The 121896-nt window shown below is 40.8% G+C and overlaps 1 protein-coding gene across 4 annotated transcripts; it reads left to right on the top strand.

Moving 5' to 3' along the window:
* The first annotated feature begins 11777 nt into the window (after positions 1-11777).
* On the top strand, positions 11778-108251 carry LOC149278800 (protein mono-ADP-ribosyltransferase PARP8). Of its 4 annotated transcripts, none has more exons than XM_089501731.1 (27): positions 11778-11868; positions 12650-12704; positions 48989-49026; positions 49981-50067; positions 52984-53054; positions 59978-60055; positions 62884-62978; positions 64456-64516; positions 67278-67368; positions 67890-67956; positions 68278-68400; positions 69664-70219; positions 70363-70368; positions 73198-73251; positions 73334-73429; positions 81308-81400; positions 82937-83062; positions 83815-83880; positions 86049-86116; positions 86996-87044; positions 89014-89126; positions 90128-90200; positions 90782-90851; positions 91846-91922; positions 98162-98231; positions 99652-99736; positions 108149-108251. In XM_089501731.1, exons 1-27 carry the CDS (start codon positions 11778-11780, stop codon positions 108249-108251), a joined length of 2562 nt encoding a protein of 853 aa, XP_089357857.1. The 4 variants fall into 4 exon arrangements, with proteins under 4 accessions (XP_089357857.1, XP_089357856.1, XP_089357858.1 ...); XM_089501730.1 differs by having other exon boundaries at positions 70358-70366; XM_089501732.1 differs by lacking the exon at positions 70363-70368.
* The last annotated feature ends 13645 nt before the right edge of the window (positions 108252-121896 follow it).

The following is a 121896-nucleotide window of genomic DNA, read 5'->3' as shown; positions in this document are numbered from 1 at the left end:
AGTCCTGTAAAGGAGGTGCGTATTATAAACTGCTCTTAATATTGAAAAGTAAAGGGGGGGGGGGGAATTCTCCTTTAACCCCTTCAGGACCGGCGTCCTCCTAATGCGTCTTCCCTTGAAGACTGCTATTTTATTTAAATATTTTAATTCCGTGCGCGTGATTCGCTTCAAATCGATCACGTGCACAGAAGTGAGGGGGAGTGGCTGCTACGGATACTTATGTTACTACTTACTAGTAAGCCACATGAGTTTTAATTTGCGTCTTCTGCATTTATTTCCCAAATGTATACATTGATTCCAATCTATATCTCGGTAATTAAAATCTCCCATGATTAAAACTTCACACAGATTTGCAGCCTTTTCAGTTTGCAATAAAAGCCAATCTTGATCATAAATTCTAATGTTTGGCATCTTGTAGCTGTATTTACCTACAAGTAATCTGTAACCCTTTTCAATGTCTATGCTAATCCCCATCCATAATGTCTCCACTCACATCCTGTGTTTGACCTGGCTTGACCTCGACTAATCTGTTTTCTGGTTCTCTAACTTTGGCTCTAATATACGACAATCCTGAAGTCTGGCTCCCTGACCTTGGCCCTGGTATTGACTACCCTGAACTCTGACTCAATGACTATGGTTTGTCCTGACTATCCTGCGTGTGCATCCTTTTTGTCCCGGTCTTTAGAAAGTCCCATGGGCACTCGAAACCAAATGGCTCAACCGGAGGGGAAATCAGTTGAAGACCAATGGGCTTTCTCCTGTGGGTGCACAGTGTCCTACCCTGCACCAGCGTCTTCATTCAAGAACTGCTTAAACTCAGCCATATTCCTAGGTTGTCTGTTATGCCTGGCTCTCTTGAGGTCATTCCACAGCATCTAGGCCACTCCACTTTTTTTCTTTTTAAGCCATGCTATAGTAGATTTACTTTAATGTCTCGGGTCATTATCCTGTCGCATTACACAACCTCTACTGAGCTTCAGCTGATGGACAGCCACCCTGGCATTATCCTATATCATACCTTGATAAATTTGGGAATTTATTGTCTCCTCGATGATGGCAAGCGGTTGGGCCCTGAGGCAGCCAGCAGCCCTATATCATGATGCTCCCAAACAACAAAACCTTAGTTTCATCAGTCCACAAAATATTTTCCCAGTACAGTTGTGAAGGGTCAGGGTGATTTTTGGCAAAGTTCAGGGTAACAGCGATGTCAAATTGGAAAGTATTGGCTTCCACTGTGTTGTCTTGCCATGGACTCCATGCCTGTTCAATGTTTTGCATATGGAAGACAGAGATGTTGACCAGTATTTCAAATGATTCCTCCAAGGTTCTGTTACTGGTACTCTTTTTCACCTCATTGAGCATTCTGCTTTGTGCCCTTGGAGTCATCTTGGATGGGCACCCACTTCTAGCAGCCACAGTACAATATAATCTCCTTTTGTAAACAATTTGTCTAACTGCGGACTGATTAATATGTAAACTCTTTGAGTTTCCTTTTTTGTGAGGCATGGTTCACATCAGCAGATGTTTCTTGAGCAAACTCCATATGTTTGATTTTTTATGTTAAAATAGCTCTACAACACATATCCAATCCTGTTTCATGGATAGGACTCCAGGTTTGCTAACTTCTGACTTCAATTAGCCTTTGTTGAAATTATTGGCCTAGAGATTTAAATACTTTTTCCAATCCAAACTGTGAATGTTTGAATGATGTTTTCAATATGGGCAAGAACAATACAATAACGTGTGTGTTATTAGTTACGTCAGGTTGTGTTTGTTAATTGTTGTAACTTAGATGAAGATCATACCATATTTTAAGACAAGTTTATAGATAAATACTGGTAATTCCAAAGGGTTCACATACTTTTTCTTGCCACTGCATTGACACATTATTTTCTATACCATTACCAATGTACATAAACACCACGGAATGCAGGAAGCTGCTAACTGGTGCAAGGACTTTTATTTGGGCTAAAGTCTACACAATACAGCCCATTGCTAGGAATGTACCGGCAGAATAAATTGCACTTGTAAGTAAATAATATTACAATAGCTATTGAAAAATAATAGACACTTAACCATTATAAAATGTCCCCCCCCCCAGGTTCTGCCAACAGTCAGGAGTTGTTAGGGAAGTCCTTGAAGCAGGATCTGTGTCTCTACTGCAACCTGGCTGACCAATGTCCCAATCGATGGGGCTGTTGGTAACTATGCATGCACCCGAGAGAGGTATTTAGGTGGAGCATGACATGAGGCGGGTGTCCCAAAGGTGCGACACAAAGGCAAACTATGCTTTTGCATATTAACAATCATCTTTTTAACTTCTGCTCAGATTCAGGTCTGTTGTATCTCTAATGCTAGTATCTTTGGGCAAGTAGGTGATAACATATAAGTATATTGTGGAGCAAATGCTAGATTTGGAGCAACCACTACAAAAACTAATAGGTGCTTGATGATTACTAAAATAACACTCCCAAACTGCCCTTGCTTGATTTAACTGCCCTATACATTTATACTCTATACTCTAGCCAGTACCAAAAAATGTAAACTAGATTAAAAGTCACTATAAATTCATTTTGCCAGATATCTTGACTGCTTAGATAATTATAGCTTAAAAGTGATTTCTTTTATAACTTGTATAACATTTTTTCTTGTCATGCTTAACGAACATCAATTTTGATATATTAAGAACCATCTCTTCCAAGTGATACCTAGATACTGTTATATGAGAAACTACTGGAAATCTGAGGTCATATAATGAATTATTCTTCTTATTGTCTCTTTTTAGTGAGCAGTTCATCTTTTTCACTTTCAAAGTACAATAAGGTCACACCATTCATCTTCATTGCCTTCGTAAATTTATCGCTCAAGATGTTCTAATCTCTCGTCCCTGTAATAAGTTTGGGGAGCTATACATGGCTTCCAGAGGATGTAATTAAGATAAATCTTTCAAAAGGTGATGAAGATTCCATTAGGAAATGTGAGGTCTTTTAAATATACTGTGTTTCAATGAGTGTTCCCATGATACTTTATACAGTTCACAAGGGAGATATTTTAAGATTTTTTGTTATTAAGAAAGTTCGGGTCATTCATGGTATTTAGTGACACAGGAATGTGATTACCGTGTGTAACACATGTTGCCCTATGTGTTAAATTAATTACAGTGTATATGTAAGAAAGCAGTATGTTGAGAAAACGATATGTTATGTGCTAACCCTATTCTACAGACTAGAAGCAGAAATTAAGTTTACTGCATAAAAAGTGTGGTTCAGATGGAATGTTGGGGGTATGTGAATACGATAGAGTTCCCGTGACCCAAAGGTTCTTTGTGGTGATTGGCGGATCGGAAGAGGATGTAGTTGGAAGCTCAACCATCTGATGACCAGGGCAAGTCAACGGAAGCTCCGACATTTTTTTCAGAGGTTTGCTGGGAGCATATGTGTGCGGAGATGTGGATGAGTAATGGAGAAGAAAGAAGAGAAAAAATGGAATTTAGGGAGCCAGAGCACAGAGTGAGAGAGAGAGTAAACAAAATCTCTAACATCCACCAGCTCTGGGATGTCATCATGGAGGAGTGGAAGCTGGGTGGGTTGCTGCTGGGTTGCCCTATTACCCAAATTGTTGAAATCAAGTCCAGGATCCAAAAGCAGAGCTGTGGAAAAGAAGACAGGAACACAGGGCCAGTAGACAAAGAAGTTAGGGAGACAATGAGAGAGTGTGAGAGAGAAAGTCTGAGAGAGAGTGAGTAAGAGTATGAAAAAGCTTGAGGGTGTTAAAGTGTGAGATACAGTGAGTTAATGAATTGCAAACTAAAATTCTGAACACTCTGTTTCTCTTTTGTTTGTTTTGTTGGGGGGTCCCTCCTCAGTTTTTGACATTTCTACTAATTAACAAAATTGGTAAATTTTATTAAAATTAGAATTCCTATGAATCCGAATGCACAAGTCTAAAAATAATAAGTAAATCTACTGCAAATCTAGTATAGTATATAAGCCAATGAAAATGGTCGTGACAGTACATGGGCTACTTCAAATGCAGATACCAAATGTTGCCTTTCACAAGTACACATATGGCTATATTTAATTAAGGTGTCACCAATGTAAGAAATTAAATCTGGTTGTTATAAACTGAAGAACATGGACCTTCTAAGTAATGGAAAAAAAATTAATTTGTCTCAAAATATTTTCATGCCTGTAGACAAAAATTCTGAATAGTACAGAAGGTTATACCAATCTCAGGTGAGTGCACTACTACAGCATAAACCAGAAAAACATATACTTGTGGCTGTTAATATAATTATAGCTGCAGAAACCTAGCATTAAAGGGAATCATCGATGATGTTATGCCCAAATATGTTATAGAAAACAAAATTATTGGTACAAATCATCCCTGTTTATGGAACATAAATCTCAACCAATGAATCTCTTGAGAACCAAGGAAGAGCTAAATAGAAACTTATATCAATACAATAGAGCGGAGGAACTCTATTTAGATTATGTAGTGGCATTAGATTCCCTACTACCTCGAAGGTTGGCAAATAAAATGGGAAAACTAGACCTTGGGGAAATCATTTACATTTGGAAAGAAAATTGGATAAAACTATAAAGCAGAGAGTTGGAGCTTTCGCTGATATTTTTTACTAGACAAAGTGGAATGTCTTAGGGATTAGTTTGTGATCTTTGAGCAACAGAGCAACAGCATATCTGATACTGATTTCGATGTGTAAGTAGTTTACTAAATTAGTGGAATAGAAGCAAGATGAATACAATTGTACTGAGTACAACTAATCTGAAGGGTACAATATGAGCAGAGTTGAGAACAGACTAGAATAAAAACAAGAAATTCAGTAGCAGGTGATAAACTACAGCTCAAGACAGAATATCAGTGCAAGTCTAAAATGCCAGAGCCAAAGAGGTAATCCAGGAGCAAGTCCACAAGAGAGAATTGGCTAAAATGGAGTTAAGGGAAAATAATTGGTTAGAACAATCCAGGAGCAACAGAGGAAGGGCAACAGGACAGCTGATCACTTTCTAAGGATGCTGGGATAGGTTTTATACCTAAACCAGCTAATTCACACCCCTGAGGAACACCTCTAGCCTCCCCTAGTGCATTAGAGTGCTGTTGAAGATAGCTGCAGAGTATATATTTTATATAGTTTATATATATATATATATATATATATATATATATATATATAAACAACGCTGCAAATGTAATGTTAATTTCTTACAATTATTTCATTTCAGTTTTTGTAATTGCAAATTGTATTTGACTGCTTTCTGTGCTGTTAAATTCCTTGCCTTTTAGTATAGGCTTCATGACTTTTTAGCAAAGAAGAATATACAGGGATATAATTGGTTATAAGGACAGGATTGTTTATAGATTATTGATCCAGTGAGAAATCACATTGTTATTTTGGAATCAAGAAGGATTGTTTCCCCTTCTTGAAGCACAATTGAAAATTGCTTCAAAGAGGGGTTTCCCTTCTTCGTGATCAACAGCAACTCGCATACACTAAGAAACAGGGCATGTGAGTGAAAAGGAGAAAATCACATCTATTTTTTAAATCAGTTGCATATGAGTCATTTGTGTGTGTGTCATAGCTCTGTTATTATTACCCAATCTACTAGAAAAACATTGTGGCTTCTTATTACACTGCCTGTGGTAAACATGAGAATGGCTCAGTCTTAATCACTTAGACAGTGACACTCTGACCAATGAAGATATATGGAGGAATGGACTTCATTGGCATTGCCATAGAGAATCAATTCAATGTGGTGTTTGAGCACAGATAAACTCCCCAAAAATATAACATGACTGGCAACAATGGCAGCCTCTAGGCCTGTGGGTAAAGAAAGTTATTGGGGCAAAATTAGAAAAGACCATTTTTTTGGTGGATGATACCCTACATAACTGTATTTTATAGTCGAGGAGCAAAATATTTTTCCAGGAGTCTTCCAGTTTAAGTAGAATCATATAATCCTTTTTTAATTATCTGATGAAGTAGTATATTTTTCATTAATCTACCTGGGCACAAGTCAATATGATGTTGGTACTAAATGCTTAGCATACACAATTTTACATTATTAAACTGTAATAAAGAGAACTGTCTGTAGCAGCCTGGTGATTGTCCTACTTGTGTTCTATTCCCTGCATATTATGTACCGACAAAGCCCATGATTGTTCTGTTTAGTACAATGTTAATGTATTTGGAATGTGTACTATCTGTGAATCCCAAATAAAAGGTGTAAAGTGTGTCATTTATTATGTTTTCTAGTCCAAAAAAAGTCTAAAAGTTTTGCATGGCATCATATCTGCATTGGCTTTTTGGCAATTACAATATGGTAGGGTCTAGCAAGGATTGCTGTACAGCAGAATATGCAGTAACAAGAACTGGAGCACAGAAACGCTGATAATCCCTATTATGTCCTAAGTATCTTGAAGCCTGGAGTCTCCCCTGTCAGCAGGAGCTCACGTGACTGGCTCCCTGCTTACAGATGAAGTACTGTATAAAGACACACTGCATTATCTTCCGGCAGTGTCAATTCTGACTGCACCGGAAACAAAATAAAAATAACTTACAGAGGGTCCATTTAGACCCTACTGGAATCTCTGATGACCCTTCTACAACAGCAATCAAGAATGCAGTACCTGATCACGGTGAGGTCAACATGACCAGGGAGTAGAGGTTTTTTTCCTCTTTAAAATAAAATAAAAAATATATTGGTAAAAAATGTACTAAAATGTAAAATAAAAAATATAATTCAATGAAAAAAATAAATATTTATACGGACTCCAGTAATTTCCCCATGACATCATAAGGGTACCTTTCTCTGTTTCCAACCAAAATGTTTTAGGAATAATAAAAGATAGTGTAGTATGTGAAGTAGGATTCTGCCCCCAAGAGCATTAAAAGAATGTTGAGTATAACCAGAGCCACAAAACTCCCCTTTCCACTATCTATCCCCATTTCTCACTATCTACCACTTCTACCCCTTCTCACTGCCTCCCCCCCTGCCCCTTCTCACAGCCCCCCCCTCTGCCCCTCTCCCTACTTCTCATTATCCTTACTTACCTTGTTGAGTCCTGCGGTGGGAGCGGGAGGCGTCCGTCTTCCCGCTCTGCCGCGGTGCACACTTCACAGCTGAGCGCCGGAATATGACATCATATTTCGGTGCTCAGCATGAAACGACGGCACCGCAACGGAGTCACGGAGAGCCAGGGGCGCCGATCGGTTGCTGAAAACTTCACGGCGCCCCTGCCCGGGACTTAAATTAAAACATTGGGGTTTTTTTGTTGTTTTAACTTTATTTAACATCCTACATGTTAAATAAAGTTAAAAAAAACTTTATCTAACATGGAGGATGTTAAATAAAGTTAAAAACAAACAAAAAGAAACAAACGATGTTTTAATTTAAGTCCCGGGCAGGCGCCCCTGTTGCCATGGCGCACACTCCTAAGGCCGGCCCTGAGTAGGTCTATTCACTAAAACAGTCAAGCAGTTAGTTTGACTGACTGCTTAACTCTTTCAGCTATACAACCCAGCACCCTGCTTGATTTCTTTTGCTGCTTTGATATGTTGCCCGGCTACTTTTAAGTTCTCAGAAATAACTATTCCAAGGTTCCTTTGAATATTTATGCCCAAGTGCATTGTTTTACATCTATTAGCACTGAACTGCCACACTCTCAACTATTCTCCTAATTTACGCATTAGTTGTTTGGCTTATTCCACCAGGAATGTCGACTTTGTTGTATTGTCTGCAAAAATATATACCTTGCGTATGGCTCCCAGGACAGATCACTGAGGTTCCACACATGTAACAAGACCTGCCTTTAATTATACATAATTAAATTTAACTGTCTCCTGTGACTCAACTATTACCTTATCCATTAAACTATTTTAACCTTCAATTTAACACTACAATTTACTTATGCATACTCTATGAGGGATGGTGTTAAATGCCTTACTGAAATTTTTTCTCTTCTTTTCTTCTTTTCTAACAGGGGTTAATGCGGGGTTAAAACTGTAACAGATAGCAGCAGCTTTGGCTCCAGGATTTAAAGGTCCGTAATAGGGACTCTATTGGTGGCCTGCAGGTGGCTCCTCTGACAGCAACCAATAAGGGCAGCTGCTCTTCGTTGCTTGATGCTAGACAAGCCCCCTACAGGCCACCAATATAGACGCCCTTATGGATCTTTAACTCCTGGCACTGAAGCCATTGGTCTCCCCAGGCCAAGTTGCTCCTAGGTGTACCTTGCTCTGCCCTTTGCCAGGGGGACTAAAATCTCTGTTCAAACTTGGCCAGGGAGGAATGAGGATTTTAGAGGACCGTGAAATTCGTTAAGCTGTGCCTTCCCTGTTTTGTTCCTGTTATGTGGGATTTAACCCCTTGACAACATGTCACAGAAATACATCCCCTTAATGGATTTAATGACTTGATGACAACATGTCACAGAAATACATCCCCTTAACGGATTTAATGACTTGATGACAACATGTCACAGAAATACATCCCCTTAAGACAACTGATGTGCCTGGCATGTCATGGGGCTAAAAAATAAATAAATTAAAAAAATAATACAAAATAAAAATAAATATATATTATTTTACAGTCCTAAAATTGGCTCTGGATCATCCCAAAACTGCTGGCATGGAAAGAGTTAAAATACCAGCATTTGAAATACCCTGGGGTGTCTTGTTTTCAAAAATATATGATTTTATGGGGTAAATTAAATTAACCGGCTTCAACGATGTCTCAAATAACCCATGGAGGCAAGATGACCAGATGTCAAAATTCCAAATTGAAACCTATGCATTAGACATGTGCAAATGGGACAAAAACCATTCTGACAAATGTTTTGATTTGTTTTTGGCCCGAATATTGTTCCCTGTACATTTGTTTGTATTTTTAATTTGTGAACAAAATGTGTTGCCCGTTGCCCACGTCGGGACCTTGAGCGACAGCATTAGAAACGTACCCGGGAATAGTCCGTGCGGTAGCCAGGCCCGAGTTCCATAGCCGCAGCTGGGTAAACCCCGGTCCTAAAGATGGATAATAAAATCAGGGTTCCCAAATGAACTCCCTCTCCATAACCCCCTTTGAGTGTGGCCCACCATGAGCATAGTGTAACCCCAAGAGCGACATGGTGGGACAACAGGTGTCCATAGCGACGCAGTTCCAATTGTCGGCGGGGATCGCCACGCTTCCTAGATGCTGAACAATTCCTTGGATTTGCAGCTAGGTCTCGGTCAGGTGCATGAAGGGTTTCCGGCCATCTAGAGCCCCCATAGCCGGCTAGTCCATGGGAGTCTGCTTAGGGCAGATCAGATGGGGTTTTCCAGTCACCCAATGCGACTTAGATATAAGAGGGGACTGGGCAGGCAGACTCGAGTTTCCCCAGGAATCCATCAGTGCCTTCCTCCCAAACTTAAACCTACCCCCATGTGTCCTCAGAGGGGGTTACCTTGGCACCTCCCAATCCTCCAATCGAGGAAGAGTACGTCACCACAATCGCCGTTATTTTGCCCACACATGATCTGAGGGCAATAGGACGGCTCTTGCGGTGACATCATCTCCTCACCATATAGGAGGTGCTTATTCATACCTGAAGTACAATGTGTGTGAAAAAAACACAAAAAATACTATCACAAAGTTTGACAAAAGCTGGTAGTAGAATTAGTGCATAGAACTAATTAAAATACTATCATCTGAAATACCCTGATATACTGACCGGCTTCAAATATGTCCCAAATAGCACATGGTCACAGAATGGCCAGTTTTAATAAAAAAAGGTTTTGAGAAAGCAATATGCTACTTGTACTATTGCCCTATCACAAAAAAAAGCAAAATAATGTGAAGCATTGGGTATTTCTAAACACAGGACAAATAGTAGAATTTATTAAGCATGTGTTTCATTAGCTTTTGTAGATGAGTAAGAGATTTTCCAAATAAAAGTGAGAACAAGTGATAGATGATATGATCAAAATAATGGTTTGTAAAGAAACGTGTGGGTTATAAAATATATGTGTGGGTTCAGTAAATAAGAGAGAAGAAAATTACAGCAAAACACAAGCACTGCAGAAATGTTAAAAAATAATGATTTCACTTGAAGGGCCGGAACACAGAATGCAGTTGAGTGGCAGATTATGCACATTGCAACTTCAAAGGCATTCATGTGGTTCAGGGGGTCACCTAAGGGTTCAAGGCCACAAGCTAGCACTAATGGTTAAAATACCTGCAAGGTTCTCAGGACAGGCTACTGGGTTCTCTCCCTCTTCTGAGGAAGTAGTTTCAGGAGGGAGCAGGGAAGCAGCCCTTCACCAGAAGACTCTGATTCAAACCAAGAGTATTCCTCACCATGATGATATATTACTTTACTTATTAGCAGGCATATGGAAGTTGTTTATCATATTAACAGCCCAGTTTGTGGAAAACTGGCACATTTCAAGATGCAGAAAAACATGATGCATAAACAAAGAGGCTTGCAAGGAAATTGTTGCACCAATGCAAATGCAATGTTCCACATTACAAGTTACAGAAACACACGTTACAGCCTGACAATCCAGTATTCCAAGAGTTCTTGTTATCAGCATCCTTATAGGGCCAAGCTCTGTAGAATGTTCCCAGAATAACAGTATTATTTCAGTGTGTGCAAATACATTTACAAAACTGGCTTCTTCTGTGTCAGTGAGTCTGTGTGCCTACACTCCATATTCCCACTAATACCACTGCTCTCTGCCTGTCTCTCTCTCTGTCGATGTGACTCACAGGGACGCTGTGGGTAAGTATGTGTGTGTTGGTGTGTGCGTGTATGGGTGTGTATGTCAGTGTGTGTGTATGTTGTATGTGTGTGTTGTATAGGTGTGTGTGTATGTGTGTGTTGTATGTGTTTATGTGTGTGTATGTATGTGTGTTGTATATGCGTGTCTATGTGTGTGTTGTATGTGTGCGTGTATGTATGTGTTGTACGTGTGTGTGCGTATGTATGTGTGTGTTTGTATGTATGTGTGTGTCTGTGTTGTATGTGTATCTGTTTTGTACGTGTGCGGTTATGTTTGTTTATGTTTTATGTGTGTATGTATGTGTGTGAATGTGTGTATGTATGTGTGTGAATGTGGGTTGTATGTGTGTGTGTGAATGTGTTGCATGTATGTGTGTGAATGTGTGTTGTATGTGTGTGAATGTGTGTTGTATGTATATGTGTGAATGTGTGTTGTATGTATGTGTGTGTGTGAATGTGTGTGAATGTGTGTATGTATGTGTGTGAATGTGTGTATGTATGTGTGTGAATGTGTGTTGTATGTATGTGTGTGTGAATGTGTGTTGTGGGGAGAGCTCCAGTGTCTGCGGCTGTACGTCCAGGAGCTGCAGTTCCAGCGTCAGCTCTCCTCCTCCTCCTCTCTCTGCTGCCTGGTGCTGCCTCTCTACCTCTCCTTCCGTGTGTCTAGAGCTCTCTCTCTCGCCCTCTTACTGTGAGCCGCTGATTATTGTTATTATTCTCTCTCTTTTTTCTCTGCTCCTGACAAGCGTTTGCCTGCGGGGGAGGTTTTCATCAACTCAGTCTATTGTCAGGGTAGGAAATTGCAATCTAAAGACAGCAGCAGCAGCAGCAGCAGCAGCAGCAGCAGCAGCATCAGAAGCTTCGTCCTCCTTCGGCAGCAGCGACGTCTCGGATCAGCCTCTGCTGCCCGAACGGAACCTGGGGAGCTATTTTTATTCCATCGAATCCTGAAGTGAGGTGTTGGGGGGGATAAGGCTGCTTTCCCAGGGATTTATTTCATGGGGATGTGTTCACGGCAAGAGAGGATTCAGAAGGATATAGACATCGTCATCCAAAAGTGCAAGGCGGAGAGGGACTGCCTGTTTTCAGGTGAGTTAGCCCAGGATGATGGGGTCATTCGGGTCTCTGGCAGCTGCGTGGAGGCTGGGGGTGAAGTGATGGCCATCTCTGATCCTGTGGCTGATCACAGAAGCATCTGCTGACAGTATACTTGGCTGTGATGAGGGGCACGTTGTGTGTCACATCAGCTGTAAATGGGGATTTGCATTGTGTATTTTACAGATCAGCTGACAATATGCCGGCTTCAATAAGAGCATGTACTTGGATTTTATGGTGACAGCTGGACATACACTTGGCTTTAAGGCCCACACACTCTCCACCTCAGCTTCCAATGTACCTGGCTGTAGTGAGGCCATGCATTGACAGCTGCTGACAGTGTACTTGGTGTATACAGGGCTGCTGCAAAAATGCACTTACATGTCCCCGACAGCTGTGCATAATCCATACATCTCTCCCCTGCCCACCCTATATATGTTTTTCTCTCCAGATGCCATCATGGAGATGGCAACTGCTTATGCGTTGCTGCCTCAGAGGGTTAGATCGGCCCTTACGGTGCTAGATGCATATGTACTAAGCTTGCTGGGGTGCTGTGCAGTTGCATTCACTGACAGATGAATTCCTCCAGTTGCCATAGTATCCTCGCACTTGTTGAAACAGGGGGTTTCCTGCATCTCTAGTGTCCATAACCTGCTGCTTACGTCATCACCGGGTGGGGGCGAGTGGGGGGTACCGGGAGCACCGTCACCGGGGAGGGAGGGGGAGCTGCGCCTGCCAATACATCACCGCTCTGTACTTGTCTTCTCTCTTCCAGATTTCAGATACTCGGATTCCACCTTCACATTCACCTACCTAGGCGGCTCCAAAAGGTACTTCCTGTGACACCAGTTGCTCTGTGTAATGCTCTAGGTCTGGGTTGCCATGACAGCAGCACTTCTCTGGTTACATTGCGAAAGCAAACAATGTATGTAAAGGGTCAGGGAGGAGGAAGCAATACCTGTTTGTGAATACAAACTCCACCTATTTTACCTGAACATATACATATATCAATAAAATATATAATAATAAAGTATATAATAATAATGTAATAATAATAATAGAAACATCTGCCATAGGGTAATAGAGCTATGATTGTAGTACAGTACATGACTCCTAAAACACACATATACCGTACATACATTTTTCCAGTATATTGTGTGTGTATATATATATATATATATATATATATATATATATATATATATATATATATATATATATATATATATATATATATATATATATATATATATATATAGTCCAAAATTAACAATTGCACTCCAAATGCCAAGTTTCTACCCGGTGCCAAATAGCTGCAGCAGTAAATAATATAAAGTCCTAAGATAGTTACCGGCACTCCAGGGACTTTCCAAATAACCACACAAACAACTTCGGTTTTCAAGTCAACGTTTCAGTCTTGTTTATTACAGACTTTCATCAGGACATCATATATATATATACAGATATATATACAGTATATTATATATATTTTTTATTTTTTTCTCTGTATTTGTACTTTTTGTTTGCTCCCACCATTCATCCCATGGTTTGAATGGCATTTTGTTATGCATATGGTAACCGTATGTATTGGCTGATTGTTGTGTAATGCATTTCACTCAGTTCCAATACTGTCTATGATTAATAGTCCTATATACGTTACATTCACAGTTATACAGGTATCATGTAACATTCACAATATTTTTGGAAATTAATAGCAGGCTGTAGGGTTCTGCCGTATAAGGTGATGCTGTGGTGGTGTCTGCAAGGGTTAAAATGGACAGAATAACTTTGGATATCATGTTGGATATAATAATACCTATATATAATCTATATATATATATATATACAGTATAAGGATGAGAAGTATATATATATATATATATATATATATATATATATTACAAATACATCTATTAGTTAAAAAAACTTTGGTAAATGCAGCATAAGCTGATATAGTTTAGATGATGTATACAGATTTTTAAAAAACCTTTAAAAACAATGCACGGGTTACTAATTGGGTTTTCATGCTGTCTTTCAAAAAAAATCACCTTTGGAAAATGCATTACTTATGTTTCACTTAATGTAACATTGAAACAAAACAAGATTGTTTCTTGTTTTGTTTCACATACAAGTAATGAAACATTTGAATTGAATGAATAATTGCAGTACTAGCCTACAGCTACAATGTGAAATATACATTTGTTAAAGGGACACACTAGCCATCATTTGTACTTTACTGCGCATGTTAGCTATGTGGTCTCTTTAAATTCTGATGTTGTCCTTTTTACAAATGGAGGGATTCACCAGAATTGCTCTTTACCTGCCACTCAGCTCTTGGCCTACAGATGATATCTTAAAATGAAAACCCATCTCTGTTATAATCCACTGCTGGCTCACACGCAAGCACGCATACATAGAAAGTCCTCCCGTTGATTTTAATGGGCGCGCTTTCTGCCAGTCGCCAAAACTGGTGCAAAAACCAGAACGAAGGTCATGTGACTCTTTTCTATGTTGGTCCAATAAAAGGTATCAAAAAGCCCATATTTTCTAGGACCGATTTGTCTACATCCATTTTCCTTATGAGAGAGAAAGAAAGACATTTAGCAATAAATTAGATTTATAGGATTTCTGACAAAATTCGGTACATTAATAATTCTATAATTGACTTACATAAACACTTTAACATTGAACACTGATGAAAGAAGAAATGCTTTGAAGGTCCATAATGCCCATTTTATTTTCTGTGTAAATTCCTCTTAATTTGTTTGGTTAGCGCAAATATGTTCTGTAGCTGTTGCTAAATAATATACAGTACTATATACTGCTAAGGAAGATTACTTTACCAAACAGAATGTGACGTCAAACTACTGATCTGCTGGCTAGATCAGGGCTTTTTAAAATGAATCCTTCCTGAACTCCAAACATACCTTCAGTTATTCTATGCAATGCTACGCTTATTATATGTAGATAATGTGCATACTTCACATGAAACCTATACAGCATCCCCACATGATAGAATAGTGAAACGAGGGCATGGCTATTAAAGACTCAAATAGTGTTTTGCCCCTGGCATTCTTTATAGCATAGGGTTTGCTAATTCTTGTGCACATAAATGTTCCTGTAAAGAGGCCTACAAGTAGTTTCAGCATAGGCAAAGGAGAACTAGCTCACGGCTTTACCCACACGCCGTTATTAGGTGGACCAGGGAGCCGGTTTCACCTATGCACCCAGTGCCATATTACTCTTGAGTATGTGTGAATAAATGAGTATGTGTGAATCAGTATGTGTGAATGAATATCTGTGAATGAGTTGCTGAATGAGTATATGTTAATGAATATGTGTGAATAAGTATATATATATAAATGTGAGATAACATAGATGTGGATGTGTAGGTGGGGCAAAAGATGGCACATGCAGGTTGTTTAGGGGAAAAAATGTCACAGAGCAGCTGTTGGGGGAAAATATTGTACATACATGCTGAAAAAGGATGGCATCCTTTGCATCCAATCTGGTTCCTGGGCAGGTCTATATATACAATCTGGGTGCTGGGGCAAGTCCTGTGGATGAAATCTGTGTGCTGAGGTGGGTCCTACGTGTGTAATCTAGATTTCAGGGCTGTCCTTTAGGGGGTGTGAGACCTATGGTCTATGCCTGCCATTTAGGGTTTCCATGCATTATTCAATTGATCTATACATTCAGTGCTGAGTTTACTTGTGATTTTCAGTTGATCTATACCTGCAAGGCTGGGTTTGTTTGTTATTTAGTTGCTCTATTCATGCAATGCTATGATTCATGTGTTATTTATTTACTCTATACCTGCAGATACAAGGTTTATATGTCTTACTCAGTTGATTTATACTTGCAATGCTGTGTTCATGTGATGTTTATTTGATCTTTACCTGAACTACATGAGGGAGGAAAAGAGATGTGTAGCACAGTGAATGAGAGGACAAAGTGACTCTGGAGGTGATGACGGGGGACAGGGCACCAGCAGGGTGTCCCACAAAGGGCTCCTGAACATCTTAGGCCGACCCCGATCACGACTTGCACGTCAGGTCACTCAGAAGACCCGCACCATTCATTTGCTATGCTATCCCCTGAGCAGAGATCTGTAAAAGTGGCAGAACCACCTTCCTCTTCCTGCTACTAATGCCTCTTGCTATACAACCCAACAACCTGCTTGCTTTTTCTGACACTTTATTGCATTGTCTGCTTACCTTTAAGTCATCAGAAATAATGAACCCTAACTCACTCTCTTCCGTTGTCATGAACAGCATCCCCAATGTTTTATTCTGCCTTGCAATTTTTACATCCCACTCTCAGCCATTATGCGTATTTAATTAAATCTTTTGACGCACTCTCAGCCATTATGCGTATTTAATTAAATCTTTTGCCATTTTTATTCGTGTCTAGAGGGGTCTATATATCACACCAATGCGAGCGACCACTATGTTTTAAAAAGTTCTAAAATTACCCAAATTGTCTCTAGGTTCTCCTCCTTACTTTGTATAACGTTATCCTTCAAGCAATGTTTTAACATAAAAGGCAACCCCTTCTACTTTGTTGCCGTCTCTGTCCTTTCTATATAACATCTATCCTGGTATGGTAATATCTCCAAAAAGGTAATTAAATATAATGAAAAATAGGCAGTAGAAGCATGGCAGACAATGATGTAAAATATACTTAAAATATACATTTCTGGCAACTAAAAGTCCCAATCATTTCAGTGAAAAAAACCTTAGGTGTTATTTAAACGTATATTATATATAAATCACTACATTATTGTGTCTATAAATAACATACACATACAAGCCAAAAAGTAGATTTTTAACCAATATTTAGAGTTATGGATGCAAGTATTGTTTTAAGTGCTTCCTGTCTCAACTGGTTGCACAGTGTAACCTGAGCCTACACTGAAGACATGTCACAAGATAATTTAATACCAAGGTACACAGCGTTTCTAGCACTCCTGTTGAAACTTCTACATCAGATTTAATATTCAGAGCATTTTAAAGTGAAACTGCTCAAAATATCACAGATGGTAATTTGTACACCTACATACTACATATTAACGGTTATTTTCTTTTCACTTAAAGGGGCAGTTTAAAGTTTTAGGAAGCCATAGCATATTTTGTAATTACTTGAATATGCATTCTACCCCAAAAATGCACATTATGGCAAGTCTGCAGCTGCAGGAGAAAGCCTCCTCTATGGTCTGACCACACTATTTGCACCATTGATATCAATGGGAGCATTTTCCATACATGGGGAACACCTTGTTAGACTCCATCGAATGCGTACTGACCCTAAGCTGACTTTGCTCAGCCAAATATATCTCCTGCCTGGCAATTAGTTGGAGGCGGGGAAAGGGGCAAATTCTTATGGGGGATTCTACAGAATTTGCATTTGCAAAGGGTCCACTCAGTTATCACATTAATTAAAGTGGATATAATGGCTGGAGTGTCCCTTTAAATATTGTTATAAAAATTGCCTGTGATACTTGCACTTCACATACGAGCTGCTATCTTGCTTCTGCACTGTATTTTAAACTTCTACTTTGCCCTAAAGGTATTTGTTACAGTAGCTTTACTAAGGGACACCATAGATATGAATAATGTAGCACCATGGGCTCATATGCTAAATCTCTTGATTGATATGATTTCAGGATTCCAATGCATATACAGAAATGGATCATGGGAAACAACAGAAAATGTGCATGTTTTGGTTTCATAACTGGATTGAATTAATACATTTACCCCTTAAATAATGCAATTAATGTAATCTAAACCTTTAGTGTGAGATATTTATGCAATGCTTTACCCACGTCTTAGTACAGTTAGCTATACTTCCTTTTAGTCTTAGTTTTATGTTATTAGCTCTGCAGTCAATGCATAATGTTTGAATGTACTCGAAGCTGGTCATATCATTCAAAATGATATGGTCTTATACATGGTGGATGCTACACTGCTAGAAAATGTAATGATAAAAAATATATCCTGTTGTAAAGGTTTATACTGCTATAACACAAAACTATAGCTATGAGATGTAAAAGAAAACAATAAAAGTATAATATAGTAGAGTTGTGCATGTGTGTAAATGTTTCTGGTTCTTTCACTCACGTTGTCTCACTCTCTTTCATACTCCCATTCACGTTCTCTCATTCACTCTCTGTCATGCTCTCTCTGACTGTCTCCCTACCTTCTCCGTTGATCGCTTCTATGTCCCTGTCTCCTTGCTGTGTAGCTCCTTTTTTTCTCTTCCATCTTGTTCTTCTGCCTTCTTTCATCATCCACTGCTCCTTGTGTCTTCTTTCTTGGTCCGCTTCTCCGTGGACATGGCCTCCCGGTGGACATTCGCAAAAGGGCGGAATGGGGAGAGGCTGTCCCCATGGCCCTGTTTTTTTGTAGAAGTGCACAGAGTCCAGCATTGATAGATTCACTGAGAAAGAGAGGTACAGAAACACTTTCTCATCACATCTATGTTCATTATTGTGACAAAGCTTCTGGGCCTTCCCTCTCCCTGCTTGAAGGAATACATTGTTTTTGGTCCAAGTCTACTATACACACACACTATATACTATATACTCCAGATGAATTATACATTTATTATTTAGCAGTTATGTTGTCAAGACTTTGAAGTTGAGTTGGTTGCCTGGCTGTTAAGTCACGTTCAGTCAATCTACTTTTAAAATTGTGCGTTGCTGTACCTCCATTATAACTTGAATCATCTTGGTGCTCACATGAGTTCCTGCAAGCCAGTGTAGTAATGTCCATTATTTTGTAGGTGGCCATTGAGTTGAAATGGAGAAATTTACGAGTTGGTCAATTTTGTCCAACGCATGCAAGTTTACCTTGAAAACTCAACTTTACTGCTAACTCATAAACACTCAACACCTTTCTCAAATATACCTGATTACACCAAAAATTACATTGGCAATCAAAAAGCACAGTGAACAAATTGAATTTACATGTTAAAAGTTCCAATTAAACCAATCATATGTTGTATAGTATCAAATGCTAGGGCTATGCTGTGCGTCTTGGAGCCTGTTTCGGTAGTTAATGACATGAACAATTTGTGGATGTGTTGGTGATATATTATTTAAGTGAATTTTAGAATAGTACATTTGAATTTTTATTCTACAAGAGACATCCATTATTACATTTTTACTTTCAGTTTCTTCTTTATACTTCCCTTAAACAAAGCCTGCTTGGTTTACAAAACAATCAAAGTGTTTCAAGCTGGTACGTGTTGTTCTACATGATTAACCAAAAGTGCTCCCAGCCTCTTGCATAAAGAGAAGGGAAAGAAAAAGAAAAGAGGGAGGGAGGGAGGGAGGGAGGAAGGGAAAAATATAAAAAAAAACCCCAGACATTAAATATAAAAGAATTGTAATAAAAAAAGAAAGGAATCATATGGAAAAATGTGTTTTCTCTATTTTCCATACTAAATGATGGTCCATACATATAAAAATGCTATCACATGGAAGCCCTTTCTGTCCTTAAAATAAGGAATTACGGCAAAGCAAGCATACAGCTAAATAGCAAAAAAGTTCTTGCTATTATCGTATGGAATACCCTTGTTATAGAAAGAAGATTCCAAATAAACTAGACCAAAAATGATCTATACATTGTGCTAGACAAATTCAGAGATCTGTAGATAAATATATTTTAGTTATTCACTTTCTGCCACTTCCATCCCCTTCAGCTTTTTGCAAATATCTTGTTTAGGCTAACTCTTTGGCTTCTGCTGGACATTTTGCTACATAAACACTGCTCTAATGAACTGAAATCTGTATTTTTCAGTATAACTGTGCTCATTACCAAAAAACACTGGATTTAGTAGATGAAAGCTGCTTGATCTGTTTTTGAAGTCTAATGATGTGATATGTATTGGAAGCCCAAATAGCACAGTATAAAAAAAAATAAAATAACTAGGACAACTAGGCATGGGGGTACAGGTCTAAGGGGCGTAGCCCCTCTGTCGCATAATAGGGAGCCAATGCCTTGGTTTGGTAAAAACTGGGCTGGTTAAAAGGTAGATGACTTCCCCAACTAGCCCACTAAAGCTATAGAGAACTTGTTTTGTGATTTCCAGGCCGGGCATCCTTAAAAAGGTGAAGTGCTGGGTTATGATGTCATATCCCAGTGCTCAACAGTAAGGATGTTGTAGCAGAGGGGAGGCTGGAGGGCCTGCCCTAGGTTATTCCTTGGGCAGTGCAAAGGTAAATATGCCATTGACGTATGCTAGGATATGGAATGTTTACTAGGCTTCTCTTAAAAGGGAATGAAGACTGGCTTTTTTAACTGGATAATGGCAATGAATAATAGATGTCACTGCAGTTTGTCAGCTCGGACATAAGTTGTAGCAGGAGGGAGGTTAACAATGGGTGGCCATAGGGACAGTTAGATTATTCTGTTGTGTGGAGGGCACCTTTCACAACCCTTATGTCAAATGCTCGAATGCTTGTCTTGTGTCTTAGTTTCTAGTTGATGTAATAAATGGACCATTTTGGCTAAATTATTCTTTGCTAACTTTGGAACCCATTAGAACGGCTCTGCAGATCGAAATATCATTGGCATGTCATGTCTCGGAGCAGGCCCGGACTGGCCATCGGGCACACCGGGCATTTTCCCGGTGGGCCGGGCCGCGGCTGGGCCGGATTGATTTAGGGGCTGATGGAGCTGCAGCTCCAGGTCCCTACCTTAAAATAGGCCCAGTCAGGACCTTAAGCCCGCCGCAACTGCGACCGGGTCCGCCTTAGGGGTCTGCAGCCGCTCCGGGTTTAAATAAAACATCGGAGTTTTTTTGTTTACTTTAACATCCTCCTTGTTAAATAAAGTTTTTTGAACTTTATTTAACATTGAAGATGTTAAATAAAGTAAAAAAACAAAACCTGATGTCTTAATGTAAGCGCTATGCGGCCGCAGACCCCTAAGGCCGGCCTTGGTGAGGGCTTCTCGGCCCCTTAGAGTGGCGGACCCGGTAGCAGTTGCGGCGGGCCTAAGGGGCAGGTGCCCCTTATGCCCTGCGTTAGGCCAGTCAGTCCGGTCCTGACTGGGCCTATGTTAAGGTGGGGGCCTGGAGCTGCAGCTCCATCAGCCCCTAAGTCAATCCGGCCCTGCCGCGGGCCCGGTCGCAGTTGCTGCTTGCTCCGGCAACAAGGTAAGTAGGGTGAGGGAGGGGGGTGCAGTGAGAAGGGCAGAGGGGGGTTACATAGTGAGAAAGGAACAAATCCTGATTTCTCCTAAATTGCACTATATGACTGCATTCGTTGGAATAATATTCTTTAGGTATTCATATCATAAAGCCTCTCTATATTGCTGGAACCTTAGCAGATCCGACATTAATTTATTTGAAGGTTTAATTGCATCAAAACAACAGAAGCTTTTAAGAAGCCTATGACAAAAGCCTATCAGCTCCTACTTTTTTGTCACACGATTATAAGTGTTCCCAATAAAAATGAGGTTAACTTTTACACGGTTAAATAACGATTTGCGGGAACGGTTGGAGCAAACGTGTTCATTCTGCAGCGGAGTTGGAAACAGCAAGTTTAAAAGGCAGACATATTAAGAAAAATTCTACAGTACAAATACAGACGGAGGGATTTGTTTAATTATTGACTGATGTACATTCTTGATAATGTGATAATTTTTTAGAAAAAGAAAAAAAAAAGATAGTGAGAAAGGGGGAGAGGGGATAGATAGTTAAAATAGTACATATTAAGAAGTGGGGAAGGGGGTACATAGTGAGAAGGGGCAGATAAGAAGGGAAGGGGTAGATGGGGAGAGGGGGTAGTGTGAATGCGTATGAGAATGAATAAATGTGTGGATGAATTGTGTGAATGTGTATGACAATGAATTCATGTGTGGATGAATTACTTGAATGATTTGTGAGACTGCATTAATTAATGTGTTAATGATTTATGTGAATGAGTGAGTAAATGCAAAGATGGTACATGAAGGGTGGGCTTTAACAATAAACAAATAAATAAAAATGGGCTGCTCAGGCTTAAATGCCCGGGCCTATTTTTTGTCCCAGTCCGGGCCTGCTCGGAGTGTCGTGATTATGCATCGTTTCTAAGACCACATTGTGTCTTCATTTATAACATTGCTGTTTTTACATATCCAGAATTTCTGATAGTCTCTGGTTCTCCCTTTTCATAGTCAGCTCCAGAAATGCATTATCCTACCCAACAGATATGACTGCAAAGTATTTAAATGGCAATTTACTTAGCTGTCCTGCAGTATAACTTGTAAAGCACTTCTGAGCTTTTTATTATGTATTACATTTGCTTTGTGAAATCAGTTGGACAACACTTCTTTTCTTATTTGACATTAACACATACATACATACAGTTAATATATAACCAGGAGTGGAGTGAGAAATTTTAGTGAAAACAGCCTTAAAGCGAAGCAAGACCCTTTTTTGTTTAGCACAGTATAACACATTCATGTTATATACAGTACAGAAACACACACATAAATAATAATATGTAGAAAAATAATACTAAAATTATACTAAAATATATATATATTTTTTTTGGCAATATCTCTTGATAACAGGAATACCCTACATACATATTTTTCATGTTTTATCCCTTACATATTACCATTGAGTGTATCATTTTAATACTGCTGGCTTAAGGGGTTTAGGGGTAATGATTCACCAGGGTCAGTTTGAGCCCAGTTCCAGCCTATGTGTCAAGTTTATTCTCCAACCCGCATGCAAAGTCTACAGATGGCTTGTCGAGCCTGGCACAGGACCTCAAAGCTGCATGCAGGTTCCCGTTTCTTCATTCCCCTTGTCAGTCTGTGCTTCTGACCCATTGTATTGCAGTTAACTACCTGCTCTGCTATTTTTTATTTGCACTTAGGGTATTTTCACCTGTGGACACTGAGTGCTGATCACCTGTTACCTGTTTCGTAGGCTATTAAAACCTGGTTCTAGCCTGTATTCCTTGCTCAGTGATACTTTGCCTGTTGAGCCTTTGCTGTGGCCTGTTATATAGTATCTGACTTCTTACCTGTTTACTTAACTATTAATCTTTGCTGCCTGCCACTGCCATCTGGACAGTCTGTGTAGGCTTCAGGTTGTCCTTCTATATTGTGCTACTGGACCCATCTCTTTGCAATTTCACTTTCATGCAGCTGGACTCCAGTATTGTGATTGTGTCCCTGTGTGGGAACCAGACACTATGACTTAGATCCTAAGATCTAAATCTAAACTTGACAGAGCATGTAAACGTGACATTCAGCTTATTGTGCTTATGGTGTTTTAGGCTTCAGAAATATACAAAATAGTTTTTTCTAAAGGATAGCCCTTTGTGATACAGAGATATGCCACATCTTATATTGTGACATTCCTTTCAATAAGTGTTATCTCTTAAAATAGGATTATCTCTTGCAGTAGGACTGGACTACACTCTGGACATTTTGATCTATTAAGTACATTAATCTATAGTTAGATCAATCTACCATGATATTCTCCAATTTTGTTTCTCAAAGGCCCCCAACGGTGCAGAATTTCAGGATATATCCAGGTTGTGTTGTTAAAGCAAGACGGCGATGATTAATTGAGATGCCCGTGTGCTGGTGTGAGGAGAATTTTCATCAGCAGATATCAAGGGAGGAATGGTTTCTTTTCTTTTTGTCATAATGTGGAAATCCATGCTATATATTGAGTTTTGCTGATCACTTATTTTCTCTAAATCTCTTTTTTATCATCTTTTATTAGTATTCAGATTTTGTTAATGGGTGTGTGCAGAATAAAAATCATGAAAGCCTACATGTCGTATCGGATTGGCCAAGTCTCAGCGGTGAAAAGCCGAGTTGTGATATGAAAAAAAAATGTCTCACTGGATTAACAATGCAGTACAAATGACAGAAAATGTTTAACACTTGAATTTGATGTATAGACTGTGATAAGAGGTGGAAAAATCGGGCTTATCTTAAGTAGAGAGCTTACTGTGACATGTACTAGTAGTTTCTACCATGGTGGCTTGATTCTGTAGACCCTTGCTGCTGACATCAGTAGGCACTCTTTCCTACTCAATGTGAAAGGCCAGTTGTTTTTTTCCTGTAGCTGGGTTATTCGCATTGACTGAATTATTAGAAGTAAAAAATGGCCTTTTCGTAAACTTATGTTACGGTTTTCTGTGTTGTATTTGTGCTTTGGAACTTTAGAGGAATGCCTCCCCAGAGCTTCTTCTCTCCACCTACGGGAGCTTGGAGAAGAAGCCAATCTTATTAGGGTTTGTGCCAGCCATAGGTGGGTTTAATGTAAGTGACATTGCTATACAGTGATACGGTGTGACCTAGCTAGCCAAAGTGCCTTGCCTAGAAGTCAAAAAGCCAGATACCCTGCTGAATTTATAGCGATAAACAAATTAAATAATATTTTTATAGGACACTGCTACCCTGGAATCATGTCAAGCAGAGTCTTCTGTATTAGCTTCTGCAATTTCACTATTTTAAATGATTTCATATTATGCATATATCTTTTGGTTTATATTTTTTTTGACCTGATCATTCTGAACTGTATAACCATTGCCCTTCACAGGCTGTTGATTAATAAGTTGAGAAACTTCCCGCTGCTAAAATTAATAGCAGCCGTGTTAAACGTTAAGGAAGCTAAATGATCCGTCTGATTAACAATGCGCAAGAGCGGGCATGTTGGACTGATCCTGTTCTCTTTTATTTACATGATTCTAAGAGTGGCTTGGGGCTAGTTGGCATCGCGTGTGAAAACTGATGTTACCACCATCCACTCCTTCTCCAAAAAAATTATATCCTACAAAATCATACAAATATGTTCTTTATTGTTGAATTACTATAACTGCCAGCACTGTAAGGTTATCTATATATCTTTAACCTTTGAGTACCAAGGGATCTGCCTAATTTAAAGTCTTTCTGTCATGAGAAATCATCCCTCTGACACTCAAATGGAGTTATATCCAACCACATGAAATACATGGGAACCCCCATACAAATTCTAAGCATCACACTGAAAATGAGTTTTCAAAAATATAGTGTTATTTTTAAGAGAAAAATGTTCCACTTCTTTGCATAATATGTTTCCCAACAGCTGCATATTGTATGTGTTCTAACTCTTTTAAAACTCCTTTGTATCATACCTCGGAGCACATCTTCTGTCAGGTGTCTTTGTGTGAGGGGACATGAGGAGGCAGAGCTAGCATAAGATATAAAGGTATAAATTAGAGGGAGCAGTAATATATGTCCGGAAAAAAGTGGGCTGGGATTGAGCGTGAAGAAACACTGTTTCCCTCTACAGAGAAAGAGGAAGGTGACCCAGAGACTTCAGGTAAAACCCAGGCATGCTTATCATACATCGGCACCCTGAGTAATGAAAGTAAATGGCGGAAAGGATTTCATTAGACAAGCAGAAATTCTTTAGCATTGCCATAAAGAATCAACTCAGAGTGGTGTTTGAACAGGGAAAGTCCCCAAAATATCACATGACTGCCTATAATGACAGCCTCCAGGTCTGCAAATAAGGAAGTTTATTGGAACAACAGAATTCTGTTTAATGCTTAACGGTCCCCCCACTTAACTTTCCCCTTGATTCAATACTACTTTTTTCATACCTCTCAACGTCCTGATTTAGGTGGGGCAGTCCCGATTTTCAGGCACTGTCCACCAAGCTGCCCCACTGTCCCGTAAGCATCTTGTGTCTACTTGTGCCTTAAAGAGAGAGGGACATTGAAAAAGTGGAGGCTTACCTGTACAAGAGCAGACATTTTGGGCATGCTCACTTACACTCTGCCCAGTTCCAACTTTTAAGTGCTTTTTGTTTAGGATTAGGACATGTAGTTAGAAGTTCTCAGTTCTGTTAAATCAGAAATCAGTTCTGCTAAATAGATGCTTCAGTTGGTGGGACCAGTCCATTTATTTACCCCACAAATATCACAAGGATTAAATCTTACGAGGTTAATGTTACATATTGCTTCTTTATGATATGGTAACATTTTTGTTTTTAACAATTGCTTCCAGCAATGAATACGGAGTGCTCCTGTGCAAGCAGTTAATTCAAATGCATTCTCAGTTTAGTGAATTAACCTAAAGTCTCGGCATCTTAATAGACTCTGAGTTGTGGGTGGGACTAAACATACCAATCAGGGCAGGAAAAAATGATGTCCTAGTAAATGCCACCCTTTCAGAAGAATGAACATTCTTGAAATAATACAAAAAACGAAAACTGTCTGTGCTTCTCACCCTAACAAAGTTGGCAACAAATATATAAACATAATATAAATGAGAGGTTTTGGTTAAATGAATTGGCCAAAGCATAATTAAGCTCACCCGCCACGTCAAGGCACACTCTCAATAGGGTGAGAACCTACTCACCTCGTACATAGTGGGCACACAAAGCAGTTTATATTAGACTTGGGCACCAGGAAGCTCTTCGTGCTCGTCTTCGGGGTGAAAAAAATCTTCGTATTCCGCGAATATTCGCACGTTCCTGTCTTCTCTTCGGGCAAATATTCGTGGACATTCTTCGTGCTCGTTTGATCTTAGTTTCCCTCCCGGTTGCCTACCAGGGATTAATACGGGGTTAACAACAGATAGGAGCAGCAGCAGCTGCCGTGAAGGTACGTGTGTGTAACTCTATTGGTCGTTTCGGCAGGGGGCTGGTCTGGCATCAACGAGTGAATTGCAGAACGCACTTCATTCGTTGATGGCAGGCGAGCCCCCTGCCGAAACGACCAATAGAGTTGCACACACGTACCGAGGTGTACTGTACACAAAATGACCTAGACAAATGCTCCAAGCAACTTGGCCTCCTTTTTACGCTGCCAGTCACGCACCTTGTTGACCAGTTGCTCCCGGTAGCTACTGAGAACATTAAATTTCAAAGCTAGCTTTCCCTTAATTCTTGGATCACAAAAGCACGCTAGCATCATTTCGGGACTCTCTTCCATGCATTTGCGAAGGTGTACTTTTAGCAGATCCTTCAGCTTCCTGACTATGGCTGCTACGTCAGGATGTAGAGTGCCACCTTGAACAGCCTCACGGTTTTCAAGGAACAAATCCATCTTGCTGCCTAGATGGGAGAACACTGGGATTATCTGGGCCAGACTGGCAGTGTTTGAGCTTAAATTTTCTGTGGCATCCCTGAATGGTTTAAGGACTGCCACTAGCTGGGCGATCACTGTCCAATCCTCCCTATTCAATGGAGATGTAATCCCAATATTGTGTTCTGAGGCAAGATTATGGATTGCCCTCTGCTGCTCCAAAATCCTCTCCAGCATGTCTAACGTGGAGTTCCACGGTGTACTGACATCCTGACGTAGGCAGGAAGACCTGACCTCTCTTGCTCTTCCCTCAAAAGTTGGCTAGCCTTAACACATTGGTGAAAGTGCCCAGCGATCTTTCTGCAGCGGGACAGAACTACTGCTACCACATTAGTTCCTTCTGACATTGCTGCCTTCACTACAAGATGGATGATGTGGGCTGCACAGCGCACACCAACAATATGACCATCTCGCAGCGCTTTCAGCATATTGGCACCTCCACAAAACCAACTTCAACATTGGTGCCCGCCTCTGTTCCCACCCAAAGGCAATTTTCCTCATTGTATGCAGAATATTTTGGGAAGTGTGCTTTTCATCCATCACTTCTGCATGGAGAAGGAAAGATCGGTAGCCTGCTGCAGCAGCTTCCTTAGACACACCGGGCTGCAACCAGTGTGCTGTCAAAGAAAGAAAGGCATGCTGGCCTCTAGGTGCACTCCACAAATCTGTAGTGAAATGAACAGACTGACCAGCAGCCTTGGAAAGCTCCTCTTTCACTGCTGCAACACAGGACCGATACAATGAGGGGACAATGTTCCTGCTGAAAGTGGAACGTGACGGAACTGTATATTGTGGAGCCACAGCCGCCATCAATTGTTTGAAAGGCTCCCCTTCGATCATAGAGAAGGATGCCCCTCCAACAGCAATGAACTGACCTATCAGTGGTGTTACTTTATTGGTCTGCTGTTTGGGCATTGACCTTTTGGATTGGAATGCCACAAATTGTTCCAGGGTGGGCTGGACATGCAGTGCTCCAACCTGCCTTGGTCTCTGGCTGCCAGCACTAGCTGCTGCTGCTGCTGCTGCTGCTATTGGCTCAGAAGAAGCAGCTGTTGGGGTTTTTCCACGGCCACCAGCTATGCTGCCTGCCCTAAGTTTTACTTCTGCATCTTTCCCCAATAGCACAGCGTTGTGTTGAGTGCTGAGGTGATGCTTCATGCTAGCACTGGTAAAATGGGCAGACACTTTCCCTCTGCTTATTAGCTTCCCACAATGTTTGCACTTTCCATAGCGCCCTTCTTCAACATTTTCAAAGTGCTCCCAAATTGGGGCGCGCATAGCCTTGGAGTGTGCCTTGGGTGTTGCTCCTACTGCTCTGGGTGGATGAACAGAGGCAGAACTAGTGGTGGTGGGAATGGTGGTAACAGTACTGGCCATAGTGGGACTGCTAATTGCTTTAGCTTTAGATTTGCTAGGTTTTGCTGCTGCTGGTGGTGGTGATGGTGATGATCGTAGCGGACAAGGTGGAGGCTCAGGGGAAAATTGTGCACTAGTCATTTGGACACTGCTCCCTGAGGAATCTGATTCTTTTAGTGCTGGTAGTGGTGGTGGTAGATGGAGCTTGTCCCTCCTTAGTCCCAAAAGGAGGATCCATTTCAAATTTTGTGTTGTGTGTGTAGTGTAGTATTTAAAAAAAAGGGGGGATAAAAAAATTAAAGACTTTGAATTTACACGGGCCTAAGAGCCTATCCTACTACTATGCTAAACCTAAAGCTATATTAGTATTCTAGTCTAACTCTAGGCAGACGCTCTCAAGCCCACTAAGCTAAAGTGAGGTTAAGTTAAATATAATATTATATTATTAATAGATTAGAATTATTTATATTAGGGATTATAGATAGAATATAGTTTATGAATTAGAAAGAATTACTTATATATATCATAGATTATGAATTAGAATTTATATTATATTATATAATATATTATAGATTAAGAAGATTAAAGATTAGAATTATTTTAGTACTACAGCTATTATCTTGAAGCTTTGCTTAGTACAGTTGTTGTCGTCACACAGTCAATTTTTCTTGAAAAGAAATTAGAAATAAAATAAAATGTCACAGCAAAACAGTTAGCTTCACTGCTTGCTGAAACACACAGCACTTATGCGGCTGCACTCACTAGCCTAACAAGTTCACTTCACTGATGGACTGGGGTGAGAAAAACACTAAGGGTACTTTTAATAAAATTGAAATAAAATGTAAAATAAATGAGAAAATCTTTGCAAAACAGTTAACGTCACTGCTTGCTGATCAAAAAAGAACACAGCACTTATGCGGCTGCACTCACTAGCCCAACAAGTTCACTTCACTGATGGACTGAGGTGAGCAAAACAAATGAAATAAAATGAAAGATTATTAATTAAGAAAAATTGACTTGGTCTGTTGCTGTTGCTAAAACAAAGCACAAACTATAGAGCTGCAGTGGCGGAACTACCGGGGTCGCAGGGGTCGCGACTGCGACCGGGCCCTGGAGTCAGGGGGGCCCAAGGGGTGCCGGGCGGTTGCTGAAAACGACCGCTCGGCACCCCTTGGGCCTCCTGACTGACAGAACTCCAGGGCCCTTCTGTCTCCTCTGCTCGCTGCCGCTTGCCGCCGCCGCCGCCTGCCTCAGCGCTGCCCCGACGGCACGCTGGCCGCTTTAAAATCATTAAGCGGCCAGCGTGCCTGCACAGTGTCCTGTTCCGTGTGACTCCGCCCCCTTGAGCGGCACGTCACATCATCAATGTGATGGGCCGCTCAAGGGGGCGGAGTCACACGGAACAGCTCCTCGTGACAGCTAGAAGAGCACGTTGGAGGACAGCAGCAGTGAGGAATGACAGCAAAAACACAAGTATTAAAAAATTTTTAAAAATTGTTGGGGTAATAGGCAGAAGGGGAGCCATATTCAAAGGGGGGCTGCATTGGGACAACAATTAAATGCAAAATGGGGGTGGCTAGGGGGTATAAGTACATAACAGGGTGGTTGGGGCACCACATAAATCAATACACAAAGGTGGGGGGTGGGTGGCTGGGTTCAATATACATTATTGACATTAACAATGCAAAGGGGGGCATCAATACATAAGGGAGGGGGGCTGGCTGGGGACATCACATAAATCAATACACAGGGGTGTTGGGGCATAATGTACAAAGGGGGCTGGCTGGGGGCATAAATCCACATGACCTCATATGCCGGCGCTCAGCAGTGAAGCTGTGCGCACCGCGGCAGAGCTGCGAGACAGAGGCCGGAAAGTGACCTACAAAGGGGTGTAGGGAGAGGGTAGATAATGAGAAGTGGGGGTAGGGAGAGGGTAGATAGTGAGAAGGGGGGGTAGGAAGAGGGTAGATAGCCTGAGAAGGGGGGGTAGGGAGAGGGTAGATAGTGGGAAGGGGGGTAGGGAGAGGGTAGATAGTGAGAAGGGGGGGTAGGGAGAGGGTAGATAATGAGAAGGCGGGAGAGGGAGAGGTTAGATAGTCTCAGAAGGGGGTAGATGGGTTGGGGTGGGGGGGCCCTTAACAGATTCGCGCACTGGGGCCCTGAGGCTTCTAGTTACGCCCCTGTAGAGCTGCAGCACCAGTACTAATAAGATTAGCTGAACTATACGCTAGTAGTAATTAATTAATATTATTACTTTTATTTATAGCTAATTTAATTAACTATTAAGATAAGAATTATCGAATTATTGATATTAATTAATGATTTTAGATTAGACACTAGTAGATGTCTTGAATGTCTACAGTACACTCTACACTAGTATACTATTACTAACTATAGTATATATAACTGACAAATATATATATAATTTTATAATGTATTCAATTATTAATTATTAATATTACTGATTTTAGATTAGACACTAGTCTACAGTACACTCTACACTAGTATACTATAGTATATAATATATATATGACTGACAAATATATATATATAATATTATAATGTACTATTAAATTATTATATATTCTATTAAATTATTATTTATAAATTCTATTATTTAATTTATTTAAGCAGGACAGGCAGTAGGCACTAGTGTCAGCCCAGGGCAAGGGCACCCCAGTGCCACTGAGGCAATGGGTCCACTGTCAACTCAACAGCACTATACACTACAGTTGATGACAAATTAAATAAAAAAAATATTAAATGAATCAAATTATTATTATTAAATATATTAATTAAGTAGAACTGAAGTGAGGAAGAGTACACTGTGAGAAATGGCAGGCTAAGGCTTACCAGTCTCAGAACAGAACAGAACAGAACAATCTCTCTCTGTAACGCTCGGTTGCCAAAGCAGTCACAGCGAAAAATGAATGGATCTCTCAGGCAAGCTCTGGTCTTATAAAGGCGCCTTCAGAATTCAAAAAACAGCAGCACAGGCATTGGACGGGACCCTTAGCGTGACGTCACAAGAGTGAGCTGATTGGACAGACGAGAATCAGCTCACTCCTGTTTGAAATCTTCGATTCTTCGTGGTTGTGAGTCTTCGTCTTCTCCTACGTTTTGCCGGCACTGTATTCTCTTTGGTGTGTCTTCGGAACGAACAAAAAAACGGCCTTTTCGTGCTCGTTTTCATGTTCGCCCGAAGAAGAATGCGCAAGTCTAGTTTATACTACTACCAAAACCGTATTAATGTGTTGGGGGAGGTGCAATTAAACCTCCTCCAATTAACCCCTGGACAGCAAGCTGCAGCCAAACTGATGAGGAGCCAACAACCTCACATATGTGCAAACAGAGAAAAGAAAAAATGTTGGTGCGCTAAGCTGTCCAGGAGTTAATTAGGAGGAGGTTTAATTGCACAAACCGAGTAAGCTTGAGAAGATTTAGGTAAGGAGACTGCTATGAAAATCATTGTACAAAGAGGAGAAGTGTAAGTATGGTGATGAGTAAGAAAGATGAACTGGACAGCAGCATTGATGAAAGATTGTACTGGGGCCAAATGGGCATGAGGGAGACCTAAGACAGAGTTGCAGTAGTCAAGATGTTAGCTAAGTAGTAAGCGAAAAAGCGCTTTAGTTGCATCTTGTTAGAAAGGAGCAAATCTGAGCAATGTGGCAGGGTATGGAAAGGTGAATGAAAGGTTGGCACTCATGATGACAACGAGGCAAAAAAATGTCTGGGGTAGGGAAAATGGTTGCGCCATTGAGATTTGATGGAATGTTTGTGATGGAGGAAGGGAAGGTAATACGCTCAGTTTTAGAGAGAGATAGTTTTGGAACTGTACAGGCATCCATTGAGATGCACAGGTAAAACAATCAGTGACACGATCAAGGAGAGAATGAGAATGAGAGCGATCAGGTGAAATGAGGTAGATCTGCATGCCATCAGCATACAGGTGGTATTGTAAGCCAAGGAACAAAATTATTTTTCTAAGGGAAGCAGTGTAACGAGAGAACAGACGGGGTTACTTGGCATTAACAAATATAATTATGCACAATACTTTTATATGAAGTATACATTTAACATGGAAAGGCAAACCTATTTTGAAAACGATTGCTACATGGGCATTGAAAGCAAAAATATACAGTTGAATTCAACCTCATCAAACATTCCAAACATTCTCAACTGAATTTATAATCTGTAAGTGAGTTATTGCTTTAAATGTAGCACTGAACCTACTTGCTTATATACACTGGAATCCCAGTGCCTTTCCATCTGGAAACACATTATTATGATGTAATATACCGAAAAAATACAAAGTGTGATTAACTGACCGGAGCTCTAGAAAGCATATAATAAAAGAAAAATAATAATTGCCAATGGCAAAGCTAGCTTTGTGTGTCCTCAAGTACACCTAAGGGAGACCATTAAGGACAGGCAAATGCAAACAGCATTTTCATCTACTCTGTTTCAATATATACACTAGAAATCATTGGGAATCTTTTAATCTATAGAGAATTTTTCCTTTTTCTTCTTATTTTCCTAATTAGTCACACTAAAAGGACAACATTAAACATATTAAATATTTGTTAATATGTGTATTGACATAAATAAGAACAATTCGCAATGAACAAAGTGCTTCTGTTTTAATTGGCTTTGTTGCATATTAAATACATATATCTAGGGCATTTTTAACACTCTGTTATAAATGTGTCCCTGAAGAGTTTGTGTGCTAGAGATACCTACATTTGAGTGATTTTTTTCTGCCTATGTACCCCAAGGGTTTTATATTTTTAAAATATTTTAACCCGTCACAAGATGTGGGTGAGGAGCAGGCACGGGATGGAGTCTTGGGGTCTATCTCTCAAGGCTTGTTTTATGCCCATGGGCTCCTCGATTACGTTTTTTAAAGTATTTATCTACATTTATTTTATTCTGTGTTAATTTATTCCTTGCTTAATTTAAACCTGCACTGATTTAATTCACCAAAATAACAGATTTTAAGGTTGTCTCCATTATATAACATTTTGATTTTTTCTTTTCCAACTTCCATTTTTTAGGTTAATACAAAGCCACACTGCCCCATTTTATCACTGTCACTAGTCAAGCTTCCAGCAACTTTGTAAAAACAATATGTCCTTAGTGTTCCCCTAAATGAATTATACTACTTCCAAAGATCTCTGCCTGTAGTTTTTTATTTTAAGGCTTAAGCATATTGAACGGGTTCTGTTGTACTTTTTAAATAATAGCCATTCCCTGATATAAATCACACGTAGTTTAGAAATATGAGCTTTAAACATTTTGGAGATTAAAACAATTTATATACTTTGAGATGGCCCTCCATGTCTTGTATTACAGCACATGTTATATATAAAATGCCAGCAGATTCTGTAGTACTATCACAATGGGAAGAGGATACAACATTCACAATAATAAAAGTAACAATTACATGAACACACATTAGGAAATACCGGTACAGAAGGAGAAGAGGGTCCTGCTCTTGTGAGGTTACAAATTATTAGGAGGTTGACACGGAAAGTAAGTGACAGCTTGGGCGAAAATAGTCTAATTGTAGGCAGGTTCCATTTACAGTCGGTGGTGTGGAGAACTTAGAGAGGGGATCAGATGGTTCTTAATGGTAGTGGCATCGGTGTCAGGAGTAAGAGAAGCAGGGAAATAAAAGAAAAGAATGGAGAAGAAGACCGATGGCAGTTGAATGGGAGGAGAACAGAAACAATAAATTAGAATACCAAGTGATGCCAAAAGAAGATCCTGTGTATAGAACATGATGCGGGTGTCACAATACCACCATCTAATATGTGCACGAAAGTTGCAATATGGAAAAAAACATAATGTTGGGAAGTATGAAACTCAACACAGGCAAAAAATTATATGTTTGGCCACACCATTGAAAACATCACCATAACTGTGTGACCACAACACAGATGGAACTGAGTGCATATTTTCCAAGTGTAAATGTACACAAGGAATGCAATCCAGAAAGACAATGGACAGGGGGCTTGTCCTAATATTTATAACTGTATGAAGTTAAGGGACGTGAGAGAGAAAAGCATAGGAGGTAATACCTTGGGTATTCTGTAAACTGGGAGACATATACCAGGAGCTATTGGGTTAAAGATGGAAATTCTGAAGAGTCAATGAATTCTCAGCTAATCGAAGGTTATATGTCTGGAACATAATGAAGTGGGGCACCAACCAAGCATAATTCATGTGAATAAACCAACTCCATGCCTTTCATGGTAGTAATCCCCCCAAAGTGCATACTTAAGCCAGTGAAATTGTCCAGACCACCTGCAACTCATGGTTTAGCAGACAAATCATACTACATATATACAGAAATATGTTTATAGCTGGACAAGCCAGAGTGGGCTTGAATCAGTGCCTGATTAAGCTAGGCTGATCAGGAGACAGGGAGGAGTATGTTCCATCCTTGTGAATGGCAGCAAGGACCTTCTGTATTTAGTGAGTAAGCCTAGTTTAGTCCATGCACAGTTTAAGGCAAGCCAGACCTGGGGTCTAGCTCGGCTAGAGTTTCAGAGCATACATACACTTTGCACATGTTTCTGACAGATGGATTAATTATGGAGCAAACGCAGCATGGAAGCAATAGACCCCATTTACTGCTCACTTCCAGCTGTGTTCCAGAGTGTTTGTTGTGTTGGGTGATATGGGGATTAGGTTATCGTACTCGCCCTGTTTTCCAGCACATATTAAATTCTTACACATTGTTGAAAACCACCTAAAGTTTCGTAAAAAATCCCTGCATTCTTTCAGTTTCCCTTGTTAGTTTATGCATCCCACATACTGCAGGGCAGCCCTTTATTGGTATTGGTCAGCCTAGAATACAACAATTTTTTGTTGCATCCTCATATTTAAGGGGACAGGAAGGGGTCACAGACAAAGTTAGTGGGCCGGGGATCAGAGGTACCGAACAGCCTACCAAACAGGACGTTTGGTAGGCTGTTCGGTACCTCTGATCCCCGGCCCACTAACTTTGTCTGTGACCCCTTCCTGTCTCCTTAAATATGAGGATGCAACAAAAAATTGTGCTGTGACTATGGCTTTTATGAAAAGGCTTGCTAATTCATTGACACTTGTCACAGTGTTGCCCCACCATAATCTGCACATAGTTGCTGATGAGCTGATGTAAAGTCCTGCTGTTCACTGTGTGGGGTGTAATATGGAGTAATTAATTCTCTTCTCTGACCATGGTGCAGGGGCTAATCAGCAACATGTAAAATATACATATAGTATATGTGGAAAAACTGGACGATTTGTCAAGTCTAAGCTTGGCTCTGTCTCATCTTGCATTGCGTCACAGCATTTCAGTGATCAGGCACAGTAGCCCCCTTTGTATTCTCCTCTTATTTATAGTGAAACAATACCGGTTACAGGAATCCACAGCCATATTCAAAGACATTTTACTGACATCAAAGAAATTCTACAAATGGAACATTAATCAAAATTATAGTAGCCCAGAGATGGGGGGGGGGGCAATTAAAGAGAGAAGGCTTTTATTTAATCAATGCCAAAGAATATCAGCAGACAGGGATGGATAGGAAAATACAACTAAAATGCAACAATCTACCATGTTGCATCCTTCTTAGGTTTACATTCCCAAAAGCATAAATTCAATTGCAGCTGCTGGTATAGAGAACTAAATTACCAAATCAGAATACAGGAAGCTACAGAAACCGTCGGTTTCAGACCCATGTGGAGATGTGGGGACCTGATATCTGCAGACCGACAGTTTAAACACATGATCGACCAAGTTCTCCTTTAAGGTTTCTTTTCTTTCAACCAAACATTGTTTCCTCCCGTCGTAACATAGAAAAACAATTTCTGTATTTCTGGAAAATAGAACAATACTTCGTGCAAAAAATTACCATTTAAAAAAAAAATTAAAAAAATCATGTGATACAAGTTACAGTGATCAAATAGAGGGGCCAGTACACTAGTGGGCAAAAGAATGAGTAATGTATCACAGAATATGTTAAGCCTCATGTATTCTACTGTTCTTGGATATCTAAACCAAGTTTTGTCCCTACAGGGTTATTTTTAGTTTTAAAATTTTCTTCCAGCTCACATATAGTATATCCAAACAGCCACAATATAGATTAGAAATTCAAAGTCTAGGAACAGGATGGTTTTGTTTGTTCACAATCTCCTACCAGGGAAGATTTAGCTGTGGGGGGGGGAATACTTAACCTCTCTAACAAGAACAAGAGGTCAGAATCTAAAACTAGAGAGTCAGCTACATACCTAAGAACTTGTGGGTTCCGGCTACACGGAGCCTACCCTTGTGGGTCACGGCCAGGACTGCACACTGATATCAGTGGTAGTTCCCGCCGACATCGCAGGCATTCCTGCTGATGACAAGGGTATTCCGGATGCTGTCAGTGGGCGTTCTGACTGATATCACTGGAAAAAAAACACCATCTTTTAAAGGAGAAATGGGCAGGGAGTGGGGCGTGTCAGGACCCCACGACCATGAGGATTCAGTTGTTGATCCGGAGAACGTGAAAAGTGATGCTTCTTCTGGAGAGTTCCCGGGTGGTACAGGCTAATACATTAAGGGAATTTAAAAAATCATAAACATAAACATTTCAGCAATCTAAGGCAAGACCAAGAGCTGATTATGGTTTAAGAACTTAAAGCAGGAGAAATGACAGACTAAATGGGCCAAATGGTTCTTATGTGCTGTTAAACTCTATGTTTCTAGTACTGATGGGGTTAGATGAATAATGGCATTGGTGCAAAAAGTCTAGATTGTAAGCTTGTTTGAGCTGGGACCTCCTCACCTGTTGTTTCTGTAAGTCTAATTGTCATGCTATGCACTACTTGTCATGTCCTGTTTATCCATTGTACAGCGCTAAGGAATATGGTGATTTTATATAAAACAATGAATAATAATAAAAGTCCCAATCATTCAACTGCCAAACAAGACCATATTGTCTTGTGTTTTTTGAGGTATTTGAGGTTTTATTTTGCCTTTTCTTGGATCAACATACCGTATTTTTCGCTCCATAAGACGCAGTTTTTTTCCTCCCAAAGTAGGATGAAAAATCAGCCGCGTCTTATGGAGCGAAGATGCAGGCAGGGGGGGGGGGCATACTCACCAAAAGTGTCCCGGACAGTCTCTGTCTCGCTTCGCCGTCCAGGGGAGGTCTTCATCTGGAGACCGCCGCCTCTGTCGCCGCCTCTCCTCTTCTCTGGTCCGTTGCGACGGCTAAGGGCGGACTGGATGGAGAGGACGGGGGGGATTTGACGCAAGCGCCGTGTCACGTATGGCGCCGGCGCATGCGCAGTACGGCGCTTGTAGTCCAACTACACTTCCCATCATGTCTGACCAGCTTTTTTCTGTGCAGGCATGACGGGAAGTGTATTTTTGCACCTTGTATACCGGTACATGTGGATGAAGAGAGAAGAGAGTGAACAGTAAAGTGTAAAAAAAAGGTAAAAGACAACATGAATTGTCTGAACTGTCACTACACAGAATCACTCTGTGATAGTTTAACACATTCATGTACATGTATGTGGGGCTGTGCAACTTTAGGGCAACCCCACATACATGTACATGTAGTGTCCCATACAGCAACCAGCCCCCCACAATAGTGCCTGGGCAGATGGAAGCTCTTGATGACAGTTCTTTCATTACATTTTTGTTGTAGAACACTACCGTAGTCTCCTGCTGCATCCAATTTTACAAAGATGTCAAAGCAGAAAAGGCTAAGCTATAAAATCCCATTTAAACTGGAGGTAGTAAAATACGCCAAAGAACATGGAAACAGAGCAGCTGAAAGACAGTTTGGGCCACCTCCAACTGAAAAAATGATACGGGAATGGAGGAAACAGGAGGAAGCACTGCAAAAAGCAGATAAAAGCAAACACACTTTTCGTAGGCATACTGCAAAATGGCCACAGATAGATGTAGAAATGAAAGAGTGGATCATACATCACAGGAACAATGGATTATCAGTCTCCACGAAAATGATAAGATATGAAGCCAAGCGTCTTGCTGCAGAGAAAGGCATTGACGACTTTACTGGATCAGCATCATGGTGCTACAGGTTCATGAGAAGATCTGGCCTTGCTATGCGCACCAAAACTAGAATTGCGCAAAAAATGCCTAAAGAATATGAATCCAAGATTCTGTCTTTCCATAAATTTGTTATTGATGCAAGAAAGAAAAATAACTTTGAAATAAGGCAGATTGGAAATATGGATGAAGTCCCATTAACCTTTGATGTTCCATCAAAAAGGACTGTTGATGTGAAAGGTGCAAAAACCGTAACTGTGAAGACCTCAGGATATGAGAAAACCCATTATACTGTTGTGTTGTCCTGCTGTGCGGATGGCACCAAGTTGCCTCCAATGATAATTTTCAAAAGAAAAACCATGCCGAAAGAGGTGATCCCACGTGAAGTTATTGTCCATTGTCATGAGAAAGGATGGATGGATGAAGGTGGAATGAAAATATGGATAGAAAAAGTGTGGTCCAAACGCCCTGGAGGGCTTCTGAAGAAACCTGCCCTACTAGTACTTGACCAGTTTAGGGCACATATCAGTGACAACACAAAAAAAATCTTTAAATTAGCAAAGACCCATCTAGCTGTCATTCCTGGGGGGCTTACTAGCCAGTTGCAACCTCTGGATGTTTCACTTAACAAGCCATTTAAAGTGTTCATGCGAGAGGAGTGGAACAAGTGGATGGCTGCTGGGAATCATGACCTGACACCCACTGGAAGAATGAAAAGGCCTACCATCACTCAAGTTTGTGAGTGGGTGAAAACGTCATGGCAAGCCGTGAAGGATGAAACGGTTGTAAGTTCCTTTAAGAAATGTGGCATCAGTAATGCCTTGGATGGTTCAGAGGATGATGTCCTTTATGAAGACCCTGACACCAGTGATAGTGAGCCACTGAGCGTGACAAGTTCGGACAGTTGTGAGGAATTTTTGGGATTTCCCAATGACTAGAGACCTTATCTTTTACAGTAATGATGGTTCTTAATGCTGCTGTTGGCTATTGTTCATGTTAAGTTATTCAGTTATTGTAATAAATATTTTAGCCCATTTTTTAGCTCAAAATATTTTTTCCTTTTTTTTCTCCTCTAAAATCTAGGTGCGTCTTATCAGCAGGTGCGTCTTATAGAGCGAAAAATACGGTATATGGCTACTTGGAAGGAATGACCCTCATGGATCTGAAGTATTTGTTCACCCTATGTAACTTTGCATTATTAAGATATTACATGTTGATGCTGTTTTCCCATACTTTACACAATCTTTTTTCATCTTCATAGTTTGAGTATTAAATCACAAACCTTTTCCTTTTTTGTATTGGCCAAAATAGGCAACTTTTCCCTTAACCCTTTACTTGCCCTTAATAATCAGGTAAACGTAAAACACAGTGGAGAAAAATGTAAAAAGCCATCATAAAATCCACATTGTAGGGTTTAGTTGTCCCAAAGATTTAGTATACATTTAGCACAAAGCTTGAGGTTCAACAGTAGACCAATAGATGTACACATTAGCAAGGACCTTTTCACTATTGTTCTTTTCTTCTTTAGCTATTATAACTGACTTGACCTAAAGCTACGGGCATTTATGTTCTGTAAAATGTTTATGTTCTCTTAACTCCTTCCCAACAGTCTAGCTTTTGCAGGACAGTCTCGATTTTCAGGCACAGTCCCCCTGTCTTGGACAGCTGCCCTACTGTCTTATTTTTGTGAGCAGTGTGGATCAAGAGCTGGTTAAGGAGATTCTCTGATCTCCCTCCCCATCACATGGAGCTGTAAAATCAATGGTGGTCTGTGATGTTGCAGTACAAACCTCCTTCTCAGTTCCCATGTGGCCTCCTTGAGATGCTCTGAAGCTAAGTGCTACTGGAGTGGTTGTCAGGTAAGGTGGTTGGCTGAACAAACCAATGGCCATATTTGCTCCTACATATGACCAGGCCCATTTCCTTCCTCTACCCCCACCCTTTATCATACCTGTCCTGATTTGGACACCTCAAACATTGAGAGGCATGTAAATCCCTTACTTATTGAGTGAAGTTTGGTAGAAACGTATGCAAAGATAAGAATTATAAGCATCGGATATATGTCTAAAGCCTAATTTCCTGTGGTGTGTAACCATGTGTACAACTACCCTGTAGCTCATCTCCTCTATCCATTACAGTCTCCTCCACATGATGCGGGTTTCTCATGACTGTAGTAGCCTCGACTCCCGGGCTAGGCCCCCTGCAAGAACACACAAACCTTTCCCCCAATAAAGACACGACAACCATAGATTTTGGGTGTAAAAGGCCACAGCCGAAATTTATTTAAATGCAGGCCATTGCCACGCAGACCTAAAACCAAAAATAAGTGCGTTAACAGGACAATGACCAACACACAGAAAACAATAAATAACATAAATTAACATAATTAAACATTAACCATTTAATGTAAACCATCCCAAGCTTACCAGGTTATCCAGGAACCACACAGGGAAGGACATACTGAGATGCCCAAACCCAAACCTGAGGTTCCCAGTTCCACCTACCAGGAAACCTCCCAAAACCAATGCTCTCCCATCAGCATTAACCCCCTAGATACCTGGTAAGCTTACGCACGACCGTGACAACAAACACACACCAGAAGAACACAACACACACAAGGAACAGGGAGGGAGGGTGGGACAAACAGTGAGTGGTAGGTGAGACAAAATGGAGACTGCTCCAATGGCGCCAAACCCCTAAATAGCCCACCATTAACCCCTCCCCTACATTCAAAAAATGCCATCAGGACCTATCCCTGCTCGGCACACAGTCAACGGCCCACTAAGGCCCATTCTGAGCACCGTGGGCTTCAATCTCTTAAGTCTGTAGGAATTCATACATCCCATGATGTTCCTCTTTTCTAGGAAATCAGAAAGTGCAGGTTATGAGTGTATCACAGTGTACTATGGTCCTAAAAGTCAAGATAATGTGTGTATAAACAGTAAAAAAAAAGTGTTAAATAATCATTCTTCTTCTAAATTCTTTAATTAGGAATGCACTACTTATGAAGATTGTAACCAAGGCTCCTGCGGTGTTGTTTTACAATTAATTGTGTTTTTGGCAAACATGGGGTACATACCATCATTTAAAAGTCAAGTACTGTATGTAGAACTTGATGGAACCTATCTCTTTATTTAAACCTTGCTATGTAAAAATGTATAAACCACTAGTTCTGTTTTCCAAGTCACAAACAAGAAATCATGTGGCCTCAAGCTGTCTTTCTGCACCCTTGCTAGTTTCTAACGCCCCCAAAAGTATTATTTTAAATTTATTTTAATGGTACCTGAAATCAGAGGCCTGATATTCATACTTTTAGATGTAAAAACATTTCATAATAACGCAGCAAATGCCAAACAGCTGTATAAAGAATTATATGCACCAATACAGGAATCATGTTACTGTACTAGTGGTTTAATTAAACATGTTACAGTTATGTTGCCTGTGCTCATTTTCTATGCATTTATCCATGATTTCGGTAAAAATAATTTACTGCAGTCAATAAATCTGCTGTTTGTCGGACGACGGCACATTTCTGTATACGTGCAGTTATAAGGCATGTTGGTTTATGATTTGGGAGTACATTCTAGTTTTTTGGCCCTGAACAGAATATCTTCTGTAGGTTTGTATGGGGATGGCATTCATCTTTTTTCTCCTGCAAGAAGAACCTTTTTCTAGCTTTACTTCTCCATAACCCTACACACGTGTTATACACACACACACTTATGTATACCCCCAACTCGGAACAGCTGTGTGACAGTCCTGTGAAAACCGGGACACTTGGGTGGTATGTATATTGAAATTCTTTAGTCTTTTCTAATAGGTGGACCCGTCATCTAAGTGTATAAATGAATATGTTAGGTCATTTTATAGTGAAGTTTTGCCTTCATGAGCATGTTAAAGATCGTATTGAAACCACTATCCACAGTATTATAGCTGCCACGTTCAATTAGAAGCTTGCACAATGTTATTATTCTGTAAAATCCCCTCGACAAACTCTGTGATTTGGTAGCCAAGGGATTATGGCCCTAAGCAGAGTTTCTGAAACGTGTTTGCTTTGCTCTTCGTACATGTTGCTTATAAATCATCAGCTGGCAGTACTGATGTTTGGGAAGGATGGTAAACCCTAAGCGGTAAACAGTTATTTCTGTATACAGAGCAAATATGTTTAACTTCCTCTTTATGCAGATTAGCATTCGGCTAAGAAGAAAAGTGATAATTAGAAAATAAAATATTCTTTTTTGATAATCCTAATTGGCTTTTTACAGCGCTGCAGTGAGATCTACACAGTGATACATATCAGGCTAAAAATAAGCTGTGAAGCCATTCTAGGATCTCATCGTGCATTATCCAGAAGTTGTCTATCCCGGCTCCGCACATTTCATATGAAAAGAGGACACCGTCGTGAAACATATCCACAGCTGTTATGTGTAGCCGTGGCCCTCTGAATCACATTGATAGCCAGTGGGGTGATTGTAGGGCTGGCTGTCTGTTTCCCCAGTAGTTGCATCATAACTATACTTTCAATATCTATGGAACATAACTATAGGAACCAAACCTATAAAATAACAAATAAAGTCATGCCGTTACCTATCTTAATATCTGAACAAATGTTCAACGTTGTCCCTTTCAGACCGTGCATCCTCACTGCTGTTCTCCTGCTTCCAGACTTCATGTGCGTCCTATATTAAAATTTAGGCACAGAGGGTTTGTGCAATCCCTAGATGTTTGTACAAGGATGCCATCGCAAGCTTATTGTATATTTTGATTAGTACAGAGATTATTGAAACACTTTATGTAGCAGATTTCTGCTCCAGATAACTCAGTTAAGTACATTTAGGAAGAGAAGACAAGGAACTCAAATTTCATCAATTAAGTTATTTCTATTTGTTATTCAACATGTTCTTCACATCTTTATTTAATTAAAATGGTATTAGCCAAATACTTGCTATTTTATGTGTTTATTCTACAGATGGGTAGATGTAGGTATTTGGTCTACTCCTCATCAAGGTCTACATGCCTCCTTCATTTGTGCAATGTGGCCAACCCCACTGACCCAGTCAAGGATCCCATATAGAGCAGGTTGAGGAGAACGTTAGGTTGCTATCTTGAGATGTCCACTGGCTGATAATCTTTTACCGGTTTATTTTGGTGGGAGACCTGCGTATGGATTATGCTTTGTAAATTTAATCTAAACAGTGATTTCTACAGACATAACAACATAGCGAAGAACTTCTTAGTGGGTTAGACAGAAGCTGGGCTATGTGTTTTGGGTGGAATGCAGCTGGTGCCAAGCTACAACTAAATAAACTCTCTTCACCCTCTGGCATCCATCTGCCATGTGTGGGGAATTCTTTTTAGTGAGAGGGATTTAGCTCAGTTTGCACGCATGACTGTTTCTTTAAAGCGGAGGTCTAGGCTGTAAGATATAGCTAAAGTAAGGTTAACATCTTCAAAATACCAAATGCTCGCGCATTAAAGTGCCTGATAACTCTGCATGGTCCACATTAAGATAAACAAATTCTCCATTGTTTTAAGGCAGTGTCCCTGTCACTAACAACAATAAAAATGAAGAACGGGCTAACTTGGTTGATAATTGCAAATAATGGGGTCATAGCAATATTTTAGGATATTTTCATACAATAGCTCAGTGGCATAATCTTCTTACCACAGAGAAGGCATTCTGCTGCAGCTCTGGAGTTGCAGGTTTAATGGATGCATATTAAAGTGCTTACAAAGTACCTAAATAATATACATTCATTGTTCAGGAGGCTGCCTGGGACACTGGAGTGTCCCTTTAACATATTTTGAGAGCCTTATTTGAAGTAGCCTTATATGTCATTCTAACAATACTGAACACAGTAGAATTGTGAGCGCTATAGATCATGTGACTCCATAGACTGTACACATTTATGCGACTGTAGCGTTATTCCCTGAAATATATAAACTGCCTTTGTCACATTGTCAACACTATATGGCAGTAGTGACAAGTGCACATATGTCCCAGTTTTAAGGCTGTAGGAAGCTGCACGTGTACTACAGAAATTTAGTTTCACATGATTCAGAAAGAGTATGCCAAGGGTAGCCTGCCAGTATGTAGGGTGCATATGCACTCAAACACAATCCAATGCTTTACTCAGGGAGGAGATCTCATGGGCATACCTGGGAACGTCTGGGCTCTGGCTACCCGGAGTCTTCCCTGACTGACGTCAGTGGGAGGTCCCGCTGCTGTCAGGGGCGTTCCAGCTGACGATGGGGGCGTTCCTGTCGATGGCAGCGGGAAACACCCCATTTAAAGGAAAAATGGGCGGGGAGCGGGGCGTGTCAAGACCCCACGACTCGGAGGATTTGGGTCTTGACGCGGAGAACCGGAGAAGCGTTGCTTCATTCGGCAATCTCCGGGCAAACCCAAACTGAGTACCAGAGTACCTGACATATTTGAATAGAAATAGACTTATCATTTGATACACTATTATTTATGTATTGCTGATTTCCTTCTGTTGTTTCATCTGATATGAATAGAAATGTTTGATGGGAATAAACATTTTTTGAGAAACCCATGTATAAAATCCTGAAAAAATCTCAGGTTTTTGGGCACGAAACAAAATAAGGGTTAATAACTATTGGACAGACTTGTAATACAATGTTACTGGTGCAATATATGACTTATCTCACTCTAATTATGATTACAATATTAAACTATGGATTATCTGTTACTGGATGTATTATTATTGACATCATCTCCATCATCTTTAAAAACTGAAAGGTTTCACTTTCAGATAATATTGAATGCTGACTTGTATATTACAAAAAGACTTTCACATAGAGGAATCGATTGTCTAATTATTTGCAAGCTTAACAAAATAGCACCTAAGCTGATTGTTTAATAAAAAAAAGCAGACTTTTTAAAAAGTTTTAGAACGGCCTCCAGACATTACCTCTGCACGACGTTACGTATGGGACACAGCCAATGCAAATAGTTTGGGTTGACTCAGCAAACGTGTTTTTCCGAAAAATAGAATAGACATTTCAGGGCATGTTGAACATCTGGCACTCCTTTCAGCGGTGGTTAAGTATCATGTAGACCTGAGGTCTCTCGAAATAGCAACATATATATATATATATATATTATTAAATACAAAATCCATGTATGTAGGTAGTGTGTATCGTGCATTGTAAACCCAAAACCAGTTTAACCCACCAAATAACGACACGGAGACCGAAATTGGATAAAGCAGGCCACAGCACAATTTTATTATAAAACCATAAAACACTGTGTTGGCCCAAAACACCATAAACCAATAAGAATAATATACAATAACCGATAAATAATAAATACAAATATACAAATATACATAACACATTACCGTAACATATTCAAAACATAACCAACACAGGAACCGAATTAACCCCGTCCTTGCCGGCCTCTCACACTGCACAATCCAGACCACAGGTACTCACCTCCCCCCTCGTCCAAACAAAATTGACAGCTACCTTTCGCTGCCCCACCACCAATGCTAACCACCAGCCGTCCAACAAGCTCGGTGGGCACGTCCAATAAAACACCAGAGGTTAGGGGAGGATTGAGCCTTCCATTACACCAGCATCCAAACTCCATCACTTACCAAAACCAGACCGGCAAGGACACACAAACCGCCAGCTGTGACAAAAGAAAGAAAGGTAGTACACAAGAAATAGGGAGGGAGGGTGGGAAGCAGGTAAGACTGTTGGCCGTGCCTGTAAAAAAGGACAGTGACCGGGGTCACCCAGAGGGCACCTTATATCACCTAGGGTCTCCCACCCCTCAATTAACATACCCCAATCAAAACACGGACATGCCCTGAGCATGCACTAACCCACACACATACATGCTCCCTGTCCATTTAGCTACGCTGATTCCCAGGGGCCTAGATATACAATTGCACACCAACCTTAATTGCTCTGCCCAGTGCCTGGTAACTGCAGCAGTGGTGCATATAAATTCCAAAAGTAGTTGCCGGCACTCATGGGACTTGTTTTTAAGTAATTTCACAAAACTCTGTGTTACAAGTCAACGTTTCAGTCTTTTTATTTGTAGACTTTCATCAGGACATAACAGAGGAATAATGTGTATAGCATTTATGCTGTGTGTAATTAAGGAAATGAGAAACAGGACTTACCACACCTGTGGTGCTCAGGATCCCCGGACTCGGTGTGCACCGCAACAACGTGCGCGTGACGTCATCGATGCGCCCGATACTTGGACGTATAGTCGGAGTGCCGGGTAGTCATGGCAACGTTTACTATTCAAAATCTAGAGTTAACTAGATAATCAGTGTTGTGTAAATATGTGCCGAGATGCCCCCATATAATTAGGGCTTAGTGATATGATGCCTTATCAAAAATCAAGGCTCATATATATATTGATTACTGTGAATCTTAATCTCAGGGCAAAACATAATAATAATTGACAGTGTTCAGTGGCCGTATATTATTTTGTGACAAAATTTAACAGAGTATTTTATACTCCACTTAAAGGTAAGCATAAACTAAAAATATCATAGTGATAACATAAAAAAGTGTCACTGTAAACTAATAACTTATAATATATGATGGAGTGAAAATTTTAATTATATATTAAATATATATATATAAATTATTTATTAAATATATATATAAATTATATATTAAATATATATATATATAAATTATATATATATATATATATATATATATATATATATATATATATACATACTGTACATATTGCACTGTATCTGCTCTTGCAGCCTCGTTCCATAAAAAGAATTTCTGATGTTCTGCACTAGAACTTTGCAAGGCAACAGCCGGGAAGGCAGAAGAATTGTCTCGTGGAGCAAAATATTCTTCCGCAGGTTTCAGCAATGACTATGTCTCAGCATTATCTAAGTCAGTGTTAGCTATGACAATGAATAGTAATTAGGGTGCCAGTTTTTTTTATGCCGTTTTTTGCTGTTTCTTAAATATTGCAGTAAAATGCAACAAAATTTTGTGAAGAACATAAAAAATGCGTACTTTTTAGTAGAGATGATGGATCACATTTAAAGTACTGAAAGGGCTCCACAGGGGGTATAAACTCTTTAACTTGAGGGTAAACAACCAACCCTGCGTGAGAGTATAAAGATTTTTCACCTTGACTGCCTTTTCAGCTTTAGCTCTAGAAAAATTGACATATAATTGTCCCGGACTAAATACGAGTCAGGACAAATATATTCCAACCTTAAAGTCTGACTCTGACTTTTGTTTCTGCTCATAGCAAAACTTAACATACTAGAAATCGCCTTTGTTTCAAAATGAATGAAAAATCACTATCTGTTCCTTATCATTTCAATTACCTGACATATGCACGGTACTTACAACCAGTCATTTTTTTTAGCCTAAAGGGGTATTCGTGGTCAATTGCTAGTAAAATTAGCTCAAGGACATAAGAGTAAAATTAGCTCTAGGGCCTGACACTGGTTATCAATCAATTACATCCAACAGTGTATTTTACTTTGTAGGTACGTGGGTGTTTTACCGTTAATTTAGCTTTAAAAAAATGTTAAAACCGTTATTTAGCTAAAGTTAAAGTTTAAAAAATATATTATATATATATATACAGTAAAAGTAAAACTGTTGTTTTACTTTTGACCAACCATGCAAAATGAGACTTTTTTAAGCTACAAATGCTTATATGAGAAGGTGGTAAATAAACCACAATCTTATTCAAATTGTGCAGATGTCTGAAGCCGTATGTATCCTTCCCACCTACACGATCCTGTGTGCTTAACACTCTACTCTATATAACACAAGTATTATATAAATCATATTATTAACAATATTTATTTATTCATTTACAAATTTACTGTCCTTTAAACAGAATATACTAACCGATCTGATTATGGAGAAACACAAAGACCATTGTACTATTTGTCAGTTGTTGTGTGCTTTTATTATGTTTTCAGAGTGCAGAAGTTATTACTATCTCTTTTATATAGTGCCAAAAACGAAAGATAGTTGGTTTAAGTGTATGTTAATTGAAAAATTAACGGTATGTTTCGTAATTTAGAAGGTGGGAGAGGTCTGGAGGTTATGTAGGAATATGGAGTAGACTATATTGTGAATATTATTAGTCATTTGTGTATTTATATGTGATCATATGAAACCTGTTTGTAGCCTTAGTCACGGTTTTGGCAGCACATCTGAAATCGAGAACCGATTGTACAGAACATTCGGAGAGAGACAGACTATATTGTGACAGTACATCTGATGAAGTGTTATGACATCGCACAAGGTTTTGGACATCCATATCAATCAATGTACTCGTATAAATGATTTTGCTGTCGTAGCGTCACATTACCCTACTGATGGTATAGTAGACGATGACATACAACACAAACTGGTTTTGGAGATGGAAATTCCTCACAAATCTAAAATAACTCATAAATGGTAGTTTTTTCAAGGATATTTTCCGTGGAAATTTGATTCTGCATAAATACATGAAACCTTACTGCTGGACTATATTTCAGAAATAAGGAAATAGTAGTATTGTGTAACGCTGGACTGAAATAAATCAATTTCTAAATAATATATTGTTTTTCTTTTCTACTTTGCAGTGTTGCATATTCAGTTCATGTCTCTGAGGATTATCCAGGTACAGTGAAACTTTATATATTTTTTTTGTTAAAAAATACATAAAAAGATGTGTCCTTATGAGATGCTGTGAAATTTACTAGAATGCAACTTATTTTTGGGCTGCTGGTTCCTGCATGAGGCCAGTGGTTGGAGAGTAAATGGCGACTCCGGGGCTAAATACTCCGGTCTTGAGTCCGTAGAACTTAAGAAGGCATCCAGAAGGCAAGGGTTTAGCTTAGCCACGTAATATGAGTTTTTCATTTCTTTTTTTTTTCTTTTTTCTTTTAAGTGCATTGGAATTTTTTAGATTTCCCAAAAGATCATGTAAAATAATACTTTGAAAAAGCAGGTTTTGTGCCTTTCTAGCAAATATAGGCATGAGTTGTGTAGCTTGAACTCAAATTGCAAAAAGTTCCAAGCACATGCGTCAAAGACATATGTTAATTAATATATGAGTTTCTTAGTGAGTTGTAACAAGTGATGTCAAGTTATATCAGTTTAGTTAACCCTTAACTGACAAAGTTAAGATTCTAAAATAGAATCTTTTTGAATGACTATTAGTTAACAGTTTAGTTTATTACATAAGGGTTAACATTTATAAATGTTCCCAGGTATGCTCATTGGCTTCCTTAGGGTCCATGCTTTCTAGTGGTATACAAGTGTCCATCTTCAAGGGTTGTTAAAAGCTACATGAGCTGAATCAGTCGTAAGTGTCTGGGGTATGGTAGAAGACATGTTTGAATCAGTAATCTTATTTACGGTAATACAGTCATTTAGTAAGGCTTTTCCATCCTTGTGCCCATATCTGTGGAATTTCAGATTTATTAAAGGGCAATAAGGCTGGTGCGTCATATGGTTAAGGAATGTTTAAGGAATTACCATCAATGGGGACACCAAGTATTTACATTTATAAGATTTTATTTTCAGAAATCCTTATAATCATCTAATGGAAATTTTAAATTCATGTCTACAGATAACACTTATGTATCAAGTTCTGAAAATGAAGAAGATGTGTTAGTAACAACAGAACCAATCCCTGTCATTTTTCACAGAATTAATGGTAAGTTGGGAATACAAGATACATAATATCGCTGTCAATTTGATTTCCTTTCAAGGAAATAGTATATGTTAGTGTTCTTTTAGTTAAATGTTAATAGGGGTACTGGGGATATCAGACTGGTGTATAAAAAATAATATTTTCTTCTTATGTGGACATCATGCAAGGACATCCACATTGTCATTCAACTTGTAGGTTTGAAACTCAACATTTACAGTTACATGCACTTGCACTCAACTCATTTATTAGTAAATATGCGTTGAGTTAAACCTTATCTGACCCAACAACTTCTTGGTGAAGGGACCCATGAGAGATGTCTATAAGTTAATTGGTTTTGCCCTCAAGATTGCAACGTAGGCTACATATTGATCAGTATGAAACAACCTCACCTACAGTAAATGACGCAATGTTACTCAGAATTCTAGCACATCTTAAATAGATGTAAGAATTTCTAGACAAAGGTTAAACAAACACATAGCACATATAGAGAGGAGTCTAAAAACAGTTTAACACCGACAATTCAACCCTTTCTAAGTCATTACACTATAAACCAGCATTTTAAACTGCATTTTCCCAGTGTGTTCCCACTGTGTTTGAATCAGTTACCCCATGGTAATTTCTGACAATTGTACCAAGGTTCAATTGAACTTACCACATCAAAGTTATTTAATTGAACAGCTGGCTACAAATGTAACAATTTTAAGGAAATTGAGTTTTTCCCAGTTAGCAGCATTTACTTGCCTGGCTTCATGCTAGAAATCTTTAATTAGTGAAAAAATATTGTACATATCTCCAAAATATTCAATTTGCAAATGTAAGTTTCGTTAGGTTTGTTGCTGCTTTCTTTAAAGAGAGAGTTTACTGTCTCTAACAGCCTTACCAAAGAAGAATGCATATTAAAGTACTTTATTAGTACTTTAATATATTTTCTCAGGAAACAAAGAAAAAAAACATACCTGGGGTAGAAGCTGCAGCTCTGTAGCTGCAGATGCCCATTTCCTCAGTCCTCCAACAATTCCTGCAGAATCCTCCAACGCACTTTGCAAAGGGGACACCGTGAAAATTTAAAGGGGCCCACACACTTATACTTAACATGCACATGGCGGCTCCAGCGTGCTTTTAATGTTTCTTTTACAATTTTCTTTTAGTGGGAATTGCAAGTTAAAGTAATTACGATCCTCTTGTTTTTTGTTTCAAGACAGGATGTAGTTATTTTTTGGAGTATCTAAATGTCACCAAAATTAAGAAGATATCAGGGCTTCTATGTCTTTTCAAAAGATTTATTTATTTTGAAGTCAAACTAAATAATAACCGATGTATTAACAGTGTGATGGAACATATATGTTGTAGGTTAGATTTCTTGACTGGAAGAGATGATAGAGGAAGGCCTCGTCCTACTATGTGTGAGCTTGTATACCGCTTTATTATATCATGGTGAAACTATCGCCCACTATGGGTGATACTCTTTACTGGATTATTTGTTTACCGATATTAACATTCCAGAAAGTCTCTGTACGGCAGGCGTGTCAAACTTCAGGGCCAGGACCAGGCAATATTATCAGGATAGGCCAGCACGAGGTCTGACACCTCGATGTAAATGGTTTGAACTAATTACATCACTTATGTTCAAAGCAAGGACATCCTGGTATGTTTGTGGCCCTTGAGGTTTACAGTTCTGTTGCATGATTAAAAACCCTTTACATTTAATTCACCTCTAATGTGAATTAGAAAAATAAAATATATTAACAGCATAATTCTGAATATTACCTGAAGTCATGTGATCTAATGTAACCATATTGACATGTCTGAGACACCATAGAAAGAAATGTATCTTGGTTAGACGCTGTCCTAAGCCTGATCCATGGCAGTGTCCTGCTGGCCCCTACCACTTACCTACAGGTTAGGCAAAGGGCTCTATAGTGTATTTGGACCAGTTTCAAGTGATGTCCCCATCCTGTCCAAGGATAAGTGGCACGCTGAGGAGCCTGATCGCCCACTAGGGCAACCAGGCACCCGGTTATGCAGCCTTGGGGTGGCATCCCTCCACAGAAGTGCTGCCCTAGGACTAGGCCTACTCTTCCTAGATGAGAATACAGCGCTGACCATATAGTTATAGTAAATCAAAACCTCTATGTAAAGTTTACTTGCCATTGGCACATACATGCTATATATGCCGGTAGTTCAGTAAGAGTATCATAGAATTTTCTTCCTGAAAGGATGTTGCATTTACTCTTGTCATTTTGTTTAGCTACTTGCAGCTCCTACCCTGCTGGATCTTGATGGTTGATTTTAAATCTGTGACATCTTTTTTATTAATTAATCAAGCAAATGGATATAGTAGCATTAGAGAAGCTGGGGCCTTCAGTCAAAGGTGATACCTTTTATTGGGCCAACATATGTTATTAAAAGCTCTGAGGTCCTAAAAGCATACGTGACGCTACATTTCTTTGTTGGCTCAGTAAAATGTATCACAAGCAAATAAAACTTTGCTTTTTGTAACTTGCAACACGAACCTGCAGAATTAAATCAGAATATTAAAAAAAGTAGGCAAGCAATATGCCGAACAAAAAAAACAAACGACATTGACATTTATTCCTTCTCAACATGTTGTTTTGTCTAAGGGTGAAATAAAGTGTTCTAGATGTGGGGAGGGTGCTGCATGTCCTTGTGGTTAAGAAAACCCAGGACATCCTCCTGGGCACTGTTTAAACAATATAAGTAGGAACATTAGTTCTGTTATTCTGTATAAATATAATCTAATTGTGTAAGTTTGTTCTACAGTAATATTATTTCTGTAGCTGAAGATGCTGTTGTTTTTTTGGGGTTTTTTTTCATTCTTTTTTTTTTTTGATGCACTGCGGAAACTCTTGAATTGTTGAGATACCAAAAGTCTAAACCTTTGGCAAACTTTGTTTCCAGAGTTGAGAAAGTCCAACGATGTCACCAACTGCTTATCCATAAAGTCAAAACTGCAGAAAGAGAATGGAGAGGTAATGTATGGTAACATATCTCAAACAGAAACTGTCACCCTAACAGTTTAAACTAATTATTATTATTACTACCTTTTTTTTGTTTCTCAGTGTAATTGACCTGAATATATTTTAAAGGTTCACCTCATGACACCTGAGACTGGTGGCAGCCTGTGGCAGAGCCAGCATTATCTAATCAGGGGACAGGGGTATGATGGGGAAAAATATTCATGTAGGCCCTAAGACACGGAGGTTAAGATACACCTCTACACATACAAAGTGGCCTTTTAAGAGGTATGTGTTCCTTATTCTAATATGTATGGATCCATTGCATGGATTTATTTAACGTATAGAAGGACAGATCCGCTTTACTTTCAGGTTATAGCTTAAATGTTATAAAGCTGTTCACGTAGGTATATGTGTGGGTACCAAAGTATATCCTCCGCATCAATCTTACTGATGTCCTTAATTCTTCATTAAAGGGGTAGTCTAGTCTTGTTAATCAGTGAATGCATTATTTTTTATTATAGTTATTTTATTGTACAGCACTGCAGGATAAAACAATAAATAATGATAATAATAATAATAGTTATAAAATGACACTTCTGTCTCGATTTTCTCGCCCGTGTATTTAAGTACACTTCCTGGACATGTGCTTTCCTCATCCCATTGATGACAAGGAAACCGAGCTGCTATTAAAAAATGAATATAAGCATGTAAGCATGATGAACGGTGCGTGAATGGAATGTAACGTTAGAGAGCAGCCGCCATGCCATTTATGAAATGAAAATCATATTTAAATCCAGCACTGAATACCCACTATCAATTGTGTTATTTTTATTAACGCTCCGTTTTCAGTTATTCACTCTATATGTATATATATGGTCCATTCCTAAAACATACATCTACTTTCGAGAACATACACTTACTTTCCTTTATTTCCAATGATCACTCACTGCAGATTGTTCATAATTGCTTATTTTCGATGAGCGATCCCACAATATTTTTTTCACACCGGACATGCGCCTTTATGAATTGAGGCCTACTTTGTAAGCATGTGAAGGACGGCCTGTTCAGGGTCTCCAACAAATCAGTGGATACAAATTCATTGTAAATTCATTAATAAAAACAAAAGAGAAAAACAGGCTTAAAGAGACTTCTGCTTCAAGCCAATTTGGAATGTGACAATATCTAAAACTATCTATGAAATGCTCAGGTGCAGCACAGCAGGCCCGGGAACATGCTTTGTACATGCTTGTGTGTAGGCGAGCCAGTGGCGTCACTCATGCAGAGAATGATTTCCCGTCACATCGTGTTAACCACACATATATCTGTTTTTAGAAACTACGCTGGAAACCTTCAGAGACAGGAAGGTTTGCACATACATGTCTATGCATTAAGTGCGTGGATGTTACAGGCACCCTGAATTCAGTAACCAGTGATTTCTTTTTATTAAATTTCAAACTCTAGTACTTGCTGTTCGATATTAGCCTGTATAGTACGATTGTAGCAAAGCATGCTGGGACACAAAAAATCATTGGGTCAAAAATCAACGTACAAGATATTCAGATTGATTCATTTTAAGGTAGCGTGCCATCTATGAAAGAAAAAATTGTTTGAGTGTTAAAAGACAGAAGTGAGGCAGTCATGGTCAGTTATGTCTGTCTTCAAGCTTCACAATTACATGAAATCCAATTAAGAAAAATTGATACACTGTTGCTCTTTTAACCATTTTTCCTGTTTTTATGGTCTTGTTCTTAGCTACTGAAGTGTGACACAAGTATCTTTCTTGTGCTCACAATATAATTTTTAAAGATTTATCGTGAATGTCCAGATGACCATCTATGTCAGGGGTGTCCAAGTTTTTTCTGCAGTGGGCCACTTCATCAGAATTGTATACGTGCGCGGGCCGCACTCATTTTTCACTGTGAGAAAATATGGCCTTTAATAAGATATGCAGATTAAAATAAAGTAAATGACACAAAACCTTTACTTTTCCTCTCACTGATTTCTGGGCCTAGAAAGTTTTGTACAAAAAATATATATATTATGATTGTTAACAGCAATCTCAGGCATACCCAGATTCCAGCATGTACTGGTTGGCTGGGCATTGTACCAGTAATTTTTGTCCAATTTTAGTGTATAACCACACTTTTATTAAAAGTAACACACCACAATTGGACAGCAAACACACTCTTTTCATACCCAGACAACCAGTAAATGCTGGAACCTAGGCATGATGGGACTGTGATTGCTGTTAGCAATCACACTCCTATCATGCCAAGTCAGCCAGTACATGCTGGTACAGGGTGGCTGTAAGTGCAGACCCCATACTGCTGGCAGCATCAATACACAAGGGGGGCAGCTAGCCAGGTTTCAGCATGTACTGGCTGACTTAGCATGATAGGAGTGTGATTGCTAACAGCAATCACAGTCCCATCATGCCTAGGTTCCAGCACTTACACATCCATGCTATCACACACACACTCATTCATTCATATACTCATTCATTCACACATTCATTCCCTCACAGGCATACTCATTCAAACAACCTCCCCCACCCCCTTACCTACTACAGCTCTCGAAGCCGCTCACAGACTTCAGCAGGGGGCGCGGCCTTCCTCGTTCTCCCCACAGAGGAGGCAGGACTGGAGCAGAGAATAGACCCTCCCACAAGTAAGCAGCAGGGCTCTTATGATACTGGCTGCCGATCTCACGCGGGCCACACCTCGAGGTCACGCGGGCCGCATTTGGCCCACGGGCCGCATGTTGGACGCCCCTGATCTATGTCATCCCCATCGAATCGCTGACCTGTGTGCTTCCTAATGGGGCAAATTAATTTTCGGTCGCTAATAAAAACACAGACGAGGGTCAGCTGGATTTTGAATAATCCACAGTATTTATTCAAAACTGCAACATGAGAACTTTTATTAACGTAAACCTCAACATAAATAAAAAATGCCTAATTTAACATCCTGTCTATAAAAGTGCATCATATAATAATAAAAAAATTAATTGGATCCCGTCGCAGAAGCTCTGGGAATATTTAATCAAGTTTAAATTGCCCTGGCTACAATAAAAACCCTTATGCGCTTGAAATGTTTTTTTTTTCAGTTGGTAATGACCAAAGAGATAACATCTAGCCATCTTGAAATTGTAGTTAAGGGTTGTAAGTACCTGAACAAATTAAGCCCCTAATCTTAAATCCTTCCAAAAAAATTGACCCTTGGACAAGAACATAAACAATTAACTTTGAAAACCAGCCTAATCAAAGTTGGGGGACCATAATCTGTTGACAATGCAGCTAAAAGAGAGCCTAATACTAAGCCATTCGCTAACACATAAAGTTATGCCCTGGACACCTATGGGTAGGGGTCTTGGCACATATACACATATACTCAAACACATAGATGCTTCGAGTAATCCATCTAGCCCTACTCCTTAAATAACCATGTACTGTTTTCCCCTAAAACTTAATTTCAAGCCATCCATAAGGCTATAATAATAATAATTTCTCTTAAAAAGGAATTAATGTGAGGCTTTTTCGGGCCATGTGTATTAAATGCCTTTTGGTACGGACGCTGTAGGATTTTTTTACATTCATGTTTTGTTTTACGTTGGAAACACAAGAGACAGAAGATAATTTGTATTGCCGAAGCACTGCACCTGAGCAAATGTGACATTTCCAGGGCAGAGAACAAAAGAAGCCAATTGAACACATAAATAAACAATGAACATGGACTATGTTGACTATTTGTAAAAGCCTATCAATTATGTATTGTCATCGTTTTTAAATGTATCAAACATCGATTACAGTAAAACTCATCTAGTTGGCATTACTCTTAGTCATCAACAACCCATTCCCACCCTCCTTCCTTTTACCATTTGTATTGCTTTTTCATGCTTACTCAAACATGACTGCAAATTTGTTTAGTTCCTTCAAAACCCCTTAGCCGTTTGAAAGCCACAGAGGTATATAACACAAATAACAAGCCTTGTGAAATATAAACCTCCCCAGTGTTATGCAGGGTTTGGAAACTAACCATGGCCAACACCGGATCTTTACAGACCAAAAGCAAAATGATTTACCTATAACCATTTCTAACACCCAGTGTCCCACATATGGACAACAGGGCATGAGTAATGTAATGATTTCATTATACTCGAGCATCCCAATTGGTGGTTTTCTTATTGATATATCATAATTGAAATCCCTTCTTAAAAGGGAAGCCCCATGGAGAAAAAACCTCTACAAGTTGAGTATTAAATCCAGTGCTCTAATGTAGGCTGGTATTGACAAAAAAAACCTGGTTTAATCTCATTTTGTTCCAATAAACTTCCTTTTTCTGCCAACCTGGAGACTGCCATTGTTGTCAATTGTGATATTTTTGCATGCGTTTCCCTGCTTACCACACTGAGCTAATTCTTTATGGCAATGCTACTGAAGTCTGTTCCTCCATAGACGTTCTGTACTCAGAGTGTCTATCTGGGTTATTAACAATGAGCCATTCTATTGTTTACCACTGGGAGTAAAATAAGGAGCCAGGGTGTCTAGTAGATTGGGTTTACAGATCTAGAACATATGACAGACATGGATCTGTCTAAAAAAAATCATACTAGAGAACTACTAAAAAATAGCACAATTGTTTGGAAAATTTATTTTTAATCCCATACTAAAAAAAGGGAGTTCCCCTTTAAATTCAGGTATCATAATTCAGAATATGTTTGTATCGTTAAGGGCCATTATTAGAACCATTTGCTTGCTATCTAAAGTAAGTCGCTACAACAGAGGGGTCTATTCACTAAAATGCAAGTGCAAGAAAGTTCAACGTGCAAATGTATTTTTTCGGGAGCAAACTCACGTGAGTTGACTACTGCAAACTACACTTGCACTCAACTGCATAAGAGTCGAGGTATTGTGGGTTGAAATAAACATGCTTGCTTGTAACTTGGAAGTTAGTTCAGCGGGAGTTCTTGTTGATCCGAGAGTTACTTTTTATAGCATGAATTTTCTTATTCTTTTTTTTATACAGTATTTCCTATTAAAACCACCGGCGCCGCCTGACATGCATATTTAAGTGGCAAATCACTGTCTAATATGGTGTTAAAGCATTTGGTCCTTGCATGGGGAGATTCCAGCTCAATTCTTTTAAATATTTCATGCGAATGAAATTGAAATCTTCCGGAGGAAGGTGAAGGCTGCATACTGAATAGGATCCTATGAGTGAGCGCTTTAATTACTCCAGCTAGCACGCTTTATCAGTAGGAAATAGCCCCATTATGTCTCAACTTAAGTATAGAGCTGCAAGAAAGATAGCCGAGTTGGCATTTGACTGATTAAAATTGTGCTTGTAGCGTTGCATGCTTTTCGTAGCCTTCTCATCTAATGGCTTCATTATGCAGGTTCTGCTAATGAAAGCTGGAGGTTGTTAGAATTCGCTGATTAACAGTCCAGTGAATGCACATTCATCTATCTGTCTCATATATTTATGAAATGTTCTACTGGATGTAAAAAAGCCCCAATCAAATACGGCAATACAACTATAGAATGATAAGTATTGCTATTTTTTCATGGTCAGACAGAAAAGTCCAACACATATATGGAACCGCACCATTATCAACTTATGAGGCCCCTAACTATAATAAAAAAACAAACTTCATATAGTGTTGATTTTAGTGTTCTAGGTATATCTAGGAACTATGAACTGGCCTTGAAGGATACGGGGTTAAAATTTAAGATAAAAATCACTACCTATCCACTTTACTTTACATTTATTTATAAAGCGCCAGCAGATTCTTCAGCGCTGGAATCATTTCAAGTCACACACAATAACAGACTGGTACAAAGGAGAAGAGGGCCTTGCTCTTGTGGGCTTACAATCTAGTCGGTGGTTTTTTGTCTTGTGTAAAGGAGTCGTTTGCTATCGTTTTTGACCATGAATCTTGGAAGTTGGAAAACTGTTCTAACTCAGGTTTAGGACACGTAGTCAGCATGGAGGTTAATAAATCCCAGACTCAATTCAACTGTGATGCGGTCAAGTTGATGCAAGTCAAGTTTCTGTTGAGTGTGTAGTCAGTTGGCAGTGCTAAATGCTCAGGTTGGACTTTTAGTTGAACTTGCAGTATCATTAACCCCTGAGTTTCAGTGGGAGACTTTTAGTCCAACCAGGGATTGCCCTACCGTGGGTAGAAGCGTCACTAAGTGAGGGGTGGCATTGGAGGCAGACTTCTATCTAGCTCAATCAATCAGTCCCACGTCCAACAGTATGCATGGAGAGACTGACCGATAGAGGTAAGCATGGCCCCAGGAAAGCCATTTTATTGGCACTGAGTCTGCGCAAGATATAACCTAATTTCCCAGCACTCAGGTGTAGAAAGTGTGTGAAGACTGCAAAGGGTGCAGTAGAGCTGTCAACGGCCAGTGGACTGATCCCGCTTTAGCCAACGAAGGAAGGGGTGTGTGTTTGTGTGAGTATGTTAGTGTGTGTAAGTATTTTAGTATGTAAATTGCTGAACACCAGTCTGAGAAAAGTATATGTGCTGTAACATAATAGGAAGAGGGCTTTGGGAATGGGAGCTTTGGGAATGTCCTTGGACCCAGGCAGCAGTTTCTTGTGTGAGCCCTGAGTCCCAGTCATATACATTTTCTGCTGTAATCTTGCCCTGATTGGCAACGCGATCTATGGTGCTTTGACCCAAATGGCAATGATGGTTAAAGGGTTATACAAATTTTCACTTTTTTTCTTGCATTGTCTTTGCATCTTGACAAGCATACCTAAAACACTATAGTTATCATCTATTTATTGACCAACGTCAATTAGAAGTGTTTGAAAACACTGGCAAGATTTTAGCCTTCTAGGGCTGAGTTGGAAAACACTGACCAAAAATGATTGAAGTGTGACATTTTAGACAAAATGAAGTGATTGTTTCTTACTGTTTGTCAGGAATCCAGACAAAGCAGCGCAGTGGAAGAAGATTCTGAAGGGGACAATGACTCTGAAGAATTTTATTACGGAGGGCAGGTGAGGATTGCATTTCTGTGTGCAACACAGAGGTTTGCACTGCCGTTACCACGACATGGCGTGAAAGTCTGCATATGTACAAGAGTTTGTAATTCACACCTTTATGATATTTGCTTATTCATTTTCTGAAATATAATTTTGCACATATGGCTCAATTACTTTCCCAAAGACATCCAGGTTTAAAAGTCATATGAATGGATTCCAGTAGGATTCTTTATGGCAAAGTTCTTAATGCTTCTCACTGATCTATGCAGACAGCAGATGTCTGTTAGCATCTGCTGCGCTTTACATGTCTCTGGGTCTTCATTTTATTTGTTTTTCATGTTTTAGTCCAGACTCATAAAATTATGCTGTATCTGTATCCTTGACAAACACATTTGGTGAACTGATATGCAGCAAAATACACTTTTTTCTTCTTTTGTGCTTTGTCCCTTTTTCTTTCAGTTGGCATTTGACTATATGACTGGTATGCCTTTCCTTTTGGTATATAATTAATGAATGATATTTACATTTAGACAAATGTTAGTGGACTGGGCTGTACAGAAATAACGATTGTCCGGATTAGGATCACTTTTCCATTACCTAATGCAGTTATTCTTGATGTGCACAATTGTAAATGTAACCTTCCCCATTCACAGACTATTTAACCCTTTTGCTGTCTAGTATGTTTTGCATTCTCAAATCAAAGCTGGAATTATAAGACTTTACATGCGCATAGGGTGCCATTTTGTCAGGGGTGCAGGGGAAGACCAAAGGGAGTGGAATAAAGATAGACCTGGCCTCTCATGCCTATTCTCTGGCCACTAATGCTTCTGTTTCACCAGACTCTGGATACTATTTTTTTTGGAGAAGACAATGTAAAATCATTGCAATCTAATGATTTTTTTTCTGGTACCCATTTCACATTTATATGTCCTTGCGTTGCCTTATTCTACATTATTTTTTGTAATAAAAATTGTATAGGCTGCATAGGGTTAAATACCTTATGCACTTTTCATCACATGCATTATTTAGTTTACATTTTTAAAATTAGAATAAAAGCTTTATGTTCCATATGCTTTCCCATACCTTTATTCACTTTAAAATGAATTCCCGTGCTGATCCACTTGAAATGTCTAAATTATTAATATAGGGACATAAACCACTGAATGGTACACTGTAAAGTTTTAACTATTAATTATTGAGGCAGAAATATTATTTTATAAGAGCGGAGACGGTATCCTAGCTACAGAGAGATTGTAAAATGATGTAGAGGTTCTACATAAAAAAGTTTAAATAATAATACAATAACTGCTTTTTTTTATTATTAGTCAAAATCCACATTAAGGGATGGTGAGAAAAAAAGAGAAAAACAATTTTTTTCTAAGGCAACAATATATTTCTGAGACCCCCAAAGGATATCAAAAATCAAACGTAACTTTTACTAAATCATTAAACTGAAAACACCTATGGGAAAATAGTTGTCATGGCTTATGCAACAGTATCTATATTGCGGTCCCTATCAAAGGGACAAATTCTAAATGTTATTCAATTCAAACCTCCCTAATCTGCATTCACACAACATATTTCAAATGAAAACCTGTCCCAATAGACAGACAGAAATAGTGAAAGACTCTCGATGCGCGGTCATCAGGGTAGATCTGGCACGTAAGAGCCCCAAAACGTAAAAACCAATTGGTGGGACCTGATTGGACAGTATAGGAGGGGATCCACACGGTACTGAGTTGCCATAGTTACCACTTTGGTGTCTTTGTATTTGCGCTTCCGAGAGCTTTCAGATGTATCTCCAGGACTCTGAGGAATTTCATGCTGAACATCTTAACAATAGGCGAGAGATAACTCATTATTAGTATCAATAAATTATTCATAGATTAGGTTTGTGCTTTCAAATCCTACTCGTTTATATTCATCTCATAACATATGCTTGCCGTGTTCAAATACGAACCGATTGGACAGCACAATAATTCGGGGCATCGTGATCTGCTCTACGCAATATTCATTGTTATGGGTAATTACACATTGAGAAATAATGAATTTCCCAATTTGTAATTACCCATTACGAGGACCATTAAAATAAATTCTACTTGCAGAGTATAAAATTTATGGTTAGCTAATGTTTTCTGTATTGATTTAGTTAACCAGAAATGAACTTCATCAAGAACACAATCAATACAATATTGTATATGTTTTGTTGCACATGGAACAATGCTTCCTATAATTCACATGAAAGCTAAAATCACCCTAAACCGTGGAGGTGTCCTTCATGCCAGCTTCTTTGTTGATGTTGCCTATGCCCTGGCAGCTATTCTGGCTAATTCTCGTTGGTTGGGATTGCCGACAGCTTTGCATCCAGAGTATGTACACCATCATACCTGTACCCAGATAACCGTAAGAGATGGTTCATTTTGCCAAGTTAGTTAATTGAAGTCTAGTTCAAAGCAACAGCTTTGACAACCTGTAGTTAGAAAATTAGACTATCAATGAACAAAATTAAAACATACCCACAAAATTAATTAATTCACGAAAATATCAATGGTTTAACCATGCGGAACTGGTAGGTGCAACAATATATATATATAACGCGTAATGTTAAATAGCGCTGTTAGCTGTCCCAGGAGAGATTCACTGTGACAGTTCAATATTAATTATTACGTATAATTTTAAAGCACTTAGGAAAAGTCCACAAAAAAAAAAACTGTCTGCCGATCCAAACCCAGAGCCCTTTCTGTCCCCTTTTCTTAAATGCATAGAGATGTTCCTGCTTTTGCCTTTTGGCCGTTGAAGCTGCATGACCCAGCTAAAAGTAAACTGTATATTTTTTCTCATAGGTGAGTTATGATGGAGAACTTCATAAGCATCCACAGCTGGAGGCTGACCTTGCAGCGGTGAGAGAAATCTATGGGTCCAATGCTGTATCTCTCAGGTAAAGGATTCTATATACGGGCTATGTAAATACTTCTATTTCAAACATTTCATAGTTTTAAGAGGAACTGACAAATACAAGATACAACTTTCAGCATTGAAACCCATCTCTCTCCTGCGTAGTTTTGACATCCAGGTTCCATTTTAAGCTTGAGAGTTGAAGTTATATTTTAAAGCTCTGCCATCTGCTTCCACCAAAGACATAACCAGGACATTCCATATAAATTGCCCATATCCCTAATCCCTCAGAGAAAATGTTGTTTTATATTTAATAGTATGTAGAATAAGTTGTTTGTTGAAGTGCATAGACTCTCAAATGCACAAAAATGTACATTTGTATAATTTGATTTAATCTGGTATCAGGGGCCTCACAAAAAAACACAAGGCCATGGTGTGAAAATTGCCCCAGGGCCTTCCAACTTCCACAGCTGGTCTGTGCCATCATCTCCCCCAAATAACTTGTCTGTACCTTATTTGCCCCTTGCCCCCCTCCAACATATAACATATGTAAACACACATACATTCATTCTAACACACACTCCATCTCGTCCCCCTTACACACCCATGCTCACACATACAATTACATATCCGTGCTCACACACATAATTACACATCCATGCTCACACACACAAGTATACACAGAGCCCACAAGTACACACAGGTGTTCTAGTGCCCTGTGCGGACTACTCCTCTGGCGCCCCTTCTCACTACCTCCCCCCCTCTGCCCCTTCTCACTATCCCCCCACCCTCTGCCCCTCCTCACTATCCCCCCACCCTCTGCCCCTTCTCACTATCCCCTCCCTGCCCCTTCTAACTATCTACTCCCTCTCTCAACTTCTCATTATCCTCACTTACCTTGTTGCTGGGTCTTGTGGCGGGACCGGGAGGCATCCGTCTTCCCGCTCTGCCGCGGTGCCGGCATTTCATGTTGAGCGCCGGAATATGATGTCATGGAGTCATGGAGAGTGAGGGGTGCCGAGCGGTTGCTGAAAACTTCACGAGCAACCGCTCGGCGCCCCTGCCCGGGACTTAAATTAAAGCATCGGGGTTTTTTTGTTTTAACTTTATTTAACACGAAGGATGTTAAATAAGGTTTAAAAAAAAAACAAAAATTTTTTTTAATTTAAGTCCCGGGCAGGCGCCCCTGCTGCCATGGCGCCCTGTGCACACCCCTAAGGCCGGCCCTGAGTACACATCCATGCTCACACACACAACTGCACATCCATGCCGTAGCGGTTCAAAATAGTTGAGAAAGAGCCCTTTCGACCTGGACCACACCTAGGACCACTTTAGTTATGCTTGTGTCTGGTATTATGATCTTGATCATTTTTGCTTTTCTGCTTTCATATAATTTATGGGTATAGCTTAATTTATAAGCAGTTAGGGATAGTTGAACCATTTGCTAGAGGATCATCTTTTTTGTGGTGGCAGTCCCAAATGTTGGATTTTATATTAACATTGGTCATTTATCTTTTCAGGGAATATGGAGCAATTGATGATGTGGATATTGATCTACATGTTGATGTTAGCTTCCTTGATGTAAGTTATTAAGTTTTGCTCAGAAATGTTTTCACCATTAATGTGTTGTATGTCTTCTAGTTGGTTAGGCAGACCAGATGATCCTAATGGTTCTTATCTGCCGTCACTTTCTTTGTTTTTTATGTTTGTTGACAATTAACATGTCAAGACCTGATTTTAATAAAAATTTGGGGTCACTTAGTTGTTTTCATGGAAAACAAGGACATTTCTCATTGTGCTAATTGCAAAAGGGCTTTCTAACGATCAACTTAAACCTGGATTAATAAAACACAAAAAGTGCCTGTGGAACACAGGAGTAGTGGTTGCTGATAAACGGGCCTTTATACGGCTATGAAGATATTCCATTAAACTTCAGCTGTTTCCCGCTACAATAGTCATTTCCAACATTAACGGCATCTATTACATTGTATTTCTGATTCATGTAATAAATGTGCTTTTGGTGACCGCAAACCTTTGAACGGTAGTGCATAGTAACATGTCCATTTATAAAACCAACTATAATTAATATCTCATTGGTGAGACCTCAGAATACTTTGTCTAGCTCCGTAGATTATGGCTTCAGAAGGATATAAATCATTTAAAGCGAATTCAAAGACTTTTGCAGGCTCTTATTAACAAAACACTCCAGGAAACTTGAATATGCTGACCGAAGAGTGAGGGGAGAGCAGAATCATGATAGACACCTCTAAATATGTCCAGAGATTAAAGGCCATTAGAGAAGTATATTAAATTAAAAGGTAAATACCATGAGTGGAGGGCATTATAAGCTATGAAGTCCCAAAAGGTAATGTGAGCAGGGCTGGTGCAAGGATTTTTGCCACCCTAGGCAAAACATAATTTTTGCGGCCCCCTGGCTCCACCCCCCCTAACTGGCTCCCACTACACCCCATAGTGAGTGCGAGCCACGCACTGCATGTGCGGCTGCCTGCCTCCCATTAAGTGACGGTGAGCCGCGGACGCGCTTCTAATGAATGACCGCGGCCGTAGGTTCGCGGATGCAGGCTGCGTGGCTGCCGGCGCCTTGTCTACTTTGCCTATAGGTGGCGCTGGCCATGAATGTGAGGATGTTCCACCTGGCAAAAGTAGATACCTTGAATAATCTTCAAGTGGAAGTAGCACAAAAAAATTAAGAAAGCTTGGGCTGTGAATATAAATATCCCAAAGAATCAATTAGTAAAAGCTGATTATAAAGGGCAGACTGTATGGACCAACTGATTATATTTTGCCCACACTATCTCTTTATGTACTGTGCTCTGTGGGTTGTGAATTTATACATAAATCCATAATGTATAATTTTTGAGTTACATTATAACTTGAGAAAATATTCTCAAGGTAACTCAATACAATTATCATTTTAAAAGGGTACTTGAGCTATGAAATCCACTTTGATGGATATGGCAGCTGAGTGGTCTTTTTATGTTTGAGTGTGGTTCACGATGCATGTGGGTATTCTGCACCAAATGCATTTGCCCCTTTTTCCCACCCCCTGAGCTACCAGGACTAAGTTTCTGAATGCTAAACAGCCCTCCACATTGAATATTGCACTGCACTGCTATACACCAAGGTTTTTTTTTATTGCTGTATCTCTAAAAACAGAATACAATATTGATTCTTCTATACTTCCATAAAAAGAAACGACTTCCAAGGAAAATCACCACCTCAGACATGTAGTAATTATCTTAATCACAATAATTAGCATTGATATTCAGAGCATCGTCACATTCACTGTTTGATCGTCACAAGGGAAAGAACGGCACATAACTATTATATTTAATTCCAATTTAAAACTCAGATGATAATGTTTCGTTAAGTGTTTTGTTTATGAAGGTGGACCTGCCACATTCCTGGATCCCCTATTTTAAAGGACAGTACACTAAAATAGTATTACATTTAAATAATAATCATATATGTCATAGAAACAACTGATATAGGAAGTTTTAAAAATGTGCTGAAAAAATTCAAGTAACTTGAAATTTAAAATGTATGATTACCAGAAATAGTGCCAGAATTCCTTGTTTAGGGAATAACCTCCCAGAGTCTAATCTTCAATTAACAATTCAAACAAAAGATAAATTTTTCCTCCTCTTGTGTTGAAATTCATTAGTTCTGGTAGGCTTTGTTAGGGCAAGATTGAAGGAGATACAATTAAGGAAAATTTGGATATAGTCCTAGATTTCAAAATAAATAAAATAAAGAAACACAAGCTCTAGGAATAAATGTATTTAATAAAATAAATCTTTAGAATGGATAACATTTAGAAAATTAGCTGGAGGGGAGTTAACTGCTCTTGGGTAGTAAGGTTTCCCAAGGGTCTGATTAAATAGTAATATTTAATATTTTACTTTCGGCATACGGCATGAACGCTGCCTGTACAGCCTTTCACGTATCCAGTGTTGATGACCGAGTTCGCAGTCAATACATACCTTGATATATCAAATGGCAGCAGTGTGCCAGGCGATTCGTCATCAGATCGCTCCGATAGTTTCTTTCCAAGCTGCTCAATGATCCGTGCAGTGAAGCAATGATCCATCCTCAGACACTAAAACAAATACTATAGTTCATTTGACGCGCTTGATAAATGCCCTCCAGCATCCTGCTCTGTATTTACCTTCACATCTGATCATAGTCATGTACAGTTTTGCTCAAGTTGCTGAACTTTTATAACTGAGGATAAAGTACTACCCCGTGTTTAAAATGATTATAACAATTGAAAATAAAGTACAGATTAATGTATTATACATAGCGCATTATCCTCCAACAGGAAGAGATTGCTGTGGCATGGGATGTGATCCGTACAGAGCCTATTGTGGTGCGTCTGCATTGTTCTCTAACACAGTATTTAAATGGCCCAGGTGAGTGCTTTGTGTAAAGTTTTTGTAAGGATGTAACTTTCAGTAAGAAAAATGTATGGTTTTATGTCATTTTGCTCCTATAAAACGCCTTTTATCTGTAGACCTGAAGGCCACTTTTGACGTCAGTCATGTGATATTTTGGGTGACTCTTCTGCTCGATAACCACACCGAGCTGATTCTTTATGGAAATGCTAATGCAAAAACTAGAACTGTTTTAAAGAAGGAAAAGAGCAAACGTATTTTTAATCTGGTAGTGTTAGTTCCTCTGTAAATGATCTCTGTAATTCATCTCGGTGTTTGTGAAATATGAGCCCCATTAACCAGGACTATGTAGGCGATGCCTTTAAGCAATTAGCACAAAAAACATAAAAGTGTTTAAATAGGATGCCTTTCTATATGTAGGAAGCTATTGTTTACCAGTTTATTGGTGTCAATATTTTAGTAACTTCAGGAACTTTAGTTTGGAAGTTTTCAAGAATGCTTTGAAATCCTTGTAATTTCCAATTTGATTTTTCTTCCAGTGCCAACAGTTGATGTGTTTCAGATTTCCACTAAGGAAAAATTTGGGTTGGGGCATCAATTGAAAAAGTAAGTGCAAACCATGTTTTATATTTCAATGTAATTTTGAGTCACTATTTTGTGGAGTTGATGCTTTATATTTATCCAATGCAATTTCCTAATTGACATTACCAATGAGAAGAGCAATAAACGTACCTTTAATTAAAGAGATTCATACCGTCAAGTTGTCCTGTGCCATTGCTTCCCAATGCACCCTCATCTTCTGCTACCTCCATTCTGTGATATCACATTCTTTTTTGGACAGCTTTATTAAAGTAACTCGAATACATGTAAATGTTTTCTTTTTCTTTTCTCCAACCTAGTAAATTGTTGATTTTGATCTCTAAATAGAATAATGCAGACATTTGTGACACAGCAATGGAAGCAGAGCAAGGAAAAATCAAATTGTTCGCACAAGAAAGTGTCAGATAAGAAGGTGAAATCCCCTCTGCACATTTTTTCTACACTGCGCAGGTAATGTCTCGTTTAGCGGTTTTACAAATTTTCTCAGTGGGATAAAAGAATATTTTCGAAGAACGACTGCTCACACAAACCAGTGCATCATATTTCATGGATATGAAAGTGTTAGGTTCTCTATAGACGTAACACAAATGCTAATGAAAGTGATTTTTCAGCTGACCCAAGCACTCATTCCCATAACAAGAGCTAAAGTGTGGTGAGATATAATTAGTTTATTTCATGCCAAAATTCACAGTTTGTATAAAATATTTAGTAACTAGCTAAATACAGAAATGGCTTTCTGGGTTGTATGAAAGATGCACAGAGAACCATACTTATTAACCAGCTGAAATTTAAATTAAATTCATAAATTAATAAATCGCATCTCTGGTGAAACAGTATGTAATGCTGCTTTTAGAAACTGAATATTCTCCTAAATAAAGATATAAATGCATCTTAAAGAGACATTATGTAGTAAGAAACACTCATTTTCCTCCTAGATTGACGGAGATGGGATATCATTAATACTGTATAGATTTTGAATGAAATTGAGTGTCAGAATTCAATTACCGCATGTATGCAGACTTTCATTAAGGGAAAGCCGGTTTCCAAATAAATAACTGAAACTTAATTATAGTGTTGGCTCATTATCTTGTACTCATTATCAACACCCCACCCAAATAATGATGTATGGTTAGAGTTGCATAAGGCGAAGTTCATAGAATTTAATATCTGTTGCATTAAACATCATGGACCATGTGTTAAGCTTAAGATTTAACTTGCGCTTAACATTCCACAAGCAATAGCTTAATATCCTAATGTGTTTTTGGGCGCCTTGTAGAACAGAGTCCCCCCAAGTGCAATGTCAGCAGCCCTTATCAACAGCTCACTACTTGTTAGAACACACATCTTTCCTTGTGCCTATGGTTTCCAGCAATTACAAAACACATAGAAAAGATAAGTTGAAATATTAGTGGCGAAGCGGGATAATGGGGTTAGGTGCATGCTAAGGAAATTGTAATTATTAAATTTCTTCATATAAAGAAGCTGTAATAGTCTAACAAAGCCAAAGGAGTGACGTTTCTGGAATAGAGGGAGACGAGGTTGGGTTAATGCAGAAAAGCAGATTCCAAATTGACAGGCGATATGTGCCAACTGGTGAAAAATCTGATTGCGTGTGATAAGAGATGGATGTCTAGATAGTCCAATGACTTGGGAAAAGTGGATTACATGCCTGCATCAAGCATTGCTTTAATTGTTTTTATTTGATTTTTGAAGGTCGCCAAGCTATCCCCCTCCTGGATGTGGGAAAAGCAAAGTAAAACTAAAATCTGAGCAAGATGGCATCTCAAAAACCCATAAATTGTTGAGAAGAACTTGCTCTAGCACAGTGAAGGCTGAAGACATGTGTAACACAAAATCTCACAGGAACTTTGGCCGTTCTTTGTCTAGTGACCCTAGGGCTGAACAAACTATGAGTTTGAAATCACACAAACTCTTGAATCGTCAATGCTCCACAGCCATTAAGCAAGATGACTGCATATCACTAAAGCAACATAAACTGCTAAGTCGTTCTTGTTCTGGAGATCCCAGATGTGAGCACAACAGCACCTTGAAGCCCCATAAACTTTTAAGCAGGTCTTACTCTAGTAACCTTCGTATGGAGGAATTAGATGGACTCAAGAACCACAAACTACTCAGCAAAACCTATTCCGGTGTCCCCAAATCATCAAAAATGGACCTTTTGAAAGAACCTATAGCAGAGGGCAGGAGGCTCTCTCTTACCTCAGGGCTGATTGGTATCTTAACGCCAGCTACGTCTTCACAACCCACTGTGCGTATACACATCCAATGTAAAGAATTATTTTCACACTGTTCATTAAGAAATTAAATGTGTATCTGTAAGGTCATTACTATGTCCAGGGACAGAATTCCTAATAGGCAAATAATATGCCTGGACTGACATTTTTAGGGGAGTCAAGTGTATGTGGAGCCCAGTCAATGTGGCTAAACAAGAGCCCCGTCTCTGCCTATTTTTTTCTTTATGTTCTACCAAAAAAACATATTTTACTACTTTTCAGTTTGTAGACGGTGCCAGTAGTGTTTTTACATTAGGGCATTTGAGATGTATGTCCAGCTTTGATTATGGGTTTAACTAATACTGAAGTAACCCATCTGATGGCTAAATATTTCTTACTAGTAGGGTATGTTTACAGACGGAAACCTTTGTATGCTGTTCTAAATATATTATGTTTCAAAAATTAACTTAAGTGAAACTTCTGAAACCCTTCTCTTCTTTTGAGTGAGGAGGACAAGAAGGTTTAAGGTTTGTTTTTTTTTAGCAAAAACAAACCAAAAAAGCCCTAAGTCGATTGAGTTAGTTATGTCGTCTCTATGGCAGCAGGTGTTTGATCATTGACCTATTTTATAACCATAAAGATAGGAGTAAACACATTCAGGCTAATTTTGCATTAGTGCAAAATCCACATTTCACTTTTCCACATAAGTTAAAAATACTAATATGTTAAGAAGAGACAAACTACTGTTTATCACACATGTACAATTAAAGCCATACAGTTTATTATGTATTTCTTACTCTCCAGTCTCCACATTGTATAAATAAATGCCTATAAATTAACATAATACTTTTTGTGTAGAAGTTTATTAAAGCACTTTAATATACTTTGGAACAAGAGCTAAATTTTAAACAATTGGTTTGTTTGTCAGATAGTAGCTAGCCTCTTCTTAACATTTTTGGTATTTTAACTCTGTGAAATTCTCAAAACAATTTCACACCAATTACCCTATACATTTAGGCTTAACTGATTTACTTGTTTTATCTTTATTATGTAATAGTTCACATATTTTAGGTTAATAGAGTCAGTCCTCCCAGTATCTGGGAACCTCCCCGGGTTGGCTACCCAGAAGCTGGGATTTGTTTCAGAAACATGGAAATCTGCATGTAGGGCAGTTTATCCTCAGTCAAAGTTTAATGGGCGGGGCGTAGACAGGAAGTTGGTGGTAGTGGATTGGGAGCAGACAGGAAGTGAGAGGAACCTGGGCAGGGAATGAGCATGACTAAACACCAGTCCCCAATATGGAGATTGAGTGGGAATCAACAGGGAAGAAGGAAGCTCCCAGGTATGCAAATGACTCATCACCAGGACATGTTTTTAGATCTCCCAACATTAGAACAGATGGGACATTTGGTTGTTATTCATTTACTTGCAAATAAAAGAACTACCTGTCACCTTGTAAAGGGATAATGAAAGCTTTGACTGTTGTTAGCTACTGATTATTCCTACATTTGAGTAAGCTGATGAACTTCCGCAAAACGAAGGAGCTTCCTGGCACACCCTCTCCCCCATTGGGGCGCCAGCATAATGAAGACAGATTTGCTGAGAAAGAGAAGCTTGCACAAATCTATCTGCATTATTCTGGCCTCTCTGTTCTGAGGGGGTATGCCAGGAGGCCCCCGCCCCTTTTGCAAAAGCTCACCAGGTGACCATGTCTACAAAGAAGGGGTCGAAAACAGAAAAGACACAGAAACACACTCCTTGTAGAGATCTGTATATTGATAGAAAGCCAGCATAAATATATTTTTACATTTATGGACTGAGCTGGAACATTGTTAATTAGACGAAGAAAGAAGAACAAGAAGATGCAAGAGAAGAAGCGGTGCTGTGTCGCAAGGACACAGGGAGACAGAATTGGTCGGCGGAGAAGGTAGGAAGATATTCAGAGAGTGAATGAAAGTGTAAGAGAAAGTAAATGATAGTGTGAGAATGCATGAGTGAGAGTGTGAAAGAACACGAGAGAGTGAATAAGGATGAGTGACAATGAATTTCGTTTCAGAATGTAAACTGCTCTCAGATTTTTTTCAGAACCTAAAGGGCATGAAATGAAATTGGTTATCGGAAAACAAATAGAAAAAACGGAACTAAAAATTGTCCAAATCATTTTTGGTTCATTAGCACAAGTGTAATTATTACTGTTTGCCGAATGTCACGTGATACATACATTTTTGGCCATAAGGCAGATTAGGTTGTTGACTAGAGATGCCAAGGCTTTGGCTTGGTGTTTCCACATTAAGCAGTGCAAACGTTGGGCATCACAACAGTGATATACATGGAAGCCTGCCACAAATAGTCCAGAATGGCTTTCTGCCAATATGAAAGGATCCTACATTTTCACGTTAGTAGTTAGGATTAAAAAGGTTTGTGGAACACGGTGTTCATTTGAGGTTGTGGTAGAGTTGATTTAAAGAAACAGTAAAAGGTATCTCTCAGCGTGCAGAACATGCCCTCAATGGTAGATATATGTTTTGATGACTTTTAAAAGATTTGAAACCAGCTCTTAGTCACAGGGAGATTAGTTGCATTGCAAGAAATGAAAGTGCAAATGTAAGATAAGTTTGTTTTAATACATAGCAATTTGTTGTTGTCTATCAATTGATGTTTTTTTTTTTCTGAATGTGACATGTCTTATGTTCCTATGCCGACTTCACTTTTACACTATGTTTTATTGCCATCAACCACTACTATTGATGGGAAATGATTTGTTGTAGTGAAGACACAGAGTATTACTATTTATCTGTGTGTATAATTATTTATAAGTGTTTTCTGATAAGGTATGCCCTAAGGGTTTTAGAACTTACTGTTTTCTATGGTAGTTTTATACGAACATCACGAAATTGCCCGTTGGTCATTATATTGCTTTGTTATATTATTGGTCTTATTAACATGAACTTGTTTTTAAAATGTTGTGGAAACATAATACTAAATTTGCTGTATGTATACTGATTCTTTTTAGCCAAACAATGGTGCAAAAAATGTTCCAGCACGAGGTCATGGATTTCTTGTCCAGGTATGATAATATAAGATGATATATGATAATAAGTTTGGATAGATTTTTGCAGACGGATACTGAGAAGTGGTTTCTGTTTCAGACCATTGAGTTTGCTGAACAGAGAATCCCTGTGCTGAATGAATATTGTGTGGTTTGTGATGAACCCCATGTCTTTCAAAACGGACCAATGCTGAGGGTGAGTGTTTCCTTCATCAGTACTGTTCTTTTGTGTTTTCTAGAAGTAATTATGGTTGCTGGCTTTTGCCAAACCATTTCCTGGACAATGTTTGCGAGTCTGCATCTGAAGGTGTGTATGGAGCATGGCCATAGGTGTGGGTTTTACCAGTGACAAATGTTTGGTTTAGTAAAAAAATGGACAGAAGAGAAAGAAGGAAGATAGAGAAAGGAGAGGAAAGATTATTAAGAAAAGAGAGAAGAGATAAGAAAGAAAAGAGTGAAAATGCGTGATTCTTTTAGACACACTCACCTGGACTGTCGCACAAACTTACATTAACTTACACCTGCTCACAGATACACCACATCTGTTTTTACATTTTATTTTCAAATTCAACCTCTAGCGTCCATGTATTTTCCTAAAAAATTCACACGACAGAACAGGACACATTTAGTAATTGCCATGGTTCCAGCATCAAATTAATTTACTGCAGAAAAGCGGCAACCACGGCTGGCCCAAGATATTGTGCTGGCTGGGTCCAATGACGAAATGCTGCCCCTCCTTTCTTGCAGCTCCACTTTTTCTTTTCCTCTTCTTGTTCTTCTGTCTTCTTTCTTTGACCGCTTCTCCCCTGTCATTTCTTTCTTCATCTGCTTCCCTGTGAACCTGGCCTTCCGGTCAAGGGCGTGCCTGGTGTATTTGGCACCTGGGGCAGATCCCATATTTGGTACCCCTGCTCCCCCTCATCAGCCCACATATGCACTGGCACACATTTATACATACAAAAGACATTTAGACAGACTTACACACTCACACCAACACACATGCAAACGCACATACTTACTAACACACACTTACACCCTACACACTCATGATAACACATACTCCTCACCCACACACATACACATTAATGCTCAAATACACTTACACATCAATATCCATCCTTACACACTAAGACTTACACATCATACCCACACACACTTATACATACACATCTATGCTCAAACACAGACATCCATGCTTACACCTAATCGGGGTGAGGGTATGCCCAGAAGCCCTGCCCTTTTGCGAAAGTGCACCGGGAGCAGTGTGAGCATGAATGTGTATATGTGTCTGAGCATGAATGTGGATGTGAGTTACCGGGGGAAAGGCAAGGGGCCAATTAGGGATGCCAAATGTAGCATCTGCCCCAGGTGCTAAATAACTGCGAGACCAGGTTCACGGAGAAGCAGACGAAAAAAGAAGACACGGGACAAGCGGACAAAAAACAAATAAAACAAAGACGCACAAGAAGAGAGGAAGTGGAGCTGCGGAAAAGGAAACACGGAGACGGAAAGGAGTCGACAGAGAAAATAGGAGGACATCGAGAACGTTCTTGAAGAACAGACTTAAGTAGTCATAAAAGCTTGCAATCTAAGCCAATTTGGTTAGCTGATTAAGCTATCATCTTGATAATAGTTTTAATATTTTAGTTGTTTTTTTTTCATGTTCCAGCATTTTCATTTGGGCATCCAATTTTAAAATAAATGCCCTTTAAGAAAGAACTAAGAACTCTTGCCCCCACTACTGAAACATTTCCAGGTGCCCCTAATTACTTTGCCAGTGCTAGTCATATTATAGCCAGCAAACAGAGACAGCAGTAGCTTTTGATGAAAGTTAAAAACACTGAAAGAATACTAATTAATTTTAAAAAATCATAAATAAGGTTATGGCATCTCTTATGTATGACATCTCAATAAATTGACATTCTCACCTCCCGTCCTTTAATCACATAGATCACCTTTCAGTTAACGGATATGTAGTGATTTGCATTCTGCGAAAGAAATGATTTGTGTTACATAATCATTTGCTAATTAGCAGTCTTTGATTTGTTCTTTTGTAGCTCATTTAGGAATAAACTGTTAATTTATTGTATGATGTAATTTCATGTCTTTGGTTTCCAAAGTGCTTTTGTTTAATATGATCATTTTTAGGTTGAAAGAATGAATCTAAGCATATCTAAGTTAATTGGATGCTGATTGCCAAATTGAAATTCTAGCCTTGCATCGCTTATGTTTTTTTTTTTATGTGGGTTTTTATTGAAGATGCTGAGTCGTCAGGTTTCATAGCATCTGTGTATTGTATATCATCCGAAGGCTGCATATAAGCCAAAGGCATGAATATAGTGACGGTATCGCTGATCAGTGAGCCAGACATTTGGTAATGTTCCTTTGTTTTGCAACACTTTGTAAAAAAGAGAATTTGGAGATAAAGATTGCAGACACATAGCAAATGTATGTCTAAATCAAAGCATGCATTGGTTAGAAACAGAGATGGTTAATGTGATAACTTCATACATGAGACAGGAAGTTGTGGCTTGGTTTATACGCACAACTGTGAATGCGCAACGGCTGCAGAGCGCTGACAATATACAGCCCAAGGAGGAACTCCAGCCAAATACTCAGTAATAACACCATCAAAAAAATATTTAGCAGAAAACACACTGAGTATGACCACCATCAGAAAGAGATTGCAGAAAAGGGTGCACAGAAAGCATTCAGTCAATACCTTGTTTCCCTGGTGGCTATGTGTGGTATTACAATTAAAAAAACAAAATTGCCTTCCATGGCCCCCTTGTCAGGTGGATCACTATAACTGTGGAATCCAAGATTATTTTTTTTTAAAGAAAAGCATTTTTCTATATTCTAAATGTTACCAAATATATGCAAATTAGAGATATTTCCATTACATGTGCCATGGTCATTCAGCAGCCGAGTTGGATAGGAATGATGTCATTATGCTGGATGCAGGATATTTCCAAACTGTCATATCTGAGAGCTTCCCAATGATCCCACAATAAGGTTCATGAACATTTCATGTCCTATCATAAAGATGCTATTCAGCCATAGCACTAGTACTAATGGCAGTACATACTGGCTTTCGTGGGAAAGAAAATTTCAAATTCAAGGTGGACTTTTCTTTAGGTGAATAATAACAGGTATTCCTGTAATGGTTTCTTAAATTAGATATTCATAAGAAAACGGTGATAATTGCCTAATTAAATGATTGTATGTAGGAATGGACCAGGAATTAAAATTTACCCTGGCACTTTAGATAATATTGCAACCTATTGGAGACATTTGACCACACACCATGCTCTTACACGTTTGTAGCATGCTGCCATGTGTATTGACCCATTGGTTCCACACTAGGATGGGATCTGACAAGAGACGATAAGGGTATATGGGAGGAATTTGATGGGTCCTTACACTGACATTGATGGGTCCAATAAAAAGGTGAGTGGTCAGTAAAGTTCAGGACCAAGCTCTACTATAGTTGCTTGTCCTCGCATGCCAATAATTGCAGAACTTCTTTTATATTCTCAAATAAAACAAGTTGTTTCAATTTTCAATTTTGTGAATTGCAGATGAAAATGTTTTTAAAACTCTTTAAAAGAAAAAAAAAAATTTAAATGAAAAATAAATACATTTTTAAACAGAAACAAGGCCCAGGAGCCCTATTAACCCCCAAAAAACAACCCAATGTAATGAAGTTGCATTTCTTTAACATAATGACTGTATTAAGTTGTGGAATTTCAGCTCTGGTTGCATTTAACACACTATGTATTCCCAATGACTTAGATTTACTGTGAACTTAGATTTACTCAAGGAAATTAGTAATCATTTCCTTCATCTGTGCTAGAGCAATGAAGCAAGGCCAATTCTCTTCTGTTTTACTGCACTGAATTGACATCTAATTTAACATTTGCTGAACAGCAACTCAAAAGTATTCCATGAATTAAAGAGGGAAGAGAGTCTGCAGAGAGCTGACTGTTAATCAAGCTTCTATATACTGTGTTGTAAAGGCGCCATCGTGTGGTCAAACAAGATATTGCTTAATGACGGCTACAAATTATCTCCATCAAGTTACTACTATTATACAGTTTATATCATTTTATGTATTTGGTAATTCATTTAGCAAGGTGTGCAGTTATTTTTCCTTATATACTTTTTCCTCATACTTTACATATTATTTATTTTAGATACCTTTTTAGAGACCAATAGTTTGTTTTAAGGCTGTGATGATTTAATAGTATTTCTTTTCTATGCCATAATAAACATACATTGGTATGGCTTTCCAAATGTCAAGAATGAGTGAGTGATGCTTCATGTATTGTTCTGTTACTGATCTGAGGAGTATATGAGCAACTAAAGTTTGTAGTTTGGAATATTGTATACATTTGGAGTTTTCCTATTTGTTTGTTGCTATTGTTTATATATAGTTATTATAGCTCCTCATTGCATGTTATCACATGATAAACAGATTAAGTAGTTATTGTTCCTTTTGGTGTAACATGCCCTCTCAGAGAATCTGAAAGTGGTGAAGCACAGATTCCTTATGCCACTATAATGTATTTATTAAGTGGGATTTTCAGTATTTTGTTCTGTTTTATTCATTTTTTTTATAATTACAGATAGGGCCTCCTGAATCTTTGGGCCCCGAGAAACCTAGAGCAGTCCCTGGTATTTCAATTTTTATCTATGAAGTGCTAACAGATGTACTCAGTGCTTTACAGTTTACGATATAATAAAGGGAAGATATAAGTGGAGTCCAACAAGGAATACGGTATTCATAGAAACATTATGCAATATTTATGCATATATTAGGGAGGTTCCCTGCCCCATAGAGCTTACAGTCAAATATGTCTGACCGTGAAGAAGAAGAAGAATAATGTAATTAGATCTAGCTTCCGGCAGAGGTGCTAGTGCATGGTGTATGTAAGTGTATGGTGTTAGCTTGTGTGTGTGTCAGCATATGTGTTATTGTGTATATTAGTGTATGGTGTTAGCTTGATCTTGTTTGTGTTGGTATTTGGTGTAAGCATGTGTAGATGGGTGTTAGTAGTTGGTGTTAGAGTGATTGAGTGTGTTAGTTTGTGTGTCAGGTTATGGTGTTAGAGTGTCAGGGATGAGTTTAGGGTTAGTGGCACCTGAGACGGAGAAATAGGAGAGGAGGGGGGTGAAGTGTGTGTATGTAACTATGTATGTGTAATTGAATGTTAAGTTACATGTTACTTTGTATGTGTGTTAGTTATGGGGGAGGCTCACAGGTTTATTTCAGAACTCTGTATTGGTCTGCAGAGTTGTGCAGACTCTATTATTTACAGTAATATAGATATATATATATATATATATATATATATATATATATATATATATGCTAATGCAATACGTATGTAACACATAAAACGTACTGCCTTAGTTCTTAGACATACAATTATGTCACACATTTAAGAATAATGCTTTTGTGTTAAAAGTAGACTCCACATTCGTCTGTGCCTGTTGACCCAAATCATTATTTAATGAATAGGTCCCTAAAAGACTGTTTAGAGATTTTATATGTAAAAGACTTTGCAACAATAATGTTTGAATTAGGCAGTAAAAACGTGGGATTATTGGAAAACTGACACCCCCAAAGAAACAAAAATGGACAGTACACTAAACATTTGTTTTACTTTTGCCTGCCAAAGCATAGACATTATATAAATACACAATGTTTGCTTCTAGTTGGCGAAATCTTTTGGGTTTTTTTGTCCTTAATTGAACTTTTCAGCTGTGCTGTTTTAATTCGCTGTGCTGCATCCAGCAATACGCTTGAATGTGTGCCAGCACGAGAAAAAACACAGCCATTCTCAAAGCATTTATGAATTACCGGTTTAGAAATCATCCAGTTGTGTTCCGACTAGAGTCATAGGAAATACTTCACTTTAACAATAAGTGAAACCTATACATAAAGGAAACTACCATCATTTGTGCTGCTACCATATAGACAGATTGCCCCCCCACTGGTTTAAAAATGCCCCAAGAGGACATGAGAGGCGTGAGGCAAATATTTATAACGATGTAATGTCGCAAAACTACCGTATTGGCTCGAATATAGGCCGCACTTTTTTCCCCCACTTTAAGTCTTTAAAGTGGGGGTGCAACCTATATTCGATGTCTAGCGCCCGGGCAGGCAGCAGGGTTAGGATACAGATCCCCCGCAGCGGTGCAGGAGACGTGCATCCTACTCTCTGATCCGCTCAGACAGCCTCCTCTGCCAGCACTTCCCACGGGGGAATTCCCGGCATGGGAGGCTGTCTAAGCGCATCGCACAGACGTTCACCGGCAGCGGCGATGCAAGCGTAAACAGCCTCCGCTGCCGGCACGTCTGCACGATGTGCTTTAACAATCTCCCTTGCCGGGAATTCCCACGGCGGAAGTGCCAGCACCGGAAGTTGAGTACGCGTACTGCGTAGCTGTCCCCCGCCGACCCCGGGGAGTCTGCACTGGTAAGTCTAGGGGGGGGACCTCTTGGGAGCAGAGTGGCAGCATATCTCAGGGGGGGTGTAGAGTAGCAGCATATCCCGGGGGGGGGCACATCTCGAGGGCAGAGTGCATATCTCAGGGGGGGATAGAGTGGCAACATATCTCGGGGGGCAGAGTGGCAGCATATCTGGGAAGGGCAGAGAAGCAGCATATCTCACGGGGGCAGAGTGGCAGCATATGCAAGTGGTTTTTTTTTTACTAAGAAATTTTTTTCTTTAAAAAAGCACCTAACTTTTAGGGTGCGGCCTATATTCGGGTGCGGCCTATATCCCAGCCAATACGGTATATATTTTGTTTTCTTACGGAGACAAATTGTGATGTGTTTTTTTAATTGATGTATACTTCTACATATTCTACTTCTACATTTTTTTGTAACTTAATAAACGCTACCATAACACATTCATCCCATGTATTTAAATATATTTTAAGGAGTATGGAGGCACCTGGCATTTTATTCTTTTTTATATCATTTGCCTATTATCTATGGCCATAGTGCCCAAACCCCACCCAATATGCAGTAGGATTCCATATAAGTAAAAGCATAACCCTGTGCTGGGTTTAATACATCAGTTAAGCTTTTAGGGAGCCCATCCATGCCTCCCCATCCCTTATGGTGTGGTAAGAGGGGGTAAAATAACGGGTAACCCTTTAGGGTCACATAATATCCATCCATGCTTCCCACCATTCCCTATGCTTTATGAGGGGGGGGGTAAAATTGACAGTTAACCCTTTATGGAGGCAAGGTGCTCACCCATACCTCATCCACTATTCTGTGGGATAGGGTTTAGAAATAACACTTAACCCTTTGGGTAGACATGGCACCATATCCATACAGCCTCCCATCCCCTATGCTGTGGGGGTTATAAACGGCAGTTAACTTTCTTGAGAGGCATGGTGCTTAACCTGAAGACTAAAGAATACTTCTATTTCTTCTATTTGTAATGACTTGGTGAAACCACCATTGTGGATGGTTCTTGTTGATAGATCAAAGCTTTATTTCTATGCATTGTCTATTACTGCTTTCCTATTTTCTGGATTACTTCCAAGTTCTATATTTATAATGCAACGATTACACTAGGGTGCTGTTTATCAGAAATATATACTTGTGTATTCAAGAAGCTACGCAACATCGCCTCTGCATAGATCTATAGAATAAATATATCCACGAAATGTCAAATAAGTACTCAGTAATTGGGAAAGAACCAGCTGGCCCATCTGATTTTCCCTTTTTAATCACCTTTTTACATAAGGATAGCTTTATGCACATCCCAAGCCTTACCATGTTTACCTGTACTACTTCTACTAGACATATATTCCAGGTAACTACTACCTGTTCTGTAAAGTATAAAGGTTTAAAGAATATACATGTCATGTTGGATATGTCATTTGATGTAAAACTATTTTATACTATTTTATAATGCTCATTATTGCATTATGACGGATCAAGTGTCGCATATGTAAAATTTGAAGATTACGTTTAAAAAGCCAGGCAGTGTTATAAGGTCATGAAGATAAATTCCAAACTCATGTGTTACTATGTTTCTTTTGACAGCCCACCGTGTGTGAACGGGAACTGTGTGTATTTGCTTTCCAGACGCTGGGTGTCATGAATGAAGCTGCAGATGAAATAGCAACTGGAGCTCAGGTATGCCTAACATATTTGGATAAAGTCAGTAAGGTCCTGTACCATACGTTTATAATCAGCATCTTATTACTATTGCATTACTAAGGATATGGATAGTATAGCTTCTAAAAAAATTATCAACTTGTTATACTTAACATACTACATTTACCACATGTCATATGGTTTGAATCCAAGATAAGTTGCCCAGTTCTGAATTTGCTGTGTGTGGACCACCTGGAGTCTCAATAATTTTTGTAGCGAATACCCCAAAAATATCATAAAAGCCACGCTATTTAAAAACAAATGAATATAGACCTGCACACCCTAGTACAATACAATACTTCTGCTACATCCTATTACAATAAGATAAATCTACTACATCCTAATACCATCAGATACATCTACTACATCCTAATACAATCCGATACATCTACTACATCCTAATACAATCAGATACATCTACTACATCCTATAACAATAAGATACTTCTACTACATCCTAGTACAATAAGATACATCTACTACATCCTAGTACAATAAGATACATCTACTACATCCTATTACAATCAGATACATCTACTACATCCTAATACAATCAGATACATCTACTACATCCTAATACAATCCGATACATCTACTACATCCTATAACAATAAGATACTTCTACTACATCCTATAACAATAAGATACTTCTACTACATCCTAGTACAATAAGATACATCTACTACATCTTATAACAATAAGATACTTCTACTACATCCTATAACAATAAGATACTTCTACTACATCCTAGTACAATAAGATACATCTACTACATCTTATAACAATAAGATACTTCTACTACATCCTAGTACAATAAGATACATCTACTACATCCTATTACAATAAGATACATCTACTACATCCTAGTACAATGCAATAAATCTACTACATCCTAGTACAATAAGATACATCTACTACATCCTAGTACAATAAGATACATCTACTACATCCTAGTATGATACATCTACTACATCCTATTACAATAAGATACATCTACTACATCCTAGTACAATCAGATACATCTACTACATCCTATTACAATAAGATACATCTACTACATCCTAGTACAATGCATTAAATCTACTACATCCTATTACAATAAGATACATCTACTACATCCTATTACAATAAGATACTTCTACTACATCCTAATATGATGCATCTACTACATCCAAGTACAATGCGATAAATCTACTACATAATAGTATAATACAATATTTCTTCACCATCCTAGTACAATACGATACATCTACAACACCCTAGTACAATACAATACATCTACAACACCCTAGTACAGTACAATACAATACTTTTACTAAAGCCTAATATGATACGTCTACTACATCATAGTACAATATGTCTCTACATCCTTGTACAATACGATACTTCTACTACATCCTAGTACGATAAGATACTTCTACTACATCCTAGTACAATACAATGTTCTATAGGTCTCCGGTATAGTTTTTGTTACTCATAATGAATTAGATCATTGATTTACATCTACTATTTCCAGGTGGTAGATCTTCTTGTTTCGATGTGTCGATCTGCTTTGGAATCTCCAAGGAAGGTTGTCATTTTTGAGCCATATCCTTCGGTGGTGGACCCCAATGACCCTCAGACCCTGGCCTTTAATCCAAGAGTGTGTATTGTATTCTTATTAAATGTTATATACATACTTGTGTATTTTTTATTTATTATATAACATTTATGTTACAAATGTTGGTAATTGTGTCCTGTTTTACCACAGGCATGTATTAATTTCACATACTAAATGTTGAGTAAATGCTGGTTAGCATATTCACTACCCCCAACTCACCTGGACACCCACCTTAAACTACACTCGGTTTGCATCAGCTTGACTTCAGTACAGTCAAGATGACGTGGGTTTGGGATTGTAAATCTAAATTAGAACTGGTGTCAAAACAAGACCAGGTGAAAAACCACAAACCAGAAATATTAAAAACAAAAGTCCTCATGATCCCCTATAAACCAAGGTGTTTAATTAGTACCCACCCTTCTCCTGCTATGTGTGCCCATAATGTGCTCTGTGGGTGGTGTGGAGCCAATCCTTCTCCCTTTTTCCCTATATAGTGTGATGAGCTTTAACTATGATGAATAAACCTTATGGGGAGGTGTGATGCCCACTCACACAGCCATCACTTGTGCTGCAGAATGGAGTGTTTAAGAATGCACAGTAACCCTTCGGATGGAGGGATTTATCCCAAGTTAATCTTGTCAATGGGTTTTGACAAGGCAGCATTTGCTTGTCATACTTTATTATTTTAAGAGACATTTATCAATAATAAACAATGCACACTAACATTCCTAAATATTCCAGTTTTCCCTTATAATCATCAGTCATTAATATTTTTTTTGTGTGTTGTTTCACAGAAGAAGAATTACGACAGAGTTATGAAAGCACTGGATAGTATCACATCCATCAGAGAGATGACTCAAGTGAGCAGATGCATCTAGATTTATGATTGATTCTTCTTGATATTTTGCATTGTACATATACTGTCTATATAATTTATCTATTGTGTTAAGCTATATAAAACATCCACCACAACTAGATAGAATAGATTATTTCCCCAATACTATGGTCAGAAACTGATATTAACTGCAAAAGTAACACTGCCTGAGTGTTCACTATGCACAGCTTAGCTCTAACACTGGAATCTGGAGTATTAGTACTTGAAGTATTTGAACTCTTGGCATTAGGATAGGAAGTCCCTGTCCCATAGATTGTACAATCAAATTACCTCTGTTAATATGATACCTATCATATTAGATTTAGAATGAAGCTCTTCTAATAATAGTCGGTTCATTCATGCGTATGGGACCTGGCTCATTGCTAAGATGTGCCCATATTTTTCCTTCCATGACACAGAGAGTTGTAGGGCTATTAAACTAATTTTGGCCTTATAATTTTACAACAAATCAATTTCCTGCTGATAAGAGATTGACAAGTCCCAGGTAGGCTCTTGTAGGTGTTACACATCTTCACACCAAATGTCACACAACATGCCAATGTTATGCGGATCTAAGCTCGACTGTCTGTAAAGCAATCTTATTTTCATCAAATGGAGTCTATGCTAGAAGCGACCACCTTGATATTTATATACATGCACTTACAACCAAGATGGATTTCCATTGAGCCTTCACTGGGCTCTGTCCTTTTAGTGTTAGCAAGTAAGAAGCAATCTTTATAGAGAACAAGAGATAATTGTAGTTATTCTGTTGATCTGAACAGTTAGCTGTGATTAAGTTGTGAGATAAAACATTTGATCGCACTTTATTAATGTATATCAGGAGGAGACTTCTTCCAAAGTTCTGAGTTGACCATTTTGAAGTCAAATGTAAGTCACTGTTTCATTAATAGACAGTAAAAAGAAAGAAAAGGAGATATAGAGAGACATAGCGCATTTTTACGCAATATAAAGCGCAGTGGATTTTGTGGTCAATTACATTTTACTTAACAGCAATCAACGGGTGATATAGTGTGCTTTAAAAATAATAATTTACCCAATTATGTTCTGTAGTGTGGTCTCATATATCCAACATATAAGGACATAAACATAAAAAATGAAACAAATATAGTATAATATTGCAAACGTTTGAGTTTGAGAGGGTAGGCCCCAGATCTCTCCAGCAAATTGAAGGTTAAAAGAGATACTCCAGTCAGCAGGTGGTAATTAATCAACAGGTAGTTTTAATCAATCATAAATCTTACTTGTACCATCCACAACTACAAACGTGTAACCAAATGTATGTACACACAGGATGGTCAAGAGAAAGAAAAACAGTAAAAAAAACAATAATAAATCACTTAACTCAACACCTTTTGCTCTTAAATATGAGCTTCCTCCAGACGTATTTGGTAGTTGCGATAATGTCCTTTGTGTTCCAACCCCAGTCCAAGTTGCTTCAAATTGTCTCAAATCGCTTCCACCAACAAAAATCAGAGTAATGATTGTAATGGAACAAGGGACCTGAGCACAGATAAACATGGGTTTTACTCATCATATGTAAACCCCATATATAACTCTGTCCTTATATGTTGGATATATGAGACCACACTACAGTATATCATTTGGTAACTTATTATTTTTCCGGTTGATTAATATGGAGACGATTAATATCTATGGAGAGACCTGGAACAGATTGTCAATGCCCCAAACAGCTTTTCTGTGTCATCTTTTTCTAATAACAGCTTGTCAGTGCCCCCAAACTGCTTGCCTGTGCCATCTTTTCACCCAAATAGCCTGTCTGTTCAAGCCATGCCCTTATATAGCCTGCCTGCACCATCTTTGCTCCCAAACATCTTGTCAGTGCCCTAAAACAGCCTACCTGTGCCATCTTTGCACTCAAAGAACCTGCCTGTCTATTAGATAATCCCTAAACTCCCTGTGCAGCTGGCTTTAAAGGGGCAGGAAAGTGTTTACAGGGGTCCCTGGGGGTTGCCCAGTTGCATTTGCGACCCCTGTGACCATGATTGTTACACCCCCATTTAAGGTATTATACTTGCAAGCGTTTACTCCTGTTTTTCTACTAATACCTGTTTATGTGCATGGACTTTTATTTCTGCTTTTAAGGAACGTTATTATTTTTGCAATTCTTCCTAGGCACCTTATTTGGAAATTAAGAAACAAATGGACAAGCAAGATCCCTTAGCCCATCCGTTGCTGCAATGGTTTGTGTTCCTGTTTGTAATGTTGATTGTAGATAAATATAATGTGAAGTTTTAAAGATATTTCTCAGCTGTTTGGGAATACACAGTAAAAAGGCAAAGATTTAGGGTTACCCTGATTAGTCTCTTTATATTTCTCCTTGAGCCCTTATTTCAGTTGAGACCTGAAGAGGTATTACATAGGATGTCCACTTGGTGGCAGGCTGGTAGAGGCATTCTCTTCATATTGCTTGTTTTTCCAGCCAGACACACCTTGTTCTAAGCTAGCACAGAAAATCCTTAAGGAAAGGAGATGGGAAATAATCAAAGCTCACATAAGAAAGGATTCAAGAACTTATACTGGATTTAGTATCCTAGCCTGGGATCCCTTAGGTACCTCCTTCTGGTGGCCTCTGTCAGCATCCCCACACCATGTGAATCTATACGTCCCTTTGATGGATTTGGAGAAAGACAGATCAATTAATTTATTTAATTTAAAAACTCAGTGAAGTGTGATACTATCTGTACATTTAAAAACGTGTCATAATTCCTTTAAAGACTGACTGAGCCCCTAATTTTATTCAGTACGCAAGATTATAACCAGTAACAGTAACTTATTCCCAAAATGGTGCAACTAGTGATGCATGACCATCTAAATGTAGTGCTACAGAGGCACATGGAGCCTCCCAGCTTTGCCCCAATGGACTTTGAGGCAATGACATTTTATTGCCTATGAAGGTCTGCTTTCTGTGGCCTGTGGCCTTTGATTTGGTAACATCAGTTCAGCTCAAACACTGATCTCTGACAATTTTCTTTTCTGGTGCTAAGTGGTAAATATGAACCATAAATATACTGTACATTTTCTGTGCACAGCACATTAAACAAAAACATCTCTTTTTCCAGGGTAATTTCAAGTAATAGATCACACATAGTGAAACTGCCAGTTAACAGGGTAAGTATGTATTGTGTTTTGTTAACTATGTATGTTTTCTCAGCTACAACACATGGGCTTGAATGCACAAGCGGTGTTACTGATGTTAAATAAATCTCTAGGGTTTTGAAGCTCCAGCTGTTTGTTTGTACCACTCCATGGTATTTAACAATACGTGGGTTTTAAGGAGCAGTGTATATATATAAGTTCCATGGGCCCTTAGCAGTGGGTGAAAACTTTTTATCTAATCATGATGCTTGAGGCTGACAAGTCTCATCATGTTATGTTATAATATTTTATTACGCCTGATCTTCACAGGGTGGGTGATCATCGGTGGTCAGCAGTAGGTCCTGGGGGGGACTAGCAAGGTGTAAGAACTCTAATTTGCAAATTGAATGGACCCAAAGTCATGGAAAGTTTGCTGTTCTATGGTGGACTGTAGACTTACAGTGAACTGTAGTTAAAGGGTTAATGTCCGTAAAGCTCTTAGCTGCTTTAGAAGGTTCACAGGAATATTCTACATATCCAACAAATACATCACTTTTGTATCCAGCGATGTCCCTACATTGATGTTTATTTCTCACTATATTACAATGCTGCTTCTCTACTTCAAAGTTGATTCAAAATTTTCAGCAGCCATTAAAATCACTGTTCATGACTTTATTCTCCTGATTTACTGCTGTTTTCAAACACACACACTAGAAACAGGGATTTCACGATCCCCGAGTGGCTATTCCCAGCCTTACCATAGCGGCTCTGCATAGTTCCTGTTCTAGCCATTTACACTGATAGCTTTTCACAGTCTAAACTTCACACAATAAAATCAATAGTGTCACAAGTCTGGAGCTTTTTATTTTTTATGTGTTTTTTTTTCTATCACATTTAACTGATGACATGGAACCCTAACTCCTTCTGTGCCAGCACTTTGTTAATACACAGTTTTTTCATAGTCATGTGTATTATTTGCATAATGAAAATCGACCACAAAATGTGAATTTCATACATAGTGACTTTAGGCAAAGTCACGTTTCTCATTTAAATAGCAAATTGTATTCTTAACCATATTTAGATCTAGGCAATGTTTCTATATAGCTATTTTTAATAACGGTATAATGTATATAACTAGTTTTGTACTTGTCTTGTATCTTAAATCAAACATAATCAAATGGCTACTAGTATCAGATAGTTAATAATAATAATAATATAATGTGTATTATCATTATTATTGTTATAAGTAGTAGTAGTAGTAGCAGCTGTATCAGATTATTTAAAATATAATTTATTATATCATTATTTGTATTACTTGTATCAGATATTAAAGATATTGTGATAGTTTTTTTTATTTTTTTTTTAAGTATTTCTAATCTTTGCATAATATAATGTTTTCAGGCCTATTAACCATTTGTATGGTCACTGCTCTATTATTGGAGCTCAATCTACTAGAGAAACTCCTTATCAAACTGCCTGACTCTAGTAAACAATGAAAGTCTATGGAGGAAGACACAACATGGAATTGCCATAAAAATAAAATAAATTAATTTTATTGAAACAAAATAAGCTAAAACTATTTTTCTTTTGTCAATACTAACCTCAATTACAGTATTATTTTTTATGTTCAAGTTTTAAATATTTTTCCCTGGGAATTCACCTTTAATGTTGAGGCACTCAGATATGATTAGTTCTAGATTTCTTCAGAACATTTACTAATTTATTTAAATTTTTATGTAATTTAAATATAAAGCAAACAAATAATCATTTTTTATGTTTAAGATGAAATTTATTCAAAATTGCACACACACCCTTAATGTAAAAATGTGTCATATTTTATATAAGCATAACTCAACTTTGAGTCAAAGGAATCTATGTGACTGCTTATTGAATATTATTACTTTCCGTGTAATTGCACATTTTTGTGTAACTTGTTATATCAAACCCATAGCTCAGTTTGATCGGCTGTTCTGTGCTTTAAATCCATCCTTTTCTCTTGTAGCAACTGAAATTTATGCACACCCCTCACCAGTTCCTACTTCTCAGCAGTCCACCAGCCAAAGAATCCAATTTTAGAGCTGCGAAGAAACTTTTTGGGAGCACATTTGCATTTCAGTAAGTTTGATCTTCACAAACCATGATTTGTTTCTGTAGATGGGGTTTTCCTTTAAAAAGAAACGATATCAGCATGGCAAATATAAGTGACGCTTGTTCAGGGAAGTGTTATGAATTACTGAAAACCTGCTCATCACTTAGTAAGTATCCCAATACATTAGGTATTTCTAATGGCGTGTAAATAAATACATTTCAGTTTTTATGAATATGAGTACAGTCAGGTTACCGATAAATCTATTTCATCCAATAATAGATTTTTACTGACTGTGATTGTATGGAAGGATGAGTCTTCTGATGAGTCGTCAGAGGAATGACTAAGTAGGATGGTCCGAGTAATTTGTTGCCACTCACCACAGCTTTTTCAGTACCATTATCTCCTCAAGCCACATACTAGTTTTATTTTTTCATGGTAGAGCTGAATATGTACGGTACATTTATTGTTTGTCTTATAGAAGAGAGTATATGTATCCTTGGATCACACAGATCTTACATCCGCTGTTTGCTAATGACACTTTGGTCCATCGGTGATGTAGAGCATTGAGGTTTGACCATAAATAGAACCGTCCCAGGAACCTCTGCCATTCATTGTCATTTTGGAGCTTGTTTTGTTAGTTTGAAGCAGTGCTCACATTAGGCCATCTTAATTACTTGACATTTAACAGTTTTTATAAAGGTTTGTTAGAACCCGCAGGTTGCCACATTATCAAGCCCCTACAATAGACTCTTTGTGAGTCTTAGTTTTTGGAGGATCAACTCATTAAGAATGTTATGAGAAATTATGGAATATCCAAAAACTGTCTATATCTATATATATATGCAAGTTGGAAATCTAAAAAAAATAAATAGAAATGATGAAATAATAATAAAAGGAAAAACCAATTCATAGTTCTGCAGGTATCATAATATCACAATATTATGTTTATATATATACATGTTTGCATTAGATTTTGCAATGAGCAGCTTGTAAAAGTACTGAAAACCTTTCTTAATTACCGTTTTAGTGGCTCGCACATTGAAAACTGGCACTCTATACTGAGGAACGGCTTAGTTGTTGCTTCCAATACAAGACTGCAGGTAACACAGCTGTTTATTTTGATTTATGTATGTTTTTCAAAAGTGTATTTTTTTACATTTTCAGTAATTGTTGATATAAGTATTTTCATTAGCAACTATACCCTCTTTTTTATATTTTTTTCAAATAACTGTCTCTTTTTACATTAGTGGCCTTTCTTAACATTCCTTTATACCACATGTGTAGCTGTACTATGAAGGTCAGTTAACTGGAATATCAGAGCAGATCAGGGAAATGTTTCATTTTGGCCCCAAGAAAGATTTCCTAGTAGACATAGCCCCAAGATTTGTATGACCCAAAAAATCTGAACCACTAACCACCCACCTCACCTGAATAATGGACATGTACAACTAACCTGAGGTGAAGTGGAAACTGAACCCCCTCCATTGGACTCCATCCCCATCAAAACTTTGCTGCCAGTGATGTTACTCATGCACCCACCCATGCCAAAGACTAGTAAATCACTTTGGTATTATTTACATATAGAATATATTGAGATCTTTTGCAGACATGATAAAATCAGTAGAAAAAATAAGTTGTTTTTCATTACTGAAACCTTTCAATATTAATTATGTGTGTACAGCTTCATGGTGCCATGTACGGAAGTGGAATATATCTTAGTCCTTTATCAAGCATATCATTTGGTTACTCAGGTAAGTCTATGGTAATTATTGGTAAACCCCTTTCAAGTGGTCACAGCTTTCTTCAGTGTTTTACAGTCTATGTAGATTCTATGATTGGTAGTAAAATTAACCCTGGTGGTTAAAAAATGTATTTTTATGTCAAACAAAATCTTGCAAGACGTCGGTCTGTTATGGGTTAACTCAACTTGCAGACTCAGAGCCTTGCATGCTAATATTCACCACACAATTCATAAAGAGAGCGCCTACAACTTAGACGTGTGAACTCAATGGGAACTCACATGTCCTCACAAAATTACAACCACCCATCCACTACATAAAAATTACTTAAAAATAAATAAGTGTTAAAATAACAAAGCAGTGGTCCAAGGACCACCCCCTGCAAGATAGGATACATAATATTTTTAAAACCCTCTAGGAGGCATATACCCCCAGCCATGCCTTTCCTCACTCCCCATCCTGTTCCTAGTGGGGTGTGGGTTAAAGTTCATAAAAATTACACTTGGGGGGTTACAGATACACAAATACATACCCATTGTCCCTCACGATGTCACATGCTCATACACACTCTTATGCAAACACATAGTGCTAATATTACTTATTTCAGAACTCTTTGGAGAAGTTTCCATGTGTTTATAGTTTTAAAGGTGTAAAGCACTCTAGCAAAAAAAAAACACCTTCTCTGATTTGTCCTTTACTCTTTTCCTATGACGGTCTAATTACAAAAAACAATGAGACATTTTAAAAGGTTTTTCAGCGTCTATGGCAACAACCTATAAGTCCCTGCTTTCTGATCACGTGACAAATGTTCCTGGCAAAATGAACGAGGCCAAATTTTAACCCAATTAAATTATCTCTGGAATGGATTCAGAGTTTCAACAATATTAAATACTAGTGTTTAGTATGCGGGATGGAATGTTTAATCACCGTTATGATGTGTAATGAGCGCTGGCGATGGGCGAGATTGAAGCATGCGATACAGTTTCATGAAATTACTATATTACAGGGATGAATAAGAAGCAGCAGAAAGTATCGGCTAAGGACGATCCTCCATCAAGTAGTAAGAGCAGCAGTACCATACAGGTAGTGTTATGCTTAATATATATTTAGGCTTTTACATAATGTATATGGAAGAAGAAAGCAAAACAAAATGGGCCTGAGCAGGTAGAAGAACATATATAATGAACAATAAAAATGAAACATCTTTTAGTGATTGTGTTATGATTTATATAGACAATGATAAAATAGAGTTGGCATCCCCATTATTATTTTATATATATACTGTGGTAAAGTGTATGGGAGAGTGGTTGATGGGATATATGTCTCACCTGGTTACCTCAGCCAGGCCTGGTAGCAAACCCAGGTGCTCTCAGGTGAGGCTTCCTAAGCTCGTTACTGGGGAGGAGGCCTTAAAAGAAAGGGCTGTTAGGTTTTCAGAGGGAGGGAGACACTGAATGAAGGAGCAGCTACAGCCAGCGCTGCAGCCCACCAGGTATGAAGCTTTACCCCATACAAAACTGGTTACTTTGCGTCAGACCTTAGGCTGCTAGAGAGGTATCCTGCTGTTTAGTTAGAGCCGGACAGGCTTATAGTTTGTTTTGTTTACAAGGTGCTCTGTGATTACAACATCTAAATAAACACGCTTTTACGTTGGAAACCTGTGTGAAACTGTCATTGCCGCCCCATGCGTGAGCTGTCCCCTACAATACATATTACTTAATGCAGAATCTGTACCTTCCCCTACTATACCCTCTGACGCAGTTCACCTGTAGTAGTATAGTGTCTGTATATGGTTTTGCTTCCTCGGGACAAACCCAGTATACCAGTGCCTAGTATAACAGTACCCAGTATACCAACACCCAGTATACCAACAGACTCTACTTGAAGGCGGTATTGTCTACACTAGAATTGCAAAGTGCACCACTAACTTGTCGCTTGGGGCCATCAGCGCAAGGAGTGTCATTATGTGACTATGTATCATTAAAAAGTACCCTGTCATAGGCCTGACTGGAATGAGGCAGAGTGTGTGTACATACGTATGTGTATTATGATTATATGTGTGTATGCATGTGTGAGGGTCAGTATGTGTACACATATGCGTATGTGTGGAGACTGAAATATGTGCCCCAAAGTCAGGCCCGGACTGGGACAAAAAATAGGCCCGGGCATTTAAGCCTGACCAGCCCATTTTTATTTATTTATTTATTGTTAAAGCCCACCCTTTATGTACCATCTTTGCATTTACTCACTCATTCACCCAAATCATTAACACATTCATTAATGCAGTCTCACAAATCATTTAAGCAATTCATCCACACATGAATTCATTAATTGTCATACGCATTCACACAATTCATCCACACATTTATTCATTCATTCTCATACGCATTCACACTACCCCCTCTCCCCATCTTATCTGCCCCTTCTCACTATGTTCCCCCTTTTCATTATGTACCCCCTTCCCCACTTCTCAATATGTACCCCTCTCTGCCCCTTCTCACTGCACCCCCCTCCCTCACCCTACTTACCTTGTTGCCTGGAGCAAGCAGCAACTGCGACCGGGCCCGCGGCAAGGCCGGATTGATTTAGGGGCTGATGGAGCTGCAGCTCCAGGCCCCTACCTTAAAACCTCTACGGCCGCATTAACATAGGGCCCTTTAAGCCCGCCGCAACTGTGACCGGGTCCGCCACTCTAAGGGGCCGGGAAGCCCCCACCAGGGCCGGCCTTAGGGGTCTGCGACCGCACAGGGATTAAATTAAAACATTGGGTTTCTTTTTTTAACTTTATTTAACATCCTCCATGTTAAATAAAGTTAACAAAAACTTTATTTAACATGGAGGATGTTAAATAAAGTTAAAAAAACTCCCCCAGATGTTTTCATTTAAACCCTGTGCGGCCGCACACCCGTGAGGCCGGCCCTGGTGGGGGATTCCCGGCCCCTTAAAGTGGCGGACCCGGTCGCAGTTGCGGCGGGCTTAAGGGGCAGGTGCCCCTTATGCCCTGCGTTAATGCGGCCGTAGAGGCCGCATAGGCCCAGTCAGTCCGGTCCTGACTGGACCTATTTTAAGGTAGGGGCCTGAAGCTGCAGCTCCATCAGCCCCTAAGTCAACCCGGCCCTGCCGCGGCCCGGCCCACCGGGAAAATGCCCGGTGTGCCCGATGGCCAGTCCGGGCCTGCCCAAAGTGGTAGGGCCTGCGTTATGTATCCCATTTCTTGTTTTCGTGTACTCATGTGGTCTCCTTTCCTCAACCACCCCTTACAAGGGCTGCCACAATTTTGGTTTTTCAAGAGTGTTCCAGCAATATTGCTTAACATCAGTGTAAATATTGCAAAATTTCACATATAATGCTAATTTCCCACCTTTTAGGACACAGGGACTACATATTAAATATATTTACAAAGTAATATGATCAGTAAATAAACATTTATTTTCTGCAACTTTGCTTTTAAATGGCTACCTTTAACCCGTGTACTACACATTAGTAGGTACCATACCCTGAGAGTTTACAGTCCAAGTAATAACACTACTTTTGTTTCTTATATTTTTTATTATTTTTAGTGTGTTTTTTGGGGGGTGTCTGAGACTTAGATAATAAGACCAGACCGGGTTGCTTTTAATAAGATCTAAACTAAAAGGGTAAATTCTACAATATTGTTTAAACTATTTTACAAGAATATAAATGGCTCATTGGAATACCTATTACTTATTTGCTACAATTCCTAATATTATCACAATATTGTCTACAATTGAATTCTCTACCTTAAATATAAGGCACAAATAGGACATCGCCACCTTGACACGACAAGTTTGAGTCCTGTAGGTCATTATGCATGACTGATTCTAGAAACACTTCTTTCGACAGGGGACACATATAGATATTGTTAGTTGTACATTTTTACACCCTAGAGCCCGGGGAAAACGTCTATATGAACAGGATGACTTTTAAATGATTTTCATATTCTAAGGAACATACATTGGGACCTTTAGCAGTTTTCTTGCTTTTAATAAAATGCAAGACAGCTCAAGGTAATGAAAACCAAAGTTTATTTGGTGTAAGTTGGGCACATTAATTGATTTTGTCGATGTATTTCTCACAGCTTAGTTTTAAATTAAAAGTGGCCAAACACACCAACGATTAGCCTCTTTCCTGCACAGAATGCGTACAATTATACAGCGCTTTCACCAGCAGCACAACATATCAATGTGTTTCCTTCAATCACATTAAAAGCAAGTTTAAAGAAAAAGAAAAGTGATATGTGCGCTTTAATACGCAATAAATTAAAAAAAGTAAAAAATAATCTTTTTCTTGAACAAGCTTTCAGCAGAATATAGAATTTTTCATATTAGATGTACTGGACCACTTCACTATTCTCTGAATAGCTTCAACTCTCAAAAATGAAGAAATGTGGATGTAAACAAGCAGAAATGTAGATACAAATTTCGATAAATAAATAACCTTCCATTAAGGTCTTGAATGTTCCACAAACATCCAATATATATGGGGTTAAATCCAGGGGCGTGCTGGGCCGGGGGGCAATTGCCCCCCAGGCCGTCCTGAATCCGGGCTGGCGGGCTGGCCGGGTGGCCGGCAGACGAACATTCATGGCAGCCGCAAAGTTAAAAACTAAGCGGCTGCCACCGGGACTGTCCTCCAAAAACGATGCGCGCGGCAACTGTGGCTGTGCGTCGGGACTTGATGTCAAATCTCGGCGCACAACACTGAAGCCACGCCCACCGTCTTCCACGCTCTCTGCACCGGAAGGACGGGACACAGAAGAGGAAGAAGAGGAAGAATGAAGAGGAGGAGGAAAAGTGACAGTGCCAGAGGAAAGATAGGAAAATATTAGTGAGAGTGATGGGTGTTATGCTATAGTTTATGATGAATGTTTGTGAATGAGGGTTTCAGATTGCATGGAAGTGTGGGGGGATAGCATGGCATAGGGAGGCTGTCTAGGCATGATAGGAGTGTGATTGCGGTCCAGAATTTTCATTTCGGTGGATCCCTACTATGTACTAAGCCAGTCACTGAAGTGTTAGGCCTACACCACATCAATGTTTGGCTTAGTATATAGTGATAGGGGTTGTACTGCAGTATTGTCAGTGTCTGACTCAAAGTATAGGCGCACATTGACGGTGGTACAGAGTAATCCCTAAGTATATAATGATAACAGTTATGCTGTACCACCGTCAATGTGTGCCTCAGTATATAATGATAACAATTTTGCTGTACCCCTGTCAGTGTTTGCCTAACCATAGAAACTATGCAGTTTTGAAGTGTGTGTGGGTGGGGGGGTGCCACATACAGGATCTGCCACAGGTGCAATGGGCCACTTGACTAGACTTGCCCCCCAGGCCTTAGGCTGCCAGCCCTCCCCTGGTTAAATCCCAAACTTTGATAGGAAGTTTGGGTTTTAATAGAAAACCAGCAGTTTAAAACCCCCCCAAAAAAATTAAAAAATAAAGTCCACAAGTAAGTCACAATCGCCTCCACGCTATTCGTTTTGCATGTCAGTAGATTTAGATTCTTCCCTTAAACATCCCGTGATTTACGATATTTTCCTGTACAAATTTCTTCCGCATCTTATCTATCGCAGGAACTTTGCGTCATTCCTTGCCATGGTCTTAACCGCGCCACCAAAGCGGAGCGGATTCTTCTCAATATTCCTTTGGTTTCAATATTTTATTCAATAAAGCAACATAACACAACTGATATCTTAAAGACGCGATGTTATGTTATGTTGCTCTATTGATTCTTTTGTTTTTGGTAATTTAATGAAACCAAACAAGTTGGGAATAATGAGAAGAAACCACTCCGGTTTGGAGGCTTGGTTAAGACCACGGCACAACTTCATGAAGGAATGACGCAAAGTTACCATGATAGATAAGATGATAAGAAATTTGCATAGAAAAATATTGGAAATTGTAGGATATTTAAGGGAAGACTCTCAATCCAGTGACATGCCCGGAAGAAGTGCAGAAAGTGTGCGAAACGCGTAGCGTGGAGACGGTTGCAACTTATGGACTTTATTTTGTTTTAATTTTTTGGTTTTAAAATTGTTCCGCTGGTTTTATTACTGTGAATGTTGCTATGAAAGTCTGGGATTTAACCCCATATATATACCGGATGTTTGCTGAAGATTCAAGACCTTAATGTAAGTTTATTTATTAAAATGTATAACTACATGTGACGGAAGCCTCCATCACTGGGGCCACTGGAGAAGCCTGACTGCCAGCCTCCTCCCTATTGACTATGGGCCCTGGGTTTGTAGAGACTTCTGTGGCTACCCCCAGCAGTATCATCTCATCACTGGCTGAGGGGATTATCTCCAGCAGACAGCCAGGATCTGCCACCAGGGAGTGACCACCATTCTTTGATGTTTAATGTTATATAAATCAGTCTCCCCCCTATTGTATTGTTAATCCCGTTACTGCCCCTGTTGTCTCTGAGAGGCAGATTAAGGGGGAGGTTTGTGTCCCAATATCTTGTTTTATGTTAATGTGTGTTTGGCTGGATATATCCAGCTCTGTGTGTCTAAAATAAATGAGTCTTCGTTTGGTTTTACCCTACACTGAGTCTCGGCTAGTGACTGGGGAACCGGGGAAAGTGTGTTGTCCCAGGCTAAGGGAGCACAAGACAGCGGAGGCAGTCGGTCGGACGAGCCAGCTCCGTGACACTACAATTATACTTGTTTCCATCCATGTTTGAAGTGGTCAGGTGCATTTAATTCTCTAAAAAAATTTAGTTTGTGCTTTATTATTAACTGTGAAGTGGCCCCAAAAAAGCATCGGTAACTAGGATTTATTATTAAGTCCAGTAAAAAAATTATCTGGATATCATTTACTCTTAGGCTGGAACCATCAACCATCATTCATAGCCCTTCATTATTTCAAATGTTGATGTCCTGATGTACCCTGCATTTTATTATTTATTACAATACAATGATATAATGATTTGTCTCTGTTTATAACTAAATGAAATAAGCATAAATTATCATTTTAGACCAAAAGAGGTACAATTTTGTCTTCCTTCACCTTATCCTCCTACATTAATAAATGTATGGAAATAAAAAAAATACTGTATGAATTAATGGAATTAATTTCCCATCTTGAGTTAGATTCACTGTTTATTGTGAATATCACACATTAGTGTGAACATTTATATCAAACATTTTAGATGAAAATACTTTTGAATCCTATTTGATATGATTTGTCATTTTACAAAATGAGTATGGATTTTTAATGCTAATTCTTACGTTTCAGGTTAAAACACTTGTCATTACATTTTCTTTGGATGTAACTTTTACTTTTCTTGACTTTTAGTCACAGAAAAAAGGACAACAATCCCAATTTTTGCAAAGCCGTAACTTGAAATGTATAGCCTTATGTGAAGGTGAGATCTGTTGACCTTGAAAAGTGGAATCTATATCTGTCATTTCTAAAGTCCTAGGCATCCATGTGCAGACCAGTAAGCCGTAGGACCTGTTGGCTTCAGCTAGACACTGGCATTAACAGCAGAGTAACAAGGGGAACAAGGCGTGCAGATGCAACCAGTCCCCGAGTCCTGAGGCAATAAATACTTGGCTCCCCGCAGTAATCTAGTCACTTCAATCCTGTTCGGGTGGCTGCGATATGAAATGATAACCCTATAGTCTCAGGCTCCATACACAAGAACCAGTGTTTTAACCCATGACTGAATAAGCTGGCGTGGAAAGGTTTGAGGGTATAGAGATGACAATTTCACTCAATGGATTAAATCATCCATATAGTTTAATATTAATCAAATTGTAATACATCCATAATAACCAGCTAAACGAAGAATAACGCAGATTTTGCTGATGCCCCTTCCTGCCCTTCTTTACAGTGACAGACAGGCTGCAGGGCTGCAGGCACCATATACTGATCCATGGCAGAGTCTTGTCATTGCATGTATCCTTTAGTATTACATGAAATTCTATGTAATTATCTGTCGATATGCTCAGAAATCGTGTATTTAGTTACAAACAAGATTTGTAAACATGACTTTTGCTTCACAATTCTCTCCCGGGCACTACAAACAGTAAAGGAGTGGAGAAAGGAGTCCAGATCTTTTTCCCACATGCACCCGGGATAGAGTGAAAAGCTCCTGGCAAAGGCTGTTGGTAGCACAAATACATTCTCTATGTGTAAGCTTGATTTCTCGGAAAGATTTCCTTGTGTACCTTAAGTACATTTAATTAAAAGAGAGTTGAGTGAAGTGGCATAATACTTGACTGGTAGTATTTTTTTAATTATGTGAGGCTATGAAGCTGTAACTATAATGCTGGATACTCTCAGTAAGTAGGATCAAAAGAAAAGAAAAATCTACAAACCCTCCTGTCCCTTTACAATGTTTACCGAGGCTCTGCGACTTCTTTCACCCTATTGTGTATAATGGCAGCATAATTACCCAATATGGAGCCATTTCATGGTCCTCTGCTCCATCTATACACCCCTTAGCCTGGGGGGGAATAATGAAAAACAGGATGGCCAAATAGACTAAAAAAAATTCTACTTCCTAGTCATCTAATGATCTAAGGCACCTAAAGATAGTCTATGTTCTCTAAGGGCTATGCAATGCCCAACCCAGATAATGTAGGGGAAACCCATCTCAAATAACTTTTGTACATTTTGTCTATGAAATGTGTCCTATTGTTATGTTTCATAATGTTCATAGATTTGTTAAACTGCGTGCTACTTATTTGTGATGTATATATGTATATTTACTGGCATGCCTCAAAAATGCACTGCACAAACTCACAAATGTCATAGTATTTTATGTATTTTCTCTACAGTTATCACTTCACCAGAACTGCACAAACATGGGGAGATCTGGGTTGTTCCCAATACTGATCACGTCTGTACAAGGTTCTTTTTTGTGTAAGTACTCTACAATATGTCGCTAGGAGGTGACAAACTGTCCATTGTGAAAGATCTGTAGATATTTAACAACTGGTATGTTAGAGTACAGTTAGCATAATGCCATTTTGATTCACAATTCTTCATAGATGTCTACATCATTTGAGTGGAAATTCACACTGAGGTGAGTGCAACCTCTGTGGAAGTTTTACCTAAATTGTAACAGTTTGTATGTAAGTTTACTGGATACACTGAAAAATCAAATGGTTTTCTTACATTTACCTTTTCTTTATTACTTATAGAACTTATTAAAGAAAATATCTTGAGCAAGATATACATTTTCACTCATGATTTAAACAAAAAATGCTGAGCTTACCGATTCCTAAACACATATATGTGGCTGATCATTCTTGATAGATGTATGTAGATCATTATGAGGTCCATACACTAATGCATTGCGCAGGTGCACCCTCTATAGAAAAAAGCAGGAAAATGAATACCAAAGAATCCTTTTTTTATCCATTTGGTACCCTATATGGGACATGTAAAAGTATATTGCACATTTACTAGTAAATATTTTAGTATTATATGATGATTAGAATACATTACAAGAAGATTATGCAGATCCTTAGGTCATTTGGCACAATATTCAATTGTTTTTCTTGCTTTAAAGTCCTTGTATGTAGGTAGTGTGTATCGTGCATTGTAAACCCAAAACCAGTTTAACCCACCAAATAACGACACGGAGACCGAAATTGGATAAAGCAGGCCACAGCACAATTTTATTATAAAACCATAAAACACTGTGTTGGCCCAAAACACCATAAACCAATAAGAATAATATACAATAACCGATAAATAATAAATACAAATATACAAATATACATAACACATTACCGTAACATATTCAAAACATAACCAACACAGGAACCGAATTAACCCCGTCCTTGCCGGCCTCTCACACTGCACAATCCAGACCACAGGTACTCACCTCCCCCCTCGTCCAAACAAAATTGACAGCTACCTTTCGCTGCCCCACCACCAATGCTAACCACCAGCCGTCCAACAAGCTCGGTGGGCACGTCCAATAAAACACCAGAGGTTAGGGGAGGATTGAGCCTTCCATTACACCAGCATCCAAACTCCATCACTTACCAAAACCAGACCGGCAAGGACACACAAACCGCCAGCTGTGACAAAAGAAAGAAAGGTAGTACACAAGAAATAGGGAGGGAGGGTGGGAAGCAGGTAAGACTGTTGGCCGTGCCTGTAAAAAAGGACAGTGACCGGGGTCACCCAGAGGGCACCTTATATCACCTAGGGTCTCCCACCCCTCAATTAACATACCCCAATCAAAACACGGACATGCCCTGAGCATGCACTAACCCACACACATACATGCTCCCTGTCCATTTAGCTACGCTGATTCCCAGGGGCCTTGTATGTAGGTAGTGTGTATCGTGCATTGTAAACCCAAAACCAGTTTAACCCACCAAATAACGACACGGAGACCGAAATTGGATAAAGCAGGCCACAGCACAATTTTATTATAAAACCATAAAACACTGTGTTGGCCCAAAACACCATAAACCAATAAGAATAATATACAATAACCGATAAATAATAAATACAAATATACAAATATACATAACACATTACCGTAACATATTCAAAACATAACCAACACAGGAACCGAATTAACCCCGTCCTTGCCGGCCTCTCACACTGCACAATCCAGACCACAGGTACTCACCTCCCCCCTCGTCCAAACAAAATTGACAGCTACCTTTCGCTGCCCCACCACCAATGCTAACCACCAGCCGTCCAACAAGCTCGGTGGGCACGTCCAATAAAACACCAGAGGTTAGGGGAGGATTGAGCCTTCCATTACACCAGCATCCAAACTCCATCACTTACCAAAACCAGACCGGCAAGGACACACAAACCGCCACTAACCCCGCTGTTTAACCCCTTAAATCAGCGGGGGCCCCCACCAACACACGCCATGGCCTGACTGATAGCCTCCTGCAGAGCCAAATTGAAAAGATCCAAACCGATGTCATTCAAATGAACGCCATCACTCCGAAACAAAGTAGCCGCGTCCCTCTCAAACACCCTATGCCGAACCGTCACGCCATTAACGCTAGCCACAAACTTGGAAATCCAACGATTAAACTTAACCCGCGACCGCTCCAGGGCCCGCTGGTTAGTCGCCACCCGCCAAAAATTCCGAGACACCACCTCGGACCATACCAAGCGGACATCAGGAAACAAAACAAGAACCCTAGCAAGGTCCCGAAGAACCGTGTCACCCAGAGACCTGACCGGGACTACCCCAAGATCATTCCCCCCGAGGTGAATCACCAGGACAGAGGGAGGACCCAATAACCGAGACAACCGGACCAGCTCAGGGAGGAGATGAACCCACCGCATCCCCCGCTTCCCGAACCACCGCACCTCAACCGCAAGAGGAGAGAACCCCAACTGCTCCCCGTTCGGGCGGACTGCCGCCCGCCTCCTGGCCCAGAAGATGAAGGAATGTCCAACGAGCCAGACTTGAGGGAGAACCACACCTACAAAAAACAGAGAACATTAAACAGGCATATCCAAACGAACATACGACCTAAAACGACCCGATCGCCAGCGCCCAATACGTTGCACAGAGGAATCAGGCAAACCAACCCGGGTAGCCTCCGTGGCTGCACCAATCCGAAAGGAATGACCCCCAAAAGACCCGGCAGGAACACCCAAGACCGACAGCGACTTCCGAAAAACGCTGACAAACTGGAAATGGGATAAAAACGACCCGTCCTGATGCACCAACAGCGGACCCCCCACCGCCGGGCGAACCAAGAGAAACTCGTGAACTGACGACACCGGGCAAATAGGTGAGCCCGCAATGGCACCCAAACGAACACAAGACCCCCGACCCAGGACATCCGTTTTGGAGCGCCGAATGCGAAAGCACAGACCACCATCCCCCAAATCCACATCCTCCGCCAAAACACCGCCAGGCACACGCTTACTAGGGCTAACCAACTCCCCTATCCGCATAGCCCCGAAAAAGGCTAAGCTAAAAGCCGCCCTAAACAACCGAACCTCGAAGTCTGAAACACAAACAGAACCCAACACCCCACACAACCGAACCAGCAACGCAGCCGAAACCGGCCGCCGAGTATCCCTCGCAACAACCCCCTTGCGCCATCCCCTCAAGGCCTGGCGAACAAGGAAATCCTTGGTAAAATCGACGATGCCCATCAACTTACACAAAAAACTAAGACCCGACAGGCGAGCAGAAGCCGCGGACGGGGACACCCCGGTCGAGTCCCACTGACACAGGAGGGAAAGCAAGCCACGAACCCGAGCAGCGTGAGTCGGGAAACCCCCACAGCCATCCTCAAAGGCCGCCCACTCGTCCCACACTTTACCATACCTCCCCCAGGTGGACCTGGAAACCGAATTGCGAATCCACTCCGTCACTCGTCCAACCCAAGGGACCACAGGTCCACTGGACACGGGACCCCGTCTTCGTCCGCGAACGGTGCCGTAGCTCGAAACTCCGCCCACTGAAAGCGAGAAAGAGCATCAGCCGTCACGTTGTTGACACCGGGTATATGCACTGCCCTACAGGTCACATTCAGACCCAAACACCGCAACACCAGCCGACGCAAAAGGCGAACCACCGGAGGAGAGGAAGCCGTCAAAGTATTGATAGCCTGAACAACCCCCAAGTTGTCGCAATGAAACAGAACCCGCCGATCACGGAGAACATCACCCCATACCTCTACCGCCACCAAAATGGGAAAAAGCTCCAGGAACGCCAAGTTCCGGGTGAGCCCCGACTCCCTCCAGGAGACCGGCCATCTCTCAGCACACCAGTGCACCCCCAGGATAGCCCCGAAACCCACCGACCCAGCCGCATCCGTGTAAAGATGCAACTGGGAATTAGAAACCTGGGGTGTCTGCCAATACGACCGACCATTGTAGGTATCCAAAAAGGAACCCCAGACAGCCAAGTCGTCCCGCAGCGGACGAGTGAGCCGAATAAAATGGCGGGGCCGGACAACACCCGCCGTCGCCGCAGCCAGCCGCCGGCTAAAAACCCGACCCATCGGCAAAATGCGACAAGCGAAGTTCAACTTCCCCAACAGCGATTGCAACTGACAAAGCTGAATCTTCCTCATCCCCCGCACCCTGGCAACAAACCCCTTCAGGTCAACCAGCTTATCAACAGGCAAGCGGCACTCCAGCGCCACAGAATCGATCTCGATTCCAAGGAAACTCAGACAGGTCGAGGGACCCTCCGTCTTGTCGGCCGCAAGAGGAACTCCAAAACGACACATCACGGCCTGCACGGTGTGAAGGAGACGAAGACAATCCCCCGAATCCCCCGCCCCGATACACAAAAAATCGTCCAGATAATGCAGGATAGAAGCCAAACCCGCCTCCTCCCGAACAACCCACTCCAAAAACGTGCTAAAACATTCAAAATAGGAGCAAGATATAGAACAACCCATCGGGAGGCACATATCAACGTAAAAACAACCCTCAAACTGACAACCCAACAAATGATGGCAGGCCGGGTGAACCGGGAGAAGGCGAAACGCCGCCTCAATATCTGTCTTTGCCAACAGGGCCCCACGACCCGCCGACCGCACCATGTCAACCGCCTTATCAAATGACGCGTAAACAACCCGAACCATGTCAGCCGAAATGCCGTCATTAACCGAACTACCACGGGGGTACGATAAGTGATGAATCAAACGAAACTTACCAGGATCCTTCTTAGGAACCACCCCGAGCGGGGACACCCGCAAATTTGCCAAAGGCTGCACGGCGAAAGGGCCCGCCATGCGCCCTAACTCAACCTCCTTACGCAACTTGTCCCTAACAACATCAGGAAATTCCGCAACAGAGCGCAAATTCCGAAAATTAACCGAACCAGGGGCATCCACAAAGGGAATCCAAAACCCCTCCGAAAACCCCCGCAACAAAATGTCAGCAGCCCGCCGGTCCCTATATTGGCTTAGCCACGGGCGCATCGCGGCGACGTCCACTGGTGTCGTCGCACCTTCTGGTGCCTCCTCCAGCGGCAGAAGGGAGAAAATCTCCAAAAACTCCCCTTTCCAGATCTTGTCTTTAACCTCCTGTTTCAAATGCAGGCCAAGCGGGCCAGACCAACACATGTAGGCCGCCCCGCGAGCCACGTCCGCCACCCCTAAAGCTGCATCCACAACTGGCACCGAGCCAATCACCGCAGCAGCCCCGCCAGCCGGCGGGGCCACCGCCACCGGAACCCCGGGTGCCACCGGGCCAGACGTCCCGGCATCAGCAGACCCCGCCACAGCAGGCACAGAAAAGGAAACCGAACCCAAAGACCCCGCGCCACCACCAGGTTGCTCCCACACGGACCTAACCTGACTATCCAGCCCCGACCCCGATGGACCAGCACCCCTGTCGCGCTCCCACGCATCCAAAAAACCCCGCAGACCTGACAGAAAAGCACCCATAGAAGAGCCCGAGCGACCCTCCACCCCGGCTCCCAAGAGGCCCACAGAATGAGAAGGCAACTCACCACCAAGCGACCGGCAGACCTCCTGCGGCGCCGTAGCCGAAGCCGTATTGCTAGAAGGTCCCTGAAGTCCCGGTCCCAGCAGCGGCGAAGCATCCTGCAGCAGCCCACCAGACACAGCCTGTGAAGAGGAAGGGGGTGAGAGCATAGGTCCTGGAACAGTACCTGCAGTACCAGAAACCGCCACCAGGGGGCCGAAACTTGGCAAGCCACCAGCAGGCGCCGTAATGAAAGGGGGGAGGGGGGTAGCGAAAGCCTCCTCATCAGAGGAGCCGTACTGCAGCCTGGAAGACCCCACCATCCCCCCACCCTGAGGAGGTAAGCGGGCCGAGGGCCCTGGAGAGAGGGCCGGGTCGTCCCCGGAGGACCCCCCTGCCTCCTCCGAGACATCCCCCCCAGCAGGTCCCCCAGCCGCCCCCCGTGCAGCCCCGCCGGGCCTACTCACCCCCCCCGCGGCTTGCCTGACCCCTGATGGGGCTGCCGCAACCGCCCGCGACGTCCTCTTCGGGCGGGCAGCGGAAACGCCGCCCGCCGCTTCCCGCGCTCCCGCGCGGCCTCCAGCCAGCTCCACCGATCGGCCGCGGCCACCGGAGCGGCCGCGGCGAAGTGCCGCATCCCGCGGCACCTGTGCAGGCGCCGGGGCCTCCGTTGCCGGCCCCGGCAAGGGAGCAGCAGGCCTCGCGAGCCGTGAGGCAGCCTCGCGAGACCGCCGCGAGGACGCACGCCGCCGCCATCGCGGGGACGACGGCGGCGAAGACGGCCGCCCGCCCCGAGGAGACGCCTCCCGGGGCGCGCGCGGCCCGGGATCCGGACTCCTGCTCCGGTACCGAGCCCCCCCACCCGACACGGGGCTCAGCCGAGCAGGAGGGCGGGCGCGCCGGCGACCCGAAACGCGCCCGCGAGACGGTGCCTCCGCGGCCCCACCAGACCCGGCAGGCACCACAGGCACCGCAGCCTGGGGAAGCAGGTGAGCAAACTGCTCACGCAGCGCCCTACCACCGTCCTGGTCCGCACCAGCCCTGAGAGCAGCGAGGATCGCCTCCACGTCCATACTCCAGGCCGTCACACCGAAGCTCAAGCAGGTAAGACTGTTGGCCGTGCCTGTAAAAAAGGACAGTGACCGGGGTCACCCAGAGGGCACCTTATATCACCTAGGGTCTCCCACCCCTCAATTAACATACCCCAATCAAAACACGGACATGCCCTGAGCATGCACTAACCCACACACATACATGCTCCCTGTCCATTTAGCTACGCTGATTCCCAGGGGCCTGCTCTAGAATTTTGACACTATAATTTAATTTCTTGCTTTAGAATTCTTTTTGTTATTTTCTCTTGAGTTTTCCTGACACAACATCTCATTGCTTATCTTGACCTTAAATTCTACAGACATGATGTGTAATTGCCTCTAGAATTCCATGACGGTATCATTTCTTATCTTGCCTGTGTAATTGGTTGTGTTGCTCTAGAGTACTCCTGACATAGCATACAATTGGTCGTCTTGCTCTAGAATTCTCCTGACAGTGGGAGTGGGGTCTGTTCACCAAAAAAAAAAAAAGTAATCAACTTAAAGGTTAACAAGACTGAAGCGACTCAAAATGTAACATGCACTGCTGGAATTTATGGAGCAAATTGTGTATTCATTAATATATGATTGATTGCAAACAGGGCCGGCCTTAGGGGTGTGCGACCTGTGCGGCCGCACAGGGCGCCATGGCAACAGGGGCACCTGCTTTTTTTTTAAACTTTATTTAACATCCTCCATGTTAAATAAAGTTTTTTAACTTTATTTAACATGGAGGATGTTAAATAAAGTTAAAACAAACAAAAAAACCAATTTTTTAATTTAAGTCCCGGGCAGGGGCACCGAGCGGTCGCGCGTGAAGTTTTCAGCAACCGCTCGGCGCCCCTCACTCTTCGTGACTCCGTCACGGTGCCGGTGTTTCATGCTGAGCGCCAGCATTATTCCGCGCACCACGGCAGAGCGGGAAGACAGACGCCTTCCGCTTCCACCGCAGGACTCCGGCAGCAAGGTAAGTAAGGATAGGGAGAGGGGGAGGCAGTGAGAAGGGGCAGGGGGGGAGGCAGTGAGAAGGGGCAGGGGGGGAGGCAGTGAGAAGGGGCAGGGGAGGGAGGCAGTGAGAAGGGGCAGGGGAGGGAGGCAGTGAGAAGGGGCAGAGTGGGGGGGAGGCAGTGAGAAAGGGCAGAGTGGGGGGGCAGTAAGAAGGGGGATAGGGGGGCGCCAGAGGAGTAGTCCGCACTGGGCGCCAGAACAGTTAAGGCCGGCTCTGATTGCAAATCAATGGCTGTGACAGTAGCTGTGATTTTAAATTTCCTATTGCAGTTGGGTTCATGGGAGTTGGATTTGTAACTTCCAAACCTTCAAGACTTAAAAAAAAACCCAGTACAAACCTAATGGCTGTTACAATGCGGGAGGGATTTTAACCAAGGGGACCAGCAAGTGGCCCCTCTTTCCCCCCACACCATGTGCAGGTGGAAGCTTAAATTTTGCCATTGGGGGACATAGAACCTATTTATAAGTCCTCCTATCCTGTGGTGCTGTTGAGTTGATTTAAGAAGAACGTAGTCAAGTGTAGATGTGAGACATCAATAGTGCAACACTCACACTTTAATCAAGAGTAGCAGAAGAATAACTGGTTTTCTCGCTCTGCAATTTCTCTGACACAATGCGAAATTCGATATCATTCTCCAGAATTCTGCTACCAAAATGTCTAGTGTTGGTTATCTTACTCTAGAAATCTTCTGACAATTCTAGATTTATTTCATACACAATGTAAAGGTTGGTTATCCTTCTGTGAAACACAATAACACAACAGGAGCATTCATATTTTTGTCTTTAGATACGAAGATGGACAAGTGGGTGACACAAGTATTAACACACAGGAGCCAAGCATCCATAAAGAAATTCTTCGAGTCATTGGCAACCAGACAGCGACTGGTTAACTATTGGGAATTGGTGCGATGTGGGGGGGGGCCTTTATTATCAGTCTCAAAGCTGGACTTTGTACTGAAAAAAGAACAGATTCCACTAAATTTTAAAAGGCCGATCACACTTCAAACCATTTTTAATTCATATCTTCAGTGTTTTACTTAAACAAGACATATGAATATGTCATTGCAACAGAACTAGCATAAACGTGTTGTGTTAAGAAAAAAACACGACAAAAAGGGGTGAAATAAAAGAAGTAAGAGGTTTGTGATCAGAAATTAGATTCTGTTCCAGTTTCTTATTTCGGGGCTAGTACTTTCTACTGATATAACTATGGTTTTCCTTGCAATAAATACAATTATCAAGTGTTTTATGGGCTTTTTATGTTAAAGTTATTTGGAATATGGAAACATTATTGTATTGTGTGCTGTGTTTATCTGGAGGTTAGATACACATGTTCAGCATTGGTATTGATTTTAGAATTTTCTAAACATGAATCTTTTTTTCTTATAAAGCAAATAGCAGAAGACAAAAAAAATGTAATAATAAATCTCTATGGAAATTGATACCTAAAGAACGCTGAATCTTTTAATCAAACTTTTCTATTTTTTTAAATCCTTATTTAGTATGTGGCATGAAAAATCCAGAAACGATTTTCATGCGAATTTAGGAACATTATAGAAATTGGAATTTTTCTTTCTTTCTTTTTTTAAACGTTTTTGAATTAACTTTAACCATCAGACTTCCGGAAGAGTGTCATACAGACTCAAGACAAATGTATCTGTCGTAGTCAGACTTGCTACGTGAAAAAAAGGATGTCCTCTGTAAACGGTACTTTTATTAGTTTGAGACGTTTGAAGGAATCAGCTGTATGCTGTCACGGCACAGCGTACAGAGGAGACTCCGTAGTCAGGTAGGACTGCAGGGATGGTCCAGAGAGCCGAGGTCAGGATACCGGAGAGCAGGAAAAACGAGGAGCAAGCCGAGGTCAGGATACCGGAGAGTAGGATAAACGAGGAGCAAGCCGAGGTCAGGATACCAGAGATCAGAATAGTCAAGCAAGCCGAGGTCAAATACAGGAATCAAGCAGAGGAACGCTATCTGGGTGCTAGCACAGGGCATAGACGACCATCAGAAGGCAAGGTCTTAGTGTACTGAAGTCTCTTAAGTAGGCACAGGAAGTTAGGCACTAATTGGAGATCTCCCGCCAAAATTTCAAAGTGCCGTTACGTCACTTCCTGCGCGGCCATCTTGTGGTTGGCGATTGCGTAATCGTCCTATATAAGCAGGTGCAGTTTCCTCGGGCGCCACTAGGTGGCGTGAAGAAGAACGCGTCCGGATACCAGAGCTGGACCTGTGAAGCTGCTGGGAACGCGACGTGGAAGAGGTAAGTTCCCCTTCCATCTGCAGCGGCTGTCTCCGCTGTGCAGAAGCGGGGGGTCTCCCCCTTCTCCGCGGCGGCTGCGCCTGCCCTGCAGAAGCGGGGGGTCTCCCCCTTCTCCGCGGCGGCTGCGCCTGCCCTGCAGAAGCGGGGGGTCTCCCCCTTCTCCGCGGCGACCGCGTCTTCTGTGCAGAAGTGGGGGGTCTCCCCCTTCTGCGCGGGGACCGAGGTTGCCGTGCGGGAGCAGGGGGTCTTCCCCTACCTCGCGGCGGCTGCCGCTGCCGTTCAGAAGCGGGGGGTCTCCCTCTTCTTCGCGGCAGCTGCGGCTGCCGAACCGAAGCGGAGGGTCTCCCCCTGCCTCGCGGTGGTTGCTGTTGCCGGCCGGGGGACCCAGCGGATCTCCCTGTCGGTAGCGTGACAGTACCCCTCCTTAAAGGGGCGACCTCAGGACGACCCCTGCCCGAACCACGCTGCCTCTTAGCATGGAATGCACGCACGAGATGAGGGGCGTGGAAGCGAGCTTCAGGAACCCAGGAACGATCCTCTGGGCCATGTCCTCTCCAATGAACAAGATACTGAAGACTCCCTTGTTGTCTGCGACAGTCCAGGATGGCTTGAGGAATATGCCCTGAAGTCCCCGCGACAGGGGGTCTAGTAGAAAAACGGTTGCAGACCAGTGGCTTCAATAGGGAGACATGAAAGACTCGAGGGATACGGAGTGTCCTAGGCAGAGAAAGTTCGTAGGCAACAGGATTCACCCGACGGACGATCGAAAAGGGACCGATGAAACGCGGTGCCAGCTTCATGCTGGGCACGCGGAGCCGTAGGTATCTCGTAGACAACCAAACGCGGTCCCCCGGAGAATACGCAGGAGTACCGGAACGTCTCTTGTTGGCTTGGAGTTCCTGTCGTCTACCAGCCAGTTCCAGAGTTCTCTGCACCGAAGCCCAGGTGGACTGTATATTAGTCAGCCGTTCCTCCAAAGCAGGATCAGTAGAATTCGGAAAGGCTCCAGGGAAGGGTTGCGGATGAAGACCGTAGACACAATAGAAGGCGGACTCTCCCGTAGACTCTTGTACCGCATTGTTCCGAGCAAACTCCGCCAAAGGAAGCAGGTCAACCCAATCATCCTGATGTTGGTTGATGAAAATGCGCAGATATTGTTCAAGGTGCTGGTTAGCCCTCTCTGCAGCGCCGTTAGACTGTGGGTGATAGGCCGAAGAAAACGCTAGTGTAACACCCAATGCCCTCGTGAACTCGCGCCAAAAACGTGCAATAAATTGGGTACCGCGGTCGGAGACGATCTCGGTGGGTACTCCATGAAGACGGACTATCTCCCGCAAGAATATGTCCGCCAATACTGATGCCGTGGGAAGTTTCCTCAAAGGTATCATGTGCGCCATCTTTGAAAAACGATCAATGATCATCAGAATCACGGTATGCCCCTTAGAGTTGGGCAAGTCCACTATAAAGTCCATGGCAAGGTGAGTCCAAGGCCTTGAAGGACGGGGCAATGGGTGAAGCAACCCGGCAGGGTGTCTCCTGGAGGACTTATTGGCGGCGCACTTGAGACAGGAGCGGACAAACAGGGCAGTATCCTTAGTCCATTCTGGCCACCAAAATGTCCTCGAAACAAGGTCCTTGGTACGTGCTAGCCCAGGGTGGCCGGCGGTTCTGGACCCATGGGACAGGCGAAGCACGCGGGTACGGAGGTGCGCGGGAACAAACAGTCTCCCAGCTGGCAAGGAGGCTGGAGCTCGGGCTTGAAAACCAGCGATCCGGTCAAGCAAGGGAGTTCGGCAACAAGTATGTAGAGCAGCCAGGACCTTGGTAGCAGGTATGATGGGTTCGGGCGCACGACCCTCCTCCTCGGGGGACACATGCATACGGGAGAGAGCGTCCGCCTTGACGTTCTTGGAGCCTGGACGATAGGTCAGGACAAACGAGAAGCGGGAAAGAAACAAGGCCCATCTGGCCTGCCGGGGATTCAGGCACTTGGCAGTCTCTATATACTGAAGATTCTTATGATCTGTCAGAATTAGCGTGGGAATAGGAACACCCTCCAGAAGATGACGCCACTCCTCCAGCGCGAGGATGACAGCCAGAAGTTCCTTGTTTCCCACATCATAGTTCCTCTCCGCCGGGGAGAATCTCCTGGAGAAGTACCCGCAAGGATGGAGAGGACCACTATAGGAAGCCCTCTGTGAAAGCACAGCCCCGACTCCAGACTCAGATGCATCGACCTCCAAAACAAACGGTAACCGAGGATCAGGATGACGTAACACAGGAGCGGTGGTAAACTTGGTCTTGAGTCGGGAAAAAGCGGAAATGGCTTCGGGAGACCACTCCAGGGTATTGGCCCCTTTCTTAGTAAGGGCCGTCAGGGGAGCAGCGACCTTGGAGTAGTCACGGATGAAACGTCTATAATAATTAGCAAACCCCAAAAAACGCTGTAGGGGTTTGAGGCCCAGTGGTTGAGGCCAGTCTCTGATGGCCTGCACCTTGGATGGGTCCATCTCAAAGCCTGAGGGCGTAATAACGTATCCAAGAAATATCACCCTCTGGATCTCAAATTCACACTTCTCGAGTTTAGCGTATAGTCCATGGAGCCGTAGTCGGGACAAAACGCGCTTAACATGGGTGCGGTGTGACTGCAAATCGGAGGAGTATATCAGAATGTCATCGAGGTACACCACCACAAACTGTTGAAGGAAGTCTCGAAGGCAGTCATTAATGAACTCCTGGAAGACCGCCGGGGCGTTGCATAGCCCAAATGGCATAACGGTATATTCATAGTGTCCTGAACGAGTATTGAAGGCGGTCTTCCATTCATCGTCAGCACGGATTCGGACAAGATTGCACGCTCCCCGGAGATCCAGCTTGGTGTAGATAGTAGCCCCACGTAGCCTGTCGAAAAGTTCGGAAATCAGTGGAATAGGGTAAGTGTTACGCCTGGTAATCTTGTTCAGGCCCCGATAATCGATGCATGGACGAAGTTCCCCATTCTTCTTCTTCACGAAGAAGAACCCTGCGCCAGCGGGTGATACAGACCGGCGGATAAATCCTCGGCGAAGATTCTCCTCTATGTACGATTCCATAGCTTGGGTCTCCGGAATGGAGAGTGGGTAAACCCGCCCCCGGGGTGGCATGGTCCCAGGAAGCAAGTCAATCGGGCAATCGTACGGTCTGTGTGGTGGTAGTTTCTCAGCCTCTTTCTTATCAAATACATCCGCGAAGTCCTGGTACTGTTTCGGCAGGGAAGAGGCCTCCCTCGAAGAGGCTGTAATCGTGGCAAGCTTTAGAGGAGTGAGGCAATGTGCCTTACAGGGCGCACTCCAGGACGTGATCTGAGTCGTAGTCCAATCAATAACAGGAATATGTACCTGTAGCCACGGAAATCCCAATATAATGGGAATGGAGGGCGAGCGGATGACGAGTAGTTGTAAACGTTCCTTGTGTACAATCCCGACGGCAAGGTTGAGTGGAGCTGTAGAACGAGAAATCTGATCAGGACGAAGCGGTCTACCATCAATAGCTTCAATAGCTAACGGTACGGGCAGGGATAGGGTGGGAATGCGTTGCTGCTCACAAAACACAGAATCAATAAAGTTGCCGGCAGCGCCGGAATCCAGGAAAGCCTCAGTGTTAACGAATCCAGAGTCCCAGACTAGACGAACCGGAACAGTCATTCGGGTGGTGAACAGGTTAGGGGAATAGTTCACCACACCTATGGTAGGTTCCCCTCGCCTACCTAGGTGCGGGCGTTTCCCGGCCTGCTAGGACAGTGTCCGATAAAGTGACCCGAGAGTCCACAGTAAAAGCATAATCCCTCCCGTCTCCGTCTGTTCCTCTCTCGATCAGAGAGTCGAGTGGCTCCCAGCTGCATGGGTTCCTCAGATGGTTCGTTCGAGGGATCGGCAGAAGAAAACTGTGGTAAGAAGCGTGTAGTAGATCTCTCACCCTTGTCACGTGACTTCAAACTCTCCCGTTGTGCTTGCCTTTGGCGGAGACGCAGATCAATTTGGGAAATATACGAAATCACGGAGTCTAGTTCTGTGGGCAAATCTCTGGCAGCAGTCTCGTCTTTGAGGGTCTCAGAAAGTCCATTCAGAAAGGCAGCCACTAATGCCTCATTAGTCCAGTTCACCTCTCCCATCAGGGTCCGGAACTCTATAGCGTATTCCAGAAGCGGACGGGAACCCTGACGGATGGTAAAGAGCGAATTAGAAGCAGTGGCCCTTCTACCCGGAGTATCAAATGCGGCACGTAGACTGGAAACAAATTCAGCATAGGAGCGCACTGTAGAGACGTTCCTCTCCCAAAGCGGTGAAGCCCATGCCAAGGCTTTATCCGTAAGGAGTGAAATGACGTATCCCACCTTGGCACGTTCAGTGGGGAAGGCATAAGGAGACAGTTCAAAGTGTATCTCACACTGGTTCAAAAAACCTCGACAGGTTGCTGGATCCCCATTGTAGCGTTGGGGTGGAGGCAGGTGAGCAGGAACCGTGGCCACTGGTAACGGTGGTGGAGTAGGAGCCGCCACAGGTTGAGGTGCTTGCTGCGAAGGATCAGTACGCTGAAGCAAGGTCTGAAGAGCTTGAGCAAATTGATCCAGACGATGATCCATCTCGTCAAGTCGAGCCTCAGTGGACCCTTGTCCTACCGAAGCGGGTCTCATGATGGCCTTCTGATTCTGTCACGGCACAGCGTACAGAGGAGACTCCGTAGTCAGGTAGGACTGCAGGGATGGTCCAGAGAGCCGAGGTCAGGATACCGGAGAGCAGGAAAAACGAGGAGCAAGCCGAGGTCAGGATACCGGAGAGTAGGATAAACGAGGAGCAAGCCGAGGTCAGGATACCAGAGATCAGAATAGTCAAGCAAGCCGAGGTCAAATACAGGAATCAAGCAGAGGAACGCTATCTGGGTGCTAGCACAGGGCATAGACGACCATCAGAAGGCAAGGTCTTAGTGTACTGAAGTCTCTTAAGTAGGCACAGGAAGTTAGGCACTAATTGGAGATCTCCCGCCAAAATTTCAAAGTGCCGTTACGTCACTTCCTGCGCGGCCATCTTGTGGTTGGCGATTGCGTAATCGTCCTATATAAGCAGGTGCAGTTTCCTCGGGCGCCACTAGGTGGCGTGAAGAAGAACGCGTCCGGATACCAGAGCTGGACCTGTGAAGCTGCTGGGAACGCGACGTGGAAGAGGTAAGTTCCCCTTCCATCTGCAGCGGCTGTCTCCGCTGTGCAGAAGCGGGGGGTCTCCCCCTTCTCCGCGGCGGCTGCGCCTGCCCTGCAGAAGCGGGGGGTCTCCCCCTTCTCCGCGGCGGCTGCGCCTGCCCTGCAGAAGCGGGGGGTCTCCCCCTTCTCCGCGGCGACCGCGTCTTCTGTGCAGAAGTGGGGGGTCTCCCCCTTCTGCGCGGGGACCGAGGTTGCCGTGCGGGAGCAGGGGGTCTTCCCCTACCTCGCGGCGGCTGCCGCTGCCGTTCAGAAGCGGGGGGTCTCCCTCTTCTTCGCGGCAGCTGCGGCTGCCGAACCGAAGCGGAGGGTCTCCCCCTGCCTCGCGGTGGTTGCTGTTGCCGGCCGGGGGACCCAGCGGATCTCCCTGTCGGTAGCGTGACATATGCATCCATTATTGTAAGCAAAATGTTCCTATGCACACTTCTTTCTAACAATGAATAACAAATACAAAGATTCTGTGCTTTATTGGATTTTGCCAAACTCTTCTTGAGCATGTAACAAATATTTTTTTAGCTTTTCTGTTTCTTAAGATAAATCCTTTCGAATTACTCTTAGAATTTAGCATTTTTATCTTTAACAAGGCTGGGCTTTCTAACCTTTAAGAAATGTATTATGGTTTACAGCACAATTCATACCGACCTAGGAAATAAGAAGAATATGTTTAAGTTAAATACGTTCTTGCCAAATTAACTCTTTTTGCCAGTATAAATACTATAAATTAAAAAAAAATCAATGTACGTCTTTCTTTTGGATATGGAAAGAGAATAGCATTCTTGTGATAAAATACCTACTTCATGTTTATCATGACAGTCTAAGTGAGTTGTGGAACAATCATCTGTATTGACGTGCATCGGAAGAAGGAACATCCGAGTGACCCTACGTCTTATTCGGTGAATACGCATTCTAGCTAAAGGATATTACAAATGTCTATGGACTCTATCAGAGTTTTTGAATTCTTGAAATCTTTCCAGTGTTTGAATGATTAGTAAATTACCCTGGATGTTGAGAATATATGCACTAATAATAAAAATTTTACCAAGAAAAAGTAGTATTTATTTATTTTTAGGTCTTGTTGAGAAATAAATGGGTGCTTTTAACAGATATTTTTTTCTTTACATATTTTCTTGCTTCTGAAACAAAAAATTTTGACTTTTTCAACTACTGCGAAAAAGGCGTGCGCTGAAAAAATGGCCCCAAGAAGGTGCAATTGGGCTACTCCTTTACTTAGACTTGTGCATTCGCATTTGTACAAATTTTAATTACAATTAATTAAAACAAATTAATTAAGCTATATTTAATATTGATAAAGCCAGGAAAAGGTATTTCTTTGCACACAGAGTTGGATGATGGCGTTTCATACTGAAAAATGTGTATACTTTTAGAATTTTTTCTTTATTATTTTAGATTTTTAACTGTAGAACTCTAATATCAAATTAAGATTTACTAAGAAGTGAAATGTTAAGGAGCTCAGACCTATTTTCATCTTATGCAGACAGTGTGACTATTAAATAACACATCATATTCAAATAAAGCATTGAGTCACACTTATATTCTGAATAACGAGTCACATAACACCGGGGAGGGAAAATGGCTAATTGGGCCCAATTTGGACATTTCCACTTAGGGGTGTACTCACGTTTGTTGCCAAGGTGTTAGACATTAATGGCTGTGTGTTGAGTTATTTTGAGGGGACGGCAAATTTACGCTGTTATACAGGCTGTACACTCACTATTTTACATTGTAGCAGCGAGTCATTTCTTCTGTGTTGTCACATGAAAAGATATAATAAAATATTTACAAAAATGTGAGGGGAGATACTGTGTATATATATATATATATATTTTTTTTTTATAATCACGTAATTGTGTTTAGAAATTGAGGCTAGTTGTCACGCACAGCGTATGATAGAACCTGTAATCAGGTAGAACAGCGTGTGCAAGTCCAAAATAGACAGATACCAGAGTCCAGTACAGAATAGCCAATGAGCAAGCCAAGGTCAGGAAGCCAGAAGTCAGGATCGTTGCAGGGTAAGCCGAGGTCAGGAAGCCAGAGGTCAGAATCGTCGTGAGGAAAGCCAGAGTCAAATGCCAGGAAATCGGTAACAGGAACAAGCCGGGTCGGTAACGGGAAATCAACAGGAACGCGTACTGAGAAGACACTATGCAAGATAGGTACAACCATCAGAAGGCAAGGCTGGAAGGTTTCTGAGGCTCTTAAATAGGAAGAGGAAGTGCAGACTTCAATTAGCATTTTCCCGCCACAAATTCAAAATGCCGTTACTCAAACTTTTTTTTGAGAACTCAAACTTCTAAAAGGACCGGTAGTACCGACTGGCGCCACTAGGTGGCGTGCGGAAGAGCGTGTACGCACGGCAGGTCCGGACCAGGTTCCAGAAGGCGGCGGCTGTCGTGTGGAGTTGCGGGGTCTTCCCCGTCCTCGCGGCGGCAGAAGCTGTCTTGCGGAGGAGGGAGGTCTTCCTCTCCTCCGCGGCGGTTGAAGCTGCTGTGGCAGGGCGGGGGGTCTCCCCCTTCTTCGCGGCGGCTGTGGCTGTGTCGGTAAGGCGAGGGGTCTCCCCCTTCTCCGCGGCCGTAGAGACTGCTGCGGCAAGGTGGGGGGTCTCCCCCTCTTCCGTGGGGGCTGATGCCGCTGCGATGAAGCCGGCGGTCTCCCTCTTCTCCGCGGCGGCTGAAGATCCGCGGACCCGGAGGAACCGGCAGCCAGGTACGTTACACTAGTGACACATTGTATTAGTCTCCAAGACTTGGTGAATAATTATAATTATTATTATTTTTAACCAATAACTATATTTAGAATATCTACCTAATAAAGCAAAATTATAAAAAAGGGTAGTTCTATAAAAGTGAAAAAACATTTACATATCTATTTTTTGAATAGCACAAAATTTTATTTTTCATGAAGAACAATGAAGGATGAGAGGAAACACACAATCATAGGCTTCTAGCAAAATAAGTAACAACAGTAAAGATTAAATGGACATTTACCAACCCATGCTGTGATTAAAGTATAAAAATGGAACATGGTACCTAGCCCACAAAATATTAAACAATCTAATATGAATTGAGGCAAACACTATTCTAAACAGCCCCCTTCGGCATATGTCAACAATAAATTATCGTTGCAACCAGAACCCAAAATTATTTGTAGGCTATTGTGGACGCATATGTTTCTTAATTTTATTTTTAAATGTTACGTTCAGAGGATATTGAACATATTGATATTAATACAGCAATAACTCAAGGGGATAAAAATTGGGCTGGAAATTATTTTTTTGGCTTAAATTTGGTGGATCGGAGGCTATGAAAAGGATTCCTGGTTCATCACAGCTGTATGGGTTTAAAGTCTTGGTTTCAGCCACATTTCTGCCTTCAAAATCATATAAATTTATGATCCTTTATAAGATTGTTTTCTCTTTCTGGATATTCCTAAGGCCACATTTCTCACTCGGGTCGTAAAATCCTGAAAGGTATAGTAGTGACTTCCTTGCACCTTGTTGTTGACATGCGTCTGAGATGAAGAGTTCATGTAATTTCCTGCAGCTGTGAATCACGCCAACACACACCATGGATGCCTTAATACTATCACTAGCCAATATAACATACAGAACAAATAGACTTATTTGGGAATAATGCTTATTTTGGGGAAGAAATGTTTGTTAAAACAAAAACTGGAATGCTTGTTAGGAAGGAGCCTGACTTTAATCCTCTAGATTGTAAACTTGTGAGCTGGGCCTGCTTTACCTAATGTATCGGTTTGTCTTAGTCTGTCAATATCTATTGTATAAAGTGTTAATACAAGTTTATAACTTAATAATACAGTAATAATAATGTAATCGTAGAAAGAAGCCTGACATTCTGTTGGAATCATTTGTTTAGTTGGTCTGAGGTAGATGTTGCATATAGTACATAGTGTGTCAAAACTAAATGCCAATGCATTGGAATTGGAAGTTATAGATATCACACTATTTTCACATACCTTACACGAGTATACAATGTTTGACATTTTATTGTTCATTTTATCACCAGTGCACTGCCACACTAATTGTGGACACATTAAATGAAGGCCTAAAATATTTTTACATTGTAGATAGTGGCTGTTTTCTTCAAGGGACCAGCAGTACGACAGAGACTGGCGGTTACTCTGAACAATTAGTTTTTTCCTTAACCCCACTACTGTTTTTGTGTAGAACCAAGCATCTCTCATAGTCAATGAGAAAAGACTAGACTTGTGCATTCGTCTTCGGGCGAACATGAAAACGAACACGAAGAGTGCGTTTTCATGTTCGTTCCGAAGACACGCCGAAGAGAAGACAGCGGCGGTAAAACGTAGGCGAAGACGAAGACACACACCACGAAGATCTTCGTGATCGTCTTCGTCTTCGTCTACCATTCTTCCCCCCCCCCCTTCTACCTTACCTTGTCTTCGTGCTATTGCGGCAGTTCCCGGAAGTGGAAATCCGCAGGTTCGCCGTCACGGGTTACAGGGCAGTGCGAATGAGCCTATTGGTCGCCTACAGGGACCTCCTCTGGCATCAACCAATTGGTTGATCCCAGAGGAAGACCCTGCAGGTGACCAATAGGCTCACTCGCACGGCCTTTGTAAATTGTTAGTTAACCCCTGACAGCGAATCTATGGATTTTCGCTCCGTAGGTTAAAGGGCCGTGCAAGCGACCAATAGGCTCACTCGCACGGCCCCTTAACCCTTTAAAAAAAAAGTTAACCCCTAATAAAAGTTAACCCCAATGCTGCAACTTACCCGGCAGATCCCACTGGTCTCTCTGTTCTATCAGTTAAATGTCCGTACAAGCGACTTTATTGGTCGCTTGTACGGACATTTAACTGATAGAACAGGGAGGCCAGTGGGATCTGCAGGGTAAGTTGCAGCATTGGGGTTTTAAAAGTCTGTACGAGCGACCAACAGAGTTGCTTGTACAGACTTTTAAAACCCCAATGCTGCAACTTACCCGACCCATCCCACTGGTCTCCCTCCCTGTTCAATTAGTTAAATGTCCGTACGAGCGACTTTATTGGTCGCTCGTACGGACATTTAACGCGGCACAGACTAACTAATTGAACAGGGAGGGAGACCAGTGGCATCTGCAGGGTAAGTTGCAGCATTGGGGTTTTAAAACCTCAATGCTGCAACTTACCCGGCACATCCCACTGGTCTCCCTCCCTGTTCAATTAGTTAAATGGCAACCAATGGCAGACGAGCCCCCTGCTGGCGACCAATAGAGTTGCTCATACGTACATTTAAACTCCTGGCGCCAGAGTTGCGTTAACCCCGTATTACCACCTTAACCGGGAAAACGAAGAAAAACGGAACACGAAGAATGTCCACGAATATTTGCCCGAAGAGAAGACAGGAACGGGCGAATATTTGTGGAATACGAAGATTTTTTTCCCCCTGAAGACGAGCGCGAAGACGAACACGAAGAGCTTCCTGGTGCCCAAGTCTAGAAAAGACTAAGAAAAAAAGGGAGGTAGTAGCGCACATCAATAAAGATAGAAGGGTAACACAATTCTTCCCCTTATTGTTGTGATAATTCCAGTTCTTCAATTATGGTAAATTCTAGAACTCAATAACCCAGCAGAAAAAAACTAAACAGAAAAAAAACAAAAAAAAAATATTATAGTGTAGTAGTGAATCCAATAAATGTGGAAAAGGTGTGAACAAATAATAGAGATTCTTACACTTTACGGAGCATTGTTTGATCATCTGACAGCATCGGAGGTCGGCTGACACAGAAACGCCTCTACTTAGAAAAAAGTTCAGTTTCTGTTGATTTCAACTGCATTGCCCTTGAATTTCCATGAAACTGACAGCTGTTGGGTCGAATTAGACTGTTGTCCAGTTGATGCTCAGAGTTTCCCAAAACAATTGGTTTTGGTCAAGTTTGGTCTGTCATGCAAGTCTATCCGCAAGTTCTTTATCAACATGCCTCCTCCGTAAAGAGTAAGGTTGATTTGGTCAATTTGAAGCCACTTTATCAACCTCAATGCCAGCGTGATATAAATCTCTGCAAATAAAAGAGATGCAAAACATTCCACTGCAACTTGCAGCAAATTCAGTCATCTTAAACTCTGCTGAATAGACATCACAAAATTTTAGCCAACTTAGTCGAGTTAGCCTGGACAGCGTGATGTAACTGATTACTTGTGAATAGATCACATAATCACCAAAGGCTATTTCAATTAGGAACAAAGTCAGCATTTTCTCCCCTAAAAAATTTGAATGTATTTATTATGTTACCGATGAAGAAGTACATTTTCATCACTTTCACATATTTTGGTATCGTATACTGTATGCTGCACATTACAATCCCAAATGATAAACCATATGTTTGAGTGGTCATCTGTGTTACAATACTCAACGGCAATAGCACCCCTGAATCTGAATGATACATAAGAGCCAAGAGACTAAAAACATAAAAAGCAAGTATAACTCGTATGGGTGAACTCCACTGTCAAACTGGATTTATGTGACTTTTATAACCTCACGTGGATAATCCGCCAAGACAAAGTATTTCATCAGCCTAGAAGTTGGCTTGGCTCTGGTAGTATAACCGTATTTAGGGAGGCTACAGGTTGACCAGATGTTTCTAATATCAATAATACCGCATTTGAGGCGTATTCTATATCGTTATCATGTCTTTTGTGATTTTAGTACTTTATTATAAAAGTTCTTTTGAGTTATTGTAGTCATAGTACCTGCTGTGGAAAACGCAGGATTTTTATATATGTTACGAGAGGCGATTACTCCTGAAAAAGGTTGGGAGAGTCCATGTTATATAGTGAAGTTTGTGAGATAGTTTCCATAAATCTTCTCCTATTAGCGATATAAAAACCCGAACATAGCTGGGGGGTGAGGGGGGGGTTATAAATATACCAGAAACTCATGATACGATGCAAGAGACAAATCTCTTTCTATTAAGTATAAGGTTCATCAAGTGGCTCGAACTTCAGCTTAAATATATTATTACTTTTTTACTGAGAGGGTGGTATATAAATGGAACAGTCT

Source organism: Sceloporus occidentalis, unplaced genomic scaffold (genome assembly GCF_023333645.1).
Source record: "Sceloporus occidentalis isolate IW3139 unplaced genomic scaffold, rSceOcc1.0.p SCAF_180, whole genome shotgun sequence".
Lineage (NCBI taxonomy): Eukaryota > Metazoa > Chordata > Lepidosauria > Squamata > Phrynosomatidae > Sceloporus > Sceloporus occidentalis.
The sequence above is the reverse complement of the archived record's forward strand: the minus strand, read 5'-3'. Positions and strand labels throughout refer to the sequence as shown.

Bases quoted from the DNA above. Each gene is read 5' to 3' on its own strand.
- LOC149278800 (XM_089501730.1), top strand. From the start codon at position 11,778: ATGGGGATGTGTTCACGGCAAGAGAGGATTCAGAAGGATATAGACATC. The intron at 49,027-49,980 runs GTACAGTGAAAC...TCATGTCTACAG, and splicing joins TGTCTCTGAGGATTATCCAG to ATAACACTTATGTATCAAGT. The intron at 60,056-62,883 runs GTGAGGATTGCA...TTTTTCTCATAG, and splicing joins AATTTTATTACGGAGGGCAG to GTGAGTTATGATGGAGAACT.